The sequence below is a fragment of the Carcharhinus amblyrhynchos genome, chromosome 19 (assembly GCF_965287045.1).
Source record: "Carcharhinus amblyrhynchos chromosome 19, sCarAmb.v2.hapA, whole genome shotgun sequence".
In the NCBI taxonomy this organism is placed as follows: Eukaryota; Metazoa; Chordata; class Chondrichthyes; order Carcharhiniformes; family Carcharhinidae; genus Carcharhinus; species Carcharhinus amblyrhynchos.
The window spans coordinates 28,000,689-28,144,867 of record NC_137342.1 but is presented as its reverse complement, the minus strand read 5'-3'; the positions used below and the strand labels follow the sequence as shown (position 1 = coordinate 28,144,867).

The window sequence follows — 144,179 nt, the reverse complement described above, 5'->3', positions numbered from 1 at the left end:
GCACCAAATAGTGCTCCTTCTCCGATCTCACTGGCAGTGGTGATGGGGTGAACAAGAGCAGAGAATCCTGGCCTTGATTGTTCATTTGGAGGATTGTGGCCCATTGATGTACAAAACACAGAAGGAGGTCATTTGGCCAATTGTATCTGTGCCAACATTTGCAGAACATTTCAAAACTAATTCAATTGCCTTTTGCTGTCCTCATATTTCTGAATTTTACATTGTTTCAGATAATTAGTTAGCTTTCCCTTTTAAAAATATAACAGTCTCTTTAACCATTCCCTGTGGGAAAGTATTCCATGTGGTAAAACTTCCCTTATAAAGAAAAGTCTCCTTATGATTCTTCTCATTCTTTTAACAATTTTAAATTGATGACTTTCCTTCATTGACTCCAAACTGAAGGAAGAATTACCCAAACTCCTTAAATTAAAAACTCTTCCTTTAGCTCCTTTTAAACTTTAGCTGCTCCAATGCAAGTAGTCCAAATGTCTTACGTTTTTGCATAAAACGTAAGACATTTTAGTTTTTCTTTCACTGCATCACCCTGGTGAATCCAACTCTCGATTCGCTGTGGTTTTAACATTCTTTCTATATTGGTGTTTCTACAACAATCGCAGTACTCCAACATCAGCCTAACCAACTCTTGGTACAAATTTGTAATTTCTATGTTATATTTATAACATCATTGTATTTGTATGTTCAGAAAATCCACTGTTTGAAAGTTAGGTTTTTTTATTCTTAGCATTGCACAGGATTAACTACACCATGAAACACAGGAACAGACCATTTATAGAGACACAGGCTGATATTTTACAACCTTGCTCGGCTGAGGCTCGTAAAATCCCATTCGAGGTCAACAGAGAATTCTGTCCTGCGAGCCACACCTGCCCCAATTTGATGGTAAAATTCCAGCCATTGAGTCATACGGTGCAGAAAAAACCCTTAGACCCATGAGTCAGCATCGACAATATCTACCACTAAAGACACACTAGTCCCACTTTCCTGCACATCAGCTGAACCAGCCCTCACTGGTGTTTGTGCTCCATTCCAGGCTCCTCCCATCTTTCTCATCGAAACAATTTGTAACCCTCTATCCCCTTCGGCTTGCCTAACCTCTTCTTAAATTCATTCATATTATTCGCATCCTTCAGTGTCTTTCCATTGAGTTTGCTTCATGCCTAATATTTCTTAAGCCCTCGTTACAGTACAAACAGATTTGATGTTGTTTTTAAAGCATTATGTAAGGCATTATAATGAATAGGTAGCACTGATCAGTTGCAGGCATGGCTATTGTGAATACATTTTAGCACTTATTTTAATAGAAAACGCTTTCTAGCAGAAGTTACTGTAGAAGCAATATTGTCCAAGTTATCCTTTGAGTTTGTCATGAACAACGTATCACTGTAGGAGAGAAAAGTGCCATAGTTCACCTCTAATGTCAGCACTCTCCTGAGGGAGGGATTTATTTATTGAAGGAGCCTGTAGCATCCATGCACATTACTTTTTGAAGATGAGTCCCAAACTAGTGAGGGAGCAAGCATAAATATAATAAAATGAATTAGAAAAACTTTTACCAATTTAAATGCTTAAACATGACAAAATACAATGCTTAACAGATGTCCATCTCTATTGTTCCAATTTAAGCAACACCCCATTGACAAAAATCCCTTCTTCCAAATCAGTTAGCACCAAAAATAGATATGTTCATGTGGATGCTCGATTTCCGGTCTTTTAACACCTCTGGACAGAGATCCTGACAGACACTTGTCTTCTGACTCTTATACCTCAAACTCTAAACAAAGTTACAACCCAAACGCAGAACAGCATAAAGCACACGTCTTATTAATATTGTTACTGGTGTCACTAAGATTGTCATCACCCAAGTACGGGCCTCTGTCACTGTCAAGTCTGACTGATTGGGCCATCATTTGGAAAGAGTTGCAATGATAGGCTTTATCCATTTCAGACAGATTCTATGGGCAATTCCCAGGCGTATCAAGGGAGACGCAGACTACTGATACAGCAGGAAAGAGGTTTTACAACTTATGAAAGTCAGCATTGTTCCAAGGAGGCTGCACTAGACTCCATTTCAGCTATGTCCTTCAAAGGAGATGCGCTGGGTACGCACTGGAATTCCCAAGTACAGGACCAAGTCACATCCTTATAGCAGCGGAAGCCAAGTTGAGGATCACCAATAACCTACACCACCTTTGTTTCTGCCACTCCACAAGCATTTCAACGTAGACTCAAGTTATGAATAAGACAGGCATAAACATGGCTTACAGGGACAGCAAAGGAAAGCATGCACATAGGACTTAAAACATGTGGACAACACAATTCTAATCAAATAGCTACACATATTTTGTATTTCTTCCTTATATGAATAACGATTTTTGTGTAGGACAATGGAAAGTTTTTAAAGAGCTGGAAGGATGTTGATTTATGGACCAAATTCCATCGTCAGTGGTAAAACAACAATGTTCAGTGCTGACTTCGAAGAAAGCTCACCACAAAGATCTACAGATCCCTGAGCTGTGGGCTTTATCCGTTCCACAGCTGTTTGAATCTAATGTCAGATCAAAAGGATCTCCAGGCATCCAGCAACAGTGATATCACCAAGCAGTGAAAGCAGCCAATTACACTGAAGTATTCACACAGACAGGAAACCAGGAAGTAAAATGCACTGAATTTTTCACTTTTAAATTATTTTGCTCTTGTAAAATTTTATTATTGGGACATATATATGGGATTAAGACAGAAGTTGAAATATTGTAAACTAATTTTTAAAAATCTTGTGCCTAACTTGCTCAATAAATTAACCTTGTGCTTCACTTTCATAAATGCACTTCACACTGGCTCTCAGATCAGATGTAGTTTCCAAGATCTGGCAAGCTTGCCTTCAAAGCTTGACAAGTTTCTTATGTTATGGCTTGTCCTCTTTGGATTGTGTGTTCATGGGAGGTTTAGAAAGGACAATTTTCATTGTTAATAATACTTCATTGTTGGATAAAGCTTAAGTCAGAACATGAGTGTGTCAATGTATCAGCAAATGCATGCTGTGACAATTACATTGTTAAGCTAATTGCCTTATTAAAGGCACATAATGGTTATTGATTCAATCTCCAAAAAAGCACAAATGGACACAGCTGGAACAGTTGGTGAGTGTGAGTGTGGGTGTGGGAGTGGGAGTGGGATGGGGCTGTATTATTTCTCATATATTGTTAGGAACTAGGCCAGAAACTCCAACATATATTATGAAATTACTCTAGACCTTTTTTATGAATTTGGCATTAGGGTAAGCATAAGATATTCTGCTCCAGGTAAGATTCAATTGGCCCACTGGGAAACTTTTATCAAACAAACTTTATTTAAGTACATAGTTAGAATACAATAAAAAGAATTAACATAACTTTTACCAATTTCAAGGCTTTACATTGACAAAGTATAATGCTTAACAGCTAGCTATCTCTATTCCAATTTAAGCAGCATCCCATAGACATAAATCCCTTCTTCAGAACCAGTTAGCATCAAAAATAGATATGGTCATGTTGGATGTTAGATTTCCACTCTTTTAACCCCTCTGGATAGAGATCCAGACAGACACATGTCTCCTGACTCCTATATAACCACCTGCAAACAATGATCCACCCCCAAACAGCAGAATCTCAGGGAAAAGACTTCTTTGCAGATTCCAGTCTTTAACACCAGAGAAAGAGACACAGAGACTCAATACAGATATATGCAGCTATAATGCTAGAAGTTTGGGCATTCCTGCATCATATTAATGACCTGTTCTTTCATTTTATAGGAACATGAACATCACATTATTTCAATTTTAAGATTAAATACTACTAAAAAACTATAAACAAGCAAATGTTTGGGAGACAGTTATTTTGATTTGTCATATTTTGAGAGAGTGGTGTTCCATATTTCTTGATAGGTCAAGGAGAGGTTGTTCAGGTCATATATCTGCCAATACATAGTATACAATAAAAAGAGTGTAGAAAGCCAAGCTGCAGCCTATTCAGGATAACTGCTTGTCTAAAATGATAGAAGGTAAAAGATGCTGAGATGTTGAATGTTTTTAGCTTTTCCATGTTTTTGTAATAGTTACCCATTGTGATGTGAATGGAGAGGAGAGGACAGAATGGGCACATGTGTGAAAATCTTCACAAGTGAGAAGGAATTTACTTTGGGCAGCATGGTAGTGCGGAGACGCAGTGATTAGCACTGCTATCTCACAGCGCCAGGGACCTGGGTTCGATTCCTGGCTTGGGTCACTGTGCAGAGTCTGCACATTCTCTCTGTATCTGCGTGGGTTTCCTCTGGGCACTCTGACTTCCTCCCACAGTTTGTTCTTTGTTCTTTGTTCACAGTCTGAAAGATGTACTGATTAAGTGCATTGGCCATGCTAAATTCTCCCTCAGTGTACCCAGACAGGTGCTGGAGTTTGGTGACTAGGATATTTTCACAGTAACTTCATTGCAGTGTTAATGTAAACCTACTTGTGACATTAACTTTAATCTTTTTCTGTGCCTTCATTCTGTGCTCCATTCTCCATTCTGTTTTGTGTCACTGCTTCCTGCTACCCGTTGCACCTATTCTGTTTCACATAAATGTTTCTTTTCTGGCTAATGTCTGTTTTTATTGTTTTGAAACTATGAGGAAGCTAAAAAGTTTTTCAGTTGCGTTTGACAGTAAAGTCACTGCATAAATTGGTCCCGTTTCAGTTAAATTACAAATTGTATTGTTAAAGAGACAAATCAAACAATGCCCATCTCTCAGTAATGATTGTCTTTCTCAATGAATAGTGGAAGGGGGTTTTACAATTAATTCACAACATCTGGACGTTTTGGCTTCATTCATGAAGGGAGACGCCAAACCTTCTCTCTCATAAATTTGGAAGCTTGGTAAGTTAAACATTTGTTTGCTTTGGAAAATAGAAGTGTTGAAACATAAACATGTGAAATGCCCATTTTAGCTCATTTAAGTATTAAGCAATATTTTAAACACTAACAAATCAGACAACCATTTGGCACAACTGAAGTGGCTGAACATGCAGCGCTCCATATATCATATACTGAGTTTTATTGCATATCACAAGGATCCAGATATAAGAGGTTAGACTTACAAAGCCTGCTCCCATAGCCATGAAGATCACTCATCACTGGCACATACTAGAAAGTCAGAGGCAGCACGATTTCTGCTAGTTATGGACGAGAAACCTCCTCAAAACAGAAGCTTCTGGAATTCTATCTCAATAAATACAAGCCCAGATCTATGCATTTTGATCCTTTCCCATTTGCAGATGTCTGTGACAAAAATACCTTGTAAAGGCATGACTATGGCAGTTTGTTGCTGTCTGCGTAATCACAGGAGGCCACATCTCTTTATGCTGAGATTGAAATTGGTTTAACCAGGTGTTCCTCAATATAGCCATTTTTTTGTTTCAAACTGATTGTGCTCTGCATTGTTACCCTGTGATTCAATCCAACAATACATATTCCAGTGCTGGAGATTAGACACACCAGCCTTTGCAGCAGAAGTGATTCTTGCCCCAAACTTAGGCTGAAAATTAAATTTCTATTTCTACTCAAACATTTCTGATGTTCTTTACATTTAATATATGCTGTCACACCACAGCCAGTCAGGTATTTCAGCCAGTGAAAGTTACACCAGTTTCAATGCAAATCTAACCAAATTCCAATTATTCATTACAGCTATCTCAATGACAGCTCCTCACACACCACTCCCTGTTGGGATCCCAATCCCATCCTCCCAGTTTCTCCACCTCCAATGAAGCCATCTGTGAAAACCGAGCTTCAGAAATGTGTGCCTTTTTCCTCAACCGAGATTTCCCTCCCACTATGGTTGACCCGTCGATCTCTCTCTCCCAGAATCATGATAGAGTTCACACTTTTCACCCCACCAGCCTCAGTGCTCAAAGGATCATCCTTCACCATTTCCACCAACTCCAGCACGATGCCACCAGTAAACACATCTTCCTCCCAGCCCTGCTGTCAGCATTCCACATGAACCGTTCCCTCTGTGACAGTCTAGTTCACTCCTCCATCACCCCAAACCCTTCATCCCCTTCCCATAGCACCTTTCTATTTAATCACAGAAGTTGTAACAGTAGCCCATTTACCTCCTCCCTCCTTACCCTCCAAAGGCCCAAAATCTCCTTTTAGGTGAAGCAACATTTCACTTGCATCTCCTTCAATTTGCTTTACTGTATTTGCTGCTCTCAATGCAGTATCTATATTTTGGGGAGACTAAATGCAACTGCTTTGTGGAACACTTTCGCAAAGTCTGCAAGCATGACCGGAGCTTGCCTTTTCAACTCAGCAGCTTGCTCTCATGCCCACATGACATCCTTGGCCACTTGAAAGACTCCAATGAAGCCAACACAAACTGGAAGAACAACAGCTCATCTTCCGATTAGGCACATTATAGCCGCCTGGATTCAAGAACTTTAGACTATGAACTTTCCCCTCCATCTTGACTCCCCCTTTTTGTTTTCTGTTAATTGGTTCCCCTGTCCCAGCACAACTCCCCTACACGACATTTGTCCCTTGTTTAGTTTTGCTCCCTCTGACCACTGACCTTTGTTCTTCAATTAACACATTCTTCTGCCCCACCTTTGCCACTATTATCACAGAATCATAGAATCCTTACAGTGCAGAAGGAGGCCATTTGGCCCATCAAGTTTGCACTGACCACAATCCCATCCAGGACCTATTCCCATAACCCCACATATTTACCCTGCTAATCCCCCTGACACTCAGGTTAATTTAGCATGGCCAATCAAACTAACCTGCACATCTTTGGACTGTGGAAGGAAACCAGAGCACCCAGAGGAATACATAGAGAGAACATGCAAACTCCACACAGTGACCCAAGGCCAGAATTGAACCCAGGTCTTTGGTACTGATACAGCAATGCTAACCATTTTGCCACGGAGCCACCCAAACATCTTAGGTCCCTAATGGCACCATTAACAGGCTCTTTGCCTCATAGCTATGACATTGTTGTCTCTATCTCCTTAGCACTTACCTATAACTAACTTTCCATTCTGCCCCACCTCCCTCTCCAAGTATACAATTCGTCACATTTCTATCCCGTTTCAGTTCTATAGAAGGACCATATGGACTCAAAATGTTAACTATGTTTCTCTTGCCACAGATGCTGCCAGACCCAGCATTTTCTGTTTTGGTTTTAGATTTTCAGCATTTTGCACAGTATTTTGCTTTTATCCAATTATTCACTGTCTCTCATGGCAAAAACAGGTTCCTGAGAGACAAGGCTAATGTATAGGGGGTGGCACGATGGCACAATGATTAGCATTGCTGCCTCAGTGCCAGGAACCCGGGTTCGATTCCCGGCTTGGGTCACTGTCTGTGTGGAGTTTGCACATTCTCCCGTGTCTGCGTGGGTTTCCTCTGGGTGCTCCAGTTTCCTCGACAGTTGAAAGATATTCAGGTTAGGTTAATTGGCCAAGCTCAATTTCCCCTTAGCGTCAGAGGGTTAGCAGGGTGAATATGTGGGGTTATGGGGATAAGGTGGCATTGTTGTTGGTGCAGGCTCTTTGGGCTGAATGGCCTCCTTCTGTATTGTAGGGATGCTATGAACCTATACTTAGATTCATTAGTCATTTTGGTAGAGAGTGAGGCCATTTGATCCATTGTGTCTATGCTAGCTCTTTATACAGCAATCAGTCTCAATCCTCCATTCTGTTCCCATAGGCTCTGCAAACGTATTTCCCTCAAGCGCCGTTCCAATTTCCTTTTCAAATCATTTATGATTACCGTTTCCACCATCTTTGTTGGCACTGAGTTCCAGGTCATGAACACATGCTGGGTAAAAACATTCTTCCTCGTATCCTCACAGAATTTCTTGTCCAGAACCTTGCACCTGTTTGCTACTCCTTGTGCCATCAACTAATGGGGACAGATTTCCTTCAAAATAAAAACAAAGTACTGTGGATGCTGGAAATCTGCAACAAAACCAGAAAACGCTGGATCAGTGCTGCAGGTCTGGCAGCACCTGTGGAAAGAGAAACCGAGTTAACGTTTCTAGTCCGTATGAGATACAGAGTCATCTCTGAAGGAGAGTCTTTCTGGGTTCAGAACATGAACTCTGTTTCCCTCTCCACAGGTGCTGTCAGACTGGCTGTGCTTTTCCAGAATTTTCTGTTTTTATAACAGCTTTTTCTTTGTCTACCGCATCTAACCTAGTCATAATCTTGCAAATCCTATCAAAGCAGTGGTCCTTGCACTGGTCCTTAGGGAACATCACTGTCCACTATCTTCCAATCTGAAAAGGATGCATTTACTACAATGTGCTGTTTTCTGTCCTTAGGCCAATTTTTAATCTAAGCTGGTACCGACCCTTCCATTTCACAAGCCTCCATTTTGCGAACCAGCCTTTTTTATGATACTTTGTCAATTTATGTTACATAGAGTTACATCCTTCCTTTGCAGACAATGAGATAAGGGAGGTCAAATGACATTGTACTAAAATGTCTCCATTGTTTACAATGGAAGAAGAAATTGATATAGCTGTTGGGTAAGATATTGGACTTCGTAGAAGCCACTTTCTTTGAGGTGTTTCAATGATGTTACAGATCCACAGTGGTGCCTACAGTGCATGTGAGCTTGCCAGATGCAATCTTGGTAAGACCATTAGCACCCACATGCTTAACAGCTGCGAGATGTATGCTCATTTGATCCCAGTGTTGCCATTTTGGAGCTCCGTGCACCAGCTGATGCCCTCTCTTAAACTTGCACATCTGAATGCACACTTTCTTTACCCCTGCCCTGACTGCTGTGCACTTGTGCTTAAAGTAAACTTTATTTATTAATCACAAGTAAGACTTACATTAACACTGTAACGAAGTTACTATGAAATTCCCCTAGTCTCCACAGTCACCTGTTTGGGTCAATGCACCTAACCAGCACCCGACCACCTAACCTAACCTTAATGTCTTGCCATGTGTAAATCTCCCCTCTATGCTCTCCTCCACACAAAGTGCCAGTATCTGAGTTAGTGGCTGCAGTGCTGCATCTTCATTAAGACAATCACCTTGCTCTTCCGCCTTTGCCAGGGTAGGTTACACTTCCTGAGTATTTGGAAACAAAAAGACACAAGGCAAAGGCTGTGGTGTGGGCACGGGGCAACGTAAATTCTGGATTATGCTATCTGCTTGTAAATTAGAAGAGGTTATGGGATGACCGACAAGTGGGGTTGGCTATGAAGACATTGCCGTCTTCAACATATTCAAGCTCACTGCTGACCATGGGCTCAGTATTAGTCTTTCTGATATGATAATGGCCACCCATCCGTCTCCTCGATGGGAATTAGACTGCACAGAATTCCTTCTTTCCCTCCAGTCAGTTCTGATGCCCTGCGGGTATGCCCGAGCTTGTCCTGCAAGGGAAGGTGAAGTGTATTAGTGAATGCCATGCACTATGTTTGGGTGATGTAGCTGGCACTGTTAAATGACTGGCACTCTGTGTAACCTGTGAGCTGTTGGTGTGCAGTTTCAGTATTGCGGGGTGTGTGAGGGTAAGGTTTTTTTAATCTCTCATGGGATGTGGGTGTCACTAGCTAGACAAACATTTAACACCCATTGCCACTTGAGAAAGTAGTGGTGAGCTGCCTTCTTGAATTGCTGCAGTCCATGTAGTGTATGTACATCCATAGTGCTGCTAGGAAATTCCAGGATTTTGATCTGGCATCAGTGAAGGAATGGTGATATATTTCCAAGTCAGGAAGATAAGTGACTTGGAGGGGAGCTTTCAGATGATGGTGTTCCCATGTATCTGTTGTCCTTGTCCTTCGAGATGGTAGTGATTGTGGGTTTGGAAGGTGCTGCCTAAGGAACCTTGCTGAGTTCCTGCTGTGCATCTGGTAGATGGTACTCACTACTGTCACTGTGTGTCGGTGATGGAGGCAGTGAATGTTGTGGATGTGGTGCCAATCAAGTGGGCTGCTTTTCTTTGGTTGGTGTCAGGCTACTCGAGTGCTTTTGGAACTTACAATTGGAGAATAGATGACTTTGGGGAGTCAAATCGTCAGTTATCTGCCAGAGATTTCCTGGCCTCTGAAATGCTTTTGTAGCCACAGTATTTATGTGGCTGGTCCAGTTCACTTTCTGGTCAGTAGTAATATGTGACCCTGGAAAAGAGAGAACAATGTTTGAATGTTGGAGAGCAGGCAACAAGGGTTTTCTGCACTGGATGTCTTAATTGGTGGAGAAAATGAAAAAAAGAAAATATGTCCCCCACTCATAGTGGGGTGGGAGGCTCTCCAGATACATGAGGTGGTTGGGGGTTGGGTGAGGGGGGAAGGAGTGTATTGCTTGGCCTCCATTGCAAGAATCGGTTGACAGTTAACAGTGCCACAAAAAGATTGCCCCACAATAATAACATGCTGCTGGTAGACTGAGAGTGAGACTTCTGTCCCTCAGCTCCTGACCTCATTACAGCTTTGGTTCAATCATCGTCAAAAGGGTTGAATTCCAGAAGTGAGGTGAGAGTGACTGCCCTCAACATCAAAGCAGTACTTGACTGAGTTTGGCATCAAGGAGACCTAGCAAAACTGGAGTTGATGGGAATTGGGTGTGGACCTCTCAAACTGTCATACCTGGCAGAGTTGGGGACCAATCATCTCAGTTCTGGGCCATTATTGCAGAAGCTCCTCAGGCCAGTGTCCTAAGCGCAACCATCTTCAGGTCATATGTAGGGGTGTTCACTGATGCCTGCACAATGTTCAGCACCATTTGTAGCTCCTCAGATACTGAAGTGATATGTGTCCATATGCAGCAAGACCTGGAAAATATCCATGCTTGAGCTGATAAATGGCAAGTACCATTCACACCACACACAGATACCAGGCAATGGCCATCTCCAACAGGAGAGGATCAAATCATCTCCACTTGACATTCAATGGCATTACCATTGCTGAGTCCCCCAGTATAAGCATCCTGAGGGTTACAACTGACTAGAAACCGAACTGGACTAGCCACGTAATAATTGTGGATGCAAGAGTAGGTCAGACGTTGCGAATTCTGCTGCAAGTAACTCACCTCCTGACTCCCCAAAGTCTGTTCAACATCTTCTAAGTACAAGTCACCAGTGTGATGGAATATTGTCCGCTTGCCTGAATGGTACAGTTCCATCAACACTGAAGAATCTGGACATTATACAGACAAAGCAACCCACTTGATTGGCACCCTTGTCCACCATTTTCAGCATTCACTTCCTCCACCAATGAATTACAGTGGTAGCAGTATGTGCCATCTACAACATGCACTGCAGCAACTCATCAATGGTTCTTCAACATTACGTTCCAAACCTGAGATTTTTACCATCTACAAGAACAAGGAGAGCAGATTCATGGGAACAGTTCTCTTCAAGTCACCCACCATCCTGACTTAGAAATATATTGCTGCTCCTTCACTGTAATTTGATCAAAATCCTGGAACTTAACTCCCTCCCTAACAGCAATGTGGGTGCTCCTACTGCAGGGGCTCAACAAGATGGCCCACCATCACTTCTTGGGGGCAATTAGGGATGGGCAGGTAATGCAGGTTTAGTCAACAACATCAATATCTCAAGAATGAATAAGTTTAAGAAGTCACCTTGGAACAGGTCCTAGACTTCCTCCAGCGATTTGAGAAAATGTAAGAATAAAAGTTTTCACACAATGAGTGATTGGGGTGTGCACCGTGCTGCCTGGAAGAGTGATGGAGGAAGGTTCAATCGGGGCATTCACCAGGGCATTAGATGAGTAAAAGTTTATTTATTAGTCACATGTATGCTTACACTCACAGTGCAATTAAGTTACTGTGAAAATCAATACTTGAAATGAAACAATACACAGGATACAGGGAAAGGCAAGAAAATTACACTATGTCATGATACTCATTTCGAAAGCTGGTACAGACACAATGGGGCAAATGGCCTCCTACTATATTGTAACCATTCTGTGATAATGCAGGTCTACTATAATGCAGCTAAAGGTACAAGCTGGCTTCAAGCAATACAGGATGACATCAGGCTGACAGCACAGGCTGACTTTAAGCAGTACAAGCTTACATCAGGCTGACAGTACAGGCTGACTTTAAGCAATACAAGCTGACACCAGGCTGACAGTACAGGCTGACTTTAAGCAGTATAGGCTGACATCAGGCTGACAGTACAAGCTTACATCAGGCTGAAAGTATAGGCTGACTTTAAGCAGTACAGGCTGACCTCAGGCTGACAGTATAGGCTGACTTTAAGCAATGCTCACAAATTACAATTTTGGACCAATGCTTATATTTGCCACCAATGATTACCATGACTTGCTGCACACAGAAATCATGACACTGAGCAAGCAGCCAAGAGTGAGGATATTGTGATCCCCTTGTCCACTTTTGAGCACTGTCCAATTTAGCTCCCACGGCTGAGTTAATACACATTTTGCTGTAAAATTCTGTCTTTTGAAACAGTGTTGTTAAATTAGGAATGTGGGAGATGCGATTTCTCAAACAGGCAGTTACAACTTGCATTGCAAAATGAAGTGAAAGTGATTAATGTGCAGCATTGTCTGTGCTTTCAGATCAGGCACTGCCACCAGCAGTTGCTTTATCTTCCTTCTGAAACATATTCATCTTGAAAACCCTTGTTTTTATATCTGCTTTTTTTAACTGTATATCTCCTCTTGGAGGCTTATTCTTATAGATGTTTTTGCTGCCTGAAGTTAGTACCTTAAATATAATGAATCACAGGGATTGGTGTTGTGCATGGAAGCGAGTGAGGGAGAAAGAATTAAAATGAGGCGAAGATTTCCCCTGCTTGGCAGTTTTGTTACAATTCCCAATGTGTGGATAAAGAGCATGTTTAGTTTTTCACTATAAAGAGTGCGCTTGTTATTCAAGAATGACTTTTTCTCCAAAGCACTCAACCTTTCCAATATGTCTAATGAGAATTTACAATGTTGCGTCTCTGGCTTCTGGCACTGCATCATGTGGCCTGTCAACAGAAAAACCTGTGATCGGAGACGTAAAGCAGACAGTCACCTGAAAACCTTTGCATGATTACAATAGGAAGAGTACAGTGGATCTTCCTATCGGATTCTCGACCTTCAGACACTTCCTCACAGTCAACAGGTGCTGTGCTGGGATTTATAATTTAATTGAGATTGAGCATATATCAATCTTTCATTTATTATTTGTTAGTGTCACAAGTAGGCTTGCATTAACACAGCAATGATGTTACTGTGAAAATCCTCTAGTCGCCACACTCTGGCGCCTGTTCAGTACACTGAGGGAGAATTTAGCATGGCCAATGCACCTAACCAGCACATCCTTTGGACTGTGGGAGGAAACCAGATCACCTGGAGGAAACGCCTGCAGATATGGAGAGAATGTGCAGACTCCGCACAGACCAAGACCTGAATTGAGTCCATGTCCTTGGAGCTATGAGGCAGCAGTGTTAACCACTGTGTCACTGTGCTGGCCATCTATAACAGGAAACAGTGATGAAAACATTTACTATTAAGGTTCAGAAACAACATTTAGGATCCAGGTTCATATAAAAATGAAGAAAAAATAAAGTGGGAGATAAAGGGACATCAAATAGGATAGAAAGACAGAAACAGCTTCTGGAAAAATGGAGCAGCAAGGGTTACATTTTGTCTCAGAAGTATTTTTTGGTAGGGTGACCTTAACTGTAAGAGATTTAATGTTATAGCTCCATCACTAACCTTGAGATCATGGCAGAGACAGATATGAGACTGGTGCAATGGAGCAGCGTGGAGGATGATACCACTCTGTAGTCTAATAAAAGTCAACTGTTCCCTTTTATAGTCTTTGTTTACTTTTAAGCAAGAAAGTTGAAGATTTGCGCAATCTGCTTTGTATAGTATACTGTAAAAAGACTCATACTCTCACCTTCTAACGAAGTACTTTGCAGGATATGATACGCACATTTTAAAGAAAATATTCACAGAATTCATCTTATAGAAATACAAAGTGAATTTTATGTTAGGTGCTGGTTATAGCCATGTATATCTATTGTTGATGAAAAAGTCTAGTTGTAAGTTTTAGTGGACACTAATATTTTCACATATACCAGTCTCCTAAGTGTTGTTCATAAGTCAGAGAAACAGCCAACATGTAAAAACAGATGATCTGATTATCACATTGCTGTTTATAGAAGTTTGCTGTTTGCAAATTGACTGCTGTGTTTCCTACACATCAAAAATTACTACACTTCAAGTCAGCTCTGCAATATTCTGAGATGATAAATGCAAATCTTTTCTTATTGCCCGATTCCCACTCTTAATCCCTTCACCCACCTTAATTTTGCCAAGGACCTTCAGCAGGACTGTCTAGGCATTTGCCTCACTCAGATTGGAGCCTATTTGTACAGTAATATGCTATAGGAACCTGATGTCATTTTTGTAATCGCTGTTTTAATCACAGGACACAATGATCTGGACATTGAACAGAACAGTTAGGCCCAAGACCCACTTGCTGTTGGGCCTCATTTACATTTTGTTTATTCATTTGTGGGACGTGAGCATTGCTTTATTGTGTATCCTTAGTTGCTCTTGGCTAGGCAGTTGAGGGTCAACCACATTGCTGTGGCTCCGGAGTCACAAGTAGGCCAGACCAGGTAAGGAGGGCAGATTTCCTTCCCTAATGGATATTATTGAACCAGATGGGGTTTTCCTGACAATCAATAATGGTTTCATGGTCACCAGTAGATTCTTAATTTCAAATATTTTTTCTCACTGAATTCAAATTCCAGTATTGCCATAGTGGGATTCGAACCTGAGTCCCCAGAACATTAGTTGAGTTTCTGGGTCAATAGTCTGGCAATAAAACCATGAGGCCATTACCTCCCCCTGAAATGATGAACTGGGAAGAGATTGGGAGGGGAGCTGAGCAGAGCCAAGAACAGTCATCGGCACTTCTGCTCCTTCTGGCTCCACATTCAGGTAAATATTGGCCCCAACAGTATTCAGGAAAAACCATTTTTGAGAATGGGAATTGAAATGTGCTGACTTCTTTGTTGGCATTTGCAGAAGGACTGACATATATTTCAGCACAGAGCCCTGAAAGCCTTTATGGCTACCTTAACCACTATGAAGGGCAGTGCAGGCCAGGTCATTGAGTGTCTTTAAGACAGAGATAAATAGGTTTTTGATTGATAAGGGGATTAGGGGTTATGGAGAAAAGGCAGAAGAACGGTGATGAGAAAAATATCAACCATGATTAAATGGCGGAGTAGTCTCGATGGACCGAATGAACTAATTCTGCTCCTATGTCTTATGATCCTGGTGCAAAATGTGCACACACATGTCCATTACACTGGCAATGTAGGCACCCATTTAATGCTTTTAACTAAAGCACCAACACATTTCTTCTAAATTAGTGCTAGAACTACTTTGTTAAAACTGTTTGCAAATGTTAATTCAAGCAGTCCTCTCAGACCTTTACTGGTTCGTGCACATGGTATGTAAGCCAGATCTGTAGTCCGTCACGATATTTACATACCTTGTAGACATTGCGGTAAATTTTCTATTCTTTTAGTAACTAACAGCAATGAAGTTTCACTGCAAAAGTAACAGGCTGTATATTTGCACTGAAGAAAAATATAAATATCTCCATGTGAGGAACATTAATTATTCACGTTAAACCTTGGGGTTGATGTAATATGGTTTGGAAACAACATTGTGCTTGATAATCTACTTAAATAGTTCTCCTATGGCGAAGTAAAGAGCTGTTTATTTCTTATTCCTTGGAAAATGTTAAACCTTTTTGCTGTCCATCAGCAGTGTCAGTATAATGAAATTTCAAATTTTTCTAATGAATCACCAACAGACTGCAAGATATATTAAAAGTGAACTAATTTTATTCACCTGTTTAGCATTAATGTTACACCATGAACCCAGATCGGTCTTGATGGAAATGCATCATCAGTGTTAGGGGTCTTTGTTGCAGACTCAGTGGTCACATGAGAAAGCAATGATGTAGCTACATGAGAGGTCATGGAGCAGGAGTACAGAGAATTATCCCTGGGAATGTGGACAGAGCACTAGTGTTGATCTTAGAATCCCTACAAGCAGAAGGGGGGATTCCTTTATCTGTCATTGAGTTTATACTGAATCTCTGACAGAGCATCATACCCAGGTGAAGAAACTGCTAGGCTACCGAATAAAAGATTCTCTGTTGAAAGTTCTTACTGTCAGTGATTTGGGAACACAGCATAACAGGAGTTGGCAGTATGGCACAATGACTGACACGCTGACTCACTCTTTGATAAAAATATTGTAGATAGTTGGGAAACATTTGAGAAGTGGTGGCCTTTTTACTGTGGTGCTGCATTATCTGACAAGTCAAACAAGATACAGGCTTTTACTTGAAAAATTCGAGTCATTTGGTTTCCAAATGGAGGAATGAAAAGAGGATCCTAAGATAATCCTATCTGTCTCTCGGTAAAAAACCCATAACCCTAGATAGACATGTGTTCAGTTCAACAAACCAAACAGTGGATGAATCACTGCAATCTTACACAGCCACCTAGAAAATATCGGCAAAGAAATGTGCATTTGGGACACTCGCTGAGGAACTGATCAGGGATCAAATAGTTTGTGGAATTCATATCAATTTAATTTGCAAGCAGCTGCTGTGAGAAAAAGGCTTCCTGAAGTCTTGCCACAAAGCACCATGGCCATAACATTTGACAGTACTGGATTCTTTCTGGTATGATTCTTTACTTGTCCTGCAGTTATCTACTTCCTCAAAGTAGAAAATGTTTCCATACGAACAGCTTATTGACTATTTGGTAAGCGTAGTTGGGAGAGGCCAATTTGGTCCCAGAGAGGTTTGACTGCTGTTACTTTATTCTGTATCCATGTACTGGGAACAGCAATGTCCACCTCTGCATTCTGCTCACTGCCAATGATGGAATCCTGGTTTGAGGTCCAAATGCCATCATTAGTGGATGATGGTCTGTCAATTGAGTGAATTTCCTCTCATCCAGGAATTGGTGGAATCATTTTATTCCAAAAATGATTCCTAGGGCTTCTCTCTATCCACACATAATCGGTTGAGGCCGTCCTCATGTGTGCAGAACTTGGTTATCAGTCTCTGCTCAGCAACTCTACGTTGTCGTGTGTTGTGAACGCCGCCTTGGAGAACGCTTACCCGAAGATCAGAGACCGAATGCCCGTGACCGCTGTTCCCCAGCAGGAAGAGAACAGTCTTGCCTAGTGATTGTTGAGCTGTGTTCATTCATCTGTTGTCGTAGTGTCTGCATGGTATCCCCAATGTACCATGCCTCGGGACATCCTTTCCTGCAGCGTTTCAGGTAGACAACATTGGCCGAGTTGCAGGAGTATGTACTATGTACCTGGTGGATGGTATTCTCACATGAAATGATGGCATCCATGTCGATGATCCGGCACCTCTTGCAGAGGTTGCTGTGACAGGGTTGTGTGGTGCTGTGGTCATTGTTCGTATTCTTAGTGTAACAATTGTGCTTGCACAATATCTGTGAGTGCTATGAAGTCTCAGTCGTGATTTGAAATGGCCAGTCTCATGCAGCCCATCATCTGGGCATCTGTGAGATGAATAGGATACTTGGACTTTATTTTCATCTGGGAAAAAGCCAACTCATAGAGGAATGTGGAACTGAAGTATACCTTCACCTTGAGTGAACACAATGTCAAAAGAGGGTAATTCCCTGTTTATAAGTCCCCAGGAGTCTTTGTCCCTTGATCTAGGTTTCAGTTCTATGTCATTTTGTATGGTGATTATTTCCATGTCAGGTCCACTGCTTTGTTCAAACACCTGCTGAAATTTTGCTGTCAGTTCTCATCTTATCTTAACTCCTGAAATCATCTGTTGAATTAATTTCCCAATTTGTTCAAGCCAAACACAAGATTCCAGGTCTTTATTGCTGTTTAACACAGAACAGACTTTCAAATTTAATTTTCTTTTCTTACAACTAGAGGTGGGGAAGGAAGAAGGAGACACGATGGAGTATGCATCAATTACAATAGCTTAATCTGTGCCTCATATAAATAATTGTGCCTCATTAGCTTGTACGGTACACAATGGTCTGCGCATAGTTTCATCACATACACTATCGCACTTCATATCACCAGATGTTTCAACCAAACAGGGGAGATGTGATCACATGAGAACGTGATAATGCAGTCACATGGTGGGAGCATGGGGAGGCGATGGTCTAGTGATATTATCGCTAGACTATTAATTTAGAAACTCAGCTAATGCTCTGGAGGCCTGGATTCGAATTTCACCTAAATTTCGAATAAGCTACATTTTGTTGAAAGTTCTTGCTGTCAGCAATTCAGGAATGCAAAACATTAACATTTGTTTTTAGATCCTGTGCAGTAAAGCTTTCAAAAGCAGTTGGTGGAATTTGAATTCAATAAAAAAAAATCTACTGCTGAAACCATTGTCGATTGTCAAAAAAACCTATCTGATTCATTAATGTCCTTTAGGGAAGGAAATCTACCATCCTTACCTGGTCTGGCCTACATGTGATTCCAGAGTCACAGCAACGTGGTTGACTCTCAGTTGCCCTTGGGCAACTGGGGATGGGCAATAAATGCTGGCCAGCCAATGACATCCATGTCTCGCGAATGAATTTTGAAAAGTTAACCCTGGGTATGTGGGCAGAGCACAAGTGTTGAAGTAGATGTTAAATTACTGAATAAACTACATTTTGTTGAAAGTTCTTGCTGTCAGCAATTCAGGAATGCAAAACATTAACATTTGTTTTTAGATCCTGTGCAGTAAAGCTTTCAAAAGCAATGCTTATGATCAGTTGTCGATGATTAGATGGTGGTGAGGAGATTTACAATGGTATTAACTCTGATTTTAATGTTTCAGGCAATCAGATAGAGGGAGATTATTCAAAGCTTCACAAGGCTTGTTGCACAGAAGTTGCTCCTGTGTATGTTCAATGGGCACAGTGCGGGTGGTTGCCGTGTATCGCATAGTTAGAGCAGGCATGGATGATAAAGCCTCCCTAAAAGCCTCTCTCACATCAAATAACACAAGACATGATAGAGCGTGGTTAAGATCAGCTACCTCCTTCAGTGTTGGGTATTGCACATCAAGGACAAGGCAACAAGTACTGAGCCACCCTCAATTCCCAGTCACACTCAGCAGGCAGACTCTGTAAATTTTGATTCTGAAACCAACTGGAAGGGTTGAAACATATATGACTTTGAGGTGTATTGACATGGCGGATGTGGAGAGGTTGTTTCCCCTTGTGGGAAAGTTCAGAACTAAGGGATCACTGTTTAAAAATAAGGGGCCACCCATTTAAAATGGAGATGAAGTGAAATTCTGTGCGGAATCTTACCATAAAATGGCAAAGCGTCTGGGCCTGACCGAAAACCAGTGTGTTTCTCTCTCTTTCATGCCATCATTTTGAGGAGCGGGGCCTAAATACACTGGTAATAGCCTGCTCCACCGAGATCGCAGCGTCTTGTTAAAGGGAGCCTCAATCAGTGCAAAAATGATGTGTGCCGGGGGCATTGCCAGGCCACCATCCAGCCATTTCCCTCTCCTCCAGGGTTTATAACCAGCTTTGTGCCCCCGAAGGGATCTCCACAATAGGGTTCACGTCTGGTTGGATTTGTTGTAAATGTTGCTGATGTGACGTCACGTCAGTCAGGTCTGGAAATTTAGTGAGGGGCGGGGGTAGATCTGCTGGGAGGGGCATTCAGTATATTCTAATTTATTAAAATTAATGTAAATCAGGTTCTTAACATTTTGAGCGTGAACTGGATTACATTACTGGCAAGGGGGTGGCAAAAATCAGAAATCACAAGATTACAAAGATATTAATAAGTATATATAAACATACAGGCAAAGGCACTTCAAACTAATCTGTTTATTCTTTTTAATTTGATATAGAACATAGAAAAACAACAGCACAAACAGGCCCTTCAGCCCACAAGTTGTGCCGAACATATCCCTACCTACTAGGCTTATCTATAACCCTCTATCTTAATTAGTTCCATGTACTTATCCAAAAGTCTCTTAAAAGGCCCTATCGAATCTGCCTCCACCACCACCGCCGGCAGCCGATTCCACACATCCACCACCCTCTGTGTGAAAAACTTACCCCTGACATCTCCTCTGTACCTACTCCCCAGCACCCTAAACCTGTGTCCTCTTGTGGCAGCCATTTCAGCCCTGGGAAAAAGCCTCTGAGAATCCACCCAATCTATACCTCTCAACATCTTATACACCTCTATCAGGTCACCTATCATCCTTCGTCTCTGTAAGGAGAGAAGATCGAGCTTTCTCAACCTATCCTCATATGGCATGCCACCCAATCCAGACAATATCCTTGTAAATCTCCTCTGCATCCTTTCAATGGCTTCCACATCTTTCCTGTAATGAGTCGACCAGAACTGAGCACAGTACTCCAAGTGGGGTCTGACCAGGGTCTTATACAGCTGCAGCATTATCTCCGACTCCTAAACTCAATTCCTCGATTGATGAAGGCCAGTAAACCATACGCCTTCTTAATCACATCCTCTACCTGCAAAGCTAATTTGAGTGTCCTATGAACCCAGACCCCAAGATCCTTCTGATTTTCCACACTGCTAAGAGTCTTACCTTTAATATTATAAACCGTCACCCCATTTGACCTGCCAAAATGAGCCACCAAACACTTGTCTGGGTTGAAGTCCATCTGCCATTTCTCCACCCAGTCTTGCATCCTATCAATGTTTCGTTGCAACTTCTGACATCCCCCCAAACTATCCACAACACCTCCAACCTTATATAGTGGAGAAATATTGCCATGTCAAGGATTGGATGTAAAGCAGCTCTTCAACCACATTCAATCAGGCAATGATCTATGATTTAAAAGCTAAATGGAATTGACAGTGGTGGTATTAACACGTTGACCACAGTAACTACGATGAACAGGGCTAAGACCAATGCATAGTGTTGGATTGCTTCTTTGTTCTGATTTGCCTTGTTACTTTAAACATTGGACTACATACTCATTAGTTGTGGGCAGTCACAGAATTAGGACTCATCAGACATCACATGCACAGTTTAATATTTGTTCTCAGGTACCTTATGTTTTATAAGATGGTTATGTTTTATACTGACCATTTAATTCAGGGTATAATGGAGTAATAGAGAACATGTTATCTATTATTTCTATTTGACAATAGGACTAAATGACCTGGTTATCATAGAGATCAGAGGCCCAGGTCAAGCCCAATTGAAACCCAAATGCAGCTTTCACATCTGAAAACAAATGCAGAAGCAGCTGGCTAGATTTATGAACTCGGGGTTTCCTGGAAAGAGAGACACTCCTGGGAGAGAGATGGAAAAACCACAGCTGTATGGACAGCAAAGGAAAAGCCTATTCTCTATTAGCTACCAGGCAGAATGCTGAAGAGAACTCGTTCTCTGGTCAAAGAGATGGGACCAGTAGAAATTTGAAGATTTGCTCTTGTGTGATTGGGAAACTGGCTCTTCTGCAGGAAGTTGGTTTGAGGTTTCTCAGAGAACTGAGGGAAATTACTTTTGACAGACAGTGAATGTTACAACTCAACAAAAAGTGAGTTGGAAATAAACTGGTTTCTGTAACAATTACAATTCTGCAGAGAGTGCAATTTAAGCATAAATGCTGGATATTAGGTTGTGTTCAGAAGGTAAAGGGGGTATCCTTTCTCTGGTTTAATGTATTAGTTGCTTACTAACTACTCTTTAGTCAATGTTGATTTTAATTTGTTGTTACAGTGAAAATCTTGAAAGCATGAAATCTTGTGTGATCTTTTGAGTCGGTCACCACTGTGGGGGGTGGGGGGGGGGTGCGATGGTTTAACAGCAGTTTTCTGCTTGTGACAGTGTAACTGCATGTATAACGGGAAGTTTCTACTCACTTGCTTTTTGCCATGCACTTACCATTAAAATTTAAAGTGCTAACACTATGCAGCGGAAATAAGTGCAATTACCAGCGGGGAAAGTTTTTCAATGGGGAAACCTGCCATCAGATGACAACGTTGCGGGTGCAGACAGGCTATAAAAGACTTCGGCAACACGGTCAGAACATTGCTACCCAACTCCATTCCATTAACATAAGACTTGACAGCACAAAGGTGTTTGTCAAAATTAAATTGTATTGTAAAGTCCAAAGATATGCAGGTTAGGCTGATTGGCCATGCTAAAATTGCCACTTAGTGTCCTGAGATGAATAGGTTAGAGGGATTAGCGGGTAAATATGTAGGGATATGGGAGTAGGACCTGGGTGGGATTGTGATCGGTGCAGACTTGATGGGCCAAAGGGCCTTTTTCTGCATTGTAGGTTTTCTATGATTCTATGAATACTCCACATTGCATTTCACTTTATTCATGTGTACATCATCATTATTTGTTGAAATGAGTTTATTCAGACAGCTAACTGTACTGGCACACCTCATGGTTGGAATTCATTTCTGGTCACAGGGGAGCTAAGAACATTTTCTTTCTAGTGGAAGAAACAATGTTGTGTTCTTTTGTTCACTCCTTACTGAATATTCATGTTGGTGTTTCATAGAGTCATAGAGGTTTACAGCATGGAAACAGGCCATTCAGCCCAACATTGTCCATACTGCCCTTTTTTTTAAACCCCTAAGCTAATCCCAATTGGCCCATATCCCTCTTTACCTAGTATACTCATGTAACTATCTAAATGCTTTTTAAAAGGTAAAACTGTACCCACCTCTACTACTACCTCTTGCAGCTTGTTTCAGACACTCACCACCCTCTGTGTGAAACAAATTGGCCCTCTGGACATTTTTATATCTCTCCCCTCTCACCTGAAACCTATGCCCTCTAGTTTTAGACTCCCCTGCCTTTGAGAAAAGATATTGACCATCTACCTTGTCTATGCCCCTCATTATTTTATAGATTTACTCAAAGAAATTTCTATTTCATAGAAACATAGAAAATAAAAGCAAGAGTAGGCCATTCGGCCCTCTGAGTCTGCTCTGCCATTCATCGTGATCATAACTGATCATTAAATTCAATATCCTGATGCTACCTTCCTCCCATATCCCTTGTCCCCTTTAGACCATAAACCTATATCTAACTTCTTCTTGAAATCACACAACGTTTTGGCCTTGGCTACATTCGGTGGTAATGAATTCCATTTTGTAGTTGTCACTCTGTGGGATATGGTTGAATTTGTAGGCTCAGCTGGGCCACCTTTTATACAACATAAAGGACATTGCCTGAGATCACTCACAGTGGGGATAATTGAGATGTTGTAGGTTAACTCAAAGCCCTGAAGGACTTTGCCACCTTGTGATGGACATATACTTGGACAGTACTGACACCACCCTTGAGGACCCGCATTTTCTTACCTTGACTGACTGCTCCCCCTTCCCCCAATGCAACTGGTTCTTCCCATTTTACTCCTCATTGCCCCATGCCCTATCTATTGTCCTCCTTTGGAAACCTCTTCCATTCCCCGATCCCACTCCATACCTCCCAGCTCCAACGTTGACTCACCCTTGCCCTTCCCAAGTTTCCATGCAAGCTGCCATTCTCCAGCTCATCTCCTTTGTGACCTCAAACACAGCTGCACAAAACTGACTGGTGTGCACCATCTTTGGATGAACATGAACTCAGTGCCTTAAGATTTCCAGGTGCTGCTCACATGACCTGGAATGTTTACATTAATGAGTGTTCATGGCAGGCAAATGTATTACGCGTATGAACCTGCCACAGTCCAATGTGAGGCTCGAGATGCCACAAACACACCATTGACTTTATCTTTGCCTCTCAATCTGGAAATTAAGATTACAATTCTATTCAGAAGCTTTTTCCCAGAGTGGAAGGGCCAATTACTAGGGGGCATAAGTTTAAGGTGTGAGGACCAATGTTTAAAGGAGATGTACGAGGCAAGTGTTTTACACAGAGTGTGGTGGGTGCTTGGAACTCGCTGCTGGGGCAAATAGTGGAAGCAGATATGATAGTGGCTTTTAAGGGACGTCTTGACAAACACATGAATTGGATGGGAATAGAGAGATATGGTCCCCAGAAGGGTAGGGGTTTTAGTTCAATCGGACAGCATGGTTGGTGCACGCTTAGAGGGCCAAAGGGCCTATTCCTGTGCTGTAATTTTCTTTGTTTTTTTTATACATCCATGGGTTTTTAACAAACTCAAACTACATGATTCAACATGAGTAGTCAGATGAATTGTTGTGATCCCCGTAGTCATTTGTTTAGACATTCTCTAAATCTGCTTGTAATGATTAGTTTCCATCTGTCTTTTAATCTACATGATGTATCACCAGCAAACAGAGCTTTCTCAGCGTTGCTATTAATAACATTCACTTGGGTCAGTGTTGCAGATGAGCAGCCTATTTACTGGAAGAATTCCTGTTTGAACAATTGTATCTATTAACATTTTGAGACCTTGTGTTTGGTGTATTCATTCTGTCCTACCATGATTAAAGCTCACAAGGGCATCATTGGCTCCAATCAAAAGTACACTTCACGGCTCGCTCTGTCTCTGGGCACACCACCAGCACATCAAATTCACCCAAATGCATTACGCAGCTATGAAGCTGCCTCACTTGTTTGTTTGTTTTCTGCTGTTCCTCTTCATTTGTTTGCATATTTTCAATTAAGCCGGTCCTGGTCTTTCATTTACTTGTTTGCCATCACAACACGTTCTCTGTCATTTGTTTATTTTCCACCCTCAAACATTCCTGCTCCTGAATTATATTCTTACCTTCCAGGCATTTGCAAACAAATGTGTTTCATCCTTTACTTCCAGTCTGGCCTATTTCAATTACTTATTTCTCCTTAGATGTTTTGCAGCTCAACATATTCTTATTCTTCCATTGCATTCTTCACATTCCTTCTTTGGTACCTCAATCCTTTCCATTTATTTATGATCATTTTCTCACTGACTATCAACTGCAGTCTCCACCATTAATGTATCATGGGTAAAATACAATCCCTCAATTGTCTAATCTACACCACAAAGATCTACTATTTTATAAATAAGGCATATAAATAAATCATAGAAGAGAATCCCTACAGTGCCCATCAAGCCTGCACTGACAACAATCCCACCCAGTCGCTGCCTCCACATATTTACCCTGCTAAACCCCCTGACACTAAGGGTCAATTTAATATGGCCAGTCAACCTAACCTGAGCATCTTTGGATTGTGGGAGGAAACTAGTACAGCTGGAGGAAACCCGCACAGACATGAAAAGAATGAACAAACTCCACACAGACAATCATAGAATCCCTACAGTGCAGAAGGAGGCCATTTGGCCCATCGAGCCTACACTGACAACTATCCCACCCAGTCACTCTCTCCACATTTTTACCCTGCTAATTGCCTTGACACTAGGGTCAATTTAGCATGACCAATCCACCTAACCCTCACATCTTTGGACTGTGGGAGGAAACTGGAGCACCAGGAGGAAACCCACACAGACAAAGGGAGAATGTGCAAACTTCACACAGACAGTGATCCGAGGCTAGAATTGAACCCGGGATCCTGGAGCTATGAGGCAGCAGTGCTAACTACCCTGCCACTGTGCCACCCTCAAATATCCACTATATTATAAACAAAGCACCCTATCACTAAATGCTGTATTATCCCTGTCATTATTGTTCAGTATGCGATATATGTTTTACTGACAGAATTATTCCTACTGTGACAATTGAAAAAACAAGGTCATAAAATTTCACAACCCCAGATGTTCCCTGTGGCAATTCCATTGTGTGCAACATCCCACACAGACTGTTTTTACATATATGATGCAAATGTTGGATCTTGATATTTAAATAAAGCCTGATGTAATCCAAATTGGAACTTGTGCAACTTTCTATTTATAACACAAGGTGTTTTTACACCCTATCTCCACCCAACCTCACTGAACGGTTGCAAATGAAATTTCCATATCTCATGCTTGATGTGGGCATGGTCTACTTCAGTATCTGAGGAGTTGCAAATGGTACTGAACATTGTGCAATCATCAGCGAACATCCCCATTCTGACCTTATGATGGAAGGAAGGTCATTGATGAAGCAGCTGATTGGACCTCGAATACTATCCCGAGAGACTCCTGCAGCAATGTCCCGGGAGTGAAGTGATTGCCTCCAACAATCACAAACTTTCTTTGCCAAATTACACATAAATGATCAATTTTTTTCATTCCTTTACAATACATATGTACATAAAACCCTACTTCCTTTAACAATTACATAGAAGATAAGAAATAGGATCAGGAGTCACTGTTTGGTCCTCTGTGCCTACTGCACTATCCACTCTTGCACTATATTGTTGGATTCCCTTGGTATCAAAAAATCAATCGATCTTTGTCCTAAAGACATAATTCTAAAATCTCAAGTCCATATATACTTAAGAAACTCTTAGCAAATCTCAGTGTAAGCTCTTTCCCACACACTTGCAGTTCCCAAGGTAAAATCTGCAATTGGAATGTCGCCAGCAAAAACAAATTAAAAGAGGGAAGTCAATAATCTGTTAAATCTTTGCACAACGCTGCAGGTGATGATTTCTGATTTCTATGGAAATGACTTATGGATGGTTGCTTTAGTTTATTTATTAACTCGAGCAAAATCAGTCTCAAGAAAGTCTTCCATTTACTTGATTTAAATCACAATTGCCCTAATAAATTGCGTCAGTGAAAAGAATGATAGATTGTATTGAAGTGTAACATTCATTTGCAAAACGTAAAGAAAGACTGATGATAAATTTATCAGTGTGAGATTGAAGATTTGCTACAAAATGTGTACCTGTAGAATCATTATTCTTTTGCTACAGAGTTATTCATGACAAAGAATGAGAAATCCTTGTGAATGGAAGTGCACAATAGTTGGCAGACATCACAAGTGCTGGCAGACATGCTGGACCAGTCACCTACAAATCTCAGTTTTCTTTCACAAGAACACAAGAACATAATTGGTAAATGTGAGGTCATCCATTTTGGTAAGAATAACAGCAAAATGGACTACCGTTTAAATGGTAAAAACTGCAGCATGCTGCTGTGCAGAGAAACCTGGGTAACTTTGTGCAAGAATCTCAAGGATTACCTGCAGGTGCAGCAGGTAATTAAGAGGGCAAATGAAATTTAGTCCTTCATTGCTAGAGGGATGGAGTTTAAAACCAGCGAGGTTATGTCGCAGCCGTATAAGGTGCTGGTGAGGCTTTTTGTGGCCTCAACTCCACTTACCCGCCCACTCGCCATAACCCTTAATTCCTTTACTGTTCAAAAATTTATCTATCCTTGCTGTAAAAACATTTAATGAGATAACCTCAACTGCTTCACTGAGTAGGGAATTCCACAGATTCACAGCCCTTTGTGTGAAGAAGTTCCTCCTCCACTCAGTCCTAAATCTGCTTCCCTTTGTTTTGAGGCTATGCCTCCTAGTTCTGGTTTCACCTGCCAGTGGAAACAACTTCCCTGCTTCTATCTTATCAATTCCCTTCATGATCTTATATGTTTCTGTAAGATCTCTCCTCATTCTTCTGAATTCCAATGAGTATAGCCCCAGTCTACTCAGTCTCTCCTCATAAATCAAATCCAGAATCAACCTAGTGAATCTCCTCTGCACCCCCTCTAGTGCTAGTATATCTTTTCTCAAGTAAGGAGATCAAAACTGTACACAGTATTCTAGGTGTGGCCTCACCAGCACCTTACACAACTGCAACATAACCTCACTGTTTTTAAATTCCATCCCTCTAGCAATGAAGGATAAAACTCCATTTGCCTTCTTAATTACCTGCTGCACCTGCAAACCAACTCCTTGAGATTCTTGCACAAGGACACCCAGGTCCCTCTGCACAGAAGCATGCTGCAGTTTTTTTATTATTTAAATAATAGTCCATTTTGCTGTTGTTCTTATCAAAATGGATGACTTCACATTTATCAGCATTGTATTCCATCTGCCAGATCCTCGCCTACTCACTCAGACTATCTATATCCCTTTGCAAACTTTCAGTGTCCTCTGCACACATTGCTCTGCCACTCATCTTAGTGTCATCTGCAAATTTTGACACACTACACTTGGTCCCCAACTCCAAATCATTGAGGTAAATTGTAAACAATTTCCCTTTCTTTTAGAATCCTTTAAAACATTTGCCTCATTTCTCCATCACAGGCACTATACACTAGCTTTTCCAAATGAAAGGAGTGATGAGCAATCTGTTTTGTGCCTTTTGCCTCTGTGCCCCATCATCAGTCACAAAGAGGTGCATAAGTCACATTTCTTAACAAGGTGCTAGGAGTAGATTCGCCTTCAGATCGCAATCTATGTGCAGTTGGTGGAGATTACGTGCAGCATTCCTGCCTGAAGTTAGGAAGCCTAAGCTATCTCTGGGCTTGGGTCTGATGTGAATGTTCTCACTGAACTACGGCCACTGAACAGATGGCTGATGGGGAGCGGGGTGAGGGGTTGGGGGGTGTGGGGGCGTTGTGGCTGGCTCCCATTCTGAGCTATGTCCAGCCTGCGAGAGAGAACAGCAGCTGAACCAGGATTGAAATTAGCAAAAACCTGCAGGAGATCTTTGTGGAGTCAAGGAGAACAGCTTCCAGTCCCCTCGACTCCACAAAGTATTCTTCCCAAGGAAGTTCTGGGTCTTTTCTTCCATGGCCACAATGGGTAACTTTGAGGACCTCACGACAACCTCAGGCTCTGATCATTTTTATTCAATGATTGTAAGCAGGCTGCTCCAAATGGCATTGAAACCCAATTTGCATATTTAAGCGGTCTAATGGAGATGAGTTTACCACTTGCCCAAATACAGACCTGCCTGGAAACAGCAGCAAGTGGGCTTGGGGGTCAATGGATTGCCCTCTAATTTTCAACAGTTCCCTCACATTTCAACTATTAAACTTTGATCAGTGAAGAAAAATTACAAAGCAAGAATGCGTAAGCAAATTTGTCTACAGCTTCATCTTGAGCTCTCAGCTGAGTGAAACTCAAAGTTGGGAATGAAAGGTATATACTGATAGTACTAAGTTTAAAAGAGATAGACGCCAGGACTTGAGTGGAAGATTAAATCTGGACAAGAAACTACTTACTTTGCCTCCTCTTACTGCCGAGTATGTTTGATATAATACAAACTAAATTTAGAAGTGGATTTAACTACAACAAACTTGACGATCTGTTGTGATTTATGTTTGATACAAAGTGGCACTCCTCCAGCTACATAAGCAACCGTCCCTGTCTAATGCAGGAAGATGCCTCTGGCCCCTTTGTAAACTATGGATAATGACCGAAGTTTGTGTTGTGTTATGATGTGAAGTTTATGCTTACATAGAATCAGAACATTTCTATTCCTTTTCCACACTTGTTTTGTTGTTCACAGAAACCCTAACAGTTGGTAAAGGGGCTGAAAATGAACATGAATGCGTAGAATGTGAATGAAGTTGACCATAGAATCCTACAATGCAGAAGAGGCCATTCAGCCCATGGAGTCTGCATCAACAACAATCCCGCCAAGGCCCTATCCTCATAACACCATGCATATACCCCAGCTAGGCCCTCCTGACACTAAGGGGCAATTTAGCATGGCCTATCACCTAACCCGCATATCTTTGGACTGGGGGAAGAAACTGGAGCACCCGGAGGAAACCCACCCAGACACGGGGAGAATGGTGATTAGCTGTTGCATGTTTCAACTGGTTTGCTGAAACCCAATGGCTGAGGTGGAGCCTGGCTGCAGCAAATGGATGAGAATATTTCTTCAAGAAGCTGGGTACCCTACAAAATCACCACTAACTACCAATAGCTTTTCGGAGGAAGACTCATTTAATAACTTATTTCTAAGTTATTTGAAAAACTTGCTGTTTCTTTTTGCAATAATTCAGCCAAATGCCAATTCCCAACCACCTATACCCTTTATTGTGAACCAAAGGCAAACGCTGCTCCGTGACTTAAAGTCCGGTAGCCTTCACCTCAGGACTTATAACTCCGGTCCGGGTAAAGTGACAGGTTTATAAACCCCCGAAGGCTGGTTCCCATTGGGTGAACCTCTGCTCACTTGGCAAGGCAGTTGGTACGCCAGGAAGCCCATTGATAGGTGTATTGATGTTTCCCCGCGTCCCTCATGGGTCATCATAACACTGTCAATCTGTTCTTTTCCAAAGGCAGATATAATGGGATCAGTTTTTCTTCCAGAGACAACATCAGCCTAAGACATACAGTGAGATACGGATGCCATTAATGTTACTTCCAGGTTTTTCTTTATTCATTCATGGGACACGGGCATTATTGGCTGGCCAGTGTTTATTGCTCGTCCCTAGTCGCCCTTGAACTGAGTGGCTTGCTAGTCCATTTCAGAGGACAGTTGAGAGTCAAACACATTGCTATGGCTCTGGAGTCACATGTACAACAGACTGGATAAGGACGACAGATTTCCTTCCCAAAAGGACATTAGTGAACCAGATGGGTTTTTCCGATAATCGACAATAGTTTCATGGTCACCAGTAGATTCTTAATTACACATATTTTTATTGAATTCAAATTCCACCATCTGTCATGGTGGGATTCGAACCCAGGTCCCCAGAACATTAGCTGTGTTTCTGGATTAATGGGTCTAGTGATAATACCGCTGGACCATCGCCTTCCTGAAAGGTAGCTAAAATAAAAAGCTTACTGCAACTGCAGAGATTTGGATAGGATAATAACAGACAACACCATGCTCAAGATCCTTTTTGAGTTTCACACAACCTGTTGCTCAGACAGAATCAACTGGAGAAGGTAACCTAGAACTGTGTGATCAGAATTGGATTGGGTGGGGGGAAGAAGGCCTGGCTAAGTAACCCTGTTAGAGAGTCTGTGTAGACTTGAAGGGCTGAATGGCCTCTTCTGCATTGTAGGGATTCTATAATTCTATGATTCATCTCTGTCTTAAATGGGTGACCCTTTACTCTGAGATTATGCTCTCTGATCCTAGACTGTCCCACAAGCGAAGCAACCTTTCAGCATCTACCCTGTCAAGCCCCTTGAGAATTCTCTGAGCCTCATTAAATACAAATTTATTTCACAAAGGAGGGTCTGAATAACAAATTGTGTATCTCATTGCCACAGGTGAAGCATATGGCATGATAGAGGGAAAGACGTGATTCGTTCTGGTTTCAGGTTTCATTTCCGGAGGGTTATTAGTGTGAAGAATAATTTATTCTGCTGCTTTTTTTAAAAATTTGAAATGATGTTTAATCCTCCAGAGGATTGTGTGTTCTGTTGTGAAATTATAGACAGTTAAAATTTCAAATCATGCATTTGCCTTCTTTAATTTTTCTCCTCCATTCCTTAAAATGCTCACTGAGGTTCAATGGAGGAATTGTCACTCACCGAGTGATCATTCTTCATAGATGAATACAGGCTACGTGCGATAACCATTGTGCAAAACTTAATGCTGCCAATACCTAATGTTTGCACACTTGCGAGTCAGAACCAACAGATAGTGATCAAAAACAGTAACTATGACTGAACTATGACTGATCCAGGGATGAGCTGACTGATGCCTGTCACAGTCCCTAGCAGGAGGTCCTGTGTCATAGTGGCCGTAGTCCTACCTCTGGTCCAGAAACTTCAGGTTCAAGTCCAATGCCAGAGGCGGCACAGTGGTTAGCATTGCTATCTCACAGCGCTAGAGATCTGGGTTCAATTACAACCTTGGGTAACTGTGGAGTTTGCACATCCACCCGTGTCTGCATGGGTTTCCTCCAGGTGCTCCAGTTCCCCCCACCTCCATAGACATGTGGGTGAGATTGATTGGCCATGCTAAATTGCCCCTTAGTGTCAGGGGAACTAGTAGGGTAAATACATGGGGTTCTGGGGATAGGGTTTGGGTGGGATTATTGTCAGTGCAGGGTCAATGGGCTGAATGGCCTCCTTCTACACTGAAGGGATTCTATGGCTCTATCACTTGTTTGCCACAGAAAGAGCGTTTATAACGCGGATCAACGATAATCCTTCCAAAGGGGGATAAAGTGTGCGTGTGAAGATACACTAAAAAAAAATCTACTGCCCCTGTTAAGATCAGATATTCATAACACAGCCAAGAAAATAGGAATAGATCAGAGAGCCCCTCAAGCCTGTTTTACCTTTCTGTAAGATCATGGCAGATCATCTACCTCAGCTTCACTTTTCTCATATCCTTTGATTCTCTTAATGTTCAGAAAAATAATAAACACATGGGATTTGCCTCATCTGCACTCAGTGATCCACCACACATATTTAAACCCCGGGGCTTTACAAAATCCACCGTTGTATAATTGAAAACACAATTTGAGGGGGTGAGAAAGGGTCTAAGATCCGAATATTTTCTTTTCATTTCAAAGAACAAAGAAAATTACAGCACAGGAACAGGCCCTTCAGCCCTCCAAGCCTGCACCAACCAGGCTGCCCAATTTAACTAAAACCTCCTTCCCTTCTGGGACTATGTCCCTGTATTCCCATCCTATTCATGTATTTGTCAAGGCGCCCCTTAAAAGTCACTATTACATTTCATTCGCTTTCACTACCTCACCCCGGCCATCAGTTCCAAGCACCCACTACCCTCTGTGTAAACAATCTGCCTCATACATCTCCTTTAAACCTTACCCCTCGCACCATAAACCTGTACCCCCAAATGTAGATACTGCAGCCATGAGAGTCAGTGGGTCAGCTGTTTCAGAGTCCTGAGGTCAATAGTCAGAATTGCATAAACGATTCTGCTCAGCCACACCTGAGATTAGCAATGAGCTGAGTTCAGGGAAAGGAGGTTTAAACTTGCAACTTGATCTGACCTGATATTCAAATCTGTATTTACGTCCTTTCAATGCGCCATGCACCGAAAGATGTAAAGCAATCTTTGACAAATTATTAAAATATATCATTTGAAAGCAGTGACTATGATGTTTCTGTTGATGGAACAAAGCAGAAAAACATGCTCAGTTCCAGAGTTAACAAAGTTATGCAAAATAAGAATCATTTGAATGAAAAGCAGGTTGTAAATATGGAATGACTGATACTTGGTAAAGACACAGGTTTCAGGTCAATCTGAGGGTCCTGGTCGGGTGAGATTGAGTTAAATGAAGTCAAAACAGTTCCTGGAACCATTTGAACTAAATCATGATTTATTATATTTTTTAGAGTTCAATTTTTATTTTTTTAAAGTTAACAGTATGCACTGTGCTGTGCTTGAAGTGAAAGTGAAATGGTCCCAGGTACACCATGGTGGTGGTTTTACTTTGCATGTTGTAATAAACTATGTTCCTTTCCAGTAGGGTTTCCTGGGTCATTACAAGTGGCAATCACCATCAGGGGCAGAAGTAGGGCTTCCAATCCCAACATGTCAGGTAGATGATTCAGTTGTCTTAAGGTAGCTAACTGGAGCCTGGTGTCAGGCCAGAGTCCAGCTCCTCAGACAGGCCTCGGGTCCTCCCTGCCGGCCTGAGTGAGAGCAGTCACATGTCATTCTGTAGAGGGCCTCTTCTCTCCCTCACTGCAGTAGCCAGACCATAAGAATCATCTTTTTTTAAAATTAAAGTTTGGAAAAAGTCCCTACTCCAAAATCCCTCCCTTGCTCCCTCCTCCATCCTTACTCCTTTCTCCCCACTTCCATTATTCTCCCCATTACACCTTCCCCACCTTCTCTCTCCTTCCCAGCTTCACTCCCCTAACACCTTTTTAATTCCTCTTACACCCTCTCTCAGACTTCCCTTACTTGCCTCCCACCCCTGTCACCTCACACTGCCATTGCCACATCCTTACCAATGAGTGGGGGCCCAAAAATCAGTTTCATCTCTGAGTGAAATGACGGTGGGATCTACCAATGCTTTCCACCCCATGACGGATTGGAAATTCCACAGGAGGCTGTCATGAAACTAATTTGCATCCCACTAATAGGATGCAAATGAAGGTCCAGTCAGAATCTCACCTCATGCCATGATTTTCCATGACACCAGCAGGAACACATGCCGGTCCTGAACACAATGAGGCACGGAAAGGTTAGGATTTACCCACAGGGCCTTGCTCAGATCGTGGATATCGAAGAGGAAGGTGGTGCTGAGGCCTGCAGCTAGCAAGCCCTGGAGGAACACATCACCTCAAATGCTGGGTGGATCCTCATGTCAATGGTTCCACCACAAAGCAGCTCTCAAAAGGTGAGCGATGTCTCCCTTCAGGCAGCAGCTGCTACTTCACTGATGTGTCAGATCTTCATGAGTCTTCGTGGACTTTGCCATGAGCTGTAAGCATGTGGTGATGGGGATGTGGGGAGGGGGAAGTGGGAGCAGGGAGTCGACTATGATGAGGGAAGGACATGGGTGATTGGCTGAGGGGAAATGATGGGAGGAGATAATGAGAAAGGTCACAACTACTTTTCTGAAGTTGGAAGTGAGTGGAGTTTCCCATTAGCGAGGCACAACTGGGCGATGGGCAGAGACATTACTCAGCTCAGCGCGATGGATTACATGGGAGCATCCAGCTCTAATCATCGTCCCTCTGGGTGTCCGAGGGCCCTGGCCTGCGTTCCTTTGTGGAAGAAGTACCTGGAGATAAGTGGAGGTGTCCCATCCCCACTCAGGCTGCAGGTTGTCCCTCAGGGTCACCATGATGGAATGCAGGTCTACATGTGTCTCCAGCAGAAACCAGATGCTCTGCTGGACCAGGATCTCCACGGTGTCTGCCATTGTCCCTAAGGAGACCTCGATACATGCACATGTGGGCAGCGTTTCATCAGAGAACAGGCAGTGGTGGAGGCTGCCTCGCTAAATATTTTTAAGACGCGGGTTGATGGGTTTTTGATAAGAGAGGGGGTTAAGGGTTATGGGGAGAGGGCGGGAAAGTGGAACTAAGCAGCGACAGATCAGCCATGATCTTATTGAATGGCGGGGCAGGCTCGAAGGGCTAGATGGCCTACTCCTGCTCCTATTTCTTATGTTCTTATGTTCAGACATACTCCTCTGTCCCTCATGCCACTCTGTTGAAAACAGCTCTGCCTGACATTTCCCCGCCTCTTGCTGATCCTTTGAACTCGAACCTCACACATCCCTCTTCCCTAGCAGCCCTCCAAGAGGTGGGGAGCTTGGTTGAAGCTGCCTCCTCTTGTTGTGGGCAATTGTCCATGCAGTGACCATCAGACTGTGAGACTCTTCCTAAACCAGTAGTAATACCCATTGAGGTGTGCATTCCTGAGCTGGGGGAATGTGAAAGCAACCACTGCGATACCTCAAACTCTAATTCCTGCTCCCTCCTGGTTCAACTCTGGGCTGGTGCGGGAGCTGAGGCCTGACAGGGAATCCACTTCCTTCTCCTCTTCCTTGGGCCTGGGTCTCTTCCTGGTGGCATCTGTAAGTGAGATAGGAGAGTGCAAGTGACATTAAATAGATGAATGAATGTGATCTGATGCAAATAATCAGAAGCTTGCAGGTGCAGCAGGTGGTCAGGAAGGCGAATGGGATGCTGGCCTTCATAGCGAGGGGGATTGAATATAAAAGTAGGGAGGTCTTGCTGCAGCTGTATAGGGCATTGGTGAGGCCGCAGCTGGAGTACTGTGTGCAGTTTTGGGCGCCGCACCTGCGCAAGGATATTTTGGCCCTGGAGGGAGTGCAGAGGAGGTTTACTAGGCTGATACCGGAGTTGAGGGGGTTGAGCTATGAGGAGAGGCTGAATAAACTAGGCTTGTACTCGTTAGAGTTTAGAAGAATGAGGGGAGATCTCATTGAGACGTATAAGATGATGAATGGGATGGATAGGATAGAGGTGGAGAGACTCTTCCCGCTCAAAAAAGACAGTAGGACTAGGGGGCACAGCCTCAAGATAAAGGGGAGGCGGTTTAGAACGGAGTTGAGGAGGAACTTCTTCACTCAAAGGGTGGTGAATCTCTGGAATTCTCTGCCCGTTGAAGTGGTGGAGGCTGCCTCGCTAAATATTTTTAAGAAGCGGGTTGATGGGTTCTTGATAAGAGAGGGGATTAAGGGTTATGGGGAGAGGGCGGGAAAGTGGAACTGAGCCACAACAGATCAGCCATGATCTTATTGAATGGCGGGGCAGGCTCGAAGGGCTAGATGGCCTACTCCTGCTCCTATTTCTTATGTTCTTATGTAAATAGGGAACAAAAATTGAAGACTGTCAGACCTCAAGGTTCTGGATAAATGTAAGAAAGCCCACTGATTGTTGGAAAATGTTAAAACTATTACAAATATTACTGCCTGTTCAAGCATGAATAATTTTAAAAATAAGTGGGTTGAAACTTGGAAGTAAGAGGCATCATTTCATAATTAAAATAACACAATTCCGAAACAAGGAGGGCTGATTCATTACAGCTGTCAGTTATACAGCCTTATAACCATGACCTTGTATCTGAGGTGTCTGAACTAACCCCCGGGAATTCATTCAAATGGTAAGTTTGAACTCCTCCATATGTCACATTTTCCAAGGGGAAAATCTCTGTATCCTCTGAACACTTCAAATATGGCCCTGCAGGAATTAATATTGTGAAAAATCTGGCAGTTCTCCACTGGTTCAATAGCCAAACATGTCATATGGTTTGCAACTGAGCTATTTAAGTCACAGGCTGAATGGTCTGTACTGAGTTAACTGAACTCAGCTGGGCACAGCAGTTAGAGATGATATTTTTCACTGGAAGGATAAAGTCAGTCATGGTTCCTGAAATCTATTAATTCATTCATGTCAATTATGCTTTGGTTGTCAAACAGCTTGCAGGCACTTGCTATCAAGGTTCACGTTGTAGTCAGTTGGGTTAAAGTCTTATCATGTATATTAGAACCTAAGAACATATGAGAGAGGAGCAGGAGCAGGCCATTCAGCCCTTTGAGATTGTGGCTGATCTTCCATTCAGCACCATTCCCCTGCACTATCCCGTATCTCTTGATGTTTTTAATGTGTAGAAATCTATTGGTCTCAATGTTGAAAATACTCAATGACGGAATCTCACAGCCCAGTGGGACAGAGAATCCCAAAGACTCACTGCCCTTTGAGTGATTCCTCCTCATCTCAGTCCTAAGCGACTATCCCCTTATTCTGAGCCTGTGTGCCCTGGCTCTAGACCCTCCAAACAGGGAAAAACATAATTCCTGCACCTACCCTGTTGAAACCTGTAAGAAATAGGTATGCTTCATTCTTCTAAACTCCAGGGAACAAAGACTCCAGTCTATTTAATCATTCTTCACTGGACAATCCCTCAATCCCAGGAGTCAGTCTGGTGAACCTTTGTTGCATTCCCTCTATGGCAGGTATATTTTTCCGTAGGTGAGGAGACCAAACTGCACCTAATACTCCAGGTGTTGTCTCGCCAAGGCTTACATGCTTAGCTGTCTTCTCTTACTTTCATTCCACTGCAATTCTTTTTTCTTTTATTCTCTATTTTTTCTTTCTCACCCTCTCTTTTTCTCACGGCTGCCTTAAATTTGCAGCGAATCAGTTTGTGGCCTTTGCAATGTCTTTGCTGTCTATGTGAGAGTGATACTCATTGACGCTGTACTGCCACTGTACTTGTAACAATAGTGGAAATCCTCCACTAAAGGCATAAACCACAAAGTTTTAATGAAAAAATGCATAGCTATGGAAAATGCTGGGATAGCGCTTCCTCCATAGAATTCTCTAATTGTTTCTCCCATTCTCCAGCAAGGGGAATGCTGGAAATTCCTCACAGTTTCACAATGAATGGACAGTGTGATCCTCCAGGAAAGGCAGAAGGATGCAATCCATTGCAGGAGATTCCTTGCAAAAGGTCAGCAATGATGTTTCAGATTGTAGAACTCTGTAAATCAACAGTTCTAAATGAATGTAGGACAAGAGGTGGTAGTCTTAGGATAAAGAGTAGCAAATTTAAAACAGAATTGAGGAGAAACTATTTCTCCCAAAGGGTTGTGAATCTGTGGAATTCGCTACCCCAAAGTGCGGCGGTTGCTGGGACAGTGAGTAAATTTGAGGAGTTGACTGATTTTTAACTGGTAATGGGTTGAATAGTTATGGGGAGAAGACAGGAAAATGAGGATGAGGAGCACGTCAGCCATGATCGAATAGTGGAGCGGACTCGATGGGACAACTGGCCTAATTCTGTTCCTGTATCTTATGAACTTATGAATCAGGATAACAATGGTTATTGAAATAAAATGGTGACCCTCACCTCATATGTTGTGACTTTAACAAGTTATACAGTTCACTGAACATGGCGACATTTTAAAAAGCTTCAGGATATCTCAACTGTATATCACAAAGTACTTTCAAAGTGCACTCACTGTTGTAATATTGAATGCATGTCAGACAATTTGAATGTAAGCTCCTACAGACAATGTGATAAATGACCAGATAATGAATGTGTGATAAATCTTGGTGAGAACACCAGGGCAGCACAGTGGCACAGTGGTTAGCACTGCTGCTGCACAGCGTCAGGGATCTGGTTCAGTTCCCAGCTTGGGTGACTGTCTGTGCTGAGTTTGCACATTCTCCCTGTGTCAGTGTGGATTTCCTCCGGGTGCTCCGATTTCCTTCCACAGTCCGAAAGATGTGCGGGTTTGGTGGATCGGCTGTGCTAAATTGCCCCTTAGTGTCAGGAGGACTAGCTAGGGTAAATGCATGGGGTTATAGGGATAGGAACTGGGTGGAATTGTGTTTGATGCAGACTCGATGGGCTAAATGGCCTCCTCCTGCACTGTAGGATTCTATGATCCATGGTTCTATGAATAACTTGCCTGCACTTTGTCAAAACTTAGGGAAATTTTATAGATACCTGAGAAAACACAGCCTTGGTTTAGCATCTCACCTGACAGACAGCACTCCAACAGTGCAGCACTCACTCAACACCCAGCTGGACTGTCAGTCTAGAATTAAGTCCCAAATCTTCTGGAGTGGGATTTGAACCCACAACCTCAAGTGCTACCAAGCAAACCACAAATGACACTTATAAACTGTGGGGGCGATTCTCCCATCGCAACCTGCAAATTTCCTGGCAGGCTGGGTCGGGAGATGTGCGTGTCAGCAATTTTGTGGGTTCCCTGCGAGTGTTTACTACCCTCATGCATCTCCCAATTGGAAAAAATGGTGCTGCTGGGAACGAGCAGAAAACCGGCGTACCGCTGATTTCCATGATTTTCCATATCTTAGCGTGCCTTTATCGGGATCAACAGGGCAATCTCCACCCACGTTTGTGTCTCCCATCTCTTTGGCGTGATGTCACTCTGGCGTGAATCAGAGTAGGTACATGAAAGTCTCCACCTGGTGGGGCAGCCTGGAACTGGTGTGAGGAGGTAAGTGCTGCTAGTGGAGGATTTCTCAGGCAGGCCCCAGAGATGCCTGGTGGGCTCCTTCCTGCTGTCCTCAGGTACTGGCCCATGGACCACTGGTATCTGGGGTGAGGGGCTGGGGGGTGGGTGCTTCTATTTTCACAGCATTCAGTGTGGGAGGTCCCATAAAGGAGTCCTGCTAACTCGTCCCCTACAGGGCAGTGCCATTGCCCAGTGTGGGAGGCCCCATCAAGGATCCTGCTTATCCTTCCCCTCCAGGGCACTTTGCATTGTCTTGCTGCAAAGTGTGGTCAGGGACTTGACTGAGTGCTGGTGTCCCGGGACGGGGGAGGAATGCCTATCAATATGCCGGGCGCTGGCAATGGTTGTGAGTCTTGGTTGAAGGCTGGAGGATAATGATGACCCACCGTTGTGCACGCTGGGATCCGGCCCGCGGTGCCACTCAAGTCTGACTCCTACCTGTACTCCAATGCACACTGCCACCCTGGCCCATGTAGGTGTAAGGGTCAGGGACACATGATTTTGATGTTGAGGAAGGTAGAGCAGGCAGTCTTAACATGTGGCTGAGTCTCGCAAGGCACGCAGAACAGACAACACCTCTTATGTGTGGGAATGGGGACCACTCAGCCCTGTGAGGGTGTGGGGAGCGGGGGAATCAGCTATGAGGTGCAATTAACATTTTATTGTTTTCTTAACATTATTAATTAATAAACCCTGACTAATGCTGACCTTCATCCGTGCCCTCTAGTGAATTACAACTTTCTAACTTTGTGTGGTCTACTGCTTCTTCTAGGTGCTACCCTAGGATGCACATCGGAGGTAGAGGTGTCCAGCTGTGCATGCCCCGTTTCCTGTGATACCCCTTGGTGGACATCCCCTGAGTGGCCCGACCGTGGAGGGCCCCGGCTGACTTATGGATGTCACTGTTTCGGTGCCACCCTGTTTACCTTGCTGGCCCTGAGACACCCCAGTGTGAGGAAGGGGGGAATCAGAAAGTCTGAATCTCCTCGGTGGAAGGCCCCGACATGGGCTCAAGCACTTCCTCCTCCTCTGGGGTGCCCAGAGGCCCCAGGGACACTCCATGGGACGCCGGGGAGCTGGACTGAGCTCCAGAAGCTCTGGTGTCAGCTGGCTCTGCCAGTCTGGAGGCCCAGATGTGTCTGACTCTTGGTCTGTGATCCCTCAGCCCTGGCCCTCTGAGACTGGGCCAACTCAGGAGTCCCCACACCGCAGCATTCTGTGAGCGAGCTAGGCTCTGGAGCCCCTCAGCTGTCGTCCTCTGAGCCTGGACTAAATTGTAGAGGTTCACAGCCACGTCCTGCTGTGCCTCCAGAATGCCAGCGAGATTCCCAGCCATGCCCCCGACACCCATGGCCATTGAACGCTATGCCTCCTGGACACCGGAAATACGCTTGCCCATGGCCTGCTATGTCTCCAGGATGGCCTGGGCTCTGTCCCCCATGAGGACAGATCCCTGAGCCAGTCTGTGATGTGCTAGCCAGCTCGTGACGCAGAAGCCTCAACACTAAAAGTACCCACCATGATGATCGTCTGTGTGTGGGTGGGTTGTGTGGTATGTACTGGTGCTGCTTCAGTGGCCCTCAGAGGATTCCTCAATACCTCCCTCCGAGGTGTCATCCAGGGGGTTGTGGGCAGTTTGCTCCTGAGCAGCAGGGGTGGCGATAACACCCGAAGAGCTTGTTCCTCTGGGTCCAGAACTGTAATAAAAAACACTCATTAGGGGGAGGGAGGCAAAACATTCCATGCAGCACTGCATTTACTTCGAGGAGAACCGAGGTTGAATTTGCACTTCTGCTCACTTGCATGTTGGACCTGGCTGTCGGTAACCAATTGGGACGGCCCATCACCCCCCGGCACTTCCATGGCACGCTCTTCGATGTTGGCCAGCTTCCGCAGGTCAGACACATCACCACCAGCCTGTGCCATCTCACGTCCATTCTTAATGTTCTTCTCCGGTGGGAACATAAGGTGATAGCAAGCATTAACATATTGCAGTGCATGGTGCACTATGCATGCCTGTGTCTCAGGTGTTGTGCTGACAGTTTCGGAGAAAGTGGTCACCACTGATGGGTTCTCGTTAAGGGGTGAGGGGAAGGGGTTAGATTCTGTTCCTGGGGGAAGGGTCACTTGTTACCCTCAGGTGTCTAAGCAGGATTTGAGATTCATGCCAAGTGTACGCATGGTTCCAAGTGTGATGCTCACTCCCGCTTGCTGCTCGCAGAAGGTTGTACATTTTTTCCGACACTGCCAGCCAGAATGTGGTGTAAGGTTCCTGGCGTACACCGTTTCTGCCACCTCCTCCCACAATGCCGTGGCAGATACACCCCTTGGGTTCGGGCCCTGGCCAGGGGAGATGCGCTCACACTGTTCCTCCATGGCATCGAGCAAGTTCTCCTGGTCGGTCTCTCTGAGACTGGGTGAAAGTTTGTGCAAAGACATCTTCATGGCATGACTGGCTATGTGCCCATTCCTGCAGGGAAGTGGGGGGGCAGTGAGTGTGGCCAGTCGGGGAGTGGGGGGGCAGTGAGTGTGGCCAGTCGGGGAGTGGGGGGGCAGTGAGTGTGGCCAGTCGGGGAGTGGGGGGGCAGTGAGTGTGGCCAGTCGGGGAGTGGGGGGGCAGTGAGTGTGGCCAGTCGGGGGAGTGGGGGGGCAGTGAGTGTGGCCAGTCGGGGAGTGGGGGGGTAGTGAGTGTGGCCAGTCGGGGGAGTGGGGGGGCAGTGAGTGTGGCCAGTCGGGGAGTGTGGGGGCAGTGAGTGTGGCCAGTCGGGGGAGTGGGGGGGCAGTGAGTGTGGCCAGTCGGGGGAGTGGGGGGGTAGTGAGTGTGGCCAGTCGGGGGAGTGGGGGGGCAGTGAGTGTGGCCAGTCGGGGAGTGGGGGGGCAGTGAGTGTGGCCAGTCGGGGAGTGGGGGGGTAGTGAGTGTGGCCAGTCGGGGGAGTGGGGGGGCAGTGAGTGTGGCCAGTCGGGGAGTGTGGGGGCAGTGAGTGTGGCCAGTCGGGGGAGTGGGGGGGCAGTGAGTGTGGCCAGTCGGGGGAGTGGGGGGGTAGTGAGTGTGGCCAGTCGGGGGAGTGGGGGGGCAGTGAGTGTGGCCAGTCGGGGAGTGTGGGGGCAGTGAGTGTGGCCAGTCGGGGGAGTGGGGGGGCAGTGAGTGTGGCCAGTCGGGGGAGTGGGGGGGCAGTGAGTGTGGCCAGTCGGGGGAGTGGGGGGGCAGTGAGTGTGGCCAGTCGGGGAGTGTGGGGGCAGTGAGTGTGGCCAGTCGGGGAGTGGGGGGGCAGTGAGTGTGGCCAGTCGGGGGAGTGGGGGGGCAGTGAGTGTGGCCAGTCGGGGAGTGGGGGGGCAGTGAGTGTGGCCAGTCGGGGGAGTGGGGGGGCAGTGAGTGTGGCCAGTCGGGGAGTGGGGGGGCAGTGAGTGTGGCCAGTCGGGGAGTGTGGGGGCAGTGAGTGTGGCCAGTCAGGGAGTGGGGGGGCAGTGAGTGTGGCCAGTCGGGGGAGTGGGGGGGCAGTGAGTGTGGCCAGTCGGGGGAGTGGGGGGGCAGTGAGTGTGGCCAGTTGAGGGAGTGGGGGGGCAGTGAGTGTGGCCAGTCGGGGGAGTGGGGGGGCAGTGAGTGTGGCCAGTCGGGGAGTGGGGGGGCAGTGAGTGTGGCCAGTCGGGGGAGTGGGGGGGCAGTGAGTGTGGCCAGTCGGGGGAGTGGGGGGGCAGTGAGTGTGGCCAGTCGGGGGAGTGGGGGGGCAGTGAGTGTGGCCAGTCGGGGGAGTGGGGGGGCAGTGAGTGTGGCCAGTCGGGGAGTGGGGGGGCAGTGAGTGTGGCCAGTCGGGGAGTGGGGGGGCAGTGAGTGTGGCCAGTCGGGGGAGTGGGGGGGCAGTGAGTGTGGCCAGTCGGGGGGCAGTGAGTGTGGCCAGTCGGGGGGCAGTGAGTGTGGCCAGTCGGGGGAGTGGGGGGGCAGTGAGTGTGGCCAGTCGGGGGAGTGGGGGGGCAGTGAGTGCGGCCAGTCGGGGGGCAGTGAGTGTGGCCAGTCGGGGAGTGGGGGGGCAGTGAGTGTGGCCAGTCGGGGAGTGGGGGGGCAGTGAGTGTGGCCAGTCGGGGGAGTGGGGGGGCAGTGAGTGTGGCCAGTCGGGGAGTGGGGGGGCAGTGAGTGTGGCCAGTCGGGGAGTGGGGGGGCAGTGAGTCCAGTGTGTCCAAGGTTGTGTGCAATACTCAGGGCTCCTATATAAGAGAGGGAATGATTGCAAGCTGGGTTTGTCAGCACAATGCGAGTTTTCTGTAGAGCAGCATTGATGACAGTAAATTCAGGGGATGGAGAGATTGGGTACACTCATTATCCGGAATCATAGGGGCATGGGGTGAATGGGCAGCCATATCTGTGTGTGGAGGGACACAGTGGGGGCCAACAATGTCTGTATGGGCAAGCGGGACCAGCGATGTCTGTATGGGGGAGGGGGATCAGCGATGTCTGTATAGGGGAGGGGGATCAGCGATGTCTGTATGGGGGAGGGGGATCAGCGATGTCTGTATAGGGGAGGGGGATCAGCGATGTCTGTATAGGGGAGGGGGGATGTCTGTATGGGGGAGCTGTATAGGGCATTGGTGAGGCCGCAGCTGGAGTACTGTGTGCAGTTTTGGGTGCCGCACTTACGCAAGGATATTTTGGCCTTGGAGGGAGTGCAGAGGAGGTTTACTAGGCTGATACCGGAGTTGAGGGGCTTGAGCTATGAGGAGAGGCTGAATAAACTAGGCTTGTACTCGTTAGAGTTTAGAAGAATGAGGGGAGATCTCATTGAGACGTATAAGATGATGAATGGGATGGATAGGATAGAGGTGGAGAGACTCTTCCTGCTCAAAAAAGACAGTAGGACTAGGGGGCACAGCCTCAAGATAAAGGGGGGGCGGTTTAGAACGGAGTTGAGGAGGAACTTCTTCACTCATAGGGTGGTGAATCTCTGGAATTCTCTGCCCGTTGAAGTGGTGGAGGCTGCCTCGCTAAATATTTTTAAGACGCGGGTTGATGGGTTTTTGATAAGCGAGGGGATTAAGGGTTATGGGGAGAGGGCGGGAAAGTGGAACTGAGCCACGACAGATCAGCCATGATCTTATTGAATGGCGGGGCAGGCTCGAAGGGCTAGATGGCCTACTCCTGCTCCTATTTCTTATGTTCTTATGTTCTTATCAGCGATGTCTGTATGGGGGAGGGGGATCAGCGATGTCTGTATGGGGGAGGGCGATCAGCGATGTCTGTATGGGGGAGGGGGATCAGCGATGCCTGTATGGGGGAGGGGGATCAGCGATGTCTGTATGGGGGAGGGCGATCAGCGATGTCTGTATGGGGGAGGGGGATCAGCGATGCCTGTATGGGGGAGGGGGATCAGCGATGTCTGTATGGGGGAGGGGGATCAGCGATGTCTGTATGGGGGAGGGAGATCAGCGATGTCTGTATGGGGGAGGGGGATCAGCGATGTCTGTATGGGGGAGGGGGATCAGCGATGTCTGTATGGGGGAGGGGGATCAGCGATGCCTGTATGGGGGAGGGGGATCAGCGATGTCTGTATGGGGGAGGGGGATCAGCGATGCCTGTATGGGGGAGGGGGATCAGCGATGCCTGTATGGGGGAGGGGGATCAGCGATGTCTGTATAGGGGAGGGGGATCAGCGATGTCTGTATGGGGGAGGGGGATCAGCGATGTCTGTACGGGGGAGGGGGATCAGCGATGCCTGTATGGGGGAGGGGGCCAGAAATGTCTGTGTGGGGGAGGGGGCCGTAGGGGCCAGTGATGTCTGTGGTGGTTGAATGGCAGAGGTCCGGATGCTGGGAGGTGTTTTCAGTGATCTCCCAGTGATGTGCGCATGCGTGGGTTCTAGTTCATTCCTCTGATTTCAGGCTCTTTGACACGAATGGGCCCCACCCCCTTGGGTTTTTAATGTTATTCACGATTGTGACCTCTGCATTGCACAGAGTGGGGCGATTTGGATCTGAAATTGCACTGAGAAAACAGTCATGTTCTAGACCAGTTTTCTCATCAATCCAGCACTTTTGGGTGAATTGCCCCCTGTATTTCTAAATTTTGAGTCAGATCTTTTGATACTGGGAGCGATCTAGACAGTGGTTAGCACTGCTGCCTCACAGTGCCAGGGACCAGGGTTCAATTCTGGCCTTGGGTCATTTTCTGTACAGAGTTTGCACTTTCTCCACGTGTCTGCGTGAGTTTCCTCCGGGTGCTCCGGTTTCCTCCCACAGTCCAAAACATCTGTTGGTTAGGTTCATTGGCCATGCTAAATTCTCCCTCAGTGTATCCAAACAGGCACCCGAGTGTGGTGACTGGGGGATTTTCACAGTAACTTCATTGCAGTATTAATGTAAGCGTACTTGCGATACTAATAAATAAACTTCCAATTTTTGTGGTGAATTTAAGCTGTTAGTGCATGTCAGGACCTGAGGAAGTTCTGACTCACACACAATGCTGCAAATGAGCAGGAAGTTAAAACCTTAGATGGGCTGATTTGTGCTACCCGGGACTCTCCGTGAATGTCTCTTACACTGACCTCAATGTTGCAGACATGTGCTAGATATGTGTTACTTACCTGAATACTTACCCTAGAAATGTTACACTGTTTAAGCTCTGGCATAACTCAGTGGTTAACTGAATAACTTTGTTCCCAATCTCACCACCACATGTGGCTTCCAAGCCTCCAAACATCAGTGACCTGAAACCTCACCCCTGATCTGACTACCCACTCATACTCACACACACTCACTCACACATCCATGCACTCACCTACTCACTCACTCACCCACTCACTCACTTACCCACTCACTCACTCACCCACTCACTTACCCACTCACTCACCCATTCACTCACCCACTCACTCACTCACCCACTCACTCACCCACTCACTCACTCACCCACTCACTCACTCACCCACTCACTCACCCATTCACTCACCCACTCACTCACTCACTTACCCACTCACTCACCCATTCACTCACCCACTCACTCACTCACCCACTCACTCACCCACTCACTCACTCACCCACTCACTCACTCACCCACTCACTCACCCATTCACTCACCCACTCACTCACTCACTTACCCACTCACTCACCCACTCACTCACCCATTCACTCACCCACTCACTCACTCACTCACTCACTCACTCACTCACTCACCCACTCACTCATCCACCCATTCACTCACTTACCCACTCACTCACTTACCCACTCACTCACCCACTCACCCACTCACTCACTTACCCACTCACTCACCCACTCACTTACCCACTCACTCACCCATTCACTCACCCACTCACTCACTCACTTACCCACTCACTCACCCACTCACTCACCCACTCACTCACCCACTCACTCCCCACTCACTTACCCACTCACTCACCCATTCACTCACCCACTCACTCCCCACTCACTTACCCACTCACTCACCCATTCACTCACCCACTCACTCACTCACTTACCCACTCACTCACCCACTCACTCACCCACTCACTCACCCACTCACTCACCCACTCACTCCCCACTCACTTACCCACTCACTTACCCACTCACTCACCCATTCACTCACCCACTCACTCACTCACTTACCCACTCACTCACCCACTCACTCACCCACTCACTCCCCACTCGCTTACCCACTCACTCACCCATTCACTCACCCACTCACCCACTCACTCACTTACCCACTCACTCACCCACTCACTTACCCACTCACTCACCCATTCACTCACCCACTCACTCACTCACTTACCCACTCACTCACCCACTCACTCACCCACTCACTCACCCATTCACTCACCCACTCACTCACCCACTCACTCACCCACTCACTTACCCACTCACTCACCCATTCACTCACCCACTCACTCACTCACTCACTTACCCACTCAATCACCCATTCACTTACCCACTCACTCACCCACTCCTCTTTGTCAGTCTTTTTCCTGTAGAGCTACATAAAGGCTTCTTTGTTTTAGCCAGGATTGGTAGTCCCAGTTGAAAGTACGTTAAAGACAAACGCACAATGATCTCTGCAATTGGCATAGATGTGTGAAGCAATGCTGCTGATCGGAAGATCTCTCCTGCAGATACCCCATGGTAACCACAAGTGAAGTTGTACATTCAATTCTGTTTCCCTTTTATAATTACAAGTCACGCAATTGTGACTGACATCAACCAACTAATTCAGTTTCATTTTTAACCGAGGCAATGATTTGATGGATTTTCTTCAAAACTCATAGAACAAATTCCTCCATGGAGGACATTAATTCCATTGGATAAAACCAGAAATTAACTTAACAGCAAGGATCAGAATTTTAAACTTGTGATACTGGAAGACTAAACAAGTCAGTCATTTGGCTTACATTATCCACTCGTTCCTAACCATTCATTCTAATAGCCATAAAATTGTGATTAATGCATACTGAACCTGTAAGCCATGCTGCATAATTAGAAAACTCTAAACAACGACTGAATATTTCTTCATTGGAGTGTGTCTGAATAAATTAAGTATTGGATCATTGCTTTTTATGTTGATTTTGTGCATAAATGCAAGCCTCCTTGCAAAACAGAGCTGCATATGGCCTAAGTGGAATGTCATAAGCAAATGATAGTAAAATAATCATCTATTGTTAGGCAGCTTGTAATTAGTCACTCGTAATCCAGCTTCTTACAAGCAGAGAAAATGGATCAGGGCACTATCAGGTTCAATATCCAGGGTGCATTGAGGTTGATTTATCTGAACTGTCAGATTGCAATAAAGTGGCAGAACTGGGGCTTCCAAAGTTAAGGACAGAATTATTTCTCCGCAGCTGTTTTTCTGCTTTGCATACAGGTATATAGATAGATTGTGGCTCATATTCTTTGCACCTGTTCATTTACTCACTAGATGAAGGTTAGCCAAGGATATTAGTTACCTGCATGATAAGTGTGTAACATCTGGACAAAATAGGCTCTGATTTGAATAATGGACTTTTTGCTTCATGTAACCACAAAGGGAAATCTGCAAGTGGGATTAGAAGTGTAATTAGAGCTTGAACAATACACGACGTCTGGTCTGTGACTGGCAGAGCTTAGTTGTAAAGCTTTAAATGGCCTCTATGCCCTAAGAGGGCATTGGTAACCATGGACTTCCATTGGAGTGGTCCATGATTATGCTAAGCAAAGTACTGCAGTGGTTTGCTACTGCCTTCTGCAGTATGTCTGACCAGGAAACTCTGCCACTCTTACTGTCTGAATTTACAAGTTGATAATCAATCTGTTTGGCTACATTATGAGCACACCTTTTATGGCTATCAAATCCTGGAATGCGACTTGAACCCAGAGGTGCTGGTTCTTGCACCTCTAGGTCTCCCGATTCCCAATTAGGCCACTTAATTAAAGACAAAGTCATATCATTGTACATGTGACAAAATCCCCATTGGTTTCCAAATGAAAATAACAACTTTAAAAAATTGGTCCTTTGGATTGCATTGGAGTTATCTTGCTCTCCATTCCAATTCCTGCCATTTCCCTACTCCAGCCCCAATTACCTGAGAGCTGCTGTGGTCCTCTTCTCTTTGCTGAAGGGGTGTGATGCTACACTGGGCTTTATTATAATGAGTTCATTGATATTCCAGATCTCACCATTCAGATAAAAGATAAATTATGAGCCAAGGATTCTCACACCACACTTACAACAGAACAAGCCTCACCATCAGTCAGAACATTTAATCCATTTCCCCAGCAAGGAGACCCCATCAGTGGAAGAAGAATGCTCAAGACATCCACAGACAGGATACCTCGGGGAGATACAATTCTCCTTCTTCAGATAAGATGAGGGAAGTCATGTAGGACTAAGTATAACAAGTTGGAGCCTATATCCGCACCCCACTTATCCAGATAATGAAAGGAAACCTCAATGATGGAAGAGGACAAGGATAAGACCACAGACATAAGACCTGGTTTGGCAATGTGCACTCTCACATGTAGGGTATCAGGAACTGAGACACATACAGGGAAACTTGGATAATGCAGAGCCCATGTATTTGGGCTCACACTCAGGACCTGCAGACAACAGGATACAATTCCCCCCCTCCCATCCGGGGAACCTAAACCTCAAGAAGGGGACATCTTGGGAGAAAACAACCTACTACCTTATCTAATATATTCTCCAGGAATGGACAATCAAAGAAGCTACTGCCCTAACCTACCCAGCCAAAGTAAGCTTTAAATCACAACACAGTGAAAGAAAGGGCTGACAGGCCAGAATTACTCACACTGCCCCTGGACTTCAAACAAAGCAAACTTCCACTAACTCCAGTTACTTGAAGATGCCACCAATGAGATTCCATCCATTACCACGTCCTCCCAACCCCCATCAAGGAAACACCTTGCAACAGGAGGAAGAATCGTTCAAACATCCACAGTCAGGATATCTCAAGAAAGGACAAGAACCTGCTCTTCCCCACAGGATGATCTGCTCACCATATACTCTAGGAGCCAAACTACCAAATAGCCATTGCCACAACACATGCAGCAAAAGAAAATATAGGAAACTAATCCATGGAAGGCTGGACAACCAAGGATTCCCTAACTACACTCGGACATTCAGCAGTAAAGATTTTCCCCAAATCCAGCTACGCCAGAGGCGACAATAAAACTCAGGCTTTTCCAGGATACATGATCGATCTGCAGCTCCACAGGGGACCAACGAGGATTCCTTAATCCAAAATAACAAAAATACAAAACAAAATCTGTGACACCTTAGTTCTAAATCGGGTTTTCCTCACCCACTATGAAGACTGATATGGCAATTAAGATAAATCAATAAATTAACACATTAGGTGGATGAATTCTGTTGGGTTGAATGCATTTTAGATTATGGGTGTGATCTCTGGGTCCATTGCTTGTGAGCGAAAATCCTGTCATAACTGCTAGCTCTCGCGAGAAAGCCCTAACGGGATTTGTAACGGCGAGGGAGCAAGATTTTCCGGTTGCGCTCACCCCAAGGCGGAAATTCCCACCTGATCTTTGCATGATCCGCTGAATTTTCTATCCTGCCCGCTACGATTCCTGTGGCAGGTGAGATGGGAGAATTCCACCCGAGATCTCCGTTTAAAATCTTCCCCAACCCTGCCGGTGACAGAGCGTGAACCTGATTTGCATGAAATTGGCTGCATTTAAACATCATTAAATGGCTGTTGCTCCATCCTGCCAGCATGATGTCACACCAGTAGGAATCCCGACTGCTTTTAAACATAAGAACATAAGAACATAAGAAATAGGAGCAGGAGTAGGCCATCTAGCCCTTCGAGCCTGCCCCGCCATTCAATAAGATCATGGCTGATCTGTTGTGGCTCAGTTCCACTTTCCCGCCCTCTCCCCATAACCCTTAATCCCCTCTCTTATCCAGAACCCATCAACCCGCTTCTTAAAAATATTTAGCGAGGCAGCCTCCACCACTTCAACGGGCAGAGAATTCCAGAGATTCACCACCCTTTGAGTGAAGAAGTTCCTCCTCAACTCCGTTCTAAACCGCCTCCCCTTTATCTTGAGGCTGTGCCCCCTAGTCCTACTGTCTTTTTTGAGCGGGAAGAGTCTCTCCACCTCTATCCTATCCATCCCATTCATCATCTTATACGTCTCAATGAGATCTCCCCTCATTCTTCTAAACTCTAACGAGTACAAGCCTAGTTTATTCAGCCTCTCCTCATAGCTCAACCCCCTCAACTCCGGTATCAGCCTAGTAAACCTCCTCTGCACTCCCTCCAGGGCCAAAATATCCTTGCGCAGGTGCGGCGCCCAAAACTGCACACAGTACTCCAGCTGCGGCCTCACCAATGCCCTATACAGCTGCAGCAAGACCTCCCTACTTTTATATTCAATCCCCCTCGCTATGAAGGCCAGCATCCCATTCCATTTTCAAAAATGGAAACCAGTCGTGATGACCACACGGGGTCACAGAGGTAAGTACACACCCCTAGTGGTGAGGGACATGGTGGGCACTCAGGCAGTGTCGGGGTAGGCCCTGTCAGTAGCCCTATGGGATGGGAAGTGGACGCTTCCTTATGTGTGTGGGTGAGGGGGCGGGGGAGGTGCCCTGGTTTTTTAGTAGTGGGAGGGATGGGGATGTTCCTCAAGCCTAAGGGGATCCTGATGTCCATGGGGGTGGGGGCCCTTAACTTTACTTTGACATTGGGTGCTCCTTAAAAACAGCACCCAATCTCTGAACCCTAGGTTTGCTGGCGTGTTTGGGTCCCATGCCCCCAGATGGTGTGATCCTTGCCAACACTTTGAAACTGCAGAGAGTGCTGTTTGATCAGATGAGAAAAGGCATTTGTGAAGTTAGTGAGTTTCAAGCAGATTTTCTCACTTAGAATCATAGAATAGAATCATAGAATCCCTATAGTGCCGAAGAAGGCCATTCAGCCCATTGAATCTGCATGGACCACAATCCCACCCAGGCCCTCCTATCTCCGTAACCCCACATATTTAACTTTCTAATTTCCTGACAGTAAGGGGCACTTTAACATGGCCAACACATCTAACCTGTACATCTTTGTAGTGTGGAAGGAAACTGGAGCACCTGGAGGAAACCCACATAGACATGGGGAGAATGTGCAAACTCCACTCAATCACCTAAGGCCAGAATTGAACCTGGTGCTGTGAGGCAGCAGTAGTAACCACTGTGCCACCGTGATGCCCTCATTTGATCCAGGGCTCTGTGTAATCTTTGCTAACTTCTGCCCTACGGGTTAAGTAATACCACTGGATAAGGGTGGCAGGTTAAAAGTCACCTCGCTGCTTTGTGATGTCTGTGCCAAGGTTTAACAGTATTTTAGGACAGTTTAAAGTGGGGAAGGTGGGGAATGTCTAATATTCTTAGTACATTGCAGTTGTGAAATTCTGTTTTGCAGCAACTTGACATCTTTCAAAGTTAAAAATAAAATCCGGGTGTCTGGTCCATTAAGCTATTTAAGGCTTTACATTCTGCAGCAGGAGAGGGGCAACAGAAATCTCTCAATAAGAGACAATTCACATATCTGGAGCTCATGCACAATGATTAAAATAGACTGATTTTGCAACATAAATGGGTAAATGCACTCTATATTCACGCATCGCCTTAATTTTGGTTGCAAGATGGACAGTATGCTTGATTTTGTAGTGATAGGTCAAAATATTCCCATTTTAAATTAAGTTTATTCTTGAGAAATTAGTACATAATTACACAATAAAGCTATTAAAGATGATTCCCTATCCAATTGTCTCACGCTTTGAGTTTTTACACTTGCAACTCTTTCCTCAGCAGTTGTTGATATTGGCTGAAAGGTATTTTTGCAGAACTGTCAAGGGTGAACTTCACTTGGTGTTATCTGACAGTGTGGTAGAATTTCCCTCATTTTCATTGCACCAGTTTCATTGTGATGGGAATCGGACAGGATTCTTCAATCGCTGAGAAACCGATCTGCCCAGGTGACAAAGGTGAAAATTCACCCCATCTTAAAAAACAATTTGTTCGCAAGTATCAAATAGAAACATAGAAGATAGGAGCGGGAGGAGGCCATTTGTCCCTTCAAGCCTGCTTTGCCATTTATTACGATCATGACTGATCATCCAATTCAATAGCCTAATCCTGATTTCTCCCCATAACCTTTGATCCTGTTCACCCCAAATGCTATATCCAGCTGCCTATTGAATACATTTAATGTTTTGGCATCAACTACTTTCTGTGGTAATGAATTCCACAGGATCACCACTCTTTGGGTGAAGAAATGTCTCCTCACCTCCGTTCTGAGTGGTCTACCCTAAATCTGTGACCCCTGGTTCTGGACTTCCCATCATCAGGAATATCCTCCCTGCACCTACCCTGTCTAGTCCTGTTAGAATTTTATAAATCTCTATGAGATGCCCCCCACATTCATGAAACTCCATGAAAATAATCCTAATCTAGTCAATTTCTGCTCATACATCAGTCCCACCATCCCCAGAATCAGCCTGGTAAACCTTCGTTGCAAGAACATTCTTCCTCAGAAAAGGAGACCAAAACTACACACAATACTCTAGGTGTGGCCTGACCAAGGCCCTGTATAATTGAAACAACACATCCATACTCCTGTACTCAAAACTTCTCGCAATGAAAGCCAACAAACCATTTGACTTCTTTACTGCCTGCTGCACCTGCACGCTTACCTTCAATTGCTGGTGCACAAGGACACCCAGGCCTCGCTACATACTCCACTCTCCCAATTTACAGCCATTGAAGTAGTAATCTGCCTTCTTGTTTTTGTTTCCAAAGTGAATAACCTCACATTTATCCAAATTATACCACATCTGCCATTGATTTGTCCGCTCACCCAACCTGTCCAGCATTCTCGTCACAGTTCACCCTCCTACCCAACTTGGTATCATCTGCAAACTTTGAAATGTTATATTTTATTTCCTCATTCAAATCATTGATATGTATTGTGAATAGCTGGGGTCCTAGCATCGATCCCTATGGCACCCCACTAGTTACTGCCTGCCAATTTGAAATGCACCCATTAATTCCTACTCTTTGTTTCCTCTCTGTCAATCAGTTTTCTAAGCATCTCAATGCACTCACCCCAATCCCATGCACTTTAATCTTGCACAATAATCTCTTGTGTGAGACTTTGTCAAATGCTTTCTGAAAGTGCTAATATACCGCATCTACTGGCTCTCCTTTGTCAAATCCACTAGTTATATCTTCAACGAATTCCAACAATTCACGCTGATTTTGTTTGATCTTGCCATTACTTTCTAAATGCTCTGTTATAAAGTCCTTAATAATGGATGCAAGAATTTTCCCCACTACCAACGTTAGGCTTATTAGTCTATAATTCCCTGTTTTCTCTCTACCTCCTTTTTTGAATATTGAAGTGACATTAGCTACCTTCCAATCTGCAGGGACTGTTCTAGAGTCTATAGAATCCTGGAAGATGACAATCAATGCATCCAATATTTCTAGAGCCACTTCCTTAAGCACTTTGGGATGTAGATTATCAGGCTCTGGGGATTTATTCACATTCAATGCCATCAATTTTCCCAGCATCATTTCTCAACTAATATTGATCTCCCTCAGTTCTTCCCTCTCATTAAATCTTGCATTCTCCAACATTTCTGGCATTTGATTTGTGTCCTCTTTGTAAGACAGAACTAAAGTACGTATTTAGTCACTCAGCCATTTCTTAATCTCCTATTATACATTCTCCTGTTTCTGTCCGTGGGGGGACCTACATTTGTCTTCAACCTCTTTCTCTTCACGTACCTATAAAAACTTTCCGTATCAGTCTTTATGTTCCCTGCAAGCTTACTTTTGTAGTGTAAATTCCCCTCTTTAATCAATCCCTTGGTCCTTCTTTGCTGAATTCTAAACTGCTCCTCATCCTCAGACCTATAATTTTCCTTGGCCAGTCTGTTTGCTTCTTCCTTAAATTGGATACGCTCTCTAATTTTCTTTGTCAGCCATGGATTGGCCCTCTTATCCATTTTGCTTTTGTGCCAGACAGGAATAAACTGTTGCTGCAGTTCCTCCATGTGCTCCTTGAATGTTTGCCATTGCCTATCCACTGTTATCCCTTTCAGTAACTCTTCGCAATCTACCAAGGCCAACTCATGCCTCATATCCTCATAGTTTTCTTTATTAAGATTCAGCACCCTGTTCTCGAATCAACTACTTCACTCTCCATCGTGATAAAAAATTCTATCGTGTTATGGTGACTCATGCTCAAAGAGTCTTGTACAGCTAGATTGGCAATGTTTCCCTTCTCATTACACAGTGCCCAGTCTAAGATTGCCTGGTCTCTAGTTGGTTCCTCCACATATTGGTCAAGAAAACTATTCCGTATACACTCCAGGAATTCCTCCTCTACAGCATTGTGGCTAATTTGATTTGCCCAACCTATGTGCAGATTAAAATCACCCATGATCACTGATATTCCCTTATCACATGCGTCTCTAATTTCGTATTTAATGCCATTCCCAATAGCATCACTGCCGTTTGGGAGTCTATATATGACACCTAATATAATCTTTACAGGTAGATTTATAGACTATAGTTTTAAGTATTACTGATAGACAAGGAGCCAGCGCCTTGAAAATATGATGTTGAAATGCCAGCGTTGGACTTGGGTGGGCACAGTAAGAAATCTCACAATACCAGGTTAAAGTCCAACAGGTTTATTTGGAACTATGAGCTTTCAGAGCAGTGAATGATCACTTATCAGGAGAGTGATGGTCCCTCTCTCCACCCGCACTGTCTGTACCTGTAAAGACGTGATTATCTGAAAAGACTTGCATTCCAACCATTATCATGCAATTGTGTCTTTTTCTCTATATGCCATGTTTGTGAAACCTACCTCTCCTTACACCTGATGAAGGAGCAGTGCTCTGAAAACTTGTGATTCCAAATAAACCTGTTGGACTTTAACCTGGTGTTGTGAGACTTCTTACAGTCCTTGAAAATAGACTTTTTTCAGTTGAGTGCTTAGTGCAGGGCTGATCTGCAGGTGCTTAATAATGAATAATAAATTAAGAAGCTGTTGTTTGATAACACAATACTCAGGGGCAATGGCATTTGCTAATCTGTACTTCCTCAGCAGTGACAAAATGCTTGCTAAGATCACAAGGATGAGTAAACAGACTGCTGCCAGGGCTCTCCTGGGGCATTTGTTTTGCAGGATTACAACCTCAAAGCCTGGGAGCAGATTACATTAATGAGCTACCTGGTTGATATAAACTCTACTATGAACGTTGAAGAGAGAATCATGACTAGAGCGTCAGCAGGAATGAATGACAAACATCTTCAAGGTGCAAAATTGCCACAAGCAAAAATAGCCACAGTTAATGAATGGGTCCCTTTCACTAAAAGAGAAGTTTAAAACTAATGAATCTACTGTAGCAATGCTTAGGCAGAATAATAACAAAAATAACTTCATATCCCACTTTTATTTCTGTTTCTGTTCTAATTCTTTCATTCCATTTACCCTGTTTTTCTATGCCTTGGAAATCTAAGTTAAAGTATATTTATTAGTCACGTATAGGCTTACATTAACGCTGCAATTAAAAATCCCCAAGTCACCACACTCTGGCACCTGTTCGGGTACATTGAAGGAGAATTTAGCATGGCCTTAACCAAATGTCTTTCAGACTGTGGGAGGAAACCGGAGCGCTCGGAGGAAACCCACACAGATGTGGGGAGAATGTGCAGACAACGACCCAAGCCAGGAATCAAACCTAGGTCCTTGCTGCTGTGAGTCAGCAGTGCTAACCACTGTGCCACTCAAAGCTATCAAGCTTTTTATTCCTCACTTATGGCTTTCAATACCCTTTCTGTTTTGACTGATTCCTACATATTCTCTATTCCTGTACACCCCTCCTTCCATCCATCTCACCTCACTACTCTATACTTCTGATCCTCATTTGCTTCCTTTCTACTTAGCTCTCTCTCTTTTGTTTTCTGTATGTCTGTTACTTTTTGATTTTCCTCTTTTGAATGGAGATTGAGAGACTGTCTTCAGGCCTCAATCTTCGGATAGCCACAGGCATGATCTCATCTCTTTGTGGATACAACTTTGTGGTTCTCCTACCAGATATCAGTATGGTCCTAAAACTCCTTTAGGAATCATTGGACACAGAGGTCGGAATTTTACCGTCCTACTCCCCATGGGAATTGGAGTGAGTGAGGGGTGGAGCATGGGAAGGCCTATTGACCTCGGGTGGAATTTTTCAGTTTCGGAGGAGAGAGGCCGTAACATCCCACCTGCAGTCAATATTTCAGTCAATTTATAGGTCAAGAAATAACTTCCATCACCACATCAGGCAGCATTCCCTATCCCCTCCTTCAACTTACGTAGCCTTTTGGTTTGTAAAGTGTCTGTTGGAATGTTGGGAAATGAACTTGTGAGAAGCTGGGATAGAGCTACTATCCAAATCCAAAAAGAACACTATTCAGAACTATTCTTTGGTTAGTGTTGTAGAAACAACATGCAGGGGTATGGGAAAGGGCAGGGCAATGGCATTAAGTATGATGCTCATTTGAAGAGCTGGTGCAGACATGATGGGCCAAATGGCCTCCTTCTGCACCGTGACAATTTTTTGATTCTATGATATCACTTGTCAAAGTAGCAATTATACTGATACAACAAAAGTATTGTCCAGCAATATCTGTACCTATACAACAGGGTGGCACAGTGGCACAGTGTTTAGCACTGCTGCCTCACAATGCTAGGGACCCAGGTTCAATTCCAATCTTGGTGACCATCTGTGTTGAGTTTGCACATTCTCACTGTGTCTGTGTGGGTTTCCTCTGGGTGCTTTAGTTTGCTCCCACACTCCAAATATGCGCAGGTTAGGTGAATTGGCCATGCTAAATTCTCCCTTAATGTCCCAAGATGAAAAGGTTAGAGGAATTAGTGGGGTAAATATGTGTGGTTACAGGGATGGGGCCTGGGTAAGATGCTCTGTTGGAGAGCCTGTGCAGTTTCAATGGGCTAGATCATCTGCTTTTGCACTGATTCTATAAACATTATGACTGAGCAATATTAATGGCAATGTTAAAAATTATATGTGAAATGATATAAAGCATACATTTTATAAAGTGATATCACCCTGTATAGCGTTAAAATCAGTTGGAGTGGAATCATCGGCCAATCTTGGTAAGAAATCTCATTCACAGAGCTTCCAAACTTGAATAGCTAAATATAGTTATCTAGCTGATAGCATCAGTTGTATATTTTAAGCTTGCAGACAAAGACGACAGTTTTCCAAATAAATTTCTGGCTGTATAGTAAAATGTAACTTTCACTTCTCTTTTAGCTTTATACCTAAAGCAAATGCATCATTTGAATAGTAATGCCTCCTAGTAATTAACATCATACTTAGATTGGTCACAATTTATTACTGAGATGTTATGGATCCCAATGATCTGCATTACACACGCCAGTAAAAGGAAATAAAACGGTGTAAACATCTGTCCATTCTCTCCATGATGGCCAAATAGCTTCTATATTTCCCGTTTCACATTTTCAGTGCCTGCAATTTTTATTGTTATTTTAAAATTGGGGTTGTCATCAGTGGACACATGGGCACATCAGAGGTTCCATTATGTGATCTCCCACCTCCAACTACCTGCAAACTGTTAATTTCCCCTAATAAATCATGATGTTCAATGAAAACATTAACTTATAATGCTTCCAATATGCTTTTTCTTCTCCCGATTGCTCACAGCAGTGTCCAGAGTGTTGGTTTTTACTTCCTCACAATGCCAGAGCAATCCTGCCAAGCTGGCATTGTTAGCCATTAATAAGTCTGCCAAATATCCCCTCTCCTGTTGCCTGAATGGGACCTGAATATGGGTAATATGGAAAGTTTGTGATTCTGCCATGAACCAAAACTGGATGCCATGTCCTTGCCTCTTGGTGGAAGTGAAATCCTTTACCTTCTATTTTTTCCAACCTCAGTCAAATGTTGTGAACGAAGCCCAGACCATCACGCAAAACGGCCTCCCATCCACTGACTCCATCTACATTTTCTGCTGTCTCGGAAAAGCAGCCAGCACAATCAAGGACCTCATGTACCTCGGACATACTGTTTTCCATCTTCTTCCATCAAGAAAAAGATACAAGAGTCTGAAAATAAGTACCAACTGACTCAAGAACAGCTTCTTCTTTGCTGCCATCAGACTTTTGAATGTTCTTGTCACACATTAAGCTGATTTTTCTCTTCACCCAATCTGTAACTGCAACACTATATTCTGGCACCCTCTCATTTCCTTCTCCTCTATGTACTCTTTGAACAGTATGCTTTGTCTGTATCGTGCAAAAAACAATACTTTTCATGTATCCCAATACATGTGATAATAATAAATCAAATCAAAATCCTGGAATTCTCTCCCAACAGGGACTGTAAAGGTTTAGGAAGGCAGAATAAAGGCTAAAACAATTGGGGCTTTTTCATTGGACCGGAGAAAATAAACAAGAAATATATTAGACATTTGAAAAATTAAGAGAGTGTTTTCAGAGTTTAAATAATAGAGACCAGCTGTTAAATGTGTAATAAAGCAGTTAAATTGAGGATTATCATTCAAAAGAATTGCAGGAAGTTAAAAGTATTTTTCATATTGAAGTTTTTGAGGCCATGCAATGCAGTGTCTATTGAAGCTGATCCTATAACATGTTAACATTAACACTGCATGTATACACTAACATTAATACTATAAAATAGGCTCGAGTGGAGTGTAAGTGCTGGCGTGGACTGGTCTAAACGACCTGTTTCTGTGCTGCATATCCTACGACCTATGTGAAGAGAATTGGTAAGTGTTTGAAAACAAAGAAAAGGATGTTGAAAGGGAGGATAGAATGGATTTAAATAGATAGCTTTAATTGAAGAACTACCAGTGACTCAGGCACTTCGAGCAAAGTAACCTATTTCTGTGCAGTAATTGCTATGATTATACTGTACGCTGTGGTCACTCCACTAGAATTTAGGATGGCCAGCAGCACTTCTATATTAAAAAATCTATTAATAGAACACATTTCATGTCTGTTATCACAATCTTAACATTCACCATAGTAATTCACTCCATTTCAAAAACAGAAAATCCAAAGGCTTTTTAAAATGAATGATAACGCAGTGTTATCATAACAGTAATAAGAAACCTGTTAGCTGAGGACAAATGGCCATACATTTTAGATTATTTCAGATCAGTTCCTTTAAGAAAGGGGGAAAATTGAATGTTCTTCTGGTCGTGACAAATTGAAATTGGCTAGGTCTATATTAGATTTCACCAGAGGGTAAATATATTGGTTTTCAGCAAGGCTTTCAGAAATGTAGAACTCATTTTCTGATTAAGGAGGTGCTGACTTAAAGGGGTGTTGCTAATCTTTTCAATGACGACTCAATGTATAATAAAACTTGTCACTGCATCACAGAAGTATCGCTGTTTGTTTGTACATGATGTGAGAGTGACACAAATGAAGAGTGTTCTTTGCAAGGCCTTAACAAGGTCTTTGACAAGGTACCGCATGTAGGTTGTTGCATAAGGTTCGATCTCATGGGATCCAGGGTGAGGTAGCCAAATGGATACAAAATTGGCTTGATGACAGAAGACAAAGGGTGGTTGTTTTTCAAACTGGAGGCCTGTGACCAGTGGTGTGCCTCAGGGATCAATGGTAGGTCCACTGTTATTTGTCATTTATATTAATGATTTGGATGAGTATTTAGTAAGCTCAGGGGATTGACGAATGGCAGATGGAGTTTAATTTAGATAAATGTGAGGCAATGCATTTTGATCGATTGAACCAGGGCAGGACTTACTCAGTTAACTCATTGGGACAATTATAGAACAAAGAGATCCAGGGGTACAGGTTGGTAGCTTCTTGAAAGTGGAGTCACAGATGGACAGCGTGGTGAAGAAGGCATTTGGCATGCTTGGTTTCATCAGTCAGAACATTGAATACAGTAGTTGGGACGTCTTGTTAAAATTGTACAAGGCATTGATAAGGCCACACATGGAATACTGTGTACAGTTCTGGGCATATAGAAAGGATATTATTAAACTAGAAAGAGTGCAGAAGAGATTTGCTAGGATGTTACCGGGATTTGATGGTTTGAGTTATAAGGAGAGGCTGGATAGACTGGGACTTTTTTCTCTGACGCGTAGGAGGCTTGAGGGTGATCGTATAGAGGTCTATAAAATAATGAGGGGCATAGATCAGCTAGATAGTCAATACTTTTCCCAAAGGTAGGAGAGTTTGAAACTAGAGGGCATAGGTTTAAGATAAGAGGAAGGAGACACAAAAGGGTCCAGAGGGGCAATTTTTTCACACAGAGGGTGGTGAATATCTGGAACAAGCTGCCAGAAGTAGTGGTAGAGGCGGGTACAATTCTGTCTTTTAAAAAGTATTTAGACAGTCACATGGCTACAATGCGTATAGAGGGATATGGGCCAAATGCGGGCAATTGGGGCTAGCTTAAGGGTTATAAAAAGGGGTGGCATGGACAGGTTGGGCCAAAGGGCCTGTTTCCATGCTGTAGACCTCTATTACTCTATAACTTTATTCTCACCTTCTGCAGCAATGAGGACCATGGTCGGATCAGTCGATCTCTCAGTGGGCGGTGTAAAATGTGTGGCATCTATTATATAGCCTGCCTTTCTTTCTTCACAGAAAGCAGTAAATTAAGTATGTAAACAAAATAAAGAGTTAATATATTCACCAGTCAACTTAGCAATACACATGCTGTGGGAATCTAAGGATGGGATATGGCTGTGTTTTGCACCAGATGAGAGGATCATTGTAATCATAGGTCAAGCTGACCTGTTACTATTGTTTCTCAAGTATGTTTATATCAAGTCTCACACAGAAGTTATTTGTGCCACACTGAGAAAGGGAGGCTTTTGACCTGGGAACACTGGACTTCACCTCAGACTGGGATCACGAATGGTGCTAGGACCAGTTGAGCTCCAGACTAGCTATCGTTACTGGGGTCTCCGATGGGCAGAAGACTGGTGCTTGTATTTCTTCTATATTATTTACTCTTTTTCAATAAACCATTATGGACTTTCAAAATAACCAAATTGCAGTGTTAATGTAAGCTTACTTGTGACACTAATAAATAAACTTTAAACTTTAATAGTTTAGAGATTATAAATCTCTTATTTAATATTCTCCTGGATCATTAAAAGAACAAAAAAGAACATTGTGGGAGTGCATCCTCCTTTAACTACCCGAGACTGCTGTGTTTTTTTTAATTCATGCATGGGACATAGGCATCGCTGGCTGGCCAGCATTTATTGTCCACCTCTAGTTGCCCTTGGCGGCCAGTTGAGAGTCAAGCACATTGCTGTGCCTCTGGAGTCACATGTAGACCAGACCAGGTAAGGACAGCAGATTTCTTTCCGTAAAGGACATTAGTGAACCAGATGTGTTTTTCTGACAATCGACAATGATTTCATGATTCATCAGAAGATTCTTAATTCTAGATATTTTTTGTTGAATTCAAATGCCTCCATCTGCTGTGCTGGGATTTGAACCCAGGCCCCCAAAGTATTAGCTGAGTTTCTGGATTAATAATCCAGTGATAATACTACCAGGCCATCATCTCCCCTAACAGCACCCTGTGACAGTGGATGCGTGGTTCAAAACGAGCTTATTCAGTTCCATTCGAAAACACGTTCAATTAATTTTAAGTAACCAAAAAAAGCATTTGTTTTTCTATCCCTTCATTAGCTGGTTAATTATGAATTCAGTGTCCATCTCTTTCTGTTGACAATAATTTATAAAAGAAAAGTGATACTTGAGGTGTCAGTGCCATTGACACTAGCTGAAGGTTGGGTGTGCAAAGAGAAATGCAATAGAACACGACACTGCTCCAAACTAGCCAGGAACAATTGAGATCAGATAGCGATTTGTTTTGATGATTGGTTAACTGAGAATAAAATAACTGCATCTGTGTATTTCCATTTACAGAGATAACATAAAAGCATTTTTCTGCTTTATATGGGCTGGCCCTTGTAGGCTCTGGCTTTGGAAATGTGTAAATGTTTTATTCTGTAGATGAGAATTCAGTATCTTCACGCTTACTATTGAATATCTATTGCTGCTGAAAAGTCAACACATTTAAAAAAAGATAACATTTTGATGAGTCCAAATTTTTGTCACTGAGGTTCACATCTATAAGCATTACCAATCAGCACTCAGTACAGTGCAGCCAGAATGGCTGCAAGCAACTAGAGGAAATGCACTGAATTGAAAATAATGTTTTGAATCTGGAGTCTCAGATTTGGAATTTGCCAGTGGAATTAGGCGTACCTGTTTCTGTTCAGCAGCTCAATTCTAAAGTCCGCCAATGAAGCTCATCTCGGTTTTCAATGAAACAGTTTCTTCTTTTCCTGGCGGATGTGTCTTTCATTTGAATAAATGTCGATGGCGCGTTCCAGCCAGAGAGATGCGCTTCCACCATTCTCTACTAAATTTCCAATCCAAAAATATGCAGGTTATGTGGATTGGCCACGCTAAATTGCGCCTTAGTGTCTGAAAATATGTAGGTTAGGTGGATTAGCCATGGCAAATACGCGAGATAGGGCGGGGGTGGAGGGCTTGGGTAAGATACTCTGTCAGAGAGATGGTGCAAACCTAATGGGCTGAATGACCTCTTATGTACCCAGGGATTCTATGATTCAATGGTATTAAGTGGAATCCAGGAGTATTTCCACTGGTTACGGAAACCGGAGAGGGGAATCTTATCAGGTTGCACTTGAATTTCCCCAACTGATCCAATTTAGAAAAGTGCAGATGGAGAGCTGGGAGCTTGTTGCTCATCACTGGTGTTGGTGACTGGGGAAAGGGGAAATCTAACAGCATAAATAATAGTAAAGCTACATTTATTTGTGTGGCAGTGCTAGGAGGAGCACTTCCTTCCTGCACATGTGTAGATGCAATATCAATATCAGGCTGTTTAAAGTGACAGATGCTTTTAAGTGTAGCTTAATTGTCTGTTAATGATTTATGCATTTGTTTTCAAGCTGGTATTCTACAACTATCTTTGTTACAACAAAATCAGTTAATGGAAAACATTGCAACTATTTAGGCAGCACCCATTTTAACAGTTAGGTTCCTATATTGACAAAATGGATATTTTTGTTCCTCCAGCATCCAATTAGCTTGGGTGAAATCTAGTCTGGGACACCAAAACTATATGCTCTTTAAGAACTGTGAAGTTTCACTATTGCTAAAAGTCAATAAAAGATAATGTGAACAAAATAGTTAAGAAATTTTAGGGGCTCAAAACTATGTCCCTGGAATTAAGAGTCCCATAAATGAACAACTGAAGACTAAAACTCCCTGCAAAAAACCTTTCCAACTTGTTCAAGTTGTTCCAACAATAATTTAGTGGTTAGAGTGGCAATATTAAACGAACCAGTTTTTAAACATATAACCATTAACTGATTTTGTTGTAACGAGATAGTTATAGAACACCAGCTTGAAAACACATGCATTTTCACAGTTTCTTGCCTTTTAATTACTCCAATAGCGAATCCAGATGTATTACAATTGGCATAAAGGCAAAATGCTGCAGATACTGGAACCTGAAACAAAAACAGAAAACACTAGAGAAACTTTGTATTTCTGACAGCATCTGTGAGGAGAGAGTAAAGCCTGTTTCGAGTTAGGATCCTGACTCAAAATGTTAGCTCTTTTCCTCTCCACAGATGCTGTCAGACCTACTGTTTTTCCAGCATTTTCTGCTTTCATGTTATAATTTTCCATGTGTTTTTTCAGCATTTTCTTCTGTACAATATTGCAACTTTCATTGCTTCCATTTGTATAAAATAATAATATCTCGTTTGTATGATTTAAAAAGTTTTGGGTTGGTCCCAGTGTAATCAGGTGTTTGTGAAATATACAATACTTCAGGTTTGTGGAGTATAATGGCAGCTCATGTATTGGCCGCCACAGTGCAGGCAGGGTGTGCATGCGGAATTCCTCCTGAAGCCTTTCTGACCAATGGTAGGAATTGCAGGGCCCGATTTTACCATTTTCATTCTGTGTGCTGAATCTGGACACAATTCAGATCCGACTTGGAAATCTGCTTTCAGGCGCTCCCATATGTACTCAGCCTGAAAAAAAATCACAGGTCTGAATTGCGCTGTGGTGGTGAAGGTGGGGGGGGTGGTGGGGGGGTTGCAAGCGGGGGGTGGTGGGGAGGTGGGGGGCCAGTGGGCGGGGGGGTGGGCGTAGTGCGCCCGAAACGATCGAAGCTCTGAACTGCGCATGCGCCTTGAGGAAAAAAAATTTGAAAATGGTGCTGCTGTCCCATCACTCCCAGGCCGCAAAAAAGCAGATAAAGCGGCCCGGGACTAATGGTTCCCACAGACATCACCCCCACCCCTGCAACATAACTTTCCCCCTTATCCACCAACCCCCCCCAACTATCCAGACCGATCATGACCCACTGCCCCCTTTGCCCCCCACCGATCCCCTGCAGACTGACAGCGGACCCTCCTGCCTCCCCCCCCCCCCCCCCCCGCTACCAGAGATCCATCTGGCCTCCCTCCCAGTATATTTCACATACTCCAGCCGAGTACTTTGACAGTTTCACTTATTAAGTGCACGTACACTATTATAGCAGTGGGGTCCCTTCTCTCTGCTGCCTGTGCTTGCAAAACCCAACGAGGAATGTATCCAGGCTTTTATTGAAGTTGTGCAATGAAACATATATAAATAACCATTGCTTGATTCAACAATCGTTGCAATTGTGTTTAGCAACAGCCAACTTGCAGTAAATTCTAAGAGCTTCATTTCCAAGTTTATAAGATAATTTGGGAAATGGTAATAAGATAATCTCTGCTTCTTCTGAACTTGCTGGCGTAGGGGAAAAAAATATTTGTGGCAAATGAAATCTAATCCAAGTAGCATTTAGAACAGGAATGATCAGAATTAGAAATGTGATGGGATAGAATTAACTCTCCCCCTCACCCCAGAGAATGATTGGGCCTCCCCCAGACCCCCCACCCACCTGAGAATGATCAGGCCTCCCCCAGACCCCCCACCCACCTGAGAATGATTGGGCCTCCCCCACCAGACAACAATGGGCCTCCCTCCTTTTCCCCCGCCTTCCCCCCACACCAGGCAATGATCGGGCCTCCCTACTTCCCAGCTGCTGGGATTTCTGAACTTACCTCTTCAGAAGTTGGAGCGCCCGAAGCAGACCTTTGCCTGGCAGGCCTGTTTTGCGCCGAATCTGGACGCACAAACATGATGGTAAAGGGGAAATGCCGATTAAGTTGGGCGGGCAGTTCATTAATTCAATTTAAATGCAAGCAAATGCATTTAATTTGCCGTTGTGCCTGTTTTGGGCTCGAATCAGATAGCAGCCATTTTCGGGCCTAGGTTAAGTAACAGATGCGGGCGCAGATCATGTTAATGGCCTTACGCCCGACTTTACCATGTTTTTGCACCCGAAAACCGGTGCAATACAATGGTAAAATCGGGCCCACAATGTAATAACAACACAACATTCCCATTCTGATTCCATTTTTCTCTCATCCCAGAATGGCTGTCAGCAAAAGTGAGCCTGTCTTTTGGTTGTAATTTATCTGCATTGTGATGTACATTGTGACAATCATGATAAACAGTTTGTAATGTTCTTAGCATATAATGTCAAAAATGACTAACAGCAACTTGTGTTTAAAGAGTGTTTTTAATGTCACAAAACGCTGAAGGGACTTCACAGGAACCTTATCAAACAAAATCTGACACTGAGCCTCATAAGGAGATAACAGGACAGAAAACAAAAAAAAACTTGGTCAAAAGAGTGAGGTTTTAAGGAGGAAACAGAGGGGTTTGGGGAGGAAATTCCAGAGTTCAGATTTGTGGCAGCAGAAAGCATGCCCACATAACCTCAGCTGGAAGAGTCCCTCATCAATCGGCCCACTTGTAGTATATTGACTGAAAAACAAAGCAACTCACTTATTTGCAGCTATCGGTGCTGCATTCATCTTACAGTCTCTGTTCCTTCCATTGCACTTCTACCTTGCTTTTTCACTGAACCTGATCCTTTGTGGCTTGTCACAGCCTGTCCCTGCCTCTGGACCAAATGTGCTTTTATTATTTCTTTAGAACTATTTTTCTCATCCTGAAATTCAAACAATATTATCTGGCCAGTGATAGGATAAAGTGAAGAACATCCCACTTACAAAGAGGCAGTAAACTTTGAAGGAAAGGGTCTTTCTTTGCCTCAGTTGTGTCGAGAGTCATTTCAAATATCCCACATTATTTTAAGACATAATCTTCCAAAGAAATACATGTTCAATAATCCACCATAACATTGACAGGTTCTTGTAATATCTGCATCTTCATAATTATTGATATGAATGTTGTGGTTTACTGCAGGAATTGTCAGGAAGCAGAAATGGAAAGAATCAGAAGAGACCACAGCCCTTCAGATTTTCTTTGATGATGATATCTGCTACTGCATCAAACACAAACTTAACATTCTGTGTATCCGTAGCACAAGTCATATGAGAGTAAATCTCTTTAATATCTTGCCGCAGGTTGAGATTCAGGTATTGAGCCTTGATATAATTTCCAGCATCTTCAAATGTGTTGGAACCTGGTGAACAAGATGAACAAAAACAAAGGAGACATATTTTCATGCTAAACAATGATAAAGAAGGTTTACTTATTCCAATGATACTTGACATATGTCTCAGATTAAGTTTTGCGCGGGCTTGCATCTTGAGAGCAATCTTGCAAAAAAAAACCTACAGAGATGAAAATAATAAAAATATTGAGGTATTGGGGTATCTTTTGATACAACATATGAGTTAAGAAGAGGAGAAGGCCACTCGATCCTTCAAGCCTGCTCCATCTGTGACGATACTATGCCTTTGTAAAATGTATTTGAGTCATATAGTTGTGCAGGATCTATTGTACTGGTTTTATGCCTAGTGTCTGCCAGCATTATGTATTGCTGCTGCTGCAGCATTATTGCTTCTAATGTTGGTTTTAATCTGCAGTTCTCCCCTGGGATTTTTCAGAGAAGGACTTGAATGGGATGATTGGCAGGTATGGCCATATGATGGGGAAGCTATGCTGACATGGAATATATTCAAGCTCAGATACTGTTTTGGAGTTGAGAGAAAGCAGTGCCTCTCTTTTCCCCTCTCTGAAGTTGGAATCTGCTAGTTGATAAGTTTCTTTCTTGGACATTCTGCTGTATGAGAATGGATTTTTCTCTGAAAATTATTGTCTGGATCTCTGTCCAGAAGTGCTAAAAAGCTGAAAATCCAGTCTCACATGAACACACTTACTTTTTGTGCTCACTAATTCTGAAGAAGGGTGGATTGTTCTCCCTGGAAAGAGAGGCTGAAGGACAACCTGATAGAAGTTTACAAAATTATGAGAGGTATAGGAAGAGTGAACAGTCGGAAGCTTTCTCCCAGGGCAGAAATGACAATTACAAGGGAGCACAAGTTCAGGATAAGGGGGGGAAATGTTCATTGGAGATGTGTGGGGGAGTTTTTTTTTTACACAGAGGGTAGTGGGAGCCTATAATGCACTGCCAAGTGAGGTGGCTGAAGCAGTTACGTTAGCCACATTTAAGACTTATCTTGATAGACACATGAAAAAATGGGGAATAGAGGGGTATAAGTGATTGGTGAAGATAGGTAAACATGATTGGCGCAAGCTTGGAGGGACAAAGGGCCTGATCCTATGCTGTACTGTTCTTTGTTCTTTGAGTGTATGTTGATAGGGTATTGCTTTAAATTGGAACAACAGAGATAGCTAGCTGTTGAGGATTATACTTTGCCATGTCTAAGTATTTTAATTGATAAATATTATGCTAATTCTTTTTGTTATATTCTAATTGTGTTTTTAAAAATAAAGCTTGTTTTGATAAAAATTTCCTCACTGATTACTTAAATCATACCTGGAGTGAAACACCTTTTGCTCACCCTAATACCAAAATCAAATACAAACGTTGAGGTCTAGGCTAACTTTATAACATACCTTGGAGTTTCTGATCTGGGTTTCAATAGGATCATAGTTCACCTGATTTCAACCTCAACTGCACATTTCCACCTATCCCTTATGTCCTTTCACTCCCTTACTTATCAAGAATCTATCTAACTCTGCCCCCTGCCATTTTTCCCAGGGTACTGGTACCAGTTGCCCACTTTTACCACATCAGTTTTTGTACCACATTCATCTCCCTTTTTTTGTACCCTATGTCAATTTGCACATGGCCCAGGTAGTAAACCAAAGGTTATTAACTTTGAGGTTCTTCTTTATAGTTTAATATCTAGCTCCTCACTCTATGCAGAACATATTTCCTAGTTCTACCTATGTTGTTGGCACCTGATTGGACCTCAATGACTGGATTCTCCCTCTCCCACTGCACGTTCCATCTCTAGACCTGATCTGATATCTCAAGCCCTGGCACTGGCCAGGCAACACAACTGTCTGGACTCTGCTCTCTGCTGCAGAAAACAGTGTCAATCCCTCTCAATGTTTTGTCCCCTACTACCATGACATTCACTTTTCCTTCCCCACTTTAATTACTTCCTTTACCACAGCACCAGTTTGCTCACCCTGCACTCATACAAACAAGCTGAGGGAATCTCAAACTGCAAAAAGCTAAGGCTCCTGCACTCCTCCCCTTACCTGCCTCATTCACAGTCATAACCTGCTGTCCCTGACAAACCAAAAGACCCCATCCTAAGGCGTTTGACTGCCTCTTGGTACAAAGCATCCAGGTAACTTACCCTCTCTCTAATGTGTTAAAGTGTCTGCAGCTCAGCCTCCAGTTTGCTGCAGATGTGTTTGCCCTGGCCCACTGGCATCTCAGAACTCCCATATGCTGCAGATTGACACAATCCTTAATCTGTTTTAATTAATTACTCTCTTATATTATTCAGTTCTTTTATTTTCTTGTTTTATATATTTTGTTAATCTTACCACGATGTCATTTGCTATTTTAAACCTTAGGAATGGAATAGACCTTAACCACTTACCGGATACTCACCAAATAGTTAGCTTCTTTCCCTGCAGTAGAATAAGAACTAATTCCTACAGGACGAAAAAGATAGAGAAAGCAAAAGGAGAGAAAAGGAACACATTCTTCTCATTGTCACCAAACTCCCAGGTATGCAGTTGTTTGCCAAAGCTGCTCTAACGACCCCTGAATTATAGTGAATTGAATTTGGAGCTAGAGTAACCAGATTCAACCTGTTAGATAACTAACTAATCAGCTTTCTCAGCAGAATGTATTTATCCTGCTGAAGGAACTTACTTGACATGCACAGTACTTTCCAGTTAGCGCTGATTACGGGAAAGAGTAGATTTTTCAAGAACAAGATGAACACTTTAAACTCCCGCACTCATCCAATTCCTAGGTGTGCACTCAGTTCCAAAGCTGCAATAAAGGTCCTTGAATCTAAAGCAAACTGGTGAAGGTCAGGTATGAAGAGTTAATCCTTCAGGTCAGAGGTAGTAATAGAGGCAAGTACAATTTTGCCATTCAGAAAACATTTAGACAGTTACATGTGTAGGATGGGTACAGAAGCATATTGGCCAAACATAGATAATTGGGACTAACTTAGTGGTTAAAAAAAGGGGCAGCATGAACAAGTCGGCTGAAGGGTCTGTTTCCATGCTGTAAACTTTTATGATTCTATGACACATTATTCCATATGCAATTTTAAATAAGTGATGTAAGTTAACTGACTGAAACTGGAATAAAATGTTACCATGGAATTAAATATAAGCATGTTAAGAGTTAATACAGAATCAAACCATTTTCTTCTATTTCTATAATAATGAGGCATTAAAGCTTTGTATATATCATACCTTGCACTTTATACCAATCGCTGCCATCCTTATCTCTTTTCTGTATATTGTATTATTTCTGTATTATCAGTGTTGCCCTGTCTCTGTCCTGCAATTCTCTGTGTTAAATTGCCCCCGGGCTTCCAGCTGCCTATCAATAATTCTCTCCCAGTCGCTGCTACCTTTAGTTCCTTCATCACTCTCGGATGTCTTACTATTTTCATTTACCGCAAGGTCTCCATTGCCTTTCATTTTCAACCCTACAGCAGGCTAGAAAATGACGAACAGCAGGAAATCCCAAACTTTGTGACCAAAATATCCAAAAGGCTTTAAGTGTTCATAGTAGCAATGCTAATATCCTGTTACAGTTTCTGAGAGATTTGTAGGGGGCAAGTTAACCATGAAAAGTAATCAAAACCAGCAAAAAAAAACACGAATAGAAAGTCTAGTCAAGGGTATAGAAGATTTCAATTCCTACTCTGAAATGTTCTAGAAATAAGCACCTTTAAACCTGTTAAATTTACTGTTCAAATCTGCAAGTGGATTCCCCGTCTTTGAATATTTCTCATTATCAGTCGCAGCCACTGTTTATTGTTGGGTTTAATTCCCAATACCTTCAAGGTAAATTAGTGCAGTCTAATTTTTTTGAAGTTGCAAATAAAAATAAGTTTTTAAAGGCTGGGAGGCCTAATTCATATTTTATTGCAAATCATTGAACCATGTTCAAATTTAATCTGCTCCTGCAACCACTTGACTCTCTTGTATTCCTATCAACTTCCTCCACAGCTGATTTCTCACAAGCTTTAGCTCCGTTCAATCATTCCCTGCTGATTTCACGAGCAATTTTACTTTTATTAGAAGAAAATGTTGTAAATGGAACAGTAAACAAATAAATTATTTGCACTGTGTTCTCATTTCGATAATTTATTTGTCTTTCTTTTTGTGAGCCAGACAGTCAGACGTTACTGAAAAGCTCACACTTGCCATATTAACCATTTTTTAAAAAATTATCCATTCATGGGATATGGACGTCACTGGTTGGGCCAGCATTTTTTGCCCATCCCTGAGGGCATTTAAGAGTCAACCACATTGCTGTGGGTCTGGAGTCACATGCAAGCCAGACCAGGTAAGGACAGCAGATTTCCTTCCCAAAAGGGCATTAGTGAACCAGATGGGTGTTTTATAACAATCATTTCATGGTCATTAGCCTTTTAATTCCAGATTTTTATTGAATTCAAATTTCACCATCTGCTATGGTGGGATTCAAACCTGAGTTCCCAGAGCATTACACTGGGTCTCTGGATTATTAGTACCAGGGACAATACCACTACACCACCACCTTCCCCAGGCTTGTAGGCTGGCAATCTCTGGCTCTTCAGTACATTTGTTTGCACACTGTTAAAATAAAGGATCCTTCTGTTTATCCCTATTTTTGACAATATGTTATGAGAAAAAAACATATTTTAAAATCGGACTATATCGGGATTTGTTATTGAAATATCATGGGAGAGGGAAGAATGCACTCTCTCCAAATACATGAACAGGTAGGTTAAGGGAAATCAGACACCAGTTGCTGGAAGCTAGAAATCGGGTTTGAAAAACAGCATTCTACTGATCAATCTTGCAGTGTAAATGACACCTCCGTGAGTAATTTTGAAGCGTTGCCCAGTTGATTAATTATCAAACTGGCTGACTCAAATGATAACAAGAGCTGCATTTTCAGGCCCAGGCGATGATGGGAACCAACCCCAGGTTTGGGTGGGAAGTCTGTCCCCCAGGCAGGCTGCTCACTTAAAACTATTTCAATGTCCTTTCCTGGGAGTTTATCACGTGGTCCTATCATTGCCATCATTTTTATTTTGTTATTTTTGTGTCTGGAGTACAATTTATTTTCATATTCTTTGACAGTTTAACTTTGCAGTTTCTCTTTGTTTTCCTAATTTTATTTTGCTTGCTTCCTAGCCTTTTGGCCCTTTTATTATCTTCTCCTATGTTGTTGTGATCACCCCTCACGAGGTCCATGGGGAATCACTGATTGAGCTCCCCCTAGGGCTCATTGAGCATTGGTTCCCCTGGTAGCAGGCAGTGGCCTGCCCAGCTGGAACTCATTGCCTAAGGCTTTTATAAGGCAGACCCAAGACTGGGCCTGCTAAACTGTAGTCCCAGGCAGGGACTAGAGTGTACGTGTACACAACAGTAGTGGTTTTACTTTGCATCCTGTAATAAAATATGTTCTTTTCCTGTCAGTGGCAGTCACTATCAAAGGCAGAATTAGGGCTCACAGGGCTACTAACCTGACATGGCAGGTTGCTGATTAGGCTCATTAGGACTCTTAAGTCCAATTAAAGGAAGCTGACTGGAAATTCCAGTCACTCTCCAGTTTCCTGCACTGCAGGGGACAGCTTTCGGTGACTAGAAGCAGAGGCCTAGTGTCTGGCCAGCCTGCCTAGTGTGACAGCAGTCACATGTTATCCTGTAGAGAGGCTTTCCCCTTCCCCACTGTAGTAGCCAAACTGCAAAAAACGTATTTTGTTAAAGTTTGGAAAAAGTTCCCAGTCTGAACTCCCTCCCTTACATCTACCTCCCCCCTTACTCCTTCCTCGCCCCAGACTCCCTTCCCTCCGCACATCTTCCAATGGATTTGTCAAGCATAACTTCCCCTTTGTTAATCCATGCTGACTTTGTCTGATTATACCATTGCTTTTCAAATACTGAATTAAGAAATCCTTGATAATAGACTCTAGTAACTTCCCCAGTACTGATGTTAGGTTCGCTGGTCTATAGTGCTGTTTTCTCTCTACCTTCCTTTTTGAATAGTGAGTTTACATTATCTACCTTCCAACCAGTCCAGAGTCCAAAGAATTTTGAAAAATGACCACCAATAGGTCTATTACCATGGCCATTTTCTGAAGGAATCTGCTGAGGCTACAAAGAGAATGTGAGGGCACATTTGCAGGGGAGTCATTTTGGGGCCCACTTACTTCTTTTATCTGTTCTGATACATTTCCCCTAAACAGAGTTCCCCTCGAAGCCACTCACCATTCTGCCTTGGAAATATATCACTGTTCCTTCACTGTGGCTGGGTTAAAAGCCTGGAACTCCCTCCCTAACAGCATGGTGGGTGTGCTCACAGCACATGGACTGCAGCAGATTTAAGTTGTCAGCTCACCACCATCTTCCCAAACTCTGAATATTAAGTACCAGTGCTCAAGGGCAATTAGGGATGGGCAAAGAATGCTGGCCTAGCCTGTGATGCCCACATCCCTTGAATGAATAAAAACGAAAGATCCCGCTGTCCTTTGTTGGATTTTACATATTATGTGTAAAAACTTTAATCAGGCAGTTGAGGTTGACCTGTTAGAGTATGAGCTCCCTGATTAATGGTCAAATTGATGGGTCAATCAGGGAGCCTCTTGCTTTGTATTTAATCAGGAATGTCAGTTCCTCTGGGACTCCTAGTGTAGACTGCTAACTGAAAGCACTCTGTATACTGTTGTCAGACTTGTAAATACAGGGATTTTGGTGAAGGGACTTCTGCCTTTGAGGACTTATTACACTGGGTAAGAAGGAATCCTACAGGCATTGTTAAAACTGTAGACCTTTCTTTTTTCCAGTTTGTTCAGGGATTATTTTTCTCTGTTCTCTATGTAAGTAGGAATGATCACCTGGCAATAACGGAGACCTCAGGTTTCACACTTCATGAACTCAGCTTGCTCAGAAAGGGGCACAATAGTGAAACTTAGAACAACATACTTGTGCAAAGAGAATTATCCTTGCTGGTGTAGTTCATGCAATAGTTGGTGAGGTAAATAGAAATGATAAACAGATTCTTTGGTGCAAAGCAGTGAATCAATCTTGAGGTTTATATGACAGTTATAGACTGAGCTTTGCTCCTTGTGCTTTATGATCTTTAGAACCTGAGCACTAACTTAATGCTTTGTGATCATTCCTACTAACATAAAACGCAGATAAAAATAATAAGTTGTCTGTGAGTGATTTATCCAGGCAGAGTAAGAATTATAATCTCCCTTCTCGGAAATGAAGAAACTAAAAATGATTTGTGATGAGGTTTTTGGAAATTCTGGATAAGATGACAGAAAGGAAGCCCAAATATTATATATTGTTATTCCAGAGGCTCACAGGATTTCTGTATATTTATTCAGCAGAATTCAGTGATTGAGTTTCACATTTCCAGCTTCTTCAAATGTTCCCCAGATGCAATCATCTAAAAACTACCCTCTGAACCTGACTATGCTTTAATTCATCACTCGCCTAGTCATCATGGTCATTTGTTACACAAGTACATTGAAATCTGAATACTGCATACAAATGCTCAAACCTTAATATTTAATGTCCCCAGTAAATTATTATATTTTCATTTGCTAATATTTGAAAAAAGTGGCACGGTGGCACAATGGTTAACACTGCTGTCTCATAGCACCAAGGGCTTGGGTTCAATTCCCAGCTTGGGTCATGGTCTGTGTGGAGCCTGCACATTCCTCCCGTGTCTGTGTGGGTTTCCTCCGCGTGCTCTGGTTTCCTCCCACAGTCTGAAAGATGTGCTGGTTAGGTGCATTGGTCATGTTAAATTCTCCCTCAGTGTAGTTGAACAGGTGCCGGAGTGTGGTGACTAGGGGCTTTTCACAGTAACTTCACTACACTGTTAATGAAAGTCTACTTGTGACACTAAGGAATAAACTTTAAAAGAAAAGTTTAGACGGGCCCAGTCACAAGCTCAGACCCATGGGTGTCAGATCGATATCTTGAATCAGTTGTTAACTGATTATGATATTGGGCCCGATTTTACCATTGCATCGCACCCAAAAGCTTGGTAAAGTTGGGTGTGAGGTGATTAGCATGATCTGTGCCCGTGTCCACACAGATGCCCACTTTACAGAGGCCTAAAAATGGCCACAATCCAAACCGTGCCTGAAACTGGTGCTACAGTGATTTAAATGCAGTTGCATGCATTTAAATTGAATTAATGGGCTGCCCGTATAGCTTTATCTGCATTTCCCCCTTTATCATCACATTCATGCGTCCAGAGGTCTGTTTCGGGCACTCTAGCTTCTGAAGAGGTAAGTTCGGAACTCCCATCAGCACTCTGACTCAGATTGGAGGCAGGTCAGGTCATTCTTCGGTGAGGGGGAGGGAGGAGGGAGGCCCGATTGTTCTCTGGTGGGGGGGTGAGGGGGAAAGGAAGTGGGTCAGATGTATTTCTGTCGGGGGCGGGAGGGTAGGAGGGAGGCCAGATCATTCTTTGGTGGGGGGTAGGGGGGAGGGAGGCAGGTCAGATGTACCTCTGGTTGCGGCAGGGACAGGGAGAAGGGAGGCCAGATCATTCTCTGGTTGTGGTGGGAGGGGAGTGCAGAGGGAAGTGGGTCAGATGTACTTCTGGTTGGGGTGGGGCAGGAGAAGGGAGGCCAGATCATTCTCTGGTGGGAGGGAGACAGGTTGGATATATCTCTGGTGGGGGCGAGGGGGAGGAGGGAGGCCCAGTCATTCTCTGTTGAGGAAGGAAGGAGGGGGGAAGTGGGTCAGATGTATCTCTGGTGGGGCGTGGGGGGGGGGGAGGGGTGCGGCGAGGATAGAGGCCAGATCATTGTCTGGTGGGGGGCAGGGGAAAGGGATGCGGATCAGATATATCTCTGATGGGGTGGGGGGAGAGAGGAGGGAGGCCCGATCATCCTCTAGTGGAGGGAAAGGGGGGAGGGAGGCCAGATCGCTCTCTGGCGGCAGGGAAAGGGGAATGTGGGGAGGGAGTCCAGATGGTTTTCTGGCGGGAGGAGGAGGGATGCCCAATCATTCTCTGGTAGGCGGGGAGTGAAGCCAGATGGATCCTTGGTGGGGGCGGTGGGGGACCGCTACGTCTCTGTGAGCAATTGGTGGGGAAGGAAGGGGGACAGAGGGTCGTGATCGGTTTGGGTAGTGGGGCGGTGGGTGGATAAGAGGGACAGTTATGTTATGGAGGTGGGATGATGTCTGTGGGGCCATCGCTCCTGCTTTTCAATCCTGGGCCGCTTTACCTGCTTTCTGTGGCCCGGGAGTCATGTGAGAGGGGCAGGTTTTTCAAATTTTTTTCACTTGTGCATGCACAGTTCAAAGCTCCGTCAGAGCAGCAGCTTTTCGGGTCTGCTAAGCCCTGCCCACAGCACAATTCAGACTTGTGATTTTTTTCTCAGGCTGAGTGCAAATGGGAATACCTGGGAACAGGTTTCCAAGTTGGATCTGAATTGTGCCGAGATTCAGCACTCAGAATAAAAATGGTAAAATCGGGCCCATTCTCTCTTTATCGGAGCAATGGATGGCACTGTTATCTCATAGCACGAGGGATCCAGGTTCGAATCTGGCCTGGGGTCTGTCTTTGTGGAGTTTGCACATTCTCTCCCCTGTTTACAAAAGAAGGTGACGAGGTAGAGGCTACGCCTCTTTCTGAATAGGTTAGGAATGGGGACTAAAAGGATATAGGAACGGAGCAAATACATAGGATAAGGCTGACTTTTCAAATGGAGGATAGGTGAACAAGAGCTGGTTGAGCCAGGCAGATTGCTTCTGTGTTGTACCTCATCTGCTTTAGAGTTCAGTCATTAACAATTGTTCCCGTTTTGTACATAAAGAAATGACTATTATCTGCCTGATTATAGAAAATATCACTGGGCATTTCAGAAAGTTGCTAAATTATAGTATTGTAGATAGAAAGTTACAGGGAAGGTCTTTTCAAACAGTAAGTTACAGATAACGTTCATCCTTTGAAGACAGGGGACAAAGGCAGGAGGATATAGTTATTGGAAGGGGTCAAGAGTTCCTGATGCCCAGAGGATTTTCAGTATCATCATAAATGACACAGTCACATTTCCCATATACTCCGAGACATAAGGACATTCCAAATGCATTTAGAGATTGGCAGATCTCTTACAGATTTGCGTCATACTATTTCCGAGGAAGAAAGGACAGCTGAGCTGTATCTTGTTCATCTTTGCAGCAACACAATAACTGAACTTAAAGAGTATCTATCGTATACAGTTCTCTCTGCAACTGTGCCTTTTCAGTGGTGTACAATGAAATAAAATCACTTATTTTCAGGACTATTTCTCTCATCTTTGTCAAGATACAAAATGACCTTCAGTTCAACTGTCAGATCTTCCATTCACTGTAAAATAATTTGTTGATCTTTAAACCTTTTTGAAATTATCACATCTCTTCAGGTATTGATGTTTCTCTCACTCAATGCTAAATCTCTTCCGTTGAACCTTTTATCCATGCCTTCACTCAAGGTTGCTCAATCACTGGAAACAGTCTCTTAATATTGGGTCCTTTCATATCTTCAGAAAACGCTTATCAATGTATCCCCTAGTGTTTTCTGTTCTAAAACTTCTCGCATGGATTCCCAGCAGTATCTGCAGGACCACATTATAGAACAATTCATTCATTGTTTTTACTTCATTTAGTTTGCTTTCTCAGCTCCCCATTCAATACAGAACATCACAACAACTCATTTTGATCACTACTGTCATTTCATCTTCTTGCCCAGTCTTTTCAACTTTAAGGTTGTCCTGAAGTACGGCACTTGGGTTAGCAACTAGATTTCGCAATTAACAATGATGTAAACTATATAGTATTTGAAGGTTATTATTTACACTCATCTTACACTTGTTTAACAAAAAACATTTAAAACACAGCATGATTATCACTGTTGCCTCACAGTGCCAAGGATCCGGGTTTGATTCCTGGCATGGGTCACTGTCTGTGTGGATTTTGCACATTCTCCCTGTGTCTGAGTAGGTTTCCTCTGGGTGCTCTGGTTTTCTCCCACAGTCCAAAGATGTTAGATGGATTGGCCATGCTAAATTACCTCTTAGTGTCAGGGGAACTAGCTAGAGTAAATACATGGGGTTATGAGGATTGGGCCTGGGTGGGATTGTGGTCAGTGCAGGCTCAATGGGTTGAATGGCCTCCACTGTAGGATTCTATGACAACTTAATTTTTCCAGAGCAGCACTTCTGCTTCTTTTTGTGGTCAAATTCCCCATCCTGATTCTGGGCCCAGATTTTGAGTTGTGCAATGAACACGCACCTGGTGCCCAACTGATCTAAATTATTCCATCGACTTCTTCAACATACTGGCACTTTGATGCCAGCACTGGTCTTAATTCTACAGAAGATTCATGGCTCCACAAGAGGTTTCTTTAGTTAAAAATCTCTACATTTAGTCAATGGTCACAATGGCTGAAGAATCCTGAATAGTGTAGGCTTGCTTATTGATTTTGCTAAGTGGTCCTCAACATGCATTAGATCCCTTTTAACATCTTTAAGGGGGCTAAAGCAGATGCTTAAAAAGGGAGTTGCAAATTCATGCATCTGAATGTTCTCAAGGCCGGCATTTATTGTCCATCTCTAATTAACCTCGAGAACAAGACAGCAAACTGTCTTCTTAATTACAATTATTGTGAAGCCAATTCAGAGGGCAGTTAAGAGCCAACCACATTGCTTTTGGTCAGGAACCACCTATTGGTAAGGGCAGAAGATTTTCTGTAAAGACATTAATGAACCAGATTGGTTTTGACAATGATCCAGTAGTATCACAGTTATTCAGTCTCTATTTGAAATTTATTTAATAAGTTGAATTTAAGTTCCTCAGCTGCCATGGTGGCATGTCCCTGGGCCATTGGACCAGCCCTCTGGATTATTAGTCCAGTAATAATGGACTGGATTTTCTGACCTCATCCACAGCTGGGATTTTCCAGTCCTGTTGCAGTGAATGGAGATTTGGCTAAGCATTCTCAGTGGCAGCGGGGAGTGAATAGCTGGGGAAATCCGGCCATCAAGACTACCCCTTCATACTTCCAATGAGGGCACGCTTATACAAAGGAGAGGGGTAAGACGTGACAGGAGAGCTCCAAGCCGTGATCTGCTCTTTGTGTTCCATGTGGGAGGCAGGGAATGTTTCTAATACCTGGGGCCAGCATGTGTGTTGGAAGTGTCTCCAGCTGCAGCTCCTGGAAGCCCACATTTCGGATCTGGAGCGGCGGCTTGGTGCACTGGAGCATCTTCCTGGCAGAAAGTATTGTAGATAACATGTACAGAGAGATGGTCACGCCGCAGGCTCAGACTCCACAGGCAGGGAGGGATTGGGGGATCACCAGGCAGAGCAAGAGTGCAGTAATCTCCTGTGGCCGTTCCTCTGCAATATAGCAAGGGATATAGCATTTTGGACACAGTTGAGGGGAATGGCCTTTCAGGGGAAAACAACAACAGCCAAATTCATGGTTGGTTCTGCTGCAGGGGGGAGGAGTAAAAAGTGTGGGAATGCAGTTGTTATAGGGAATTCAATTGTAAGGGGAATAGATAGGCTTTCTTGGCCAAAAACAAGATAGTTGCATCCCTGGTGCTAGGGTCCAGGATGTCTCGGAGTGGCAGCAGGACCTTCTGAAAGAGGAGGGTGAACAGCCAGCAGATACTTACCAGAGTGGTTGGGAAGGGTTTAAACTAATATGGCAGAGGGATGGGAAACTTTGCAAGGATTCAGAGCAGAGAGAATTAAGAACTAGAGGAAAAGACAGTAAGGAGAATAAGGAAAGTGAAAGGCAGCAAAATCAAGGGCCAGAATCAGATAAGGACTGAGTAAAAAAAAGTAGGAAAGGGGAAAGAACTGTTAAAAGTGCCTGAATGCTTAGAGCATTTGAAACAAAATGGATGAATTAGTTGCACAGATAGATGTAAATAGGTATGACATCATTGGCATTACAGAGATGTGGCTCCAAGGTGAGGAAGGATAGGAACTAAATATTGAGGCTATTCAGTGTTTAGGAAGGTTAGACAGAAAGAAAAAGGTGATGGAGCTGCATTGTTGATTAAAGGTTCTTTTGATACGATAGTGAGGAAAGATACTAGCATAAATGATATGGAATCTGTATGGATTGAGTTAAGAAACAAAAGGGGGCAAAAAACATTGGAGGGGGTGGTATACAAACCACCAAACTGCAGTGGTAATGTTGGGAAAAGGAATAGACAGAAAATCAGAGATTCATGTGTTAAAGAAATAACTATGGCTTCAATCTGGGAGAGTCAAATTAGTCACAGTACAATAGAGGAGGAATATCTGGATGTATACTGGATGATTTTCTGGACCATTACATTGAGGAATGAAAAAGGGAGCAGGCCATCTTGGACTGGGTGTTATGCAATGAGAAAGGATTAGTTTGCAATTTAGTTGTAAGAGAATCCTTGGGGGATGAGTGACCATAACATGGTAGAATTCTTTGTCAAGGTGAATAGTGATGTATTCGATTCTGAGGCCAGGGTCTGGGATCTCATAGAAACTTATAAAATTCTAACAGGATTAGACAGGGTAGATTCAGAAACAATGGGGTTGATTCTCCCAAAACTGGCGGGAAAATTGTTCTAAATCCTGACTAATCTGTTGGTTCAGCTTCTCACCTGAATCTCTGTGTACTGAAGAGGTCCCAGTCCCGAATATCATTAAAAACCGGGGGATGGGGTCTACTTACGTCGGAGTTTGACAGTTCTGGAGCTCTGCGCATGTGCCGTGGCCCCAAACTGTCAACCTCCATTTGCTGACCAGCTCAATCGCCATCCCAGAGCTCACCGATGTCCAGGCCCCACTTGGCAGTGGCAATCCCCCACCTCCCTCACTCCGGCAGACACCCCCTGCCGCTGACGTCCCCCCAGGGTCACATACCCTGAAGGTAGGCCCCCCGCTAACAACTACCCCAATTGCTGCCATCCTTCCATCCCAGACTGATCCTGTCTGCAGGGTGGCAGCGGGAACCCCCACCTCCACCGGTTGCCCCATGTCATGCCCCTTGGCACTGCCCAATGCCTGGTGGACAGTGAAATGTGTAGCATTTATACTTCATAGCAGATTGCATCACCTGTGACTAAATATCCCGTTTTTTTGAATGTGTGTCTTACGCTTTAAGGGGTTGCTTCAAGTCATCCTTGAAACATTTCCTCAGATCTCCTTATGTCCTTTTTCCTGTTATTAACTGGCTGGAGAATAGTACTTTGGGAACTCATCTGGCTGACATACATATCCCACCCATTGAGCTGCAGTCAACATGACTGGCATTGAAGTCATAATTCTACAGGTGATTATTTGGCCATACTCAAGCAAGCTTTCAACTTCCTTTTGACAAGGGCTGAGGTGCACTTTGGTGAATATTTTTAGCTTTTTCATTCTCAGTGGCAAACTATCCAAATTGCGGAGCTGAATGAAAAGCGTTAGCAAATATATTTATACCACACACCTCCAGCTTTGTTTTAGCTTCAGATTGTGTTGGTCCAAAAATAACAGAAGCTGTTCTGCTTATAATCAGTCGACTGCACATGGCTGTAGGAGGTTTAATGAAAAGAATGGCTTTTTTCATTAAGGTTCACTGATTATCCTTTCTTTCATTAGAATCATGCCTTCTTGTCAGCTATGCACTGCAGGTCACAGATCAGTGTTTTTGTAACTACATTTGGATTTTAAGCCAGATCTACCCTGCTCACCAGCTGCAGTCTCATCTTAAATTCAATTCCTGGCACAGTTGTCCAGGTAAAAACCAGCCACGTCGCTCCATGGCCTTCATACGATGCATATAATTTTAATTTCCATTAATGTGAAACTCCAATTTAGAGACTAATGCAGGCAGGAAATTATGAAGCTACTGCAGTGACTTCTGCCTGTTCTTTCCTGTCCTCAATGGGTCTTCAAATTACTCTTCTCATGAATATACTAGATTGAAAATAAGGTAGAGAATAGAAACCCTGGCAAAGCTTCTAATCATTGCTAAGAACATCAACTCAACAAAGCCTATGACTACTGCTCATCAACATTTCCAGAGTGGAAGCAACTTCATATCTCATATATGTGTCATCACAGTAAGGCTTGGGAAACCTATCAGTTTAACTGTATTAGAAAATGATATTTTATACAAGTGCATGGAGCTCTTTGACTTCTTTGCACTTTTATTCAGCTGATTCTGCTGCTTCCTCTTTTTACATTCTTTCTCATCACTTTGTTCATTGAATCTCCTCCAGCTTCTTCCTGCTTGAATCCTGATCTCAGTTTCTTGAGTTTTCCCTCTGCCTCCCTCATACCTTCTCTGAGCTCATCTCATCCAGATCACCCATCGTCTATACTTAACCCCATTTCCACCTGACCACTCAATTCCCCATCCTGACCATCATGACATTGTTCCCTGATTCCAAATTTGGCAACAACATCCCCTCCTCATAAAACCCAATATCTCTGCTGTGTTAATTTTTCCATCTATAACTCCCCTTTCCTCTCCAAAGTAACTGACTGTGGCAATGTTTCCCAATTCCACACTCACTTTTTCCATATTTCTATGTTGGAAACTCTCTCATGAAGAGTCTGGTTGAGATTCTCCAGCCTTCCAGCCACATGTTTCCCACCAGTGGGAAGTGGTGCGTTGTTTGCTAGTGGCAGGATTCTCTGGCTCGGCCACAGGCAATGGGAATTCCCATTGCCATCACCCCAAGCCGGCGGGAAACCCATGGATGGGGGTGCGCTGCCTCTGTCTCTGTCTCAGGCATAACCAAAGTCACAAATTATATCAGCAGCGGTTCTGGCCAGGATACAATTACCCCTCCTTGTTCTCCTTGACCTCTGACAGGGTTTAACATATAGTGATCTGGCATGGCAGTTTCTGGAGCATTTATTGCAGAGGAAAGCTGGGATGCGACCGTGCACGATTCTCTGGCCTTTGTTTTCTCATCCAGCTGAGGTTATCGCTTCTTTCAATGTCCATCCAAATCGTCAGTCTCCCGAGGTTATGTCTTTCAGCGACAGCTTACATTTCCCATCCTTGGCCACTGCCTCACGTTTAGTCAGACAGTTGGTGACCTCAGTGTCCTATTGAACCTTTATTGAGATTTTGATCCAATTTTCTCTCTACTGCAAAGTTTGACTACTTCCACCTCTGTAACATAACCTGACTTTGCACAAAGACTCCAGCTCATCCTGGGCTAAAACTCTCATTTCTCACCCCTGACTCAACTATTTTGATATTCTCTTGGCCAATCCCCCAACCTCCTTGCTTCATAAACTTTTGCGTATCCAAAACTCCACAAATGAACAAAAAATGAGTTCCTGTCACAGCTAAAATGTCAAACCGCTGTTATGTTTTCAGTTGATGATATATAATTATTGTGACCATCATTTAGAAGTGAAATTTATGAAAGTTCTGAGTTTAAAAAGGGCTTTCTATCAATTCTGATTGAAATCTGTGGAGTGGGGCGTCCTTCAGATTTCAGTTATAACAAATTAAAGATATTTTTAACACCACAATGCCTACTTGCTTTCCTTCACTCATGACTGATCTTTCTATTTGTCATGACTGGGCAAGCTGTGGTAATTTTGTACATTTCCTTTCTTTATGTGAAACTTTGCCAATCTGAGAAAAAATTGTAAATTCAAGCATACGTTGACTGCAATTTTCCAGTCATTAAAATTAATAGGGAAAGTTATGAGGAATATGCACCCGAATTCCTGATGTGCTCCCAATGGGAAAAGCTGCATCTTTGGAATGTATGCTCAAAAAACTAACCTCAGCTGATGAAGTGAGGGTGGCACAGTGGTTAGCATTGCTGCCTTACTGTGCCAGGGACCCAGGTTCGATTCCCAGCTTGGGTCACTGTGCGGAGTTTCCACGTTCTACCCATGTCTCCGTGGGTTTCCCCTGAGTGCTCCGGTTTCCTCCCATAGTCTGAAAGATATGCTGGTTAGGTGCATTGGCCATGCTAAATTTTCTCTCTCAATGTACAAACAGGCGCTGGCGCATGGCGACTCGGGGATTTTCACAGTAACTTCATTGCAGTGTTAATGTAAGCCTACTTGTGACACTTATAAATAAACTTAAAGTTCCCTTTTTTTAAGACTACCCACCAAAAAATTAAAAGACAGACCAGTGCATTCTATTTGGTTTGACTTTTGCCTTTTGATACTCCTCTCTGTTCTGCTTTCTTGTCTTCTTTCTTTTGCGGGATTGCCAATTCTTGTTGGATGGGTTAACTTGAGGTTTAATCACATGATGGTCGATCGCAGGACACATATTGCCTGTAGTTTGCAAACATTGTTGCAAAAATCAGGGCCTCTGCAGTTGATTATCTTTGCTCCTAGTTTTGTACCAGCAACAAACGCTTAAGAAATTCTGAGAATTAGAGAATTCTGCCTGAAACAGCGAGGGAAGCACATAGGTGTGGAGATCTGACATAATGAGGCCCTGGGAGAGTAAGAGTGGCTAATGAGGATCAAACTGTGTGTTCAGCCCAAGGAGGAAGAGTCTGTAAATGTATCTGGAATTCATAAGGTCCATGATGGCACATTCAAAATACTAACGCAATCTGAAGACAGGAAAGAAGGTACTGGAGATTATAGGAGGTCTGAGGTGAGATACAAACCTTTTTGATTGACTTCAGTTTGAGTGCAAGAGAACTCACCAGGGTGTTGTTGCCTGGTCTCAAGGGTGTTGATATGAGGAGAGGTTGAATAAGCTAGGATTGTTTTCACTGGAAAGATGGAGACTGAAGGGAGGCCTGATAGAGGTTTACAAACTGATGAAAGGCATAGATAGGTCAGATAGTCAGGGGCTTTTTTTCCAGGGTGGAAGTGTCAATTACAAGGGGGCACAGGTTCAAGGTAAGATGGGGAGAGTTTAAGGGAGGTTTTTCATTTCGGGGAGGTTTTTCATGCAGAGAGCGGTGGGTGTCTGGAATGTGCTTCCAGAGGAGGTGGTGGAAGCGGGCGCATTAGCAACATTTAAGAGACATCTGGATGGGCACATGAATAGGGAGGAAATAGAGGGATACAGTTTGTGTAAGAGCAGAGGGTTTTTTTTAGTTTAGTTAGGGCATCATGATCAGCACAGGCTTAAAGGGCCTGTTCCTGTGCTGTAATTTCCTTTGCTCATAGTTCTTTCTTTGAATGTGCCAGAAATCTTGATACTGGTAGAGTTGAAGAGCAGCTAATCATTTGTTCTGAATGAAGATAATGGAGATAATCTTACCTTCTTCCCCATTGGTTGATGGCTGGGGTGAGTTGGTAAGATCATGAGGATGCTGAATTATCAGAATCACAACCAATATCTTACCTCTACGATCTTACCGGCACCGGATATCTGGCGAGATCAGTCTTACACGAGAAAAGGGTGCAAGGCTGATTATAATATTTCAATCTGATGTTAAATAGGGGCAGTTGTCTGGGCTCACTTGCCTTAGTGGCCTCATCAGCAGGGATCAACAGGGACCTGTCATGTTGGGTTTGCCAGTAGGACTGGAGGCCTTTGAGGTGCCCCAGGAGGTGGGTGGGGCAGGGGGTGCCTGTTGGGCACTTCCAGCCTGGCACCTTCACACTGCCATCCTGGCACACTGGCAGTGCCCATCAGTCACTGGGCAGTGCCAAGGAGTCGGGCCCTGAGGGGAGCAGATGGAGCTTACTAGGAAGGGCAAAGCTTGAAGGGGGTGAACATAAGGGGAGGCAGGCAGGGGGACGTTGCACAGTCTGCAACTAGTGATAGACCAGGATAGGGGGGGGTGGGGTTGGGTGGCTATTCTCTGGTCTGTGAGGGGGAAGGGGGGGGGGCAAACATCTGGTCTGTGCGGGGGAGGTTGGGGTCAACTGGTCTGTGAGTGGGGAGAAGGGAGGATTGGCCGGCTCATGCGAGGGGGAGAGGGGCGATCAGTTGGTTCATGTGGGAGGGACAACCATGGAGTTCATCAATAGCTGGGGGAGGCAGTGACAGATTTCTCTGTTCTGTGCTGTTTCATAGAACCGAGAGGTCTACTCATGTGCAATAGTGCCCTCTGCTTTAAGCTGCTGTCTTCGGGTGAGCTTAGGCTCTGCCCCCTCCTTCTGCTTCCGGGAAACAGACTTTGCTTCATTTTTTTCTCAGAGTGTGGTAAGATTGGATTTTTAACTCGCGATTCTCTCCTGTTTGCATTCTTATTCGGCACTTAGAATTTGTTTGGCAAGATCACCCCCAGTGAGCTCTTGGGAGCTTGGAAGAAATGTGATATGCAACTTATTTATCACTTTAGGATTAACGTTTTGGCCACAGAGGGTGTTAGAGATGACGCTACTCTCTGAAGTTCACTAACAGACAAGTTTTGACTGTGTTTTATCAAGTTCTTCCCGCATCTAGCTGAACTCTTTCCATGCTAATGAAGATCTCAATGGTAACACAGATATGCACAATAGCTTGTGCAGTTGTAGCTGCTCTGTTGGTTCAATGGAAGAGCCTCACATGCATGTGGATACTCCAAACTGGCAAAAGGAGCAATTGAGTCAGAAAGAAAAAGGAAGGAACAATCTTCGGTGCTAAGAAAAGCCTCAAATTTTGTCTCCTGGTTTCACATAGCAAGAGAATAGAAAGACTTGTTTTTATATAGCCCTTTCCATGACATCCTATTGCTTTACTGTCAAGTATGTGCCTTTGAAAAATAGTCACTGTTGTAAAATAGGAACCACAGCTACCAATTTGTGCACAGTGAACTCAAACCAGCAGCAATACGTTCCTGATGGTTCATTTATTTTCGCAATAGGAACAGTTGCCAAGTCAAATACAACATTGAAATCTACTTCACTCATTTACCATCTGATTTCAAAGATTAAAATAATATGCTCGGAAAATAGTGCCCACGTTAAGTCTGAAGTATAATCACAGCTTTTGCCAGCTCATCAGAATTAATTAGCTTCCAATGTAAAATTAAAATTGATGAATCTCTTGGACAGAATTTATGCAATCCCATGAATCATGAAAATTGCTGTCTAGAGACAAATCTTAATCTAAAATTGTAAATTGTAATCATCACAGGAAAAGCTAAAGCTAAGACTCGTTCTGATTCAACACAGTGCATGAACAACACAACGGACCCTTACCATTGTATTCTGGGAAGCAGATTCTGAGGGGAACCTTTTTCAACTTTTCTTCAAAGAGATCTTTTTTGTTGAGAAACAGCACAATGGAAGTAGTGGCAAAGTATCTGTTGTTGCAGATACTGTTGAAAAGTTGCAGGCTTTCGTGCATTCGGTTCTGTGAGAAAACAGTCATTAAATGGTCACAAATCTCATGAGAAATTAAAGCCTCTCTATCTCTCCCTGATGCAGCTGTAACCCAAAGTGTAAGTTTAGAATAAATTTGTTTATTATTGTCACAAGTAGTCTTACATTAACACTGTAGAGAAGTTTCTGTGGAAATCCCCACTCTGGTGCCTGTTTGGATACACTGAGAGAATATTTAGCATGGCCAATCCACCTAACCAGCATGTCATTCGGACTGTGCGATGAAACCTGTGCACCCGCAGGAAACCCACATGGACACGAGGGAAACATACAGACTCCACACAGACAGTGACCCAAGCAAGGAATTGAACCTGGGTCCCTGGTACTGTGAAGTAGCAGTGCTAACCACTGTGCCGCCTTAAATGTATCATGTAGTATATCTAAGGTTAAGGCTATCCCAATAAGCTTTTGTGTGCTCATTTGAACATCAATGGATCAAATGAGGACAGATTCTTTTATAGTGACAGTATCTCTTGCCCCATATATGTCTGAGAAACAAAGGATGATTGACAGATAAATAATGTACACATTTGGATATTTGTTTCAGGTTTAGCTGCTCGATGCTCAGCATCTTTATCAGATCTTGTGTTAACCTCATTGTTGTAAAAGAGTTTCCGTTTTTCAAGTCTTTCCTCTTCACTAGATGCTGTTGTGCATTTCATTGCTTCTGGGCACCCAAAATTGAACATAAGTGCAACCTCACCAGATTTTTCTATAGATTTAGCATGGCCTCCTTGCTTGTCTATACTATTGTTTATAAATCTAAGGATCTCTTATGCCTCTTTATGAAACAATTTTAATGTTTAATGTATGTCATCTCATTCACTCTCCATATCAAATTTCATTTAGCACCTACCTATCCAACCTGAACTTGCTTGTGATGCCCCTCATGATTATTTCATGCTCCTAAATTTATGTCATTTGTAAATTTTTGTAGCATGCGTCCCATACTTAAACGAGATTATTTATATATACATTTAGAAGAATGAGGGGAGATCTCATTGAGACGTATAAGATGATGAATGGGATGGGTGGGATAGAGGTGGAGAGACTCTTCCCGCTCAGAAAGGACAGTAGGACTAGAGGGCACAGCCTCAAGATAAAGAGGGGGCGGTTTAGAACGGAGTTGAGGAGGAGCTTCTTCACTCAAAGGGTGGTGAATCTCTGGAATTCTCTGCCCGTTGAGGTGGTGGAGGCTGCCTCGCTAAATATTTTTAAGACGTGGGTTGATGGGTTTTTGATAAGCGAGGGGATTAAGGGTTATGGGGAGAGGGCGGGAATGTGGAACTGAGACATGACAGATCAGCCATGATCTTATTGAATGGTGGGGCAGGCTCGAAGGGCTGGATGGCCTACTCCTGCTCCTATTTCTTATGTTCTTATGTTCTTATATATATATTAAGGCTGAAATCTGGGACTGAGGATGTTTCATCCACTGAGACCCTAGGGGCTCCATGCACTGCATCCTGTTGAAGTTGACAGGGACCAGTGTGGAGATGTAGCTATAGTGTCAGAGTGGAGGGTATGAGGGTTGGTGTTGAAGTACATCGTGAGTCTGTTACCATTGGGTGGTAATCCTAGAGAGATTGGGGAATGAGGATTGCGACTCCCTCACAAATCCTTACAGCTCACGGTGGGTTTTTCTTCTATACAGTGCATGATCTGGAAGATCATGGAGTCTGTCAAGTTGGCTATCATATCCTACTTATTGCCATACAGCAGCAGCAGAGACACTGATGTGCTGTGGCAACAGCGAGGACCAGTGCCTGGTGGAGGAGAGAGAAGCTGGGCCTGTTGCTGTTCCAGGAGTAGCGCCACAGACGCTTAAGCCTCATGGGTATCAGCTGAGGGGATTCCGACAAAAGTAGTCTTCGTACCTGCAGATGTCCGAGATTCAAGAAGGCTGCATCTGCCAGACCCTACAAGAACTGACACCACATGGAATGAGATGACACCCACTGCCTGTGACTCTTAATCTCTGAATTTCTGCATGTGGCTCATCCCAGGGCAGTACAGGTAGCCTGCATGGCACCTGCCACACCAGTCAGCCACACATAAATCTATCCAGGAGGTTATATGTGAGGGCTCACCTGTATATTAACTTGGATCAGGACCAGGCAAGCCAGGATACTAGGACCACGGGCTTTGCCCTCTTAGCAGGCTTGCCCCAAATACGAGGTTTGATTGTCTGCACTAAGTGGTCCAGTGTGCTCCACGGTACAATATGGTGTCATTCATGACCTGCAAGGAGTGCAACTCCCCCAGAGTGCTGTTCACCACACGATGCGCTCCATGTGGGTGTTTCCCAGGAGTGTCCATGACAGCTACATTTGGGGCGCTCTCAAATCCCAGCCATCTTTGAGGGAGAGCAATAGCTGGAGGGGTGGCTCCTTGGGGACAAGGTGTGTCCACTCAGGAGGTGGCTGATGACACCGGTGTGGAGGCCACAGACACCTGCTGAGACTCGTTACAACAAGGCTCATGTTGCAACGTGCGTGGGCAGGCAAATGGCCTGCTGACGATGCTGTTCCAGTGCCTGGACCAGTGGGGGTGCCCTATATGATAGGCCCAAGAAGGTCTCCCACATCGCTGATATCTGTGGTGCTCCCCACAACCTGGCGCAACAGAGGGAAGGCTTGTACTGTGGCAGGAATCATTCCATTTTTCCTTCCGGAATCAACACTCTGCATTTTGTGGTAAGATTTTGCCTATTATAATAACTCTTCTTGGGAACATTAATAATTTTACTACCTTTCACTCATTTGTACCAATTTCAGTTGGTGTTAAATGTGTAAAAAATATGTGACAAACATTGATCGCTCTGCTTTTTATTCAGGCCCACTTATTTGGCTAAATTTATGTAATTTAAGCAAACATGATTCTTTCGTAGCTGGTATTGCATCAACTAAAATAAGTGAATGAAGGGAAATACAACCCCATCTTGCATTATTTAAGAAAGGCTTAACAGAACATCTGAACATTGTGTCATTTCCCCTTGAAAGAATGTGAGCATATTACTTGACAAAGTCACAAGCATTCTGTACATCCTTAGAAACAGGATGGTGTCCAAGGGAAGCGACTGAGATATAAATGTTTTAACAATGCCAAGCTACTCCGATGTTGTAACACTCACCACTTCCTCATCTTCAACCAACACCATGTCGTATGCACTCAAAGCAGCGCAAAAAATAATACACGTAACTCCTTCGAAGCAATGAATCCATTTCTTCCTCTCTGACCTCTGTCCCCCAACATCAATCATTCTGAGAAAAAGGAAATAAAAGTGATGTGCGACAGAAAGAAGATGATTGAGGTAAGGCTAGATTTTCGTAGTGCACATCATGACCTGTTATCTGACATAAAAATGCTCTTCACAGCTAATGTTGACTGGAAAATTCTGGACAACAAAAATAAATTCAAAATGTTTTGACTCCCCACTGACTTGTAGAGTATTTCCAATTGAATAATAAAAGCTATTTTAATACTTCCTGTTGGCAGTGATAATAAAGCTGTTTTGCACTTCTATCAGGGAATCATCACATTCGAACTCAGGGTTCAGCTCACTACCAGAGGTGAGGGAGGATAAAGTTGGATATTGTAACCAATGGGCAGATTGCGTGGCATCAGGCCTCATGCATTATAATAAACGTATATATTGTATATTGGATCACTGGGCCAAGGTGAGAAAATCTCAGTAAAATTAGAGGGAACTGCAGCAAATATTGACAATGAGAAGACGGTACGATATGTTAAGGGTAGCACGCTGGCACAGTGGTTAGCACTGATGTCTCACAGCTCCAGGATTCAAGGTTTGATTCTGGCCTCGGGTGACTGTTACGAGGTTGCACCTTCTCCTTGTGTCTGTGTGGGTTTCCTCCCACAGTCCGAAGATATGCAGGTGAGGTGGATTGCCCAAGCTCAATTGCCCTTAACGTCCAAAGATATGTAGGTCAGGTGGATTGACCACGGTGTATGTGTGGGGTTGAAGGGAAAGGGCTGGAGGGTATGCCTAGGTGTAATGGTCTTTAGAAAGTAGGTGCTGACTCAATGGGCTGAATGGCCTCCTTCTGCACTTAGGGATTCTATAGTTCTATAGATTCTATGTTAGGAAATAAAGACCATAGCTTGAAAGTAATAAGATAATTTGCATTTCAGCCTTTTCTCCCTTTGGTAGAACTCAGTCAAAACCCATTAAGAAAAGATTCCAATAAATGAAACAATATCAAAGACAGCCAATGGGAGAACAGGGGCTATCAGCAAGGTAAAACCTAAGCTTTAATGGATAATAATGTTTGAATTTCCATCAGATCTTCCATGCAAAACAGATGAAAGTGCTTTATGCAGTAATTATTTTTTAAATATAGTGACTTATTGTGTAAGCATAATGTGGCTCTATTCTGCATAAGCAATATCTCAGAGACAGCCGGGGCTAAATGAATGAATGAATGTGATTTTTACTTTGTATTGACTGTGGAAGAAACAATGGCAAAGACACCAGGAGAATTCTTTGCTCTTCTCAGTACAGTGTCATCAATTTTTAGTGTCCAGCTGAAATGTTAGAAAAATCAGATAGGATCATAAGGCTAACGCTATAATGAAAATATTGGCAACTCCAACATTACAGTACTCTGTCAGTACACATTAAGCCCAGATTGTGCACTGAATCACTGTCATAAGAGCTCAAACACACAATGTCCTGATCAAGAGGCGAGATACAGAATTTTTAGGCAAGTCTCTCAAGGTTATGAAACAAATTGGGCCTAAAGGTAGCAGCGTGTGTGTGTGGCTTCTCGGCACTGTTTCTGGGTAACCACTTTACACGTGAGTGGGTTCCGACTGGCAAGGCTGCCTGTCCATTCCCACAAGGCAGGCAACTAATAGGGCGGCACAGTGGTTAGCACTGCTGCCTCACAGTGCCAGGAGACCGGGTTTGATTCCGGCCTCAGGTGACTGCCTGTGTGGAGTTTGCAAGTTCCCCCCCATGCCTGCGTGTTTCCTCCAGGTGCACTGGTTTCCTCCCACACTCCAAAGTTGTGTAGGTTAGGTTGATTGGCCATTCTAAATTGCCCCCTAGTGCCAGGGGGATTAGCAGGGCATTTGCATGGGGCTATGGGGATAGGGCCTGTGTGGGATTGTTGTCACTACAGGCGTGATGGGCTGAATGATCTCCTTCTGCAGTGCAGGGATTCTAATAGGATTCATTAAGAATCTCGTTAAGGGTACCAACTGGGATTTTCCAGCTGGCCTCTTGTTTCTTACCATGATGAGGACCCAGGCACCCAGTGGCAGTCTGCATATAGGTTAGCACTTCTGGCAGGACTGCAAGCTCTCCTTTCTTTCCAGGTTGGGTGCAGCCCACTCCCACCTCTGTGGGAATTGTAGGTCAGTGACTATCTTCACCCCCTTGCCAGAGAATGGTTTAGGATCAGGAAACTGTCCTATTTTCTGTATCCCACCCCCACAGTGGGCCCACGGTGCCCAAGGCTTCTACCAAATGATTCAAACATAGCAACAATGAACTGCACAAGCAGACCAAAGCATTGGTATAGAGTAAATATGAGGAAGGCAGAAGGAAAGGCTGCCTTGTATGGCTGTTTCAACTTGCTTGCAAGGCACTATAGCAGGTCACAGGGTCTAAGCACCTACCTAGATTTTGCAATATTTCTAGCTATGCATAGACTTGTTGAAACCTGTACTATTGGGCAGTTTGTAAGTGGTAATAATCCCTCAAATAAGATAACAGATGGAAGGGATGTCACGTGATGCTTGCCTGCTTTCATTGCTGCAGCAGCGATTTCTACCTTCATATTAATTTCAAGTTAATAGAAAAATAATGTGGAAGGCAGCTCTCACATTGATAAAGCACTTCCTTGGGCTGTCCCAAAGAGTTTTACACCCAATTAAGTAGTTTTGAAATGTAGTCATTGTAGAAAAAATGAAGTGTTTGTGTGGGTGCCTTTGAAGGAAAAGTGGTAAAAAGGGGAAATAAGATTGCTAGACTGGACTGTTTCTTCCAAGTTCTGAAGTTCAGTCCTGAATCTCTTTGGCTGGGATTTTCCAGCCAAGCTCACCCCAGGGCTGGAAAATCCCATCTGAGATCAACAGACCTTTGCATGGTCTGTGTCCCACCTGCTATGGTTCCTGTGGCAGGTGGGACGAGAAAATTCCACCCTCTGCCTCTGTACCCTAATTTACACTCACTAATCCCCAATTATCTTCGTTTGTGGCTAAGTGTCAAGTTTTGTTTGATAATTTTTGCTCCATCAAGGATGGTGTAGAAACATAAGTTTCTCCGTTGCTGTCATTGTAAAGATATTGCTGCTTCAGCTGCCCTGCTGCAACTTGTCCTCTTAGTTGTACTAGCCGGTACACTTAATGGCAATCATCATTCAGGCTGAAAATTTAGCCACCTGAGGGAACTAGCCTCCACAAAAACAATATTGCTTCATCAACACCTTCTGAGCCTTCATGGGAACAACGGACATTCAAGCTTCACATGGTGACATCTCAGCTGGGACTTCCTTTCATTAGTTCCTTTGTCGATTTCTTACACTGTTAGAGAATTTCTGAAGCAGTCAGGATCCCAATGATTGAATGTAAACAAATGAGGGAAATGTGTTTTCTACTGTCGAAGATGAGAAAGCTCGAGGTAACAAGCCAGACTTTAGTAGCGTGGTGATTAGTAGCCCATTGTTAATTATTAATATAGATATTAGCAGGTTTATTTTTACAATAGTGCAGGAAATCATGTCTGGAATGTGGTGTTCTCAGGAGGTCCAACTTTTAAGCATTAATCAAAACAACAGTGCTACTGAAACAATGCACTTGGTGACTGGCAGCAGTTTTCAGCTGCTATAGTGCTTATTATACTGCCATTTACATCATAGAATCATACAGTGCAGAAAGAGGCCATTTGTCCCATCAAGTCTGCACTGACCACAATCCCATCCAGGCCCTATCCCCATAAACACATGCATTTACCCTAGCTAGTCCCTCTGAACTAAGGGGCAATTTAGCATGGCCAATCCACCTAACCCGCACATCTTTGGAGTGTGGGAGGGAACCGGAGCACCTGGAGGAAACCCATGCAGACACAGGGAGAATGTGCAAACTCCACACAGACAGCGACCCAAGTCTTGGAATCAAATCCGGATCCCTGGCGCTGTGAGGCAGCAGTGCTAACCATTGTGCCACCGTGCTGCCCAAATCCTCTGCTCATCCTCTACTGAATGGTTCTCAGTAGTGAAGAACTGATTGAAAAATGAATAGACACAAGAGTTAAAAATCATTAAAAGAAAAGGGAGATAAGTAGTAAACAAAAAACCCCCAGGTTAAAATACTGATAGGAGATCTGTGGGTAGGGGCAGTGGTGGATAGGAATCTGTCCAGCCTTTCACTGTGTGAGCTGCAGGAAATTTTAATTCCTGGTACTCTTTGGTTGCAGTAGATGGCACAGTGGTTAGCACTGCTGCCTCACAGCATCAGGGACCCAGGTTCAATTCCTGGCATGGGTCACTATCTGTGTGGAGTTTCCACATTCTCTCCATGTCTGCGTGGGTTTCCTCTGGGCACTCCAGTTTCCTCCCACATTCAAAGATGTGCAGGTCAGGTGACTGGCTGTGCTAAATCGCCCCTTTGTGTCAGGGGGACTAGCGAGGTAAATGCATGTGGTTATGGGTATAGGGCCTGGGTGGGTTTGTGGTCGGTGCAGACTTGATGGGCCAAATGGCCTTCTTCTGCACTGTAGGAATTTATGATTCTCCTGTTTGAACTCATTGAATGTGGCGTAAGTATCAACCTTCACCATTTTAAAAATTCTTTCAAGGGACTTGAGCATCGCTGGCTGGCCAGCATTTATTGCCCATCCCTATATACCCTTGAGAAGGTGGTGGTGAGCTGCCTTCTTGAATCACTGCAGTCCACATCCTGTGAGTTGATCCACAATGGTGTTAAGGAGGGAATTCCAGGATTTTGGCCCAGTGATGTCAAAACAATGAAATATTTCCAAATCAGTGGTAAGTGGCTTCGACAGGAACTTCTAGATGCTGGTGTTCCCATGTGTCAGATGCCCTTGTCCTTCTAGATGGTAGTGGACATGAATTTGGAAGAGGCTGCCTTAGGGGCCTTGGTGAGTTGATGCAGTGCATCTTGTTGATGGTAGACATTGTTGCTACTGTTCATCGATAGTGGAGGCAGTGAATTTTTGTGGATTGGATGCCAGTCAAATGAGCTGCTTTGTTCTGGATGCTGTCAAGCTTCATGAGTATTGTACGAGCTGCATTTATCCAGCCAAATGGGGAGTATTCTATCACAATCCTGGCTTGTGCCTTGTAAATGGTGGACAGGCTTTGGGGAGTCAGGAGATAAACTATTTGCCACAGGATTCATAGCATCTGATCTGCTCTTGTAGCCACAGTATTTATAGGTCTAGTCTAGTTCAGTTTCTGGTGAATGATAACCCCTAGGATATTGATCCCCAGGGGGAATCATGATGGTAATGCCATTGATTAACAAGGAGCATTGATTAGATTCTCTCTTGTTGGAGATGGTCACTGCCTGGCACTTGTGTGGCGCAAGTGCTTCTTATCATTTGTCAGCTCAAACCTGGATATTGTCTAGGTCTTGCTGCATTTGGACACAAACTGCTTCAGTATCTAAGGAGTCACAAATGGTACTGAACATTGTGCAATCATCAGTGAACATCTCACTTCTAACCTTATGTTGGAAGAAATGTTATTGATGAAGCAGCTGAAAATGATTGGGCTGATGATATTACCCTGAGGAACTCCTGCAGCAATGTCCTGGAACTGTGATGACTGACCTCCAAAAACCACAAATGTCTTCCTTTTAGCTAGGTATGACTTCAACCAATGGAGAGTTTTTCTCCTGATTTCCATTGACTCCAGTTTTGCTGAGTCTCCTTGATCCCATACGCTGTCAAATGTTGTCTTCATGTCAAGGGCTGTCACTCCCACCTCACCTCTGGAATCCAGTTCTATTATTCATGTTGGAACCAAAGCTTTAATGAGGTTAGGAGCTGAGTGACTTTGGGGGAAACCCAAACTGAATATCCATGAGCAGGCTATTACTAAGCAAGTGCTGTTTGGTAGCACTTTTGATGACGCTTCCATCACTTTATTGGTGATTGAAAGTCAACCAATGGAGGTTGGATTTGTCCTGCATTTTGTGTACAGGACACATCTGGACAATTTTCCACATGGTTGAGTACATGGATGGCAGTGTTGAAGCTGTAATGGAATAGCTTGGCTTAGTGTCCTCACTACATTAGGGGTTGTAGGTTTTAAACAAGATTTGCACACATTAATGAAAAGTAACACACAGTAGGTTTATTGAAAGAGATGTTCTCTGCATGGTGTACAAACTGAAGCAAAAAGCAGGAACCTGTGAAACACCCTAATGACATCACCATCATTTTGTCACTAGCTCTTAAAGTAATCATACAGCCATTTAAAGATAACATTCCTTCCCTTTTACTTCTGTGGCCATGTCAACAAATTAATATGGTGTTATACATAGGATCATTAATACTCTAGACAAAGTACTATCCATCATTAATTATTGGACATAGTCGATAAGAAGGTTGATCAGAAGAACGTCTATTCCTCTTTGGTTTATGCAATGTTCTAGAATTTGACTATCCTTGACCCTAGAAGTATGGTTTAACTCTGACTTTTGACCCTCCATGGCAATCACTGCCATGGCATTTAGGCCACTTCCAAGGGTATAATGGAGACAATGGTGGTGTGTTTCTTATTTGTGCTCAGATTGACACTGTCCCAGATTTTCTTCAATCTGGGCATCTAGACCCAGCCACCAAAAATAACGATGTTCTAATAATTTAATCTGGACTATACCAGGATGTCTTCCATATAATTTTCAAGAACTCTTCCATGCAGGCTAGGAGGAATGATCACTTAGATTCCCCACAATAGACACCCAAATTGGATTGTCAACTCAAGCTTTTTTGGCCCATATGGTTTAAAATTGGGATGGGTACAATGCATTCCAACTATTGTCCCTCTCAAATCCATATTAATTATCTTCCCCATCATGAGATTATTTCTGGTATGTCTCTGAACTTGAGAAGCTATTACAGGCAAATGATCTACTTGTGAAAAATAAAGAATATTCGCAAAACTAGGTAGTGGCATCTGCTGAATAGGTTCAGATAAGTATGATAATCCATCATCATTCTTACTGATGATACTTTATACTGTAGAAATGTGCAGATAAGATCAGTGAATCATCTTTGCAATCAGTTAGCCAAAAATAATAGTTAAGGGTTGATGATTGGTCAATAATGTGAAATGACAACCATGTAAGTAATGATGAAATCTTTGCATCAAAAATTTGAAATGAAGAATTATACCCAATGCTTCCTTTTCTAATTGAGCATTGTTAGATTCAGCGCTAGTCAGAGTACGCAAAGCAAAAACTATTGGTCATTCTTTCCCCAGATGCACTATTTATGAAACTACTGTCCCACTCCATAAGGTGAAGCATTGCAAGCAAGCAGTAATGGTAGCTTCAGATTAAAGTAAACCAATACTTAAGACTTCTGCAAAGCATCTTTGACACCCTTGTATGTCTTCTCACATTCTGTTGTCCAGTGCCATGACTGTTTCACACATAGTAAATTACGCAATGGCTTCAATAATGTAGCTAAATTGGGAACAAACTTGACATAATAATTTATTAATCCTAGAAAGGACCTCAGTTGAGTCACATTCATCAGACAAGGTGCTTCTAAAATAACACCCTTTTTTTAGGTGCTTTATGTCGGCCTTTATCATTAATATGTAATGATACTGGACTGACATCCTAAAAAAGTCATACTTTTTTTTCTTGATATGCAGACCATGTGCTTGAAGATATTCCAATGTGGCTTCTAAATTATTCAAATATTCTTATTCACTGGACCCAGTAATTAGAATCTCATCCAGATAACATTGTACACAAGAGAGACCACTTAAAATCTGATCCAATAAATTTTGTATTTGGTCTGGTGTGGATGTTATTCCAAATGGCAATCTTGTATAACAGAAAGGACCTTTATGAGTAACAATGGTAAGCAAAGGTTGAGATTCAGTGGCTACATACACCTATAAATATGCTTGTGAAAGATCAATATTGCTGAATTTCTGCCCACTTGATAACCCAGAAAACAAATCTTCAATTAAAGGAAGTGGATATTGATCAGCACGCAACATTGGATTTTAAGCTGTTTTAAAATCAGCATAAATACAAATGGAGTCATCTGGTTCCATGACAGGTGTGATGGAGGTAGCTCATTCACCCATTGTAACTAGCTCTAACACACCAGTATTAACAAGTCATGCTAATTCTTCTTCAACTTTGGAACAAATTGCATATGGCACCGGTCTTGCTTTGAGACTTACTGATTGACTGTTGGGGTTTACCTTGTTTCATTTGAACTCCCTTCATTAAGCCAAGTGTCTCTTCAAATATACCCTTATATTTATCCAGATGGTGCTCTCAGTGTTCTTTGGCCTTGGCCAATCTGTTAACAGGACTCCAGTTAAGCTTCATCTTCCCCAACAATGATCTCCCAAATACAACTGAAAAAATACCATGGAGCACATCCGCTGTCTTAGAATAGCAGCCAGCATAATTAAGGACCCCACGTGCCCTGGACATTCTCTCTTCCACCTTCTTCCTTTGGAAGAAAAATACAAAAGTCTGAGGTCACATACCAACCGAATCAAGAACAACTTCTTCCCTGTTGCCATCAGATTTTTTGAATGGATCTACCTTGTGATAAGTCGATCTTTCTCTATACCCTAGCTATGACTGTAACACAAATTCTGCACTTCCTTCTTTCCTTCTCTATGAATGGAATGCTTTGGCTGTATAGCATGTAAGAAGCAATATTTTTCACTGTATACTAATACATGTGACGATAATAAATCAAATTAAATCCAGAGACAACTCTACTGTCTGTCCACTCAACCCTATGTTGACCATGATGTGACTTTTTAACAGCACAATTTCTTCTGTGTATGTCCTTAAATCACATATGCTGGTTTAAAGGAAGATGCTTCAGCTTTTATTGGAATGTATTCTCAGGTCCTAAACATACAGCAGCACCAGTATCAACCTCCATCCTAATATACTGTCCACTTAACTTCAGTATCACCCAGAATCCACGCAATTCACCCTACATAGATAAAACGTTCTGTTGGAGCTCTTCATAATATTTCTGGACGTTCTCTTCTTCAGAGCCATAATTCTTTTGTTCCATGTTGTAAATTTCTTTTATCGAGTGCAACTTCTTCTTCTTAAAGATATCCAGATTCTTCTTCTGAATATACTTCTCAGGGGATATTTGTCTAGCCCAACAAACTTTTGCAATGTTGCCCATTTTCGCACAATTCTTGCACTGATCATCCTTGTTTCACCATTCATTTTGGCACATCTATGACATGCTGGTTGCTGTTTTGATTTCTTATGGGCAGCTCCCAACTTATGGATCTTCATTCCTGCACCAAATTGTGAAGCCTCTTTAGCTGCCAGTTTCATCAACCCCACAATTTCTACTGCTTCTTTATAGTCAAAGCATATTCAGTAAGAAATCTTCTTCAGATAAATTCATTTTGGAGATCACAAACTGCTCGATTTCGAAGTGTATCATCTAATGACTCACCAAACACACAATGTTGTGCCAACAAACTGAGCAATGCTTTCGCCTTCCACTTGAATCTTTAGGTGGAACTTGAATTGTTCCACGATGATCTGTGGCTTTGGAGAGTAATGCTCTTCAAGGATATTTGTCAAGTTGTTGTAAAGTTTGGTTCCTGGCTTTGCTGGATGAACCAAGCTCCAGAGCAAGTGAAAGGTGTTACTTCCTATTGTACTGAGAAAAGCTGGTATGAGCAACTCATTTGCAGTTTAATTCACTTGTACAAAGCACTGAAAATACTCAGCACAGGAACTCCATGACTCATTTTCTTCATTGAAAGAGCCCATGGAACCTAATTTACCCATCATTCCTCCTGCAGGCACGAGGAACTCGAGACTGCTCAGTTCATATATCCCCTGTCGCGGTGGTAATGGCAGAGTGGGGGGTATGTCTGGTCATGAGGTGCTTGTGGTTGAGTCCAATTCTATAGCTGCCGCTGATAGCCTAAAGCACCTCATGCTTGCCCAATCTTGAGTTGCTAGACCTGTTTGAAGTTTGTCCCATTCAATACAGCGATAACGCCACACAACACAATAGAGGGTATCCTACATAAGAACATAAGAAATAGGAGCAGGAGTAGGCCATCCAGCCCTTCGAGCCTGCTCCGCCATTCAATAAGATCATGGTTGATCTGAAGTGGATCAGTTCCACTTTCCCACTTTCTCCCCATAACCCTTAATTCCCTTGTCTGTCAAAAACTTATCTACCCGTGACTTAAATATATTTAGCGAGGTAGCCTCCACCACTTCAACGGGCAGAGAATTCCAGAGATTCACCACCCTTTGAGTGAAGAAGTTCCTCCTCAACTCCAATCTAAACTGTCCCCCCCCCGCCTTATCTTGAGGCTGTGCCCTCTAGTCCTGCTATCCTTTCTAAGCAGGAAGAATCTCTCTACCTCTACCCTATCCATCCCTTTCACTATCTTGTACGTCTCTATAAGATCCCCCCTCATCCTTCTAAACTCCAACGAGTACAGACCCAGTCTATTTAGTCTCTCTTCACAGTCCAACCCCCTCAAGTCCGGTATCAGCCTAGTGAACCTCCTCTGCACTCCCTCCAAGGCCAAAATATCCTTGCACAAGTGCGGCGACCAAAACCGTACTCCAGCTGCGGCCTCACCAGTGCCCTGTACAGTTGCAGCAAGACCTCCCTGCTTTTATATCCTATCCCCCTCGCTATAAAGGCTAGCATTCCATTCGCCTTCTTGATCACCTACTACACCTGCAGACTGGGTTTTTGCGACTCATGCACAAGGACCGGCAAACTATTCGTGTCCTCTTCCATGAAGACCGAGGCAAAAAACTTATTCAAGGCCTCAGCCATTTCCTCATCTCCCACCGCTAAATCCTCCCTCTCATCCTCTAAGGGTCCAACATTCACTCTAGCCAGCCTCCTCTTCTTTATATATTTGTAAAAACTCTTACTGCCCTTTTTTATATTTAGTGCTAGTTTAGCTTCATAGTCTATCTTTCCTTTCTTTATCAACTTCTTAGTCATTCTTTGTTGATTTTTAAATCTTTCCCAATCTTCTAATCGCCCACTACTTTTAGCCACTCTGAATGCATCAGCTTTTAATTTAATACTCTCCTTTGTTTTCTTCGATAACCACGGCTGGTTATCCCTTCTCCTACATTCCTTCTTTACCACATCCTCAATGTGAATACGGGACTTTGTCTCCACAAGGACTATGTGGTGATCACTCCTACCCATACTGTCATATATAGTTGCATCTGCAGTAAGCAGATTGGTGAGGACTAAGTCAAGTATGTTTTTCCCTCTTGCTGGTTGCCTCCCAACCTGCTTCAGACCCAGTCTAGCAGCTATGCCCTCCAGGACCTGGCCAGCTCAGTTTATGGTGGTACAATCCAGCCACTCTAGTGATGGACATTGAATTCCCCACCCAGAGCACATTCTGTGCCCTTTCCACCCTCAGTGCTTCCTCCAAGTGGAGTATCAGAGTACTGATTCGTCATCTGAGGGGAGGTGGCACGTGATAATCAGTAGGTGGTTTCCTTGCTTAAATTTGATCTGATGCCATGAAACTTTATGGGATCTGGAGTCGATGTTGAGAACTTCCAGGACAACTCCCTCCTGACAGTGTACCATTGTGCTACCACCTCTGCTGGGTCTGTCTTTCTGGTGGGACAGGATATACCCAGGAATGGTGGTGGCTGGGACATCATCTGAAAGTATGATTCTGTGAGTTTGACCATGTTGCTTGACTAGTCTGTGAGACAGCTCTCCTAATTTAGGCACAAGATCCCAGATAATAGTAAGGAGGACTTTGCAGGGTTGTCAGTGCTGAGTTTGTCATTGTAGTTTCCAGTACCGAGTTATTGCTGTCCAGTTTCATTCCTTATCTCAGTTGAAATTACAATGTTGGACTCTGGGAAATGAATATTTACGAGGTCCCCTTGCCTTTCTCTATAACATTCCTGTGAAGGGCTTTGGGATGTTTTACTATATTGAAGACATTATAGAAATACAAGTTGATGTTGAGATAAAATGTTTGGGGTTTGTGAATGCCCTTTCTTTTATTCATTCATGGGACATGGACACGGACATCACTGACAGGCCAGCATTTATTGCCATTCTTATTTGCCCTTGAAAAGATGGTGGTGAGCTGCCTTCTTGAATCGCTGCAATTCATGTGTGGGTTGAACCACAATGCCGTTAGGGAGAAAATTCCAGGATTTTGACCCAGTGACTTCAAAGGAACAGCGATATATTTCCAAATCAAGATGGTGAGTGGCTTGGAAGGGAACTTGCAGATGGTGGTGTTCCCATGTATCTGCTGTCCTTGTCCTTCTAGATTGAAGTCGTCGTGGGTTTGGAAGGTACTGTATAAGGATCTTTGGTGAATTGTTGCAGTGCATCTTGTAGATAGTACCCACTGTTGATACTGAGTGCCGGTGGTGGAGGGATTGAATGTTTGTAGATGCGGTGCCAATCAAGTGGGCTGCAGCCAGGCAGGTGGGGAGTATTCCATCACACTCCTGACTTGTGCCTTATTTATGGTGGATAGGCTTTAGGGAATCAGGAGGTGAGTTACTCGCCGTAGTATCTCAAGCACCAATATTTAGGCAAATGCATCCAATATGCATACAAAATCACTTCAAAAGCTATCATTGAACTTCTGTTTTCTTAATCACTGTGCTAATTGTCCCTCCCTCAGGCCCAAGGTTCCAATCTAGAACCTGTCAGCAGTGGAACTCATTTACCTTGACAGCACACTCTCTCTCAAGCTGCTTACATCAATGACAAGCTAAATGCAGGAATTGCCACAGCAAGCTTTGAACATCGATCTGAGAATGAAGACTAAGTCCGACTGCTAAATTGATGGTTGAAAGAGCAATAGTTCTGCTCAGTCTGCTGCATGTATGCAGAATTTGGACTGTAAGGGTTACCAATCTTCCAGGATTGGCCTGGAGTCTCCAGGGATTGAAAATCAATCTCCAGGTCACTGCAACCCTGGAGAAAAATCATCGGGATATTAAAAACAATAATTTATTCAAAAAATTTCTTTTAACATTTCTCTTTCCCAGATATAAAAATGTTGAAAATTGATGGGGTGGGGGATGTATGGACAGGCTGTTTGGCTAATAGTCAAGCATCATCCATTTGGCTAATGAGTCTTTCTGCTTTCCATTGGAAGGCAATGCTTCACAAGGATGGATGTATTGGCCGACTACTGGCTGGAATGTTGTGGGGTGACAAGTCATGTGATCAAACCTCCCGGAAACATGCAATTACAGTTGGCAACCCTAATCCTGTACTAGCAACATGCCAAAAAGCTTACTGACTTACACTTGAGCTGTTTCTCAGAGGTTTCTGAAGGTGAGATGGCACACAAAATACCAGACACCAAGGTGCTCACCTGAGTTGGCACTCCAAGCAACCACACCAGACTGAGGCAGTCACAACTGAGAGAGTCACACTGAGCTGGCTAGATGCAGCCAGAAGGCCTGATAGAGGCTCACCAAAACACATCTATGGATAGCTTGAGTCCAGGTGTCCTCGCATAGTTGTTAAAGGAAACTCTACAAGGAGACTCTGCAGGTTTGTTTGGGAGCTTTGATCTTTACTTTGAGTGTGGGTGGAACTCGCTCTGGTGACACCTGGCTGAACCAAATAAAAGATGGTGGGGGCATCCTTCAAAACCAAGTGCATGCCAGTGACAGAGAGAGAAAATGCAAGGGGAGGAAATCCTGTGCCAATCAAAGCTCTAACATCTGCGGTATCCTGTCCTATTTGTGGCAGAAACTTCCGGACCCAGATCACTCTGAGCTGCCACCTACGCATCCACTGGAACCCTGCCAAACATCCCAGATAATTGGCAATGTCACCTTCACCTCTAAGGATGAGCCTGAGGCAATTAGGTAAAAGAAAGCCTTGGATTTACACAGCAGCTTTCATAGCCCAAGGATATGTTAAAGCATTTTACAGCCAATTAGATACTTTTTGCAGTGTGCTCATACGTTGTCATGTAGGAAACATGGCAGCCAATTGCAGGCCAGCAAAGTTTGAATAGGTTGAGTAATTGCACTGCATTAGCAAAGAGTCTTCAGTAAGATTGAGACAAAAGCTTCAAAACAGGAAGACTTACCAAACGTCAGTAAAGCTCGACAAATATAAAGTGGTGAGATGTAGCTGATTATTTCTTACCTTTACAATAACCTCAGGAAATGAAGAATTATAGACCCTTTTTACTAAGACTTCACTCACTTTAAGTTGCTCTGGGATTTCTGAGGCTTCTTAGTTGGAGAGTTACATCGGCACCTGTGGTGGAATAGTTTCTTTGCAGAGATGTTGGGTGGAATTTTACAGCCGCGTTGTGGCAGTTTGCCATTCAGAAGTCCATTGACTTCGGTGGGAATGGAAAATCTCATGGTGGGAGAGACTGTAAAATCCCTAGTAAAATTTTACAGTTTATTATTAGTCACAAGTAGGCTAACGTTAACACTGCAATGAAGTACTGTGAAAATCCCCTCATTGCCTATTTGGGTACGTGAAGGGAGAATTTAGCATAGCGAATCCAGCACATCTTTGGACTGTGGGAGGAAACTGGAGCACCCAGAGGAAACCCATGCAGACATGGGAAGAATGTGCAAACAGAGACAGTGACCCAAGATGGGACTTGAATCCAGGTCCTTGGCGCTCTGAGGCAGCAGTGCTAACCACTGTGTCACCATGCTATCCCTTTGTTTAAAGTCTCCCCAAACTGGCTGGACACCATCAGAAAGAGTTGTGATGAACAGAAACATGCAGTGGTGTTTCCAGGTGTTGTCATTGTGATCACTGTTTTTTTTGTATATATCAATGTCCTGGACTTGGGCATAATTTCAAAGTTTGCAAATGATACCAAACTTGGGATGTAGTGACAGTGAGGGGGAACTGGCTCCAGGAGGGAAATACATATTGGTGAAATGGTCAGACACATGGCAAAGGAAATTGAATGTCAAGAACTTTGAAGTGATCCATTGTGGTGGGAAGAATGAAGAGAAGCAATATTGCCCAAATAGTATCATTTGAAATTGAGGCCGGGATAAAAAGGACCAAGGTATACTTACTCATGTCTTTGAATGTGGCAGGAGAAGTTGACAAGGGATCCTTAGCTTTCTAATAAAAGGACCATAGACTTCATAGAGCTCAGAGGTTATGCTAAACCTTTATGAATCACTGGTTAGGCACCAGCTGATGGAGGCCAATTCTGGGCACTAAATCTGAGGTCAAGGCCTCTCGAGAAGATGCAGAAAATATTTGCTAGGATGGTCCTTGAGTTACGTGGAGAAACTAAAGAAGCTATGGATGTTCTTCTTAGAACAGGGAAAATTATGGGGAAATTTGTTAGAGGTTTTCAAAATCATGAAGGTTTTTAAACAGAAGGCTTGCACCAGAAGACACAGATTTAAAGTAATGGGCCAAAAAAAAATGACATGAGAAAAAAATCTTTTATGCCGCAACTTATGGGACTGATAGGGCTGCTGAAAACAGATTCATAGAAACATAAAAACATAGAAAATAGAAGCAGGAGTAGGCCATTTGGCCCTTCAAGCCTGCTCTGCCATTCATTTTGATCATAGCAGATCATCAGATTCAATATCCTGATCCCGCCTTCTCCCCCATATCCCTTGATTTATTTAGCCCCAAGAGCTTTATCTAATTTCTTCTTGAAATCATACGATGTTTTGGCTTCAGGTATTTTCTGTGACAGTGAATTCCACACATTCACCACTCTCTAGGTGAAGAAATTTCTCCTCACCTCAGCTCTAAAAGGTTTACCCCTTATCCTCAAACTATGACCCCTAGTTCCGGGCTCCCCCACACTTAGGAACATTATTTCTAAGAATACCCTGTGTAAGTTGGTCTGCCTCGTGTCCAACGAGGGGCATACACGTGATGGGTCGTACTGGGGCTGCTCTTGGTCGTTCGAGATTGGCCTAGTGCTTCATGTCATTAGTGTGTGCCTAAACTGGACCAAATACTGGGCAAGCCGACAGCTCAGTGACTATCGCTGATTGCTGTGCAGACACATGGATTTGGGCCGGTGTCTGTGGGAGTTTGCGCATTCTCCCCGTGCTTGCGTGGGTTTCCTCCGGGTGCTCCGGTTTCCTCCCCAAAGATGTGCTGTTAGGCTGATTGGCAGGAATAAATTGTCCCTAAATCAGATTCCCTCAATCTGGATGGCCATAAAACATTAGACAGGGGTCGTGGGTGGAGAGGGGGACTGGTGGTGTTGAGATGGCGGCGCGGGCTTGTTGGGCCGAAGGGCCTGTTTCCCGGGCTGATTTTGTTCTTTGTTCTTAATCCTGTTAGAATTTTATATGTTTCTATGAGATTCCCTCTCACCCTTTTAAACTCCAATGAATATAATCCTAACCGACTTTGTCTCTCCTCATATGACAGACTTGCCATCCTAAGAATCAGTCTGGTAAACCTTCACTGTACTCCCTCTGTAGCAAGGACATCATTGGTCAGATAAGGACGCTGAAACTGCATGCAATACTCCAGGTGTGGGCGCATCAGCAGCCCATACAATTATAGTAAAAAATCCCTATCCCTATACTCGCTATGAAGGGCAACATACCATTTGCCTTCTTTATTGCTTGCTTTAACCGCAAGCTTATTTTCAGGGATTGATGCACGAGGACACCAAGGTCTCACTGAGTATCCACCTCTCTCAATTTACACCCATTCAAATAATAATCTGCCTTCCTATTGTTGCTACCAAAGTGGATAACCTCACATTTATCCTCAATAATAACTTTCATAAGGGAACAAGAAAACATTTGCAGGGTTATACAGGAAGAGTGAGGCTATTTGGATAGCAGATACAGACATGGGCTGAACGGGTGACTTCTCTAATGAATCATTTCTACAAAACTCATTGGAAGCAGCCAGGAAGCATGGCTGAAGGCTCGAGGGTGCTTTGTTCCTGCCCAGCCCTGAGACACGGGAGATAGAGAGGAAGGAAACGTGGCCCATGATTCCTAAATCAGAGCAATTTTTTTCTCAAGCATTGGTTTGTGAACTCTTTTTATTGTTTGTATTCTGCTCCACATATCAAATGCTTAATGGGATGAAGAAAACTATCAAAACTATGGTTGCAAATCAAAGACTCAAATTACTCTCTGAGGTTTGAGGAATAAGATTCAAAGATTAAATTAATGATAAATATTACACAGGATTTGCTTTGCATGTTTAAAGCACGCTAGTCTTTTCTAAAGAGTTGAACAGCACCATCCTGTGGGACTAAGGTGCATTACCAGAGTTTTGGAAGGACGATAATTCCTCAGTTTTTAATTCCACTGGTTAGAACAGATTCACACCCTTGCCCTGAGGATGTTGTAAAGGTTAGGGTTAGGATTAAGATTGGGGTTAGGCAGCTGCAAATGTGAATAGAACATTTTCTCTTATTGGTCACTTGCCCATTGGATGTTATCTTTGACTCTGAGCATGGGGGCCAATCTATAAAATGTTCCAGAAAAAGCAGCACTTAGGCTGACACCATCATGGAGGCCAACATGTTTCCACTCACTCCATGAATGCCTGATCTTGAAAAAAGCTCATGAAGTTCCATCCTGCTCCATCCCCTGACGATTACACTCTGAAGGGGTTGGATGAAACTTCCATCTCTTACAAGGCGTTCAGTAAACTTCTGGGAAATCTCAAAGACCTGACTCGATCAATGTCTGCCATTTACCTGGAGTTTGTCAAGTCACTCACTCATGTTACAGCAGAAGACGAGTGGAATCCATAGGAAATTGTGGAGGGAGAAACTCTTTGTAACGGTTAGGAGGTGAAGCCAATTAACACTATCACGACCCTATCACAAATACACTGCTGTGAAAGAGCCTATACTGTGTGTAATACACATTTAAAGTAACTAACATTTCTCCAACATTAAAAGCATTTCAGAGAAATGAGGTAAGAGGAGTGATGAGCTGAGGCAAGGTGATCAAACATCCTGTGCAAGGTCTGAGGAGGTTTTGGAGAGAAGGAGAGAAGAGTCACAAGGTGGAGGTATTAAGGGATATGGTCCTGGAGTAGTGGACAAAGGTGGCTGAAGATATAGCTGTGTGAGTGAGGAACAGGGGTGCAAATGAGATCAAAGTTGGAAGAATGAAGGCTGCATGCTGACAAGTCAGGCTGAAGTGTACGGCAGACTGTGTTGATGAGGACAAGAAATTCTGAAATCAGAATTTGAGCAATTTTTGAACAATAGATGTTTTCTTTCCTTAACCACTTTCCCTTTTTTGGGCTGGCATGGTGGCACAGTGATTAGCACTGCTGCCTCACAGTGCCAGGGACCCAGGTTCAATTCCATCCTGGGATGACTGTCTTTGTGGAGTTTACACATTCTTCCTTGTCTGCGTGCATTTTCTCCAGATGTCCCGGTTTCCTCTCACAGTCCAAGGGATTAGGTTGATTGGGTAAGGTAAATTGATCCTTAGTGTCAGGGGAATTAGCAGGGTAAATACAGGGATAGGGCCTGAATGGGATTGTGGTTGGTGTAGGCTTGATGGACTTCTGCATTGACGTTCCTTCTGCACTGTAGGGATTCTATGATTCTATGAGTATCAAGGGTTAAGTTAGCATTCATTGCTCATCACTATTTGACCTGGAGAGGGTGGTATTGAGTTGTCTTCTTGAACCTCTGCAGTGTGTTGTAGGTACAGTCACAATGCTGTTAGGGAGGGAGTTGCAGGATTTTGATCCGGTGACAGTAAAGGAATGGCGGTATATTTCCAAATCAGATGTGTGGCTCAGAGGGGAATATTCTGGTGGTGGTATTTCCATGCATCTTCTGCCCTTGACTCAGCTGGCAGAAGTTGAAGGTTTGGAAAGTGCTGTCGAAGGAGCCTTGGTAAATTCCATCATGTAGATGGTACACACTGCTGCTACTGTGCATCAATGATGGAGGGAGCGAATGGTTAAGCTGGCAGCTGGGGTGACAATCAAAGGGCTGCTTTGTCCTGCATGGTGCTGAGCTTGTTGAGTGTGATTGGAGTTGCATCCATCAGGCAAGTGGACAGTATTCCATACACTCCTGATTAAAGCCTTGTGGATGGTGGATAGGAAAGCCAGGAAGTGATTTACTCTCTGCATAATTCCCAGCCTCCAATCTGTTTTTGCAGCCATAGTATTTATTTTCCTGGTCTAATTCAATGGTAACCCCAGGATGTTGCTGGTGGGGGATTTGATGATTGTAATGCCAATAAATATCAAGGAGAGATGGTCAGATTCTCTCTTGTGGACATGGTCATTGGTAACTTAGTGTCATGAATGTTCCTTGTCACTTATTGGCCCAAGTCTGAATCCAGGTCTTGCGCATAAGAACGGAAGATAGTTAGACTGAGGACACTAGCTTGCAGTGACGTCTACGACTGAGATGACTAATCTTCAACAACCACAACCATCTTCCTTTCTGATAGACATGACTCCAATCAAGGGGGAGCTTTCCCCCTGCTTCCCACTGATTTCAATTTTGCTTGAGCTCCTTAATATTACTCTCAGTCAAATGCTGCCTTGATATCAAGTACATTCATTCTCACCTCACCTCTGGAGTTCATGCCAGGATGCTTGTCTATGCTTGGATCAAAGCTGTAATGAGATAAGGAGCTGAACGACCTGGTAGAACCCAAACTAAGCATCAGTGAGCAGATTATTGATGAGTAAGTGCCACTTGATAGCATGAGATGGGGTCAGCCATTACTTTACTGATGATCGAGATTAGCTTGATGGAAGAGTAATTGCCTGGGTGAATTTGTCCTGTTTCTTGTGTACAGAGCATTGTTAGGCAATTTTCCACATTGCCGGGTATATGCCAGTGTTGTGGCTGTACTGGAATAGCTTGGCTAGGGGCACAGCAAGTTCTGGATCACAAGATTTCAGTATCTTGCCAAAATGTTGTCAGGCTTTGTAATATCCAGCACCTTCAATCATTTCTTGATATCATGTGGAGTGAATCAAATTAGCTGAAGACTGGGATCTTTCATGGTGGGTACCTCAGGAACCTCCTCCTCCAGTGAGTTGTTTAATTATCCACTGTCATTCATGACTGGATGTGGCAGGACTGCAGAGCTTAATTCTGACCCATAGGTTGTGCAGTTCTTTAGCTCTGTCCATTACTTGTTGTTTCCACTGTTTGGCGGGCAAGTATTCCTGTGTTGTAGCTTCACCAGGTTGACACCTCATTTTTAGGTATGCTAGGTGTTGTTCCTGGCATGCCCTCCTGCAATGTTCTTTGGACCAGGGTTAATACCCTGGCTTGGTGGTAATGATAGGTTGAGGGATATGCAGGGTTAAGGTTACAGATTATGGTTGAATATAATTCTGCTGCTGCCGATGGCCCACAGCACCTCATGGATTCCTGATTGCATACCTCTGCACTCCAATCTTTGGTGTGCCTATCCTGTTGATGGGACCAGGCACACCCGTGTTGATGGTGGTTTCTGGACATTGTAAAGTATGATTTCACTTTATGTTGTGATGTGGAGATGCCGGCATTGAACTGGGGTAGACATTAAGAAGTCTCACAACACCAGGTTAAAGTCAAACAGGTTTATTTGGAATCATAAGCTTTTGGAGCACTGCTCCTTCCTCAAATGAATGGCTCACCTGATGAAGGAGCAGTGCACTGAAAGCTCATTATTTTATGTTGATTTAATAGGGGAAACTAATCCCATCCTGTCAGTTTTCTGTTAGAGGAGTTGAGTCAAACATACCGCACCAGTGTTATCAACTAAGCCAAGATATCAATGTTGAGGATGAAATATTTTTGTAACTTTGAAAATATAATGTATCCAAGACTGAATTTTCCATTTACTCAAGGCAAAATGTAAGTTTGCAGCAACAGCCTCTTCCAACACTTCAGTTCTCTGATACATCAGGCACTCACTTCCATGTATCTCCACATCACACTGCTGTCTTCAGGAGCGGCTGCAGAGTTCTCTGTGAGTGGAGGCAGCAATGCTGCTTTGCTGTTCAGCTGAGCCAAGCCATGAGGGATGATAAATGAAGTGGTAACTTACTTCCCCCCTTTTTCTGAAGCAAATACTCCAGGGAAATGTCCAGTTAATAACTTGAAATTCATCACCTCTACAGTTTGGTTAATCTAAATTTCAGGCACGACTAAGTTTCAAATCAATTTATTGGTGTGACATGATTGACTCCTTATTGTAATGGTCAAGGCAATGCTATAATTATTTCAGGATCCAACTGACAGCATTGAGAAGTCCCTGTTTTTCACATTCTCCTTAATTCAAGATACTTTTTAACATCTGCATCAATCAGACTGACATTTAATGGCACTACGTGAATTTGTGGGCAACAGATAGCAAATAGAAACTTTGGAGTCAAAGTAGGATTTAAACTAGGCGCTGTAATGGGAAAATTGGACTAATCTATCTTTGGACCACTTGGGTAATTCATGTTATCACATTGAGGAATTACCTGAAATGTAAATCCTTAAATGTAAATTGGGTCTCAATGATTCCTGTTGTCTTCACTCTTGACCGTAAGACGTCCTGTTCTGATGGGATGTACTCAGGAGCTGTGAGTCTATCCAAAGAATTGAGGTAGCTGATAAGATATAAAGAGTTTAAGTTTATTTATTGGTGTTGCAAATGGACACTCACGAACACTGCAATGAAGTTACTGTGAAAATCCCCGAGTGGCCACATTTTGGGGCCTGTGCGGGTATAGCAAGGGAGAATTTAGCACAGCCAAAGCACATAATCAACATGTCTTTCGGACTGTGGGAGGAAGCCCACACAGACACAGGGAGAACATGCAGACTCCATACAGACAGTGGCCCAAGGCTGTGATCGAACCCGGGTCCCTGGTGTTGTGCGGCAACAGTGCTAACCACTGTGCCACCACGCCGAGGGAGCTGTAATTGTGATGCTATTCACTCTTGATTCTCACAATTCTCTCTGAACATTGTGGTTGCCATAAAAAAAATCCCTCGGCCATGTTTTATAGAATAAAGGCTAAGATATAATGGTATCTTATTCTTTTGAAAAAATAAATAAAACTGGCAACAATAATAAGCTGCATGGATATAGCACCTTTAACAGAAATAACACATGAGTCGCAAAAACCCAGCTTGCAGGTGCAGCAGGTGGTCAGGAAGGCAAATGGGATGCTGGCCTTCATAGCGAGGGGGATTGAATATAAAAGTAGGGAGGTCTTGCTGCAGCTGTATAGGGCATTGGTGAGGCCGCAGCTGGAGTACTGTGTGCAGTTTTGGGCACCGCACCTGCGCAAGGATATTTTGGCCCTGGAGGGAGTGCAGAGGAGGTTTACTAGGCTGATACCGGAGTTGAGGGGATTGAGCTATGAGGAGAGGCTGAATAAACTAGGCTTGTACTCGTTAGAGTTTAGAAGAATGAGGGGAGATCTCATTGAGATGTATAAGATGATGAATGGGATGGATAGGATAGAGGTGGAGAGACTCTTCCCGCTCAAAAAAGACAGTAGGACTAGGAGGCACAGCCTCAAGATAAAGGGGAGGCGGTTTAGAACGGAGTTGAGGAGGAACTTCTTCACTCAAAGGGTGGTGAATCTCTGGAATTCTCTGCCCGTTGAAGTGGTGGAGGCTGCCTCGCTAAATATTTTTAAGAAGCGGGTTGATGGGTTCTTGATAAGAGAGGGGATTAAGGGTTATGGGGAGAGGGCGGGAAAGTGGAACTGAGCCACAACAGATCAGCCATGATCTTATTGAATGGCGGGGCAGGCTCGAAGGGCTAGATGGCCTACTCCTGCTCCTATTTCTTATGTTCTTATGTTCTTACTTGTTTTAATTAGTTGGTTAAGCTAGTAGGCAAATTAATTCCACACAAATTTCCAAAGGTCCTGATTTCAAGCCACTGTCTCATTATTTTATAATTCCTTATCATGACACTAGATATATGTAGGTGTTCAGGTTATGTCTCTGAATAAAGAATATACGTTTTCTTTTATTCATTCATGGGACATGTGTGTCACTAGTTGGCCAGTATTTATTACCCATCCCTAGTTGCCCTCGGAGGGCAGTTGAGAGTCAATCACATTGTTATGTCTCTGGAGTCACATGAAGGCCAGACCAGGTAAGAATGGCAGATTTCCTTCCCTAAAGAACATCAGTGAACCAGATGGGTTTTTCCGACAATCAATAATGGTTTCATGGTCATCAGTAATCTTAATTGCGGATATTTTTTATTGAATTCAAATTTCACCATCTGCCGTGGCAAGATTCAAACCCAGGTCCTTAGAACATTAGCTGAGTTTCTGGATTAATAGCCTAGTGATCATACCACTAGCCATTGCCTCCCTGTGCTGTGAATGTTACTTACTATGAGGCAGAATCATTGAGCTGATACTCTGATGCTCTCTCAAAGCAAGCCTGAATTCCTGGATCATTCCAAAGCCGACCGATGATCTCCACAAGTTCTGTTGGCAAACTGCCTTCCTCTAATGAATCAACAAGATTAAAAAGGTGCCGTGCATCAATCTGTGAAGAAAAGGAGATAAATATATTATTTATGAACATCATCATAGAAATGGGTTTAAACACACCTCAGGTTTCATCTGTTCTACTAACTGGGGTGTGGAATGTGCTGTGTAATGTAATATTCACCTGTGTGATGCATTTTGGGATGACTAACAAGACAAGGGAACTCACAATGAAGGGTAGGACACTAGGACCTTGGGATGAATGTCCAATGATCCCTGAAGGCAGCAGGATAGGCAGACAAGGTGGTTAAGAAGATATATGGGATTCTTGCATTTAATAGCTGAAACACTAAAAAAAAAGCAGGGAGGTTATGATGGACTATGAAATGCTTGTTAGGCCACAGCTAGAGTATTGTGTGCAGTTCTGGCTGCCACACTATAGAAAGATAGGATTACATTGGAGAAGGTACAGAAGAGATTCACTTGGGTGTTGCCTGGGCTGCAATGTTTTAGCGATGAAGAGAGGCTGGTTCGTTGGGTTGTTCTCTTGTGAACAGAGAAGACTGAGGGGGGACCTCATAGAGGCGTTCAAAATTATAAGGGATATAGATAGGGTAGACAGGAAGAATCTTTTCCCTTTAGTAGAGGGGTCAATAACTGAAGGGCATAGAATTAATGGAAGGAGCAGGAGATTTAGAGGGGATTTGAGGAAAACCTTTTTCATCTAGAGGGTGTTGGGGATCTGAAACCTACTATGTGAAAGGGTGGTAGAGGCAGGAACCCTTATAACATTTACAAAGCATTCAGGTGAGCACTTGAAATGCCATAGCATACAAGGATATGAACCAAGTGCTGGAAAACGGGATTAAAAAAGATTGGTGCATGACAGTTGACACAGACATGATGGGCCAAATGGCTCTTTCTGTGCTACAAAACTCTATGATGCCATGACAAAGGCAGGCACAGTTTCAGAATTCAGGGTGGGCCATTTAGGGCTGAGATGAGGTGAAACTTCCTCACTCAGAGGATGGTGAACCTGTGTAATTCTCTACCAGAGAAGTAAGACGAAGCCAGATTGCTTAATATATTTAAGAAGGAAATAGATTTCTAGACTCTAAGGGCACAAGAGCATGGCATTGAGACAGAGGATCAATCATGATCATATTGAATGTTGGAGCAGGCTCGAAGGGCTGAATGGTCTACCCCTGCTCCTACTTTTTATGCTTCTATCTAACAGAAGAGAAAGATACCGCAGCTGCCAACCACTTCGTTTTACACAAACTATCTTCACACATCAGTGGTTCTCCCTTAAAATTAATACATTAAAGCAGTCAGTGTTGCAAGTTCATTCACCCCAAGACATCTAAGAAATGGCCTGCACACTGATGCCAGTTTTTGTAAATCCACAGAAGCTGGAGTATGAATGCACCAATGTTGTGGCTCCTTTGCTGAATTACCTCAGGTACTTTACATAACTATTAAAAAATCTTCATTAGCCTGGATAGGAAAACATGAAGATTAAGAATGCTATTTTGTGACTATTAATAGATACTAATTTTTCACTGATTAATAATGTGGGTATGCCATATATTCCTATCAGGCAGAAGAGGCCATCCGGCCCATCGAGTCTGCACCAACTTCCAAAAGAGTACCCCACTCAAGTCCTCCGCTCTTTACCTGTAACCCCGTGCATTTACCATACTCTCCATCTGCATCTCAATAATAGCATCAGTTTAACATAACAGAAATTGAGTGTTTTTAACATCTCTGTTCAACTCCACCTTACTTTAATAACTCATTAACATTTTGATTCCAGGATTCCAGCCTCATTCCTGACAAGTTTCAATGGTATGGGCAAGGAAGAAAGTTGTAAGCCCGCACCCAACTTCCCTGATGATGCTGACTCCATTGTGGGAGTGGACATTTCAGATCAAATTTTAAAGTTTATTTATTGGTGCAGATAAGCTTACATTAACACTGCAATTAAATTACTGTGAAAATCCCCGAGTCGTCACACTCCAGCGCTTGTTCAGGTTTACTGAGGTAGAATTTAGCATGGCGAATGCACTCAACCAGCGCATCTTTCGGACTGTGGGAGGACACCAGAGCACCCAGAGGAAACCCACGCTGACATGGGGAGAATGTGCAGACTCCACACAGACAGTGACCCAAGCAGGGGATCGAACCGGGTCCCTGGCACTGTGAAGTAGCAATGCTAACCATTGTGCCATCAATTGCTGCCCCAAAACCTTCATCACTATGTGAAGGGCATCCAGTTCACAAAATACTTTACTTCTGATGTTACTCCAAGTAAGAAATTACAAGATCAGGGTCATAAGTTGTTGCTTCTTTGGTAGACCATAATCTGTATCCATATATCCACTTCATTCTTCCATTGGTTATATGACTCCGATTCCAAGATAATCAGAGAGTAATCACACAATGACAATTCTGACTTGCTTTCTGCCATTTTCCACAATGGTTACTGGATTTGAAGCTTCCTCTCATTTTGTTTTTCTTAGCTTCAAACTTTGTCTTTAGGTAACCATTCTCTGCTGTCATATTCTTTCCTTCACTTCCAGTAGGATTTGACCTTTAATGATAGTTCTTGGATGGAATTTACAAGGAAGATGATTATTTAAATCTTGCGAGGCTTGGATAGCTTTTAGAAAGCAAATGGGTATTCCAGGAAGGAACTGTGGAAATGATTAGATAAAATTCAGTTTCAGGATTCCTGGATGAGGATTAGTGTTCAAGTTGCTGGATTGTATTGAGCTGTTTCATATAGATATTCATAGTATATCTTCCACAAGCAAAACTTGTGCAATTAAACTAATAGAACCCTTAAAAGGCTAACAGGTCAAAGAACTGAAATCTTATTTTTTAGTTTGAATAATTTTGCCCATGGATCTTCTTTTTAATCAGCCATGTTTTCTATCACCGACTATGATAAAGGGTGTTTTCTCTTTGTTGAATGTTAATTATATATTAATTAATTTTGTTTAATAGTATGCAGTGGTGGGTACTAACTGATGATTTAATTGAATCCCTATAAATAGATAAACAGCAGGATTTTCTGGCTGTGCTCACCCCAAAGCCTGAAAATCTTGCCTCAGGTCAACAGATCTTTGCATGGTCCGTGTCCCGCCTGCTACGATTCCCATGGTTGAAGGGGCAGGAAAATTCTGCCCATAGGTTGAAGCTGTGGCTATTTGTTCAGGAGATGTACATTTGTAACTTTGAAAAATAAATATAAGAATGTGTAAAGATTGGCTCCAGTTCTATCCTTCAACTGGTCTTCCAGAATAGAACACCATCAAGTTATCAGCCCCATACTTTCAATTAAATAGAATGTTGAAAAAATAATCAGCTGTGCTTAATACAATTTATTAATCCTAGGATGAAGCCAGCTCTAAAATTATTCCCTTTTAAAAATCTTTGGTAATGTTTGAGAAAAAAAATGTCCATTTTAGAGTTAAGGAGTGCGGCTGCAGAAAATATCACACTTCAATTGATTGGTTGCTTAGGCAACCTGAATGAAAAATGTCTCACTCTTTACCAGAAGAGAAAAACTGTCCTCTCACAGAGGAACCTAGATATGCTGTGATCTTATTCGAAAAAGTACATGACAATATGTAGAATAGATTCTTCAGAGCCGAGTCCTATTCTTCAGTTGAATGCACACATGCGTATGAATGTGACACTTCTCTGGAGAGTTCAACAATTCACTTAACCTCTTCAAAAATCCATTCAGATTTCTGAATATTTAAAGCAGGGTTCTGGACATTTTAGGGATGAAAAGCCTGAGAAGAAACACATGTCAGGAAGATATTTTGCACAAGCAAAGCAATGAAGCTTTTGTGAAAAATGTCTGTGATATTGAGCTATGGAAAGAGCAAGCTTTCACAGTTAATTCGCAAGTACAACAATGATCTTTTTATTCTTCTGATCTGAATGAAATATAACCAAAGGGCTCACTTAGAAGTGCAAATTATTAGACCTATAACATGTACAAATTGGGACATAAACTAGGAGAATCAAATTTGTTCAAAATAATCCGTCAAGGGCATTTTGCTGTTGAGATGAATGACCTGACAGCTGAGGATCTTAAATTAATTGTGCTACGCTCATCTCAACCTAATTCTAAATGGAGGACAATGTGTCTCACAAAATTATTCCACCTGATCCAACATTTGAGGTGTATGAAAATACTGGTCCCCACGATTAAATTTAAATAACTCAAATAAGGAACTTGCACAGGTGAGCTGTGTAGTTTTCTTCTGTGCTGCAAAAGTACTTGATTTGATGAATCTGAATGGATAATCTTAGTGAAGGGAGCTTCAAAGATGGATAGTTTTAAAAATAGACCTGCCAAAATGCTAGTGGAGATGGAGTTATTGTGGCAGTTGAGAAGAATTTTTGAACTGCATACAAACCATAAGGGTACAAAGTGCAAGTGTTGTCAATCAGCAGAAATCACTCATAACTTGGTCATTGTAACAATGATGTTGGCATTTATTGCAAAAGGACTGGAGTATAAAAGCAGAGAAGTGTTGTTGCAATTGTATAGGGTGTTGGTGAGACCACATCTGGAATATTGTGCCCAATTTTGGTCTCCTTATTTGAGGAGAGATTTGGTGGCAATGGAGGCAGTTCAGAGGAGATTCGCCAGATTGATGGGGATGAAAGAATTGATGTATAAGGAGAAATTAAACAGTTTGGCCTTATACTGCTGAAGTTTAGAAGGGACTCTTCTTTTACACATTTGCTTCTGCCTAGCAGGAATGCTGTCTCAATTTTCCAGCTCGGGCCTGTGACCTTAGTGTACCTTTAAGAAGTGTTTTTTTTAATCACGTACTCTGCAATTAGAAGCAAACTTTTTCAGTTGGTTTTTCTCATTGTTGCCGGGACGTCTATGAGAGTCTTTTTATTGCTGTATAAATGGGGGTTTGTTTATTTTTACTGGGATGTTTATAACATTGCATTATTAGGGGAAAAACTGGTCAGGTGATAGGAGTTCTTTCTTTCATTGTCAGTTTGGAGCTGCAGGTTTGAGTTTTAGTTTTAGCAGAAGCATCAAGCTCTCTCTTCCTGGCTTTGGAAATTCTTCTGGTTCGCTGAAAGCAAGGTCTTGTCTTTTTGAAGGGGGGAATCAACTGTTGCTGGTTTGCTTAGAGTCCCTGGTGTTTTGGGAAGCTGGTCTGACTTCAAACTGTTCTGAGTCTATCCAGAGAATTGCAGACTTCATCCAAAGATCTCAAATTCAGTATCACGTGAGCATTAGTTTTTGCTGTGTTAAACCTGTTTAAAGGAATTTGCTTGCGGAAAGGGTTTTGTTTGATTGGAACACATTAGATATATTTGTTAAGAGTTATAAATTATAGTAGTTGTTTTGTTTCTTGTTTGTAATTGATAAGAATTCTTGCTAATTTTCTTAGTATACAAGTTATCTATATTCTTAAACTGTTTGATGAAAGTTTTCCAGTGGGTCATTTGAATCATAGCTGAAGTGAAACATATCATGCTTATCCTAGTCAAATTCAGGATGCAAAACTTATGTTTCAGGCTGGCTCCATAAGATACTGAACCACAGCAGGCCCCAGTTCAAACTGAACAGGGTCTTGCAGAGGTAATAGGATCCTAATTTTCACAAATTTATAAGGCTCCCATTTTCTATAGCTGGGCTCTTCATCCCCCTGCAAACACTCACCTGGAAATGGTTGAGATTTGAGTAGGTAAGTCATTTTTAGTGCTTACTCAGTTCGTGTGAAAGAGAGACATGCAAAGGAAATTGCTTCATTCCCTGCCCCTGCGGTACAACAATAACCAGTCTACACCGTGATGTGAATCATAGAATCATCACAGAATCTCAACAGTGCAAAAGGAGGACATTTGGCGCATTGAGTCTGCACCGATTCTCCAACAGACCATCTTACCTAGGCCCACCCCACTGCCCCATTCTCTTAACCTCCCACGTTTACTCTGCTAATCCCTGTAACCTACACATCTTGGGACACTAAGGGGCAATTTAGTCACGGCTAATCCACCTAACCTGCATATCTTTGGACTGTGTGTGGAAACAGGGACACGCAATGGAAATCCACGCAGACATCGATATGAAAATATGCAAATAATTATGAATGGCGTAGCAATACCAGAAACCCCAGTGGGGAGGAACAATTTTACTTTCATTTTAAGCAAGTGTTGTAATTGGTATATGTTTCTTCTAAAATCATAAAATACTTACTTTCCTGGCTGGATCTTGGTAGCTGATTCCTAGTAAGGACATTGCTCGGACAATTGCCAACATGGACTGTATTATGTTGCTATAAATGATAGTTTTAAATTCCATACATTCGTAGTCTGTGTAGCCATCTTTATGGATGATTCTGTGAGGGAAGGAATGTATCAGTTTCAGAGCACAGGACAGATTTGACACTGAAGCTGCGATGGTGTTGCTGAGAATATCCATTTTAGTCAGTAACTTAGCACCTAGATGTAGCACATTAGCATTCATTTCTAAAAGGCATTTCATCTGTTCAAGTAAGCGAGTGTGATCATAGGAAATAATAGCTTAGTTTATAAGCATAACAATTGAAATACTATCCATTGGATATCCAAATAAGACTATATTCATTCATTTGAATGAATTCATTTTAATGAGCAATTATAAATATTGTGGAGTTCACTATTCTGCGATCATCCTGGGGTGCAAAGGTAATCTCCATCTTCCCTATTGCAAACTACCTTCTTAAACCCCTCTTCCCTATCACCTCTACCTTCAACCCCAACAAAGATTGCGAAGATCACATGGATTTCTTTGTCACAAAGATTGATTCTATCCATATGACTGCATCTGTCACTTCCCTTCCTTCAGCTAACCCACCTGGGAAAGTTTCCTCGTAGGTTCTCTTTTGTTCTAACCTGAATGTGCATTTTTCTATGGCTTCTTTCCCAACTCCCATCCTGTCCTTTCAAGTTCATCTTATCTATGAGATGGACATCCTGCTCCCTTGACCCCATTCTCACCAAAGTGCTGACCCACTTTCCCTTCCTGTGAGACATGGCTTGTTTCAATAATTCATCTTCAAAATGTGAACAATAAACTTAAACATAACTTGATGATTCAACTTATACTTATAATTTAATAATACATTCAGTGAGATACAATGAGATGGAAGATGTGGTGTAACTGAAATAGTTCACTGTGTAAAATAATTGCTGAAGTCATTTGCATCGGGTATCATCAAACCTCAGGTGTGATCTCATTTAACTCATGTTCTTTATTTGAGATATCAATGTTGGAATCAGATCAATGCTTACAAATGGTGTTTCCAATGCTTTGAAGTGTTGAAGCATGTTCCGTGTGGTGATGTGTGAACTGTGCTTAGCAGTGATCATTGATCATTTTGTATTGGTTGCAATAAATGGTTGGATGTCATAAAGAGTTCCATTATGACCATCATGCTTTACAAGCACTTTATCTCCTCCCTTTAATTGTTTGGCCCAAAATTTTATGTTCTCCCTGACTCTCAATCGATCCTTCTCTTCTTGATCACTTCTGCATACATGTTGATTATTAGCTCCACAGGCTTACTGACGAAGGTGTGTTTGCATACAATGCGCAAAGATGAGTATAGCTAGAGGCTAGTCGAATAAGAAGTCACTCTGTAATTGAGAAAAAAAGCAATACAACTCTCGCTTCCATCACTTGCTTTCAAGACATCTTGAGTGGACCATGAAAATTTGACATTATAATTGCTTGACATGGCAAACATTGGCTTATTTTGTGTTCTATCATATGGTCATTTCCTGAGAACTATACCTTTCCCCAAGGAGTTGTTTAGTTTTGACAATTCCCTGGTGACATTCATTTGTTAAGTCGCAAAAACCCAGCTTGCAGGTGCAGCAGGTGGTCAGGAAGGCTAATGGGATGCTGGCCTTCATAGCGAGGGGGATTGAATATAAAAGTAGGGAGGTCTTGCTGCGGCTGTATAGGGCATTGGTGAGGCCGCAGCTGGAGTACTGTGTGCAGTTTTGGGCGCCATACTTACGCAAGGATATTTTGGCCTTGGAGGGAGTGCAGAGGAGGTTTACTAGGCTGATGCCGGAGTTGAGGGGGTTGAACTATGAGGAGAGGCTGAATAAACTAGGCTTGTACTCGTTAGAGTTTAGAAGAATGAGGAGAGATCTCATTGAGACGTATAAGATGATGAATGGGATGGATAGGATAGAGGTGGAGAGACTCTTCCCGCTCAGAAAGGATAGTAGGACTAGGGGGCACAGCCTCAAGATAATCTTATGTTCTTCTACATTCCTTCAAATGATTGTGGAATGACAATGCAGTTGTTACATAATAGGAGATCAAATGTGGTTGTAACAGTAAGCTCATTTTGAACTTGTCATGTGTGAGTGAGCGTGTTTGTAGATGCTCTTTCGATCATGTCTTTCCAGTTTTGAAATTCCATAGCCAACACACATTATTGTGGTGCCTCATTTTGCTTTCATGGCACCTAGTTTTGGTGGCTTTGTCATGGCATTTATATTTAAGCACTTAAGATATTATTCAACAACCTTTTCCTCATGATTAGTTAGACTGAGAGTTGGGCACAGACGTCATGAATTGAGCTTGCATTGCTGATATGCAACATGGAACTCAATCTTGTCGTTTGAGTATCCCATGCTCTATTTAAGCAAATGGTTTACTCAGTGGATTGTTGAACAAGTTTACTAGTTGCCCATGGGCAGTTATGATTCAAACTCGCTTCTGTACAAAGAGAGGTGAAAATGTAGAATAGCTCATGTTATTGAGAGTGCTTCTCTCGGTATGGGAATAATATTACTTTATGGGTGTTAGTAATCTGTTTGCCATTACAATTGATGGGTTCCTGCCTTGTTTTTTTGCACAGGAATATACCTGAATCAACTGGGTTTTATGTCATAGGCGGCTGGATATAGCACTTGGGACGAATGGGATCAAAGGTAATGGGGAAAAAGCAGGATTAGGCTCGAGTTGGATGATCAACCATGATTGTAATGAATGACGGAGCAGGCTTGAAGGGCCAAATGGCCTCCTCCTTCTTCTATCTTCTATGTTTCTATGTTCTATGATTTCATCCAAGAGCAGCTGGATAACTTCTGCAGAGTCAAAATAGGTGTAGATGTAACTTGCTGGCAACCATTGTTTGATCTGGTGAACACCCTGTTTGTGTGATGAAGTCCATTGTCACTTGGTGGATTTCTTCTGTCAGATCATGTCGAGGGGCTGAAGTCAGGAACGAAACAACTGCAGCACATGACGAGTTTTAGCAGACTCCAGACTCTCTGTACGTCTGTAGGATCCACAGAATTTAGAATGGTTTCAGCTTCCCGTGGAACGTGTGATGCTCCTTCACCACTGAACTCATGACCAAAATATTTGATCTGTTTTCACAGAGCAAGCGCTTGTTGTTCAAGGTGAGGTTACATTCTGTAAGATGTTGTAGGCATGTATGTAGGGGAATATCCCAAGTTCATGGTGACAAGAATATCATCACTGATTTTCAGCGGATCTTTAATGGCTCTATCCTTGAAACCCCACGTAATGCCCCTGACACTAAGGGGAAATTCCAACCAGACTTGTTCCCTGTAACCCCAAGTATTTACCCTGCTAATACCCCTAACCTATACATCTTGGGACAATAAGGGGCAATTTAGCATGGCCAATTTACCTAACCTGCACTACTTTGGAATGTGGGAGGAAACCGGAGCACCCAGAGGAAACACAAACCACACAAACAGTCGCCCGAGATCCCTGGCACTGTGAGGCAGCAGTGCTAAGCACTGTGCCAATGTGCTGACCTAATGACAATCCTGCTAGCTCCAAATGGCTCTGATGGCTTTCTGTGGTGACTGTCTCTTTATCAGTAACACAGCAGAGTAAGGATTGTGCGACCAATCATGATTCAGATCACCCCATGGTGAGAAAGAAGCTGAGGCAAGAGATGTTTTGGGAGCTGGCTACAGCCATGAGGATTCTCAACAATTATTTTTAATAAATAGTTTTTGTGTTCATTAATGAAATCTGTGAAAGTGCATCTTTATACTTTCTCAAGTGCTTTCCAGTGTAATTGGCTGGGGAAAAAATCTTTGAGAATTTGTGTTTTTAGTTCCCTTTTAACATGCTCCACATTGCCCAAGTCACATCTGGTTGCTACTTGCCTCAAGTAATACAGATCAGCTGTCTCACTGGCTTCTGGCTTTGTGCATCTGAAGATGATTGTCTCATTTATTGTGTTTCTCATGGGCATGAAATGGGATCTTGATGTCTTTCTGTCTGAGTCAGAGTCACCTCACTAGTGTTACACTAGGTAGTGTTTCAAAAATGTCTTCTAACTCTTCATCAGAGAGGAGAAGTAAATCATGTTTCCATCTATGGTCAGTGATGGCAAACCTGCCATTGGCGCTTGTCGGTCATTTTGGCCAACGTGGGAATGGCTCCAGATACACTGCAAAAGGTGATAAATTGGACATAGGCCCTCTCATTTTCAATGCCATCAGCAACTGTGATGAAACTTCTCTATGAAGCTCTCCTGCTTGTTTGATCTGAGATTTTGTGCCTTTGAAATAGCTTTACTGTTTAGAGTAAAATGCTGCCTGTGATTTAAAATGCTGTTTTCACTGTAGAAGGTAAGCAAAACCCTTCAGGAAGATTAGTACCTTCTTATTTGGCATTATCATCATTGTCAGCATGAAGAAGAGATTTGAAACAGCCACTACAGGTGCAGAAGCAATATCACTACACCAACCAGCAGAAATAGGTTCCACTGACCTGATAGCTCCTATTATTCTCCTGAAATCTTTAACCAAATAACCCCTTAACTGCCTAAATTCTAAGGAGTATGACCCTCGTGTAATCACTTATCATTAAACATTGGAGTCTAGCACACTATTAGTCTTGTGGATTATTTTCTGCAGCTATCCATGATCTTTTTACCTGCAGCCCTAAGTCTTGTTAAACCTCCACCAGTTTTGACTTTTCAGCATTTAGTAAGTGCTCTGATCTATTCTTTGTTGACCCAAAGTAGGTGACTCCTCATGTTTGGCTGCATTGAAATCCACTGGTCAAATATCTCTTTGTTAATTTGTGCTTTGCTCACAATATCGCCTATATTAATGTAATTGGCAAACTCGGATATGTGGCTTTGTATCACCAACACAGATCCCTGGGGAATACCAAGCTGGACCCAACTTGCCTGCAATTCCATGTTTGATTTCCTCCAATCAGATTTCTTCACATCCCATGGCAGTGAATTGGCTATTATCGAAGTCACTGTGATTGTGACATAGGAAAAGAAAACCCTCCTCATTCTACTTAACCTGTCTGTGCCTTAGACAGTTTACCACACCACCCTGCACCATGACCCAGTTTACCACACCACCCTGCACCATGACCCAGTTTACCACACCATCCTACACCATGACCCAGTTTACCACATCATCCTGCACCATGACCCAGATTACCACACCATCCTGCACCATGACCCAGTTTACCACACCATCCTGCACCATGACCCAGTTTACCACACCATCCTGCACCATGACCCAGTTTACCACATCATCCTGCACCATGACCCAGATTACCACACCATCCTGCACCATGACCCAGTTTACCACATCATCCTGCACCATGACCCAGTTTACCACACCACCCTGCACCATGACACAGTTTACCACACCACCCTGCACCATGACCCAGTTTACCTCACCACCCTGTACCATGACCCAGTTTACCACACCACCCTGCACCATGACACAGTTTACCACATCATCCTGCACCATGACCCAGTTTACCACACCATCCTGCACCATGACCCAGTTTACCACACCATCCTGCACCATGACACAGTTTACCACACCATCCTGCACCATGACCCAGTTTACCACACCACCCTGCACCATGACCCAGTTTACCTCACCACCCTGTACCATGACCCAGTTTACCACACCACCCTGCACCATGACCCAGTTTACCACACCACCCTGCACCATGACCCAGTTTACCACATCATCCTGCACCATGACCCAGTTTACCACACCATCCTGCACCATGACACAGTTTACCACACCATCCTGCACCATGACCCAGTTTACCACACCATCCTGCACCATGACCCAGTTTACCACACCACCCTGCACCATGACCCAGTTTACCTCACCACCCTGTACCATGACCCAGTTTACCACACCACCCTGCACCATGACCCAGTTTACCACATCATCCTGCACCATGACCCAGTTTACCACACCACCCTGCACCATGACCCAGTTTACCACACCACCCTGCACCATGACCCAGTTTACCACACCATCCTGCATCATGACCCAGTTTACCACACCATCCTGCACCATGACCCAGTTTACCACACCATCCTGCACCATGACCCAGTTTACCACACCATCCTGCACCATGACACAGTTTACCACACCATCCTGCACCATGACACAGTTTACCACACCATCCTGCACCATGACCCAGTTTACCACACCATCCTGCACCATGACACAGTTTACCACACCATCCTGCACCATGACACAGTTTACCACACCATCCTGCACCATGACCCAGTTTACCACACCATCCTGCACCATGACACAGTTTACCACACCATCCTGCACCATGACACAGTTTACCACACCATCCTGCACCATGACCCAGTTTACCACACCATCCTGCACCATGACACAGTTTACCACACCATCCTGCACCATGACCCAGTTTACCACACCACCCTGCACCATGACACAGTTTACCACACCATCCTGCACCATGACCCAGTTTACCACACCATCCTGCACCATGACCCAGTTTACCACACCATCCTGCACCATGACACAGTTTACCACACCACCCTGTACCATGACCCAGTTTACCACACCATCGTGCACCATGACCCAGTTTACCACACCATCCTGCACCATGACACAGTTTACCACACCATCCTGCACCATGACACAGTTTACCACACCATCCTGCACCATGACACAGTTTACCACACCATCCTGCACCATGACCCAGTTTACCACACCATCCTGCACCATGACCCAGTTTACCACACCATCGTGCACCATGACCCAGTTTACCACACCATCCTGCACCATGACCCAGTTTACCGCACCATCCTGCACCATGACCCAGTTTACCACACCATCCTGCACCATGACACAGTTTACCGCACCATCGTGCACCATGACACAATTTACCACACCATCCTGCACCATGACCCAGTTTACCACACCATCCTGCACCATGACACAGTTTACCACACCATCCTGCACCATGACACAGTTTACCACACCACCCTGCACCATGACCCAGTTTACCACACCACCCTGCACCATGACACAGTTTACCACACCACCCTGCACCATGACCCAGTTTACCACACCACCCTGCACCATGACACAGTTTACCACACCATCCTGCACCATGACACAGTTTACCACACCACCCTGCACCATGACACAGTTTACCACACCATCCTGCACCATGACACAGTTTACCACACCACCCTGCACCATGACACAGTTTACCACACCATCCTGCACCATGACACAGTTTACCACACCATCCTGCACCATGACACAGTTTACCACACCATCCTGCACCATGACCCAGTTTACCACATCATCCTGCACCATGACCCAGTTTACCACACCATCCTGCACCATGACCCAGTTTACCACACCATCCTGCACCATGACCCAGTTTACCACACCATCCTGCACCATGACACAGTTTACCACACCATCCTGCACCATGACCCAGTTTACCACACCATCCTGCACCATGACCCAGTTTACCACACCACCCTGCACCATGACACAGTTTACCACACCATCCTGCACCATGACCCAGTTTACCACACCATCCTGCACCATGACCCAGTTTACCACACCACCCTGCACCATGACACAGTTTACCACACCATCCTGCACCATGACCCAGTTTACCACACCACCCTGCACCATGACACAGTTTACCACACCATCCTGCACCATGACCCAGTTTACCACACCACCCTGTACCATGACCCAGTTTACCACACCACCCTGCACCATGACCCAGTTTACCACACCATCCTGCACCATGACCCAGTTTACCACACCACCCTGCACCATGACCCAGTTTACCACACCACCCTGTACCATGACCCAGTTTACCACATCATCCTGCACCATGACACAGTTTACCACACCATCCTGCACCATGACCCAGTTTACCACACCACCCTGCACCATGACCCAGTTTACCACACCACCCTGTACCATGACCCAGTTTACCACACCACCCTGCACCATGACAAAGTTTACCACACCATCCTGCACCATGGCCCAGTTTACCACACCATCCTGCACCATAACCCAGTTTACCACACCACCCTGCACCATGACCCAGTTTACCACACCATCCTGCACCATGACCCAGTTTACCACACCACCCTGCACCATGACCCAGTTTACCACACCATCATGCACCATGACCCAGTTTACCACACCATCCTGCACCATGACCCAGTTTACCACATCATCCTGCACCATGACCCAGTTTACCACACCATCCTGCACCATGACCCAGTTTACCACACCACCCTGCACCATGACCCAGTTTACCACACCACCCTCCACCATGACCCAGTTTACCACACCATCCTGCACCATGACCCAGTTTACCACACCACCCTCCACCATGACCCAGTTTACCACACCACCCTGCACCATGACCCAGTTTACCACACCACCCTCCACCATGACCCAGTTTACCACACCACCCTGCACCATGACACAGTTTACCATGCCATCCTGCACCATGACCCAGTTTACCACACCATCCTGCACCATGACCCAGTTTACCACACCATCCTGCACCATGACACAGTTTACCATGCCATCCTGCACCATGACCCAGTTTACCACACCACCCTGCACCATGACACAGTTTACCACACCATCCTGCACCATGACCCAGTTTACCACACTACCCTGCACCATGACCCAGTTTACCACACTACCCTGCACCATGACACAGTTTACCACACCATCCTGCACCATGACCCAGTTTACCACACCATCCTGTACCATGACCCAGTTTACCACACTATCCTGCACCATGACACAGTTTACCACACCATCCTGCACCATGACACAGTTTACCACACCATCCTGCACCATGACCCAGTTTACCACACTATCCTGCACCATGACACAGTTTACCACACCATCCTGCACCATGACACAGTTTACCACACCATCCTGCACCATGACCCAGTTTACCACGCCATCCTGCACCATGACACAGTTTACCACACCATCCTGCACCATGACCCAGTTTACCACGCCATCCTGCACCATGACACAGTTTACCACACCATCCTGCACCATGACACAGTTTACCACATCATCCTGCACCATGACCCAGTTTACCACATCATCCTGCACCATGGCCCAGTTTACCACACCACCCTGCACCATGACACAGTTTACCACACCATCCTGCACCATGACCCAGTTTACCACGCCATCCTGCACCATGACACAGTTTACCACACCATCCTGCACCATGACACAGTTTACCACATCATCCTGCACCATGACCCAGTTTACCACATCATCCTGCACCATGGCCCAGTTTACCACACCACCCTGCACCATGACACAGTTTACCACATCATCCTGCACCATGACCCAGTTTACCACATCATCCTGCACCATGGCCCAGTTTACCACACTACCCTGCACCATGACACAGTTTACCACATCATCCTGCACCATGACACAGTTTACCACATCATCCTGCACCATGACACAGTTTACCACACTATCCTGCACCATGACACAGTTTACCACACCACCCTGCACCATGACACAGTTTACCACACCATCCTGCACCATGACACAGTTTACCACACCACCCTGCACCATGACACAGTTTACCACACCATCCTGCACCATGGCCCAGTTTACCACATCATCCTGCACCATGACCCAGTTTACCACACCACCCTGCACCATGACCCAGTTTACCACACCATCCTGCACCATGACCCAGTTTACCACACCATCCTGCACCATGACCCAGTTTACCACACCATCCTGCACCATGGCCCAGTTTACCACATCATCCTGCACCATGACACAGTTTACCACACCATCCTGCACCATGGCCCAGTTTACCACATCATCCTGCACCATGACACAGTTTACCACACCATCCTGCACCATGACACAGTTTACCACACCATCCTGCACCATGACACAGTTTACCACATCATCCTGCACCATGGCCCAGTTTACCACACCACCCTGCACCATGACCCAGTTTACCACATCATCCTGCGCCATTGCCTTTCCTCCATTGTCCAGCTGGCTCAGACTGTGCTAACCTGGTCCCATTCTTATTTAATCGTAGTTGGTGTCATGTATCTTTCACTATATGACTCAATATCAATTCTAAACTGGGTTGGGTTTTTTGACAATTTGCATGGGTGAGACCCAAAAGAGAGAGACATCCCCAATATTTACCTCCTTACACTGTCAACCTCCACTCCCCCTCCCCACCCCCTCATCTACATGCTGCCTCTCAGTGACATTATCTGAAAACAGGTCAAACTCCACATATATGCTGCCAACACTCATCATTCCTCAACATCACCTTTCTCAATACCCCTAATGTCTCTGATTTTTCACATTGCTTGTCCACCATTCAGTACGGGACAAAGGTTTCCTCCAAATAAATACTGGGTGGACCATTGTCATTGTCTACTTTCCATGCTTCAAGTATTGTTTCACAGGATCCCACTCCACCCGTTGGGCACTGTCCAAGACGGAAACAGCCTGTTTGCAACACCAATATTGCATTTGGCTCAGAAATGAACCTTCAATCATTTATCATCCGACTTTGACTCAGTTTAACCTCATCAGTTGCTGTAGTCTTCAGCCTTGCCTTTGTTACCTCTATCCCTGAAAGTTGGCACCCAGGTTGATAAGATTGTTAAGAATGCGTACGGTGTGTTAGCTTTTATTGGTAGAGGGATTGAATTTTGGAGCCGTGAGGTCATGTTGCAACTGTACAAAACTCTGGTGCGGCCGCACGTAGAGTATTGTGTACAGTTCTGGTTGCCGCATTATAAGAAGGATGTGGAGGCATTGGAAAGGGTGCAGAGGAGGTTTACCAGAATGTTGCCTGGTATCGTGGGAAGGTCTTATGAGGAAAGGCTGAGGGACTTGACGTTATTTTCGTTAGAAAGAAGAAGGTTAAGAGGTGACCTAATTGAGGCATACAAGATGATCAGAGGGTTAGATAGGGTGGACAGTGAGAGCCTTTTTCCTCGGATGGTGATGGCTAACATGAGGGGTCATAGCTTTAAATTAAGGGATGGTAATTATAGGACAGATGTCAGAGGTAGGTTCTTTACTCAGAGGGTAGTAAGGGCATGGAATGCCCTGCCTGCAGCAGTTAAGGACTCGCCAACTTTAAGGACGTTCAAATGTCAGTGGATAGGCATTTGGATAACATTGGAATAGTTTAGGTTAGAGGGTCATTAGATTGGTTCCACTGGTCGGCGCAACATCGAGGGCAGAAGGGCCTGTGCTGCACTGTAATGTTCTATGTTCCAGATTGACAAGGTTCTCCAGGCTGTTTTCCCACTTTCCCACCTTACATAGACATGAACGTATTAAAAATCTGCTACCTGTATCCTAATTTGCACCATTTGTTATTTATCCATCACTCCTCTGCTTTCTGAACTACACTGGTTCCAGGATTGACAAACTTCAATTTAAATATTTGTATACTTGTTTTCAAATCCCACCATGGCCTCCATCTCTGTAATTTTCTCCAGCTCTACAATTGTCCAAGATACCTGTGCTCCTCTAATTCTGGTCCCTTGGGCATCCTTGCTGTGCTTTGATGGCTGTGTCTTCAGCTGCCTAAATCCTAAGATCCTTAAACTTTGCAGCCTATCTACCGTCCTTTCTGATTTTAAGAGGCTCCTTAAAAGATATGTCTTTAACTAAACTTTTGACTGATTGTCCTAATACCTCCTTATGTGGCTTGGTGTCAGTTTTTGTTTGATAATGCTATAAAAGGCTATAAGTTCACTGGTTTGACTGATCTGTGTTTGATCATGTTAGCTTTCTAATCTGTGTACTTGATTACTTAAGCCTGTGGGTGAAGATAGAGATCTGAAGAAAACTGTGACCTGACAAATATGTAACCACTCCTCTGAAGCACTTCAGATGTTTTACTATGTTAATACTTTAGAAATACATGTTTTTGTCGCAAGAAATTAAGACCTCGCACTGTACATTTTAATAACATATATGCTCATTTCTATTTCTAACTTTTAAAAAACGGACTGTAGCAGAACAGGATCCTTAAAATAGCTGAACCTACATCTGCCTGTGATCCCAGGATGAAAACCCCTCTGCAATTTAGGAAAACTCACACCTCATTATCTCTGAGAAGCCACTAACAATCACCTCAGGATGGCATAGGTCAACTTCAAAGTGAGCTGTACAAAGACATTTGAATTAGATAATCCACGTTTACCAGCAGGACACTCAAATTCTGCTAAGCCAAAGGCCCTTCCAACCTTACTTTCAATTCATAATGGCTGAGTTATTTATCAGTCTTTGACACCCAGCCCAATTCCAGGCAATGAATGCACATCCATTGTTGACCACCTGGTGGAGACGTGTGGGGGACAGTCAGGTGACATAGGCCTTCATCTTGTTGAGCAAGTAATATTGCTTTGCTGAGCTGAAAATCTCAGTTTGCTCTTTAACATCTGACTAGTAGCCACACACAAAAAGGAGCTCTGCACAGGTTGAACGTGGTCCCATCAGCACTGCTTCTGATGGAAGTTCTGTGCCATCGCCTACAAGCTGACTCATCTCTGTATTTCTATCATACCTTGTGATGTCAACACTGGAAAAGTGAATTCTACAAAATCAATGTTCAGCCCACCAAACTTTGTGAAGGAATATCTAATTGGACTTTGATTCTAGTCTCTAGAACTCACGTGAATCAATGTTAATTTTCTCTGTGGTCTCTGCGCTGTAAATCTTTCTTTTCTCTATCCCTCTTGAAATGATCTGAGTATGAAGGCAATGTTACAACCCTACTTTCGCATTTTGAATGTGTGCAAATAAAGTAGCGGTTAAAGTGGGGTTACTAAAGGAAAAGTAGCTCACACAAAAACTGAGGGGTTGGGGAACATTTCACCATTTATAAAAAGGACAACAAATCAAAAAACCTTCCTGTTCATGGGTGAGTAGTGACAGGAGAAATTGGTGTTGTTTAAAATCATCTCTCCCCTGTCTGTCACATTGTTACTAGACAATGAAATGAAGTTTTAACAATTTTAATGCTCAATTTCACCAGCCTCAAAATTTAATACAATATTTCTTTATTATAGAATCCCCACAGCGCAGAAGGAGGCCACTCAGCCCAACAGATTTGCAGTCAGGGCATCGTACCCAGGTCCACCCACTACCCTGTCCCCATAACCCTACACATTTACCCCACTAATCCCTCCAACATTTAAATCTCAGGACACTAAGGGGCAATTTAGTATGGCCAATCCATCTAACCTGCGCCTCTTTGGAGTGTGGGAGGAAACCGGAGCAAACCCAAGCAGACATGGGGGGACATATTAACTCCATATGGACAGCAACCTAAGGATGGAATCGAACCCGGGTCCCTGGCCCTGTGAGGCAACAGTGCTAACCACTGTGCCACCATGTCACCATGCTATTGTGAAACCTTTTCTCTGTCACACTTCTCTCTCCTTAATTCCCATTCTACTTATACTGAATTCAATTGGATCTTTGACAGCAGATTGGATCATTTTCTTTACTTGATTAATAATACCTTGATGAACTTTTTATATGATCAAGAACTTTTACAAAGATAACTAATGCTATTGATCATTTATACTATAATACAATACACAGCATGCATTTATCGAGTTACCAAATTAGTTTCAATTTCTGCTACTTACTTCATCTGTTTGACTATTGTACTCTTACCCGATTCACCAGCACCTGGAACATAAAATGAAGAAAATAAAAATCAATAACGTGTTTAACTAATATTCTGGTGATGCAGAGAAGCCCTCTTATTTGCCAGCCCACTGTTCTCATTTGAGCAAAGAGAACCATCATCAGCAAAAATGAGAACTTGAATCTGAAAATATGTTTTTAAAAAATATAATGAGATGCTTTCTTGATTTGATTTGATTTTGGTTTAATTTATTACTGTTACATGTATTTGTATACAGTGAAAAATATTGTTTCTTGTGTGCTATATAGACAAAGCATACCATATATAGAGAAGGAAGAAAGTGCAGCGTATAGTGTTACAGTCATAGCTAGGGTGTAGGGAAAGATCAACTTAATGTGAGGTAAATCCATTCAAAAGCCTAATGGCAGCAGGGAAGAAGTGTTCTTGAATCAGTTGGTACGTATCCTTAGACTTTTGTATCCTTTTCGTGATTGAGAAAGGTGAAAGAAAGTATGTCCAGGACGCTTGGGGTCCTTATTTATGCTGGCTGCTTTTCCAAGGCAGCAGGAAGTGCAGATAGAGTCAATGGGTGGAAGGCTGGTTTGAGTGATGGACTGGGCTTCGTTCATGACCCTTTGTAGTTTCTCACAGAATTGAAAAGAGTAGGAAATATACCAACCTGTGATACAACCAGAAAGAATGCTTTCTATGGTACACCTGTAAAAGTTGGTGAGAGTCGTAGCGGACATGCCAAATTTCTTTAGTCTTCTGAGAAAGTAAAGGCATCGGTGGGCTTTCTTGACTGTAGTGACAGCATGAGGCAGTAGGACAGATTGTTGGTGATCTGGACAACTAAAAACTTGAAGCTCTCGACAATTTGTACTTCATCCCAACGATGTCGAAAGGGGCATGTCCTTCTCTATGCTTCCTGAAATCACTATCTCATTCGTTTTGTTAACAATGAGGGAGAGATGATTATCGTCACAACAGTTCACTAGATTCTCTATCTCTTTCCCATACTCCACTTCATCATTGTTCCAGATCTGACCCACAACGGTGGTGTCATCAGCAAACTTGAAAATTGAGTTGGAGAGGAATTTGGCCACACAGTCATAGGTGTAAAAGGAATATAGTAAGGGGCTGAGGACACAGCCTTGTGGGTACTGGTATTGAGGATGATCGTGGAGAATGATCATGGAAAAGGTGTTGTTGCCTATTCTTACTGATCGCAGTCTGTGAATTAGGAAGTCTAGGATCCAGTTGCAGAGGGAGAAGCTGAACCTTAGGCCACAAAGTTTGGAGATGATATTTGTAGGAATAATGGCATTGAAGGCTGAGCTATAGTGGATAAATAGAAGTCTGACATTGGTTTCTTCATTATCTAGGTATCCCAAGGTTGAGTGTAGGGCTAGGACGATGGCATCTGCTGTGGACCTGTTGCAGTGCTAACCACTGTGTCACCGTGCTGCCCAAGACTTGCTACCTTTTCTCCAAAAAAAAAGGATTTGAGCAAATGGATGCTCCAATGTGTCTGACACTAACTTTTCCCCTCCAGGACCTGAGTTCAAGCTCCTTGCCTGGTGCTTATAAGGGTGCTTTGTGCAATGAGTTTGGTAGCCCCACTACTGTTCCTGGAAGGTCTTGGCCTCCACTGCAAATCTGTATCTGATTCTGGCAGTGCTTGGCATTCTCAGTCAATGAGACTGCAGGAGGGCTGGTGTGGGAAAGGGGGGAATGTCATTCTAGTGTGGTAGGGCTTGTTCTTCTGAAATTCTGGCTGTGGTGTGTTGTTGGGGCAGAGCTCAGTGAAGTTTGGTAGTGATATATCTGACCTAGAGAAGAGCTTGCTAATGACACTGGGTATCTGAAATGGGAAGGATTCCATTCCCAAACACTCATACCTTCACTGTGACAGGTAAAAATCAGAATAAATGCAACAGATTATATTAATAAAAGTAAGTGGAATAAAAAGGAGTAATGGAAAAACAATCTGCAATGTAGGGGCTAAAGCCTTCCGAAGATCTCAGTACTCATTTCAAGTTAAAGAAATAAAAATAATTAAATCTGCTTGCTTCTGCATTATTAAAGCAGGTGGTGTAAAATCCTCAATAATTAAATGTACACATGTGGTACTGAGCTATATAAAGAAGTTCCAGATGCAATCAGTGGCTTGGATAAATTTTGGGAAGTGGGGGCTACAATTCACCTTAGCATCCTCTTTGATAGGGAAAGTATCCTTTGCTGGAAAATATATATCTTTGGGACTCTGGGAGAGGACAACATTTAAGATGTATGTAGCCTATGGAACCTCATTGACTATGATCATATGTTAAGATTTGATTCCAGTGCCCATGGAGACATGATCCAACAAGAGTGGCTTTTAGGAGAGAAGACTATAATAGTTAAAAAATACAAAACTTAGCAACATGGTGGCACAGTGGTTAGCACTACTTCTCACAGCACCAGGGACTCATGTTCAATTCCAGCCTTGAGCGACTGTTTGTGTGGAATTTGCACACTCTCTCCATATTTGCATGGGTTTCCTCAAGCCACTCCAGTTTCCTTTCACACTCCAAAGAGGTGCAGGTTGGATGGATTGGCCATGCTAAGTTGCTCCTTAGTGTGAGGGTGATGAGCAGGATAAATACATGGGTTTAAGGGGATGGTGAGGATAGGGCCTGGGTGGGATTGTTGTCGGTGCAGACTCGATGGGCCGATTAGCCTCCTTCTGCACTGTAGGGATTCTATGATTCTAAGATTTTGACAGCAGTGTTCCATAAATCGTTCCAACAAACCAGCCACCAACTCAACATTACTTGTCAAGAAGAAAAGATTAGTCTACATTTTCCTGTCAGGACTACAGTTTACCGATATTTTAAAAATTCCGTGGGTTCCATCATTTTCAATGAAATAGTGACCTGATTCTTTCTGGGATGTCACATTTGATCCTGAATGACGCAGAATAGATTCTCATTAGGTTACGCCAAAATGTTCTGTGACGCCTTTAGCATCTACCACTGTGAGTTTAGTGTTGATTCAGGAGCAATGCAGTTAGTAACCACTGACAAATATTTGCCATCAATTCTAATTTTAATCACTTGAATGATATTTCAGAACATGTCCTGTTGTTATTCTGGTAAGTAAAAATGCGTATGCAACCCAAGAAAACCCATTTTGATCATTTACAAAAAAATGTTAGCTGCATTATTTAAAATTCTTTTCAAGTTATTCATGGGTGTAATATGAATAGTGCATATTACTGCAATTTCTTGGGCTCATTAAAACCTTCCAAATAGGAATTGATTTAAAATATTGGTGGGCAAATTAATTTCAAAACATTCATATTGTTTTATTGGAAGCTCAGTGCGAGAAATGTAGGTAGTTTCTATTCAATAATTTATTTCTCTAATATCACTGCCTTTAAATTCATACCAGGCACATTGTTTCTAAGAATCATCTTATACCTCTTCAAAACAACAAATTATACATTTATTCCCTCAACAAAATGCTTCCTGATGCAATATCCCATTTGTACAGAATTTAATATCATTAGACTTGTCAACGTAAATTCCAAAAGGATCACACATGGGACCATGTTACAATTAGTGACTGATGCTGTTAAGGGACCAGCATGGAGCAATGAGTCGATATAAACATTAAATGGCTTTCAAAAACTCAATTCCATTTAACAGGAAACATTCCAGCCAGCTGGAATGTCTGACGGATAATTATTTTTAAATCCACTAAATAAATTGACAGAACTCAGTGAAAAAGACATCTTTGTTTCAGGGAGATCGATCCTAAATCATGCCTCTGTCAGATGCAGTGCAGTTCCAGTTCACTGTAAGTGGCAGATTTGACCAACATAGCAAATTGGATACCGTCACTGATCTCACTGGGATAGTGGGTGCAGACCAGTGATAATGGGATTCTCACTGGGGTAGCGAGGACAGACCAATGCTAATGGGATTCTCACTGGGGTGGTGGATGCAGACCAATAATAACGGGGTACTCATTGGGGTAGCGAGGACAGACCAATGATAATGGGATTTTCACTGTTGGATAAGTTTCCGTTAGCTCATTTCTCTACTCCCTCAGAATTATCAACCTATTTTCTTCAAAATCCAAACCTGGATGAGCTGGTGTTTCCTCCAGATTGACACGGGGAAGACAAAGATGGAAGTTGATTTACCCCCCGTAAAAATTCTAAGTGCCCAAGTGTGCTTAGTTCAATGAATTTATGGCACTCAATTTATGGCCGTCAGGAGATTCACCCTGCTAAGGTGGGATGAAGCTTAATACTACTGAAGAGGCCAGAATGAGGGGGCCATTGAGCGTGCGGTATATTGGAAGATTGGTTGACATGCTCCCCACCCCCAGACATTGCTGGCCTCCCAATTGTCAGCCTGGATCTCCCCCATCCTGAACACTGGCAGCCCCGATACTTGCCCCCAAACCCACCCAGGTCATCACTGGCCCTGAACCCCCCACTGCATTCCGATCGCTGACCTCCTAATGACTGGCCCCCAACCACCTATTGCCGGCCCTGACCTCTGCTGCCCAGCCCCGTTCCCTGTTGGCTGGCCCTGACCTCTGATGACCAGCCACGGCCTCTGATCACTGGGCCCACATCAATCCACACATCCCCCCACCCTCCACTGGGGATGCCACCATATCAGGTCCTGATTGCTGGGGTCCATACCTGTTCCCCTTTGATGGGAATCTTCTCCGATGGGTTTGGAAATCCAAGTGAGCCTGGACAATACCATTCCAGGTTTGATCAGTGGATTTAAATGACGTTGTGAATTTTGTAATCAGTGTTGCTCTGTTCCCCAGTGCGAGGCTGATTACGTCAGAAAAAGCAGCCTGGGAAGATTGTGTCCAGTCGCACGCCGGGCATAGTTCCTGTTTTCAACCTCCAGCTTAAATTTCCCACCCCTCGGGTTGGGCAAATAGCGCCCAAGAGCTTTGACCCCTGCCATCAACTTGTTCATCATCACTGATTCCATTACCCATTCTGGCCATTGATCTTTTTCAAACCTGAGTGGACTTTCCCTGATCTGACGTTCTCTCCATCACCAAGATGGTGAACAGAGAGAAACAGGACCATCACAGCAAGTCCCCATCTCCATATCCCATTCCAAAGACTTGAGCACATAGGAGCCACTTCAACGAAAGACCGATGGACATTTGCACTCTGGAGGAGGCATCTTTTGGATGAGATGTTATACTGAGGCACGGTCTCCTCTTTCAAGTTGAAATTAAAGATATTGTGGCACTAGTAGAGGAAGAGTATGAGTTTTCCAGGTGTCCTACCTAATTCTTATTTCTGAAACAACATCACTAAAACAGATTCGCTGGCCATTATAGTCTATTGCATTTGCTGCTCCCAATGCGGTCTACTCTACATTGCAGAGACCAGACACAGACTGGGTGACTGCTTTGCTGAACACCTTTGGTCCGTCTGCAAGCAGGACCCAGGCTTCTGTTGCTTGCCATTTCAACAGACTACCCTGCTCTCCTGTCCACATGCCCATCCTTGGCCTTTTACAATGTGTGGAGATGCCAGCGTTGGACTGGGGTAAGGACAGTAAGAAGTCTCACAACACCAGGTTAAAGCCCAACAGGTTTATTTGGTAGCACAAGCTACAAGCGTTTGGAACACTGCCCCTCCATCAGGTGAGTGGGAGCTGTGTTCATAAACAGGGCATATTAAGACACAAACTTAATTTACAAGATCTTGTAAATTGAGTTTGTGTCTTTATATGCCCTGTTTGTGAACACAACTCCTACTCACCTGATGAAGGGACAATGCTCAGAAAGCTTGTGGCTTGTGCTATCAAATAAATCTGTTGGACTTTAACCTGGCGTTGTGAGACTTCTTACTGCTTTTACAATGTTCCAGTGAAACTCAATGCAAACTGGAGGAACAGCACCTCATATTCTGACTGGGTACTTTACAGCCTTCTGAATTGGACATTGAGTTCAACAACTTCAGAGCATGAACTTTCCCCTCCGTCTTCACCATATTTCCATTTATTTTATTTAGTTTCGCCTTCTTGTCTCATTCATCCATTTTTATCTTTTTATTCTTATTTTTGTTTAACCACTGCAGAAATCTCGTTCTCCATCTTGTCTCCAAACCACCACCGCCCAGCCCTCTCCCCACCCAACCCCAGGGCCAGCTGCCACATTCCTCAGGTAGCCCCCTCACAAACTGTACCTTTGTTCTGCCATTCACACAGTCCAATTGCTTAATGGGTGCTTTTAGCACCTTTCTCAGTCTTTATCATCACCATTTACATTTTACCTGTCCAATTACAGCCCCCCGCAACCGTACCCCCATGAGATAAATCTTGTCCAATTTTCCTTCTCTTCAGCTCTGAAGAATGATCATCTAGACTCAAAATGTTGGCCCTATCCTCTTTCCACAGATGTTGTCAGACCTGCTGAGTTTCTCCAGCATTTTCTGTTTTTGTTTCAGATTCCAGCATCCATTGTATTTTGCCTTTATCTTAGCCATGAAGTCATTGGTGTTTGTATGAGCTGGTACGTGCATGAGTTGGCTACCATGTTTCCTATATTACAACACTTTAATAATACTTCATTCCCCTAAAGGACTTTGGGGCATCCTGTGATCATGAGATAATTTTTTTGTTCTTTGTTAATTTCCCTACTGTTGTGATTTTCCAGCATTGCTCAGGGAACCCATCTCAAAATGATATACAGCTGGAGTCAACAGAGTACCTCAGTAATGGGAGACCTAGGCTAGTGAATGGACTGCATGAGTGGCCCTCAATCATTGGGATTGAAATTGGCCTTGTTCTCTAACCATGGACCCAAGAATAAGATTAAATACATTTCATACGTGTCGAATATTTCATGAATTATAGAAAATGCTTAATCGTTTATATATTAATAAAATTGTCAAAGTGGTAGAAACAAAAGAAATATTTATGTTTGATTGGACGCACGGCTCTCACAGTCAGTGTGTGTAATCAGTATGCACCTCACTTCACCTGAGTAACACAGCCGTACGGACAAGCAAGAGCTTGGATTTGATTCTCATTCTACGTTGAAGGAGCAGTCACCTCGGTAGGGATGGCTGTGAGGTTACCACTGTTAGCTACCATCGCCCTAGGTTCTTGAGAGGAATCAAGACTTCTTCAAGTTTCTGCTTCACATTACTACTTCTAAGTGCTCCTATGCATGTGTAAGAATACATAACAATCTCAGCTTCAACTGCAAGCCAGTAATAAACAAATAACTCTCACGGTGAAGTTTTCACAAATCAATAAAGACTAAGTGAAGAGAAATCTGTTGAGTTTTTTTCTTAAAAATTGAGGCGTTTTCATTTTGAGAAACTGGATTTTGCAATAATTTGTGGTAATTAATCATACAAAATAAGATATTGAACAGATTCCTTTAAAAATACTTCTCAAAAAATTAGCACAGCACTGTAATTGTGTGCATTCACATGGTTCCATGTGACTTGTTGGCTTTTACCTTGGGAGCAATTAGAATGAACATTCAGTTTGTGGTTATTAAAAGTGTTAAGAATTCTGCAAATTGTATTGAGCGGATCTGCATGGAATTAAAGCTGATCCGGACCCTCTGCTCCTAAACATGGAGTACATAAGAACATAAGAAATAGGAGCAGGAGTAGGCCATCTGGCCCCTCGAGCCTGCCCTGCCATTCAATAAGATCATGGCTGATCTGTCGTGGCTCAGTTCCACATCCCCGCCCTCTCCCCTTAACCCTTAATCCCCTCTCTTATCAAAAACCCATCAACCTGCGTCTTAAAAATATTTAGCGAGGTAGCCTCCACCACTTCAATGGGCAGAGAATTCCAGAGATTCACCACCCTTTGAGTGAAGAAGTTCTTCCTCAACTCCGTTCTAAACCGCACCCCCCCTTTATCTTGAGGCTGTGCCCCCTAGTCCTACTGTCCTTTCTGAGCGGGAAGAGTCTCTCCACCTCTATCCTATCCATCCCATTCATCATCTTATACGTCTCAATGAGATCTCCCCTCATTCTTCTAAACTCTAACGAGTACAAGCCTAATTTATTCAGCCTCTCCTCATAGCTCAACCCCCTCAACTCTGGCATCAGCCTAGTAAACCTCCTCTGCACTCCCTCCAAGGCCAAAATATCCTTGCGTAAGTACGGCGCCCAAAACTGCACACAGTATTCCAGCTGCGGCCTCACCAATGCCCTATATAGCCGCAGCAAGACCTCCCTACTTTTATATTCAATCCCCCTTGATATGAAGGCCAGCATCCCATTCGCCTTCCTGACCACTCATGCACAAGGACCCCGAGGTCCCTCTGCACCATCGCCTGCTGCAGTTTTTCTCCACGTAAGTAATAATCCTTCCTACCATTATTCCTACCAAAGTGGACCACCTCGCACTTGCCAACATTAAATTCCATTTGCCAGTTCCTGGCCCATTCGCCCAGCCTATCTAGATCCTTCTGCAAACTCTCCACACCCTCCACGCAATTTGCCGTTCCATCAATCTTGGTGTCATCAGCAAATTTCGACACTATACACTCGGTTCCCTCCTCCAGATCATCTATATAAATGGTAAATAGCTGAGGCCCCAGCACCGACCCCTGAGGCACTCCACTAGTCACCAACCGCCAATCAGAATAGCACCCATTGACCCCCACCCTCTGCCTCCTATTTGACAACCAGTCCTCTATCCACGCTAACACCCTACCCCCAACTCCATGTCCCCTTACCTTCTGCAATAACCTCTTGTGAGGTACCTTGTCAAACACCTTCTGAAAATCAAGAAAGACCACATCCACCGGCTCTCCTCTATCCACCGCCCTAGACACATCCTCATAGAACTCCAGTAAATTCGTCAGACACGACTTCCCCTTAACGAAATCGTGCTGCGTCTGCTCTATCAAGCAGTTCCCCTCAAGATGCCTCGCTATTTCCTCCTTGATGACGGATTCTAACATTTTACCTACAACAGACATTAAACTAACCACCCTATAATTCCCCGCCTTTTGCCTGGCACCCTTCTTAAACAACGGCGTAACATTAGCCGTTTTCCAATCTTCCGGCACTTCCCCGGAATCCAGCGACGTCTGGAAAATAACCACCAAGGCATCCACTATCAGCTCCACCATTTCTTTCAGAACCCTCAGATGCATATTGCACGTCGTTTGCTCCTTTGTCAGAATTAATCAAGACATTAGCATGAATAGTGGTAAATTCAATTACCCAAGAGGAGCAGCTTCACAGTCCTAGCTTCTCTCTTTGCACCTTCTTGGATTTTCTTCTCCAGCTCTTTAGTTCTCCTGGATAATTTCTGACTGTCTGAGCTTGCTGCATTTCCCATAATTTAATGGATCTCCTCAGACCCTGACTAAGCTGTGTGCAAGCCTGAGAGAATTTCACACCCCGAGTTACATCAGCCAGAACCACTGCACTGCCACAGAACGAAGAATAAAAGTAAAGCCCATTCCATTTTTGCAGCCTGCTTTCTGACCAGGCTGTTTTATCCATCATGTGATGCAAGGAATCTAGTCAGATATTCACACATAAGAAGTGCCTTTGAAAGAGCTTTTTGTGCCTTGTCCATTGCTGAGATGCAAAAGAAAGATGACAGAAGTGATCATCCACAATAAACTTCTGCTGCAGGTTTGAAAGGAGTAAATGTAACTCTGTTTTAGGTTTTCAATATGTGGAAATGACTCTACTAATATAATGTAAACCATATTAAAACAAACAG

At 43.5% G+C, this 144,179-nt stretch overlaps 1 protein-coding gene across 1 annotated transcript; it reads right to left on the bottom strand.

Annotated features, from left to right (window-relative positions):
* Nucleotides 1–66,566: 66,566 nt before the first annotated feature.
* On the bottom strand, nt 66,567–143,786 carry LOC145355641 (guanine nucleotide-binding protein G(t) subunit alpha-2-like). The gene is made up of 8 exons (XM_080207884.1): nt 143,669–143,786; nt 134,429–134,471; nt 120,634–120,775; nt 114,287–114,444; nt 112,404–112,532; nt 90,861–90,990; nt 87,545–87,698; nt 66,567–67,424 (listed from the first exon to the last, which is right to left on the bottom strand). Exons 1-8 carry the CDS (start codon nt 143,784–143,786, stop codon nt 67,234–67,236), a joined length of 1,065 nt encoding a protein of 354 aa, XP_080064010.1. The 3' UTR covers nt 66,567–67,233.
* Nucleotides 143,787–144,179: the final 393 nt, after the last annotated feature.

Coding starts and splice junctions, on each gene's coding strand:
- LOC145355641 (XM_080207884.1), bottom strand. CDS start 143,786: ATGGGAAATGCAGCAAGCTCAGACAGTCAGAAATTATCCAGGAGAACT. Junction 90,991..112,403: donor TTTAAGGATTTACATTTCAG/GTAATTCCTCAA, acceptor CCTTTTTCTCAG/AATGATTGATGTTGGGGGAC. Junction 67,425..87,544: donor CTGCTTCCCAGAATACAATG/GTAAGGGTCCGT, acceptor CTTGTTCACCAG/GTTCCAACACATTTGAAGAT.